Source organism: Pagrus pagrus (assembly GCF_965226575.1).
Source record: "Pagrus pagrus genome assembly, contig: HAP1_SCAFFOLD_33, whole genome shotgun sequence".
NCBI classification, from domain to species: Eukaryota; Metazoa; Chordata; class Actinopteri; order Spariformes; family Sparidae; genus Pagrus; species Pagrus pagrus.
This window is the reverse complement of record NW_028175430.1, coordinates 95812-220000: the sequence shown is the minus strand read 5'-3', so window position 1 is coordinate 220000 and position 124189 is coordinate 95812. Positions and strand designations below refer to the sequence as shown.

Sequence of the window (124189 nt, the reverse complement as noted above, 5' to 3'; positions counted from 1 at the left end):
TACATATTTCCACGTGTTAATTCATAGTTTTGATGCCTTCAGTGTGAATCTACAATGTCAATAGTCATGAAAAGAAAGGAAACTCATTGAATGAGAAGGTGTGTCCAAACTTTTGGTCTGTACTGTATATATGTGTATATATATATATATATATATATATATATATATATATATATATATATATATACACACATATATATATACACACACACACATATATACACATATACACATATATATATACACATATATACATATGTATATACACACACATATACATATATATATATATATATACATATATGTGTGTGTGTGTGTGTGTGTGTATATATAACTGATATCATATATATATATATAGCCTACATACACATAGGCTACACACACACACACACACAAAGACACACACACATTGATTGACAATAGTTAAAACATATCTCAATGTACAATGAACATGATACATAATATGCCACAATGGATAATGTTCGTCGAAGTAGATTTTATATGAAGTAATGTATTCTTGTGTTCTCCTAGTAAAGGAAGCCTGTCAGTAAGTATTGTTTAGTTGGTTGGCTCAAAGTTTCTGCTATCGATTAGTCAGACTGGCTACGGTGGCTGGGCTAACAGTAGCCATGTTAGCTAAGGCTATCGCTTTCATTAGCTTTAAGTAGTGTATAGGCCCAAATTTAGACATATTACTTTGCTATCATATCGCAAGAATCCCAAGTGTAATTACTGTCTATATGCCTACATCCCACCAACATAACATCCAAAAGAAACACATAGCCTACGTTCCTTTATTTACGGCAATGTGTTAAGTTAGCAATGTCAAAAAAGACTACAACAATGTATACATTTACGGCAGCACTTGTCGTAAAACCAGCCCAGTGGCATTACATTTGCATATCCATCAGGGGACGGTACCCATCCAACAGTCTCTCAGAAGCATAACGCTCTCTAGCGGCACACACCGTCATGTGTCGGCGGAATATCAGCGGCATAACAGCGGCACACCACTCCGAGGAACGGTATAAGAGTCTGGGGATCGGTAAAAGCCGCTGAGCAGCAATCGACATAACTTTGGCCACCTCTCCGAGGAACGGCATAAGGCTAGGCATCGGTATAAGCCGCTGAGCAGCAATCTACATAACTTTGGCCACCTCTCCGAGGAACGGCATAGGACTCTAGGCATCGGTATAAGCCGCTTAGCAGCAATCGACATAAATTTGGCCACCTCTCCGAGGAACGGCATAAAGCTAGGCATAGGTATAAGCCGCTGAGCAGCAATAGACATAACTTTGGCCACCTCTCCGTGGAACGGCATAAGACTCTAGGCATCGGTATAAGCCGCTGAGCGGCAATCAACATACCTTTGGCCACTTTTCGATCTCGGCGTCACTCACATGTGATGTGCAAATTTTGTCAAACACAGCTGTCATTTCATGGCAGCACTACAGCCATGCATGAGCACCTGAAACGTAAGCACCCTGGAGCTGTGGTGGCATGTACGCCAGAAGGGTAAATTCACGAGTTGAACCGATAAAAGTTATTTGTCTTCGTTATCAGTGACTTACAGCCGTAGCCTATCTGTTTTGTAGTGGTTTGTAGCATATCGTCGCTGTCAAGCAGAAGCCTCCTATCTTCAATATATGGTATTAAATTTACGTGTCACTGTACAGTGGGTACTAGTTTCATTTGGAGGATTTCACGCATGAGTCACGGGAGAGTCACACAGATTTTTTTTTTGGAGGAGTAATTGTGTTTTCACCAGAAGCTGCAATGTGCCCAAACAACCGCCAGGTGGCATCTGTGAGCAGCAGGACGCCTCCATAAGACAGCAGCACGGGGCAGTGAGCACAAATGGGGAATGCAATATAATAATAATACAGCATGGGCGAGCGGTCTTAATAAGCTATAAATGCAGTGCATGCCCAAGCCCTTCAATAAAAATAATTGAAAATATTAATCTGGCAGTGTGTTCAATTATACAATACCTTAGTTCTACTGTTTTGGTCTTAAATCCGTGCCTAATCTGTCCCGTTTTGCTTGCGAAAAGCTGGAAAGCTGACAGCTTGTTTCGCGCGTGCGCACTGTGACACAGAGTAGTACAGTTACTGCTAGAGGCTGTGTTTACTGTAGATGAGCATTTTGAATGGCAAAAAAGCTGTCAGTGAAGCAGCTTATCTGCCAACGCGCATGCGCAAAACTGACTTGTTTGAATTGTTCAGCGGGAAACTGTCAGTGGTTCATTTCATCGTGTAGCCCGGTCAAAATGAGTGAAAATATTAATTCTATTCAGTCTTTGCGTTCAGTGCCGTTTTCGCGGAGAACTTTTGAGGAAAAGAAAACTATAATTTCAAGTGGACGGCCTACTCCTGAAGTAAATATCACAAAAACTGGCCGACCCCCCCTCCCGTCAAACGATCCGGTCTGACAGTGACATATTGCCTGTTCATTCATGAAAACCATCTCGAAACACTCTGTCAAACAAGTGTCAGATCTGTCAATCTGCGGCGCTACTAGCCTAGTTCGCTCATTTTAAAAACACACCGGCAGCAGCGCCTACTGATCTGAGACGTGTCACGTGAGTTACTGTAAATGCTGTGTGGAAAACCAGCTGTGGTCTGTGATTGAGGTGCAGAAGGGTGAGTTTGGAGCTGACGAGAGGATCGCGCTGACGACCGTTTCATTACATTTTTCTCATTGAAAAACTATACAACTGGCATTTAGATTATGTTCTGCACAAAAAAATAAGTGAAATAATAACAATTCGGTTTTAGCAATCAACCGCTTATAGTGATCAAATGTACTCTGGACCAACGTGATCACTATAAGCGGTTTCCACTGTAGTAGTTAAAAACCATATTATATTTTTTATTAATAAATAAATACCCCCCTTACGGGCGCGCATGGTATTGACACTTCAGCATGACCACAGTAAAAGGTCACCGCTCGCCACTGTAATACAGTATAGTTTTTCAATGAGACAAATGTAACGACGGCAGCTACAGTATACGTCTCACTCTCTTTTTTCGGTCCTCAGTCTCGTCAGCTCGAAACACACCCGTCTGTATTTTTAAAATGAGCGAACTACTGTACAGTAGTGCCGCAGATTTCTCATTCCCCACCTTGTTTGATTGAGTGTGTTGCTGGATGATTTCTCATGAAGGAACGGGCAATAGCCTGTGTCACTTTTTTTAATTTCAAGTCAAGCGGGGAGGGGGGGATCCTTGTACCTGGGTTACTGTTACCAAGTATACGGAAATAAAAGTAGCGAAGCTCTGGACAGAGTTGCGGTGATTGTATCCACTTTATGATAGGCTACTGTAGATTATGAAAACACATGAGTCTATCACAACAAGGGATTTTCCAGATCAAATCCGTTGGATTATCCATACGAGAGGTAGACTGCCGGTTCTCACGGCCCGGACTTCTGCCAATAGTTTTTTTTTTTTTTGGAGGGTGTGTGTGTGCCGAGCGGACCCCTTTAGAGAGACACGCGTCTGTATGGGACAGGCTTTTATTTAATTTAGAACAAACCTTATGCTCAGCAAAAATTTCTTAGGTCGCCGGATCTGAACCCGATCGAGTTAGTCTGGGCTTCAATGAAACGCTACATTCGCTGTGAGGCCAAACCCAAAAACAGAGATGAACTGATCTCCGCAATAGAGTCATTTTGGAAATATAAGCTCACCAAAGAGGCCTGCAACAAATACATAGATCACTTGGACAAAGTCATTGAACAGGTCATAGCATTAAAGGGAGGACCGACTGGCATGTGACTGCATGGCAGACGGCGAAAAATGCCCAGGGCCGAAGGATCTCCTGCTGAAAGACTGATGCGCACACTACGCAGATCTGAGGACACACTCTGCTTTAAATTACCTACTGTATATTATACTGCACTGTTCTGTATACCTGTCGATTTTTTAAACAAAAATGTTTTATTTGAAGCACGTAGGCTACCATGTATATATCTTATATTTTTGGGAAGTCTGAATTCCAGTCACTACACATCTTATGAACGTGATGTAAAGTAATAACTTTATTTTTTTATATATATTTTTTTTAAATGCAGCCTCTAAAACTAGAATGAAAAATATTTTCCTATGTTCCATCTTCTCGGCTCTATTGAAAGTAATGAGCTTAATAGACATATTAGCGCCTCCATTTATCTCTGACCAATAGGTGTGCTTGTAATAATTGCTGTGACGACAGCTGGACACAATGTAACACATTAGCATCCTCCATTTATCTCTGACTGTTGGAGCCATTTTGTATATTACACATAAGGTGATAAATAATTTAGATTTGTTGGATTTATTCTGATTTTGTATATTTGAGGTTATAAGAGTGCCTATTAGTTAATAACAACTGCGCTCTTCTTATTGGCTGAGATGTGCGTAACGTGATGCGTGCGTACTTTGGTTCAGTGATGATTATGGAGGCGAGGAGAGCACACTAGTTTTTGACCGTGCTAATGATTATTGCCTGATTTTGGATTGCTACAGTTTTATTTTTTGTTGTAACTTGAATAAAGGTTTCAATAAACCCACGTGAGAAAGAACTGTGGAGTTTTTGTGGCCTAAGACACGCGTCAACTACATGCTCACGCTCCATAATTTTAGTGTGTGTTTAAAAAGTAAAAAGAGATGGAGTCACACTTACACTGACCAATGGGTGTGTTTGTGGATACTTCACTCAAGTACATTGTCAGACAAAAGTCCTGCCCCCCACAGTACTTCACACAGCTGTTTGCTTTGAACAGAAAAACCGGTTCCTACAGTAGCTCTCCTCACACTTTTCAGTTCATAAGTGAAGAAATTTCGTCGTGTTTCATGTAATAAATTTCACATGTAAGGGGAGCTGAACATACAGCCTCCATTCAGAACTCCAAGACACATGTGCCAGATGCACAGAGGCATGCGTAAAACACAGATTGAGACCACTTCATGATGTTTAGTTATTTTTTTTAGTTCATTTTCGTTTCTTTTGGATTTTTGTGCGTATTACTGAGCTGTTTTGGTCCATGTTTGTAAGCCTTTTTTCCCCTGGATTATATTTTCTAAAGTTGCAACAATATAGTAATATAATATATATTGTTTTCGTTTCATTTCGTTAAGTATAAATCAATCAATCCATTTTCTTTGAAACTATGAGATTGTAGAGCACCTAAAAACCAAAGCACCAGTTCACTGTAGCGATTTTCATACACACACCCAGTCTCGCTTTCAATAAAACACACTCGCATTCTATTACAATCGGTGAAATATATGAAAACACAATTTAAAAAATGACAGTTGTTGCTCTAGTTTTTTGTTTGGGTAAGCTTCATATTTAAAAGCGCAATGTTCAGCTGTCAGAAATTAAAAGCAGCCTCCTCTTGTTATATTTGCAGCAACACTGTTGCTTCAGGCTGTGATCAGCTTTTTTGTATCGCTCATAGCCTACTTTCCATTAAAACAACCTGCTGCTCTTGGCTGAAATCAGCCCGTTGTGGCTCCATTCTACGATTAAAGTAGTATCAACAAAGTCACTGTTAACAAAATTAACATCTAATCTGTCCCTTCAAATTGTGTGTTTGGAGCAGCTGCAGACAGATGTGCATTAATGCTCCGCTCGTGAGTCCAGCTGCATCGGGTCCAGGCTGCTGGCACGACCGAAGCAGCTTAGAGACTGTTTAAACGAGCGATCGTGGGCTATAAGTGGATTGTTACATTCACGAGAACTTGCAGAAAATAGATATGAGACAATTTGCTAAAACTTGGAGCCAGACCCGGCCAGGCTACAGGAGAGATCAAAAATATGGAGGGGGACAGGACCCCCATGAGAACCACTGATCCTGTTGAACGTAACCACTGTGAAACAATAAAAAACAACATTGATCTGATTTACCGGCGTAGCGCTCCCTCTCTCCATTCACTCTCTAGCTCTCTCGACCACAGCTGCAAATTAAGTAGCCTATGGCCTATGAACAGCGCCACTCTCCATTGCAGCTATGTTGTGGTCAAATGTGGAATTATCCCCAAATCTTTTGAGCTGCATTTCAGTATGATGCTTCCACCTAGTGGCTACAATGTGACCTACAATTTCACGCAACGCGTGAATCACGCTTTCCGTGAGGGAAACCTCCATTTGAAACTAGTACCAACTGTAGGTAGTAAGCTACAAACCTACGAGCAAATAGAACGGAAATGGACATATTCATCCAATAGTGTGCAACCAAAAAGTGATTTATTAAAATTCAAAGTTATTAAAAATGCAACAGATCTCGAATGACAACAACAACTGCGGTTGTTGTGAACCCAAGCTCTGCCGTGCATCATAACATGACAAGAGGCCGGCTGGAGATAAGCTCTTTGAATACATTCATTGGTTAATAATGTATACAGACGTGAAGGGTGGCCAGTAAAATCGATTATAAAAAAATAGTCGAAAAAAGTCAAATTTGCAAATAAGAGGTTTTTGTCTGACAGCAACAATATCAGTAATAATTCATGTGTAGGATATTAAATCAGTACAAAACAGTAATAATATAAATTGGATAAGACACTGAATAGTAAACCTCCACTTAATGCAATGATTTATAACAATAATAATTCATTTGTAAGATATGTAATCAATTAAAAACTGTAATAATTACTATCAGGCATGACAACGTGATGATGCATAGATTTCAGCTTCTTAAATGATACACAATTCTGTTTTGTTCTCTCTTTTAGTAGTTCCAGTGCCAAGAAAAGGCGTGTAGATGACTTTGTTGTCAGAAGAGGCACATGAACCCCTCCAATGGCTCAAGTCTTGACAGAAAGCATCGTCAACATGATAGTCAATGACATCAAATCAAATCAAATTTTATTTGTATAGCCCAAATTCACAAATCACAGTTGCCTCAGAGGGCTTTACAATCTGTACAGAGACGACACCCTCTGTCCTTCGACCCTCGATTCGAGTGAGGAAAAACTTGCCCCAAAAAAAAGGCCCTTTTAACAGGGAAAAAAAAAATGCGGAAGAAACCTCAGGGAGAGCCACAGAGGAGGGATCCCTCTCCCAGGACGGACAGACGTGCAATAGATGTCGCATGTACAGAGCAGATCAACGAGATCACAATGTATTCAATTATAAGCGATGGTTGACAGGAGTGAAAGTACATTAAGATGTATTACAGCAATAATAATGAAATGCACATGGAAATGTGATTACTAGTGATAACAGTAGTAGTGATTAATGGTAAGGATGGTATGTAGTAATGCATTACAATAATAGTAGTGGAACGTATGTAACAGAGATGTGACTAATATTAGAGACAGTAGTGGTGGGTGTCAGGCAGGGTCATGGCAGTAGGCGCATCCACGATCAGGCAGGGCCATAGCAGTAGGCGCATCCACGATCAGGCAGGGCCATAGCAGTGGGCGCATCCACGATCCACGACCCGGGCGCGGCCAGGATCCATGGGAGCCTGTAGGACTAGAAAGCACAAGGACTCCGGGGAAGAAGTAAGTCAGTGACATGCAGAGATGGGGCATGTATACAGGCATAATGTATACAGATGGAGAGGAGAGGAGAGGGGAGGAGAGAGAAGCTCAGTGTGTCATTGTCCCCCAGACTAGGCCTATAGCAGCATAACTAAGAGCTGGTCCAAGACAGGCCTGGGCCTGTCCTGGCCCAGCCCTAACTATAAGCTCTTATCGAAGAGGAAGGTCTTAAGTCTATTCTTAAAGGTAGAGAGGGTGTCCGCCTCCCGGACCAAAACAGGAAGATGGTTCCACAGAAGAGGAGCTTGATAACTGAAGGCTCTGGCTCCCATTCTACTTTTGGAGACTTTAAGAACTACAAGTAATCCTGCGTTCTGGGAGCGTAATGCTCTAGTTGGGTGATAGGGTAGTATGAGCTCCTGGAGATATGATGGTGCCTGACCATTAACAGCTTTGTAAGTGAGGAGAAGGATTTTAAACTCTATTCTTGATTTTACAGGGAGCCAGTGCAGAGAGGCCAATACAGGAGTAATATGATCTCTTTTCTTAGTTCCTGTCAGTACACGTGCTGCAGCATTCTGGACCAGCTGGAGACTCTTTAGAGACTTGTTAGGGCAGCCTGATAATAGAGAATTACAATAGTCCAGCCTGGACGTAACAAATGCATGGACTAGCTTTTCTGCGTCTTTTTGAGACAGGATGGGCCTGATTTTTGCAATGTTACATAGATGAAAAAATGCAGACCTTGAAATTTGTTTTATGTGGGAGTTGAAGGACATATCTTGATCAAAGATAACTCCCAGATTCCTGACGGTGGTGCTGGAGGCCAAGTTAATGCCATCCAAACTCGCTATATCATTAGATAATGCATCTCTAAGGTGTTTAGGACCAAGTACTATAACTTCGGTTTTATCTGAGTTTAACAGCAGAAAATTGCAGGTCATCCAGGTCTTAATGTCCTTGAGACATGCATGGAGGTTAGTAAGCTGATTAGTTTCATTTGGCTTTATTGATAGGTATAACTGTGTATCATCTGCATAACAATGAAAGTTTATGGAGTGTTTCCGAATTATATTTCCTAGAGGGAGCGTATATAAGGTGAATAGTATGGGTCCAAGCACGGAGCCTTGAGGAACACCATGACTAACCTTGGTATACAGGGATGACTCATCATTAACATGTACAAACTGAAATCGATCCGATAAATGGGACATAAACCAGTTTAATGCGGGTCCTTTAATGCCAATTAAGTGTTCCAGTCTCTGTAGTAGAATGTGATGATCAATGGTATCAAATGCAGCACTAAGATCTAGTAAGACCAGGACAGAGACAAGTCATTCGTCAGAAGCGATGAGGAGGTCATTTGTAACTTTCACCAGTGCCGTCTCTGTGCTATGATGTGCTCTAAAACCTGATTGAAAATCCTCATATAAACTATTTTTATGAAGAAAGTCACATAGCTGGTTGGCGACCGCTTTCTCAAGGATCTTGGAGAGGAAAGGGAGGTTGGATATAGGTCTATAGTTGGCTAAAGCTTCTGGGTCAAGATTAGGCTTTTTAAGGAGCGGTCTAATTACAGCTAGTTTAAAGGATTGTGGTACGTATCCTGTTAATAGAGACAGGTTGATCATTTCTAGTAGAGATGTGCTAATTAAAGGTAAAGTTTCTTTCAGCAACCTAGTTGGGATGGGGTCTAGGAGACAAGTTGTTGGTCTAGATGAAGAAACCATCGAAGTTAGTTGGTGGAGGTCGATGGGAGAGAAGCAGTCTAAATATAAGTCAGAATTTACAACTGTTTCTGAGGTTCCTGTGTTTAAAGATACAATAGTGCCAGTTGAGGGCAAGCGATGATGGATTTTGTCTCTAATAGTTAAAATTTTATCATTAAAGAAGCTCATGAAGTCATTACTACTGAGCGTTGTAGGAATACATGGTTCAGTAGAGCTGTGACTTTCTGTCAGCCTGGCTACAGTGCTGAAAAGAAACCTGGTGTTGTTTTTGTTTTCCTCTATTAATGACGAGTAATAGCTTGCTCTGGCATTGCGGAGGGCCTTCCTATATATTTTAAGGCTATCTTTCCAGGCTAAGCGGGATTCTTCCAAGTTGGTGGAACGCCATTTCCTTTCAAATTTCCGTGATGTTTGCTTCAATTTGCGGGTATCCGAGTTATACCAGGGTGCTAACCTCCTGTGCTTTATAGGTTTCCTTTTCAGGGGGGCAATAGAGTCCAGTGTTGTTCGCAATGAGCCTGCAGTGCTATCAACAAGATGATCGATTTGTGAGGAACTGAGGTTAGCGGAGGAGTCCTCTATTATATTAAGACATGGCATTGAATTTAGTGCCAGCGGTATAATTTCCTTAAATTTAGCTACAGCACTATCAGATAGACATCTAGTGAAGGAGTTTTTGCCTAATGGTGTGTAGTCCAGTAATAGAACTTCAAAAGTTATTAAGTGATGGTCTGATAAAAGAGGATTCTGTGGAGAAACTGTTAGATTTTCAATCTCGATACCATAAGCTAGAACAAGGTCAAGGGTGTGGTCAAAACAGTGAGTTGGTTTATGTACACACTGAGAGAAGCCAATGGAGTCTAATAATGAGATAAATGCAGTACTAAGGCTATCATTAACGGCATCCACATGAATATTAAAATCACCTACAATAATTACTTTATCTGATTTGAGGACTATACTTGATAAAAACTCAGAGAATTCAGATAAAAACTCTGAGTAAGGACCAGGTGCTCGATACACTACAACAAATAGAACTGGCTGTAAAGTTTTCCACGTTGGATGTGAAAGACTCAGAACAAGGCTTTCAAATGAGTTATAATTTAATTTAGGTTTAGGAATGATTGACAGACTTAAGTCATAAATAGCTGCAACACCACCTCCTCGGCCGGAGCCTCGAGGAATGTGAGTATTAATATGACTGGGTGGAGTGGATTCATTCAGGCTGACATATTCTTCAGGATGCAGCCAAGTTTCAGTAAGACAGAATAAATCAATATTACAGTCTGAAATTAAGTCATTTACTAGTACAGCTTTCGATGACAGGGATCTGATATTTAGGAGTCCGCATTTAATTCTCTTGTCTTGTTTTGAGATTGCAGAGTTGCTGTTAATTTTTATTAGATTTTCATGCACAACTCCTCTTCTGTGGACTTTTGATTTGATTAATTTAATTAATTTAGGTGGTCGGGGGGCAGACACAGTCTCAATGGAGCAACTGATCTAATGGAAGCTCAGAGAAGCGTGTAAGACTGCAGCTCTGCCTCCTGGTCTCAACTCTGGGTTGTCAGGCTGGTTGTTGGCTAATGAAATGGGTTAAATTTCTAGAGATGAGAGCCGCTCCGTCCAAAGTGGGATGGATGCCGTCTCTCCTAATGAGACCAGGTTTTCCCCAGAAAGTCCGCCAATTATCAACAAAGCCCACATCGTTTGCTGGACACCACCTTGACAGCCAGCGGTTGAATGATGACATGCGGCTGAACATGTCATCACTGGTTAGGTTTGGCAGGGGCCCGGAGAAAACTACGGAGTCCGACATTGTTTTGGCATAGCTACACACCGACTCAACATTAATCTATCTTATAGACGTCCTTAAATCAACTAAGAGCAAGATTGCCCTGACAGCTGATGCCTGGACCAGTATTGCCACAGAGGCATATTTTGGCATCACTTGTCACTTTAAGTGATGACTGGGAACTCACTAGCTTCTGCCTCACCACCATGCCACTGGAAGAACGACACACTGGAGTTAACATTGCTGCATGGATTGAGTATGCCATGGCAAGGTTTGAGGTCCCTGCTAGCAAGATTGTGGCTGTTGTCCATGACAATGGCTCCAATGTTGACACAGTGCTGGCTGCAAACATTTTGAAAGAAAAGCATGGGTGGAATTCAGTCCGCTGTGCAGGCCACACTTGGCCACAATAGGTGATCGGTCATGCTCTGAAACATCCTCAGATCACTAAAACACTAGGAGCAGCGAGGTGTCTTGTAGAGCACTTCAAAAGAAGTGAACTAGCCTCAAGCAAGCTGAAGACCAAATAGAAACAAATGGGAATCCCAGAGAAGAAATTTATCCAAGATGTCTCTACTAGGTGGAATAGCACCTTTTACATGGTGACTCGTCTGCTAGAACAGAGATGGCCGCTGACTGCAACATTGTCTAACCCAAACAGTAACACAGAAAGGGAAACAGCATCTCGACCTGAAACCAGACCAGTCGGCCTTGCTTGAGGAACTGGCAAAAGCTCTTCAGGCCTTTGAAAGTGCCACTGTCTACCTGAGTGGTGAAACCTATGCTACCGCCTCTGCCCTGCCTCCTCTGGTCAGAGGGCTTCAGAAGTCCACTCAGACCACCTATGATACAGCTTCTGTTTCTGGCATTCCAGGCAGCTGCTTCACAGGAGACAACTGCACGCTGGTCCAGAGAAGTCACTGTCAAAGATGACAACACAAACACACAGATCATTGCAGCTGCACTGGACCCGCGTTTTCAGAAACTGAACACTGAACCTGGTGTCAGAAATTTCAAAGTAAAGTCCAATCTCTTGCCTTACAGTCCATGCAAGAAGAAACTGCAAAGAGGCAGTGTGCCAGTGAGAATGAGGAAGCCATTACATGTGCTAAGAGAACTTCAAATGGGTCTCTTGATTCACTGTTTGGATGTGACTCCTCAACAGATACTGACAGTGAGACTGCTGAACAGGATGCTCACAACCAAGCTATCACCAACGAGGCAAGATTTATGTGTTTAAATAAGAACAGTTCTTATTAATTAACATTTAACATCAACTGTAACATGCCATACTTTTTCACAAGCCTAATTTTCATCTGTTGTCCCATTGCAGGTACTGATGTACTTTAATCCCCTATCTTGGTGGAAGTCAAATGAAGCAAAATATCCAAGTCTTGCATCATTAGCCTGGTCATTCTTGTGCATTCCTGCCACTTCTACTCCTTCTGAGCGACTGTTCTCAGCTGCTGGGAACATAACCTCCAAGAAGAGAGCCAGCCTCACACCTGAGTATGTTGATATGCTCACATTCCTGCATTGCAATTTGAAGAATTTGTGAATTATACAGTCATTTGTACTGGATTTTTTTTAATTTTATTTACATTTACTAGTTTTATTTGAAATTTTGGACTTGGCAGCACTATTTCAAAAAGGTATAGTTATAGTATAGTAAAGTTATTTGTACATTATGTTTTTGTTATCACAACTTGCACTTTAATGTATTATTTTGTCAATTTATGTTTCATTAAAATAACAATTTAAAAATGCAGTTGTTTCAAAATATTATGTTTTCAAATACATGTTTCATGGGTTTTTAATTTGCTCTGAGAATATGAGGTAAAGTCGAAAATAATTGTGACTAATCGAAAAAATAATCGTTAGATTAGTCGACAACCAAAATAATCGTTAGTTGCAGCCCTAGTGTTGGCCTTGTATGGCTATTTCCTGGGTTAAAATCCCAGGTGGCGTTGTTGACGACACACACTACACATACACACGCTCACACAAACACACACTCAGACCCGCTCTCGCCACAGTGGCATTAGCATTAGCATCTAGCTGCTCAGGTGATGGCTGGGGCCTGTCGCAGCCTGTTTTAGAAGCATCATTTCTCCCTCGGCCTGCCATCATAGAGTGTCCGCAAGTAAAAAAATAAGTTTACCTATAGTAAAAGGCTGCAGTATTAAGGCTTAAAGCTGGCAGAAAAAATACAAAAGTGTAATATAAAAGTGTAAAAAAAAAAAAATATCATTCCAGCGGAGCCTCTGTGAAACGTGTCTTACATCTTCCTCGTTCCACCAGGGGTCCCCCCCACTGTTGAAATTTAACCGCCGCTGCTAAGGAGAGGAGAGGAGGAGAGGGGAGAGTGCATAGAGGGCTGTGTTTTACCTCAGACATTTATTCTATTAATTATTTTGCATTATGGACGTTTCTGAAGGGGCTATGCCCATAATGAGTCTTAGTGTGATCAGCACTCTACAGAAAATATCAGTTGAACAGGCGGTGCTTCAATCTGGTCCAGGACACATGTGCTTACACAGTGCTAAAAGAATGTGGTCACGTGTGGCCAAGACCACCACTGACTGCGGTCTGAGTCATAAAATCCTAAGGCATTCACACCTGTACTTGGAGCTGTCCACTTATGAACAGGCGCTCACAACAAATAATACCAGGCCTGACCAGCTTGTTTGTTTTAGTGCTGCATCACTAGACTAACAAGAAGCTTCTTTCCACAGGCTGTGAGACTCGATTCATCCTCAGCACTCCACCATGAAAAATAGTTTCCATTTTATGACTAATCTAACCAGATAACAGAAATTCTGACCCGATGACCGGCATTAAGAATGATTACAATAACGTAAAGGTAGGATTTTGTAATATTTTGTTTAGGACAGCAACCGATGGTTATTTTCATGCTGGTTGTTTTCTCCATTAATCCTTTGATCGGTAAAAATATTGAGAACTGTGGTCACAGTAAGCCAGAGGCCCAAGTGACACCTTCACAATGTCCAGTCCAAACCTGAACATTATAAATACAATGAAATGATTTAAAGGAAACGCAGCAAATGTCATACCAGCTGTAAAGCGGCAACCACATGATTTTACTGGAAAAATAACTGAAACCACTATCAAAATTGTTATCAATTAATTTTCTGTCAATCAACTGATTAATCAAATATAAGCAATATATGTAAAAACTGATGAATACTTGAATTTATAACAAACCATATTGTATAAGCCCTTCATTTTTGTGCAAAAAAATAATAATTTCCAGTGTAACTGGTAATAACTATAGCTGTCAGATAAATGTAGTGGAGTAAAAAGTGCAATATTTGCTTCTAAGATGTAGTAAAGTGGAACTTTAAAAGTAATATGAAAAGAAAAGGCTAAATTTAAGTACAAGTATCTCAAATTTGTAATTAAATACATTACTTGACTAAATGTACTAGGGTGCCACCAGACTGAGGCGTGCGTTTTTTAAATTTATTTTACACACCCAGATCTACTTATGTTACTCCAAATAAATGAAAATGTTTCAAAATTCACTTTTGGAAGAAGGTTTCCTGGCACCGACTCCAGATGCTCCATCCTCTGCTGATGGTTGTTTGCGTCTCTTGTGTGTTGGTGGGATGTTATCCCCCTCATCAGCTGCAATAGTTTACTCTGCTGATGGTTCTATGAAATACAAAATATTCAGTCAGACATGTGAGAATGACCACAATTACGGCTGGATGGTACAGCAAAAAATTATCCACAGGCAGGTTTAAGGTGGGTCACAGAGGTGGTTCTTTATTCCTCCACCTCAGCAAACAGCATAACACATCAGTACCACCTCCCCCAGGTTGTTAAAATGGCCCCCATTTATAGGGTGTCACAGCTAATGACCCTGGAAGATTCCATCCACAGGGATCCACTGCCTATCAACATGTTTAACCCACCATTTTTATTCCTATATTTACACCACCTTATCAGTAACAAATACACACCCTCATTTGCCTCCCCTAACAACAAAAATACACATCCCACTTTGTCTTTTTTCCTGGGGGAAGCCTTTTGCCTGCACACCCTGAAGACAAACACTGGTGAGTAAACAATACACTTGACTTCTTCACTGCATGCACTTATTGAGCAACACAATACACATTCTTAGCTTAGCTCCTTGTTGAAGGAATTAACACATTTAATATGCACCTTTAACCCTCTGTCCCGCTGCTCTAGGTGGAGCTGCGTGGCCCACACATCACCCACCTGTAAAACCAAGACCCGACCAAGGACAATAAACGTTCAATAAATACGATAAACATATCCATACAAATGTGCAAAAAACAGTGTTAAAATGTATTGTGCAAATCTCCAATAAAGTGCTGTTGCTCCTCTGCATATGTAGTCACACTCAGTCCATAGTGCGTGGTGCCATGTGTGCAAAGCCTGGTGACGATGTGCTCTTCGTCAGATTTCCTCCTCCCTCTCCCCAAAGAGAACAGTACCTCATTCCTCTGACATTCTGGACAGACAGTCCGCCACCACATTTGACTTCCCTGACCTGTAGTGCACCGTGAAGTCATAGGGCTGCAGGGCCAGGTACCACCTAGCGATGTGCATGTTGGCATCCCTCATGCGATAAAGCCACTGCAAAGACCGATGATCAGTTTCCAGGAAGAAGTGCCGCCCCAGCAGATAATATCTGAGGGTGTCGATGGCCCACTTCATCGCCAAGCACTCCTTTTCCACTGTAGAGTACCTTTGTCTCTCTGTCCAGCAGCTTCCGACTCTCCTTCCACCACCACCTCCTCTCCTTCCACCTCCTGCAGAAACACTGCTCCCAGGCCCACTCCAAAAGTGTCCGTCTGAATGAATGAATGAATGAATGAATGAATGAATCTTTTATTGTCATTATACTGGGTGTACAATGAAACTTTGTTAGACTATTCTCGGTAAAAGACAATTAGTTAGACAATATAAAACATATATTAAAAAAAATTAAAAAACATAAAAGGCACACATGGAGATCAACAGAACAAGACAAGAGCAGCAGTATATATAAAATACAATGTCTGTGCAGCAGAAAGGTATCAGTGCAGCTTCAAATAATGATAATAATAATAATAATAATAATAATAAGTGATAGCAGCAGCATGTATAACATGCGTGTGTATAACAGTGACTGTTATGATAGAAGTGGGATGATGTAGGCAACAGCTCTGGGGTAGAAGCTGTTTCTTAGTCTGTTTGTTTTGGTTCTGATTGTCCTGAACCTTCTGCCAGATGGTAACAGCTCAAACATGGAGTGACCGGGTGTGGGGTGTCTCTAAGGATGCTGAGGGCTTTCTTGTTGAGCCTTTTTGTGTAAATGGTGTCCAGTTCGGGGAGCTTCAACCTGATGACGCGCTGAGCCACCTTCACCACACGATAGAGACTGTAGCGTTCCGCGGCTGTACAGCTGGCGTACCACACTGTGGCGCTGGTGGTCAGGATGGACTCGATGGTGCTTCTGTAGAAGTTGAGGAGTAGTTTGGCCCGCTTCAGTTTCCTCAGGAAAAAGTCTCTGTTGAGCTTTATTGACCAGCTGCATGGTGTTGTTCGTCCATGCCAGCTGGTTCGACAGTGTGACTCCCAGAAACTTCAGCTTTTCTACATCCTTCACCGTCTCCCCATTTATGTGGAGGGGTGCGTACGGTTCCACCTTAGTCCTACAGAAGTCAGCGATCATCTCCTTGGTTTTAGAGGTGTTGAGGATGAGGTCGTTTGCTCCGCACCACTGTATGAGATGATCCACCTCATGCCTGTAAGCTGTCTCATCCTCCTCTGAGATCAAGCCAACTACAGTCGTGTCATCGGCAAACTTAATGACAGTGTCTGAGGGGTAGATGGGGGTGCCTCTATTTTCTGCAGCACCTGTTGCAGGTGCACCATATGCTCCTCCCATGATTGGCTGAAAATAACTACATCATCCAAATATGCAGCCACACAGTCAGATAAATCCCTCAAAACATGGTCCATTAGTCTTTAAAACGTGGCTGGCGCCCCCTGGAGACCAAATGGCATGACCTTAAACAGATACATACCAAATGGTGTTCTGAAAGCTGTCATCTCCTTGGCATCTGGTGCTAAGGCAACCTGCCAGTAGCCCTTGCTGAGGTCCAGTGTGGTGATGTACCGAAAGCTGCACACTGTATTCAGGTATCTGAAATCAATACAAAATCTGAGAGTACCATCTTTCTTTGGGACCAATACAATGGGCCTGCCACTCACTGTTATTCCCAGCTCCAACATCAGCCTAATTTCCTTTTGCAGCAGAGGAATCAACCGCTCAGGAATCCTGTAGCTTTTCTACTGCACTGGGGCATCTCCCTTCAGCCGAATCCTGTGCTGCACCAGTCAGGTGAAAGCTGGTGTCTCCCTGAAGAGTTCTGGGTCAAGCAGGGGCTTCGCCTCTGCCTGCTGGGTGAGAGACAGATGTGACAGGTCCACTTCTGGGCCCTCTGCTGTTGTGGTGGTAGCTGGGAAGAACTTGTCAACAGTATCCTCCTCCTGCACCTCACGGACCAAAAGCTGCTGGTGCACAGGCTCTGAACGCACCTGGACCTCCTCAAGCAGGTTAACATGAAAAGTCTGGTATCTTTTAAACCTGTCCGGCATAAAAAGTTCATGTGTGACCTTACCCGCACGTTTGCTGATTTCATATGGTCCATGCCACTTAGTCAGCAACTTGCTTTCACTGGTTGGCAACAACAACAACAGTACTTTTTGGCCTGGATGAAAGACCCGCTCTCTGGCCTTTTGATCATACCACACCTTCTGGTTTTGTTGAGCCGACTCCATGTGTTCATGTACAAGCGCCATCATCTTCTCCAGTCTCTCCCTCATTTTTACCACATATGCTACCACATTTTCTCCTTCTGGCTTCGAACTCTCCCAGTAATCTTTCAGCAGGTCCAGCGGTCCTCTCACCTGGTGCCCATACAACAGTTCAAACGGAGAGAAGCCCGTAGATGCTTATGGGACCTCTCTGTACGCAAACAGCAGGTATGGCAGCCAGCAGTCCCAATCCGAACCTGTGTGAGACACAAACTTGCGCAGCATGTTTTTCAGTGTCTGGTTATAGCGCTCCATCAGCCCATCCGTCCCACAGTCTGTTAAAATCTCCTTGGGTATGCCTACTCTAGAAAAAAGTTGTAAAAGGCAATCTGCTACTTGTCTAGCTTTGAAAGACCTGAGAGGGAAGGCTTCAGGGTGCCGTGTGGCATAGTCGCACATGACCAAAATGTAAAGGTGGCCTGAGGAACTTTTCTCAAATGGGCCTACAATGTCCATGCCTATCCTCTCAAAAGGTGTATCAATGATGGGCAAAGACTGTAATTGGGTACGTGTAACTCCTCTAGCAGAGGTTAGTTGGCAGGTTTCACAGGAAGCACAGCACTGAGAGACTTGAGTGTACATCCCTGGCCAAACAAAGCAGCTTCCAATCCTGTTCAGAGTTTTCTGGAAAGCCAGGTGACCTGCCCATAGAATTGAATGCCCCATCTCCATAACTCTCTGTCTGAACTGTTGTGGCAGTGCTAAAGTCTCAGTTTTTTCCCCTTTTCTGATAGAGAAGACCCTCCTTCACCATGTAGGTGTCATCATCTAAACAGCTTGGGTTATTTTGTTGAACACCCTCCACATCTGTCACCTTTTCAAACTACTGCTTCAGTGTCACATCTTGTTTTTGCAGTGAGCTCAAATCTGGGGGAAACTCAAAATCAAGCAGTTCTGGTGGTTAAGGAGAGCTTTGTGCTCCTTGTCTAAGTGAACCCTTTAGCTTCTCCCGTCTTCACTGTGCTTGTGACTTGTGAGGTTTAACTGGCCCTGCTTCCCAGTCTACCTCAAAGAAAGGCAGCTCTCTGAGGACTCCCTCTGCACTCTGGTGGTGACACAGGCAATGTGACTGAATCACTCAATGGCTCACTGAAATCGGCTACTGAACTCTGATCCTCCTCACTGCTCCCGTCAGGTTTGCATATTGGCGGGGTCATAAGGTCATAGAGTGTGGGTACATCATCGCCTAGAGCAGCCATTCCTGACCCCAATTGGGGTCGCGAGATGATTTCTGGGGGTCGCCAAATCATTTTGGAAAAATATAAATGCGCAAAATAATGAGCGTCCAACCGGATGTTACAAGGACGACGAGCGGTTGGTCTCAAACAGGCATTTTATTACTCAAAACCAGTTGCATGTCTGCCCTTCTCATTCACACATACAGACACGGCTCTCTCTCTACCCCGCCTCTCACCGTGGGGGGAAATAAAAAAAGAAAAAGAGAGAGAAAAAAGGCGCGTTGTTGTTTTAGCCACAGCTGCAGCAAGTTTGCTAGCTGGAAAAATGGAGCGATGGCTTAAAAGAAAAAGTGTTCCAGCACAAGACAGTCAGCAGCAGGGGTCCCAAGATCAGCCACCAGAACCACCACCTGAGAAACATATGGCACTGAGAGCTTGAAGCCAGCAAAACTAAAAAGACATTTAGAGACAAAACACAGCAGCTTAACTTATAAGCCAATTGATTTTTTTCAGCGCAGGGAGCAAGAACTAAAAAGGCAAAAAACAGTGGTGAGTGAATATTCTACAGTCCCTGCTAAGGCCCTGGCAGCTTCATATGAGGTCGCATATCTGGTGGCTCAATCGAAAAAGGCTCACACGATTGCGGAGAGTCTCATCCGTCCCGCAGCTGTAGCAATCACAAGAGCAATGCATGGGGAGAAAATATCTAACACTCTTTAACCATTCCCCTGTCAAATGACACCGTGGGGCGCCGCATTCAGGACATAGCAAATGACATTAAAGAGCAACTCATTGACAGAGTGAGGAAGAGCAAATTGATGAATGCACAGATGTGTCAGGAGATGCGCAGCTGCTGGCCTTTGTGAGGTACAGCTACGAGGACATGTTGTTTTGCTCATCAATGGAGGGAACATGCACTGGACGGGACATTTTCAACAAGCTCAACAGTAACATACAAAAAGAGAGACTGAGATGGGAGAGCTGTGTCTCTGTGTGCACAGATGGAGCTGGAGCTATGCAGGGGGCAAGAAAAGGTTTGAGGGCCTGCGTGTTAGAGGTAGCCCCCATGTGAAATTTCTGCACTGTATGATCCACAGGGAAGCACTTGCTGGCAGGTGTCCTCCAAACATCAGTTAAGATTGTCAATTTCATTAAATCACGGCCACTGCAAAGCAGACTCTTTGCCACACTCTGTCATGAAATGGGATCAGACCACGAAGGACTTCTCTTTCACACAGAGGTCAGGTGGCTTTCTCACAGCAAAGTTTTAACGAGGCTCTTTGAACTGCGTGAGGAGGTCCGCATATTTTTATCAGACTGTAGTTCTCCCCTTGCTGACTATCTGACTGACCCAAAGTGGGTCACGAGCCTCGCATATTTAGCCAGCATTTTTGACAAACTAAACAGCTTAAACTTGTCCCTACAAGGCCCAAACACAAATGTCCTTATTCTCTCTGATAAGGTCATGGCATTTAAGAGAAAGCTGAAGTGGTGGGCTGTGCGAGTGCAAGGGGGAAGTGTTGAAATGTTCCCTGAGCTTGATGACTTTATGGAGAGTTACGACATAACCATTCAAACTATGAAAGGAATTATTGCCTCTCACCTCAGAAGCCTGCTTGAAAGTTTCAATAAGTACTTCCCAAATGATGACACGCCGGAAAAGTACGACTGGATATGCCAGCCTTTCACCACCTCCACCGCACATCACCTGCCATCAGAGCTGCAGGACGCCCTGCTAGATCTCTCCTCTGACCGCACGTTACAGACTGCTATCTCGGCATGCGCACTGGAAGAGTCCTGGTTGTCAGTAGCAACAAAGTACGCAGCACTGTCAAAAGCTGCAACCGATGTACTATTTCCATTTGCATCCACATATCTGTGTGAAAAGACCTTTTCTGCACTGACAACAAAATACAGATGAATGACAACAAAATACAGATGAATACTGAAAAACAAATACAGATCACGACTCCTCAGAGTTGAGAGTGATCTTCGCGTGGCCGTGTCTAACATAAAGCCAAGAATGCAGCTGCTCTGTTCAAACAAGAGGCAAACAAAAGGCCCAGCCATCACATTACATAGTGGTTGCAGCTATTTGGCTTTGTGAAGAAAAAAAAAAGAAGACAACGTTTATAGAGTTAGGAGTTTGTTTTAACAAAACTTGTTAAGTTGTTGTTATGACACAATGTTATGACGTTCTTTTTCATGTTTAAGCTCTCAGCAACATAGATGTTTAAAATGAAACATGGGCAGTTTTTCTCCCCAGTGTGTTTTGTTAAGGCTTCCTAATTAGCATGTGCTGGTTATCATTTTATTTCATTAAAAAGAAAAAAAGTTTGCGTTAATTGTTTACATTTTAACCGGCTCAACTACCAGCAATATGATGGGATGTAGCGACCATCGTCGGTCTGTAACTCACGTGAAAAGTCAGACTCTTGTTTGAAAATATTCAAAAGTGTTTCAAAATAAAATGATAAAGAAACTAATAGCTGAAGTGTGATCATAAGTGCTTGTCTGATTTGTAAATTCGACGTAGCCTACGGTGTATTGATTGTGTGTGGGTGGGGTGGGGGGGGGTCAAATCAATTCAAATTTTATTTGTATAGCCCAAATTCACAAATCACAGTTTGCCTCAGAGGGCTTTACAATCTGTACAGAGACGACACCCTCTGTCCTTCGACCCTCGATTCGAGTGGGGAAAAACTTGCCCCCAAAAAAAGGCCCTTTTAACAGGGAAAAAAAAATGCGGAAGAAACCTCAGGGAGAGCCACAGAGGAGGGATCCCTCTCCCAGGACGGACAGACGTGCAATAGATGTCGCATGTACAGAGCAGATCAACGAGATCACAATGTATTCAACTGCGGACAGCAGTGCATATTGAATTGGGGGTCGCGACTTAAAAAGGTTGAGAACCACTGGCCTGGAGTGTATGGCAATGTTGGAGCTAATGCCACAGGCAACATTAAAGTCTGCCCCCCCCCACAGTCAGATAAACTTCAGCTGTAGGATAAACATGCTCATCTCCATGAATACAGCTTATCCGTGATCTGTCTTTACTCCATTTATCTCTGGGGACCAAACCGGACAAAACTACAGTCTGAAAACCTGCAGAGTCAAGTAATGCTATTTCACGCTTTCAATTGATCAGAACTGGGGCTGCATGGCCTGCGTCCCTCACTGTACCCACTGTAGCTGGCCTTGGAGCAGAATAAAGGAAAGATGGTTTAGTGTGGCTCAAAGCTGGGCAAAATGGTTTTCTATGCCCTAAACCATTACAGTGGTAACACCTGACATCGACTTTTAGCATAGCTTGTGGCCTGGGGAGTAAACTGCCCATCACTTGAAAACCATCTACCTCGTGACTTGACCAAGCCCCTGTTTACCCCCAGAGGACTTACTTGAATGGACCTGGTGGTTCTCCCAGCCAAAGGTGGCAGCTCAGCTTCCTTTTCTGGCTGATGTGACGATGCCGGCCAGGCGTGCAGCTTCCTCTGCTGTCTTGGGGTCATGCTCTCTGATCCAGATCTCCAGCTCTGCATGGACCATCCTCAGGAACTGTTCAAGAATAATAGTGTCAACTAGTTCTTTAACTGTTGATTTCTCTGGCTTAACCCATTTGCAAAAAAGGTCTTTTAGATGCACATACAGCTCTCTTGGAGTTTCACCAGGCTCAAACTTGAGGGACCGGAATCTTCTGCAGTAAGTATCAGGTGTAATTTAATATTTTGCCAGAATTGCTGCTTTAACTTTGAATAGAATAGAATAGTCTTTATTGTCATTGTCGAGGCAATGACATTTTGTTGGAGTAGCCTTCCAGCTGCCTTGTACATATAAATAAATATAAAAATATAAAGAAAACAATCAACAATATAACAATAATTAAAATGTGTGCAAAGAAGTCCAAGCCTTAAAGGGACCAGTAGTGCAATGTGTGTGTGTAAGTGTGTGTTGATGGGGGGGGGTTTCAGTGTGGGAGGGGGGTGGAGTTCAGTAGTGTAACAGCTCTGTGGTAAAGGCGTTTTTTAGTCTTGTTGTGGGGGCGCTCAGTGTTCTGTAGCGCCTTCCTGAGGGCAGCGGGGCAAAGAAGCAGTGACCAGGGTGTGTGCCGTCTCTGGTAATTCTCTTAGCCTTCCGGATGCAGCGGGTCTGGAAGATGTCCTCTTGTCTGGGGAGCTTTTTCATATCTTTCAGATTCTTTCATGTCCATCAGAACACAAGCACTGCGGGCTTTGCCGGTGAGCAGAGGGACCAGACGCACAGCCCATCCATCTTTAGGCCAGTGACAAACCTGGGCCATTCTCTCAAATGTTGTTAAGAAATGCTCAATGTCATCATCTGGACATAATGGCAGTAGCTTGAGTTCCCTCTGTCTGACAACCCAACTTGCCTGGCTCATCATTTCATCTGGGTCATCAAAATCACCATAATTTTCATCATTTATTTGTGGGCGCTGACTCTCATCCATAGTGTCCGGCTCTGTTCTTTGTTCTTCTCTCCTCATGTTAACTTGTTGCTGCATTTGGGAGACTTGATACTGCATGCGTCTCCATCGCTGTTCTTGAAGTGAGGACTCTTTCTCTCTTTGCTGGTCTCTCTCCGTTTGTGCTCGCATGAGTGATTTCACCATACCTGCTAATTCATCCAGCTTGTCTTCTGTTTTAGCATCCGTCATGGTGTCTGGAGCACCTGCTCCGCAGGGCCCCTCATCTGGTTCTTCTTGGACATTTTTCTTCCCCTGCCTTGGCATCCTTTGCTGTAACGTGGGCCCCAGCTTCTGACACCACTTGTGAGAATGACCACAATTACGGCTGGATGGTGCAGCAAAAAATGATCTACAGGCAGGTTTAAGGTGGGTCACAGAGGTGGTTCTTTATTCCTCCATCTCAGCAAACAGCATAAACACATCAGTACGACAGCTGGTGTCACAGCTAATGACCCTGGAAGATTCCATCCACAGGGATCCACTGCCTATCAACATGTTTAATCCACCATTTTTATTCCTATATTTACACTACCTAATCAGTAACCTATATACACACCCTCATTTGCCTCCCCTAACAAAAAAAATACACATCCCACTTCATATTACATTTACTAAAATACAATACACACATCCACCACCCCCACACCAATTTACGCTTGGTTACCTTTTTACTGGGGGAAGCCTTTTGACTGCACACCCTGAAGACAAGACTGGTGAGTACACAACACACTTGACTTCTTCACTGCATGCACTTATTGAGCAACACAATACAAATTCTTAGCTTAGCTCCTTGTTGAAGCAATTAACAATTATTATGCACTGTTAACCCTCTGTCCCTCTGCTCTAGGTGGAGCTGCGTGGCACACACAGCACCCACCTGCAATACCAAGACCCGACCAAGGACAATAAACGTTCAATAAATACGATAAACATATCCATACAAATGTGCAAAAAATAGTGTTAAAATGTATTGTGCAAATCTCCAATAAAGTGCTGGTGCTCCTCTTAAAGTGTCTGTGCAATTATTAAACTGTAGTCACACTCAGTCCAAAGTGCGTGGTGCCATGTGTGCAAAGCAAGGTGACGATGTCCTCTTCGTCACAAGACAATACTTCAATTGTGCTGTAACAATGCGGACCATAAAAAAAAAAATTGTGTCAAAACATTTCAGTGCTATGAAAGATTCAAGTTTTAAAATTCTGTATTTGCATTCATCATTTGCAAATGCATTTGAATGTTGTAGAACTGATTTACAATCAACTTCTTCACTGTCACTGAATTACATCCAGTATTTACCTGAAAAAAGGCTCAATTAACCAATCTTTTAAACACTGTTTAATCTATTGAAGCTCACAGGGACTCAAGCTCTTATTTAGTCTGACGTGTTAATGTTGCTTACAAAAGGCATGTACATGTACATGCTGCACTGACTTTGGTTTATTACCGCAATACATCAATTTCGCCACCATATCAGACTGGGCAAGACTGGCCTGTAAATGTATATAAGTAAAGCTTACAGAGCTTTTTATGATTAAAAAGCACTATAACATTTGAATTTCTCAACTAATTTCAATGAGCCATTTTTATATTCAATGGTTTATTACTATTTTTTTACTACTCTCAAAACCAGTTGAGAAATTACAATGCTATAGCACTTTTCACCCAGAAAAACCACAGTTCCCTTGTTTATTTGTATTCGTGCACAGGCGAGTCTTTGCCAGGTCAAATATGGCGGCGACGTTGAGGTACAATCCAGCAGCCAATGCAGTGTCTATATTTCTATATTTTTGGTTGAAGTGGTGGGCGTAGTATTCTGATCTTTTACTTTACCTATACTTAAAGTAAAATAAATAATATCACACTTACAAGGAAATATCTTTCACTGCAAATGTTACTGAAGAATTTAAGCAGAATTGGGATAATGTAATTCAAATATTTTCAGTAAAAGTAATGGTTGCAGTAAACTATACCAGGTTGTGACTGTTTTATTCTACCTGATCAGCAACAATGCCTCTGCACCCCCAAACTCAGGGTTGAAAAGATGGAAGGAATCTTTTGTTTATTTTCAAACGCTTTTCATCTACTGATCTTGTGTAAAAATTCGACTTTGCAAGAAGGTCTTACAGCACCATCTCCAGAATATGCGCCATCCTCTGCTGATGGTTGTTTGCGTCTCTTGCGTGTTAGTGGGATGTTATCCCCCTCATTACCTGCAACATTATTTTCTGCTGAAATACATAATTTAGTCAGATATGTTCTTCAGTTGTGCTGTAACAATGCTGACCATAAAGTGTCAAAACACTTCAGTGCCATAAAAGATTAAAGTTTTAAAATTCTATATTTGTGTTAATTTGCAAATGTATTTGAACGTTGTGAGGAAATGTACCATAAAAGACGTCATCTTGAATATGAGACAAAAATAAATGGTACAACAACCTACTTAAAAACTAAATAAAAAATACCATCAATAGAAGGTGAATGGTTTCCTTCCTCTCTGCACCCATCTTTATCAACACTACCCAGAACTTTGTCTGCAGGAGACATACCAAGCTTATAAATCTGGTCAAACAAAAAGAATGGTAGACAAAGGAGAATGGAAATCAAACATACTATTTGGATCAATTGTGATTTCATTCAAATTCTTGTCATGGAACTCGACCAATCTTTCCTGCTCAAGTGCCATAAAAACTTTGCTGATCTTCGCGAGTTGCAGCGTCTTCTCAGCGAGTCGATAGAACTCACGATGTAGTCTGATGTCGTGGAAAGTTGGCCAGTTGGTCCATCTCCGTGTCTGTCTTGTTCAGGACTGTTGAAAGGGTCGCAGAATGCTTTCACAGTTTGGTTGATGTCAATGCCTTGGGACACTTTGCACCACACGCATTTGCAAAGCCACGAATGCAGTCTGAACCATGGAAGTGTGACATAGCTGCAGGTCTCGCAAACATGTAACAATTGTCTTTAAGAACCCCTCAAGCCTCTCAAGGATGTCTAATGCACAGAGCATTTTTTAAGTCAGAAGAATTGGAACTGGTCTGCCTCGCTTTCCTCTGATGATAATCGTTGAGAAATGTCTGAGGTGGAAAAAAGCTCTGCAGACAGTGCCCAGTTCAAATCCTCATGGGGCTCAGATGTGTCCCTTGACAAAAATGCATCCTTCCCTGCATCTGTTGAATAGCAGGGTTTGTTTTAAACAGACCTTTGCCAGATCTATCCAGGCCTTTGTAGAAGGACGTTCGGACAGCGCACCACTGCATTCACCTTGGAAGTCATTTAGAAACCGATGCGTTTTTTGAATTTCTTCAGTAAAGGGAATTACAGTTGGTGCATTCCACTTGGCTTCAACAATGTTCCTCAGTGCTGTTGCAGAAACCATTGCATTCCACTTTTCACTGTGCACTTGCTGGAATTCTGTGGCATGCTTCACAAGTTCCTGATCATTGGATATTAGCGCCTGAGCTTTGATGAGCTTACTGACTTTTACCAGAGAGTTTCCAAGTTTAGTTGCAAGTAACGGAATGGCAAAAGTGTTTGTGCTGCTCTCATAGCCGCATGTCACTTTGACAGCTCTGACCAACTCTAGGTATAATTAATAAAATCCTCCATCTTTGTTATTGTAAATTGTGTAATGTAAATATGTAAATTTCCTGGCATTAGCCAGCAGTCGTCCCAGTTCACACATTTTTTCTCAAGTGCACTGTTGATTTTTTGCTGTCATCCCACCTTTATTGAGCATGTGCTCTCCAAACTCACGCGGCCATTTTTTTGTAATTTCTTTGAAAGGACTGGGATTCATAGCACTGAAAACTTCCCACAAGTGCCTGTTCATATGCAAAAGCACAAGACCTGTGTATGTACACAGAGCCTGAACACGGTTCTTTCCGGGCTTTGGTTTGATTGACCCAGGCTTGAGTTTACAAATTTGCACATGTCGCCACAGAACCTCTCTTGTAAAGAGTCCTTGGCAGTACGCACAGCTCATGATATCAGTTGCCTGCACTTCTTTTGGTGGCTGTTTCAATGGGACAAGTTGCCCCTTCCCTGACTCCATGACAGCAGCATTATGAACATAGTTGCCTCTGTGACGAATATATTCTAGCTGTTGTTTTCTCTCTTTGGATCCCTTTGGAAAGCTAAGAGCTCTTGACACATCCATTTTATCTTGGTGTGCACTTTCAAGATGCCTTGCAATTTTGGCGTATGGCTTACTGCAATAGACACAGAAGTGTCTCTTATTGTAGACTCTTTTGCCATTTTTTTTTGGAAAGCACCAACAACTACGCTGCCATTGGGGTCCTGACTTGAGCAGGGTTCTTCTTCAATAGTGGTGACAGATGCGATGTAGTTGATGTCCAAGTCAGGTGTTGTGCCGTCACATATGGTGGGACTCTCCATACCGCAGTCATCCAGTAAAACATAAAGAAAGTATTTTCTTTGTTTGGGATCATGGCTTTCATCACTGTCTTAAGGGGGGGGGTGGATACGGTACGGCACAGTGTCGCTGCACACAGTCTGTCAATCCGTGAGAGCGCGCGCACACACACAGCCTTATGGTACATGTATGTATAATGTGTGATGTGGTTAACACGGTTAAGTCCACTTCTGTGTGGCCCTATGAGCCTATCATGCCACTACAGCTGCAGAATGGTTTAAGCTACAGATTCTGTAGAGAACAACATCAGACCTTATAGAGCAGAAGTGTATTTTCTGTTAAGATTGGTTTCATTTCTTATCAGCAGCAATACACATGAGTTAGTTGGCTGACAGGAGGAGCAGGCATAGTGCTGCAGTTATGCAAAAAGATGAAGTCAAATACAGAGATGATCTGTTAATGTGTCATACTGGATTGGATTTAGGTTTCATAATGCAAAGACCTGATGTTTAGACTTGTGAGAAATTAAATAGTTTTCCATTGAGTAAGAAATATACTGTAAACACCATATCAGGATGTGAGAGCAAAAGGGGAGAAACCCCTTTTGCCGTAAGTGTCAGAGTCAGACGAGAGACAATTGCCTCTCGTCTGGGGTGTTACAGGAAGATAGATGGTAGATGAAATTTACATTCTAATGAAGTATCAAAAGGGTCACTGTCCTGGGAAAGAGACGATCCACCAAACATCAAGGGGTCATTGTTCTGGGAAGAAATGTTGTAACCCCCCACTCTGTTTTGTGTTTAAGTCAGAAACATTTGGAAGACGGGAGAGAACACTTCAGGTCTTCGCTCCATGCTGCATGTATTAAAGAGATCCGATTCATCACGCTGAGTCTACAATTCTTCTGAGATTTAGCAACTCTCAACCTCACAAAGGAGAATTTCCCTTACAGACTGTACACTTAATTTTCATATCACTTGCAAGACAGTTGGTTGTGGTTGAATATGAACAGATGTCTTACAGATGTCTCTTTCCCTATTTTGCAGGTACTTGGAGTACAAAGCAGGACCTGCATCACTGGCAATGGCAGACACCACACAGCAGACAATACCTTCCTTTGCACAAAGAATCCACTTATATGCCCATTCATCCAGGCAACAGGCCATTACACAAGCCATCCTCCAGGACCATGTCATTGGATGCTCTCTGCCCCTGTCTCTAGTAGAAAATCCAAATTTTAGACACTTTCTTTCTGTCATAGACTGCAAATACACTCCTGTGTCTAGGACCAGCTTGACAGAGAAGCAGATACCTTATCTAGTCAGTAAGGTTAAGGATGACATCATCAAAGCGGTGGAAGCTCAGGCAAGTGTTGCGCTTACAACCGACCTCTGGTCTGACAGGAGGCTTCGCTCCTTCCTTGGGGTTACTGCGCATATTGCCTGCGAAGACAAGGACTCCTACAGTTAAAAATCCTTTCTGCTGGATTGTCGGCATTTCACAGGGAAGCACTGTGGTGAACGAATTGTAGTGAGCAGGTTTGGATATGTAATGAGCGCGCATGCGCGAGTGTTCAGATAGGAAGTGATGCTTCAGTAAAGAGTCAACTACACGTCTTGGTCTCTGGTCCGTTTGTTGTATTACGAGGTACAAATAAGTACAAGACATGGTGTCAGAAGTGACCGTCCTCGCCTCTGATAAGAAAGCAACTACCCGACGCAAGTAAACGGAAGGTTCGTTGCAGTTTACCGACGGGAAGAGAACTTTTCGCCAACTCCAGTGAAGTGAGTGAACTAGCAGAGCTAACGTGAAGCTACGTTGACACAACAACGGTCAATGATACAGAGGGGAGCCTTCGGAAAGTAAAACAGAATGGATTCTCTATTTTCGATTAGTCCACCAGAAGCATTTGACTTCGGAGACTTTGGTAGTTGGCCACATTGGAGCCGACGCTTTGAAAGATTCCGCATAGCAGCAGGACTTAATCAAAAAAGTCAAGAGTATCAAGGGAACTCCCTAGTGTACACTATGGGAGATATGGCGGATGATGTTCTGAACACGTTAGCACTGTCGGATGGGGACAAGAAAAACTATGACAAAGTAAAAGAAGCGTTTGACAAGCATTTCATTTGCAAGCATAACGTTATCTACGAGAGAGCTAAATTCAACAAACGTCGCCAGGAGCCCGGAGAAACGGCAGAAGCGTTTATTACAGCTGTGCATAAAATGGCTGAGCATTGCCAGTATGGAGTTCTCAAAGATGAGATGATCAGAGACCGCCTTGTCGTAGGTATCAAAGACCACGCACTTTCAGAGAAATTACAGCTAGATTCTGAGCTAACTCTTGTGAAAGCTACGACGAAAATCCGACAAAGTGAGGAAATTAAAAAGCAACAGCCTGTATTAAGAAGTAGCACTGATGCCACTGAGGCAAACATGGATGCAGTTGGATTCAAGTTCAAACAGAAATTCTCCCCACATGGGAAGAGTGGCTTTAAGCCGAAGGAAAGAACAGTGCAAAATTATGCAAATGATAAATGTGGCAGATGTGGAAGGATACATGAAAACTCATTCAATGCATGTTCCGCCCGCACTGCTGAGTGCAAGAAATGTAAGAAAAAGGGACATTTCGCCGCTGTCTGTAAAACTAAAATGAGAATGGAGGAAATTAAAGAAAGTGACTTGGATGAGAGAGTTGAGTCATTGTTCCTGGGCACAGTGAATTGTACAAAATCCGACACATGTTGGCAGAAGTCAGTTGCAGTGAATGGCCAGCAGATGGTGTTCAAGTTGGACACGGGCGCCGCAGTGACAGCTATCCCAGCACGCTTGTACTCAAAAAAGCTACACGGGGGGCTGTTACCGACAACCAAAAGACTGTGTGGACCAAGCAACGCTCCCATAGAGGTAAACGGACATTTTACTGCAGAGATTAGCCATAATGGAACTGTAGCAAAGCAGCAGGTGTACGTTGTGCCAGGTTTAGTGACTCCTTTGCTGGGATTACCTGCTATACAAGACCTTGACCTGCTCAATCCAGTACAGGCTATCACAACAGCGGAAACAAGCTACAAAGAACAATATCCCAGAGTTTTCACTGGCTTAGGTAAGCTACAGGGAGAATACAAAATTAAACTAAAAGACAATGCCTCTCCCTTTGCCCTCGCTGTGCCACGTCGCGTGCCATTGCCATTAAGGGGAAAAGTCCAAGAAGAGTTAAAAAGGATGGAGGAAATGGGTGTTATTTCTCCCATAGAGGAAGCTACAGAGTGGTGCTCAGGTATGGTTGTAGTACCAAAACCAAATGGAAAAATTAGAATATGCGTTGACCTAACCCGCCTGAATGAAAATGTGTGCAGGGAGCGACATATTCTTCCAGCAGTTGATGAAACACTAGCTAAACTAGCCGGAGCTAGAATTTTTTCCAAACTGGACGCCACTGCTGGTTTTTGGCAGGTGCCTTTGCACAGAGCTTCAGCCCCACTCACCACCTTCATCACGCCCTTTGGTCGTTATTGCTTTAATCGTCTCCCTTTTGGTATATCGTCGGCCCCTGAGCACTTCCAGAAGAGATTGACGCAACTGCTGGACGGCCTGGAGGGAACCTTATGTCATGCAGATGACATCCTGATTTTCGGTGCCACCCCCACAGAACATGATGAGAGAGTGCATAAAGTGTTGCAAAGACTGCAGCAGCATGGCCTCACTCTAAATGACAAATGTCAGTTTGCCGTGAAGCAGGTCAAATTTCTTGGACATGTTGTGAGTGCAGAAGGCACACATGCAGATCCAGAGAAGATCAGAGCGATTAGGGAGATGCCACCACCGACAGACGTGTCCGATGTGAAGCGCTTCATGGGAATGGTCAACTATGTGGGAAAGTTCTCACCTAACATTGCAGAGCTCACAGGACCTATTAGAGAACTCCTGAAAGCAGAAAACATGTGGATGTGGGGAGCAGCGCAGCAGAGTGCATTTGATAGAGTGAAAGACGAGCTCAGTTCATCTGCTGTCCTTGCCCAGTACAGCCCAGACAAACCGACAAGAGTGTCAGCAGACGCCTCTTCGTATGGGTTAGGAGGGGTGCTGTCTCAGCTTCAAGACTCAGGAGATTGGAGGTCAGTGGCTTTCATATCCCGCAGTATGACTGAGACAGAGCGCAGATATGCCCAAATTGAGAAGGAGGCCCTTGCAGTCACCTGGGCTTGCTAAAGATTTCAGACTTACCTCCTGGGTCTGCACTTTGTGATGCGAACAGATCACAAACCGTTGATCAGTCTCCTCAGCTCAAGGCCGCTTGATGACGTCCCACCTCGCATCATGCGATTTAGGTTACGACTTATGCGTTTTTCCTACACGATCATACACGTACCAGGAAAAAACCTAGTGGCAGCCGACGCTTTATCAAGAGCGCCACTACAGTCGACAGCAACAGAGGATGACCTTGTGCTTCAGAATGACGTGAACGCTCATATCCAGGAGGTCATTCAGCAGCTCCCAGCCTCACCTGAGAAGTTGCTACAAATAAGGAGAGCTCAGGAGGAAGACCCCGTGTGTAAGCAGCTGTCCTCCCTGATCCACACAGGGTGGGAAAGAAACAGTTCGGCACCACAGTTAAAGCCCTTCTGGCAATACAGAAATGACCTGCTGATGGTAGATGGCCTGCTAATGAAAGGAAACAGGATACTGATCCCATTAAGCATGCAAAACGACATCTTGGACAAACTACACCAGGGTCATCAAGGCATGGTGAAATGCATGGCCAGGGCGCATGAATCAGTGTGGTGGCCAGGGCTGACCACACAAATCAGAGAGAAAGTACGTCAGTGTGAAATTTGCGCTAAAGAGTGTCAAAATGCCACAGAACCTCTGATAACCACACCCTTGCCTTCACGCCCTTGGGAGCGGCTAGCAGCTGACTTATTTGAGTGGAAGAAGGGTCAGTACTTAGTTGTCATTGATTATTATTCACGTTACATTGAAGTTGTCAATCTTACACGCACTTCAGCAACAGCTGTGATCGAGAAGATGAAAGCCATCTTTAGCCGCCACGGAGTGCCGGATACACTCGTCACAGACAACGGACCACAGTTTGCTGCCACTGAGTTTGCAGATTTTGCTAAGGATTACAACTTTCAACACGTAACCAGTAGCCCCCGTTACCCACAAAGCAACGGGGAAGCTGAACGGGCAGTAAAAACTGTCAAAGCCTTGCTGCAGAAGAGTGAGGACCCTCACAAAGCACTCATGACGTACAGAGCAACTCCTCTTGCTCATGGAGTATCACCTGCACAGCTCCTGATGGGGCGAAACATTCAAACACCCCTTCCGGTGAGTCCAAACACCCTCACACCAGCCTGGCCGGACTTAAGGGCTTTTGAGTTGAAAGACCAGGAGCTGAAAAGACAACAGGCTGAGGGATACAACAGACGACACAGAGCACGGGAGACACCACCTCTCAAGCCAGGTCAGAAGGTTTGGATACGGAACACAACACACACAGGAGTCGTCTCTGGCTCAGCAGGGACACCACGCTCTTATGTGGTTCAAACCTCCACCGGCAGTCTCCGGAGAAACCGTTCTCACCTGAGAGTGGTGCCTTCATCGTCTAAGGACCAGCCAGACTCTGCACAACACACCAGGGCTGGCAGGGAAGTCAAGCCTGTGAAAAGACTGAATTTGTAGTTTAGTGTTGTGTGTATACATGGAGCAGAATAAACTCCATACCACAACAGAGAGGATCAGGCAGTCTACCCTACCTCTCAGTTAGGTTATGTACTTACCTTAATGTTCAAAAAAAAAAAAAAAAAAAAGAGAAAATGAGATGTGATAAGTGATGTAACATTGAAATCAACCAGTTAATCTAACCAGTTTACATATATGCTCATGTTTACAGTGATGGTTAACATGTCATCTGTTCCCCTGCGTAGAAGGTAAAATCTGCATTAGGCTTTAATAGCATATGATTTCAGTTTTCTATAAAGAAGTGGAAAGTCTCAGTTTAAAGGGGGAGATGTAGTGAGCAGGTTTGGATATGTAATGAGCGCGCATGCGCAAGTGTTCAGATAGGAAGTGATGCTTCAGTAAAGAGTCAACTACACGTCTTGGTCTCTGGTCCGTTTGTTGTATTACGAGGTACAAATAAGTACAAGACACGAATCACCTCAGAATTTGATGAAATTGTTGAGGAGTATGGCATTAGCAACAAAATAAGCTTCATTCTGACGGATAACATATCCAACATGAAGCGGGCCCTTAAAGTGAGATTGCCAGACTCAGAGCAACCTGAAAGTGACAGTGATGACCTTGATGATGAAATGATGTGGGAGGACGTAGAAGACTTTGAACAGCCGTGGTCATCAGGTGAACGCTTGTCTTGCTTCGCACACTCGCTCCAACTGGTCGTCAGTGATGGCATGAAAGAAGTGAAGGTAATTGCAAGAGCCATTGCTAAGGCCACCAAGTTCACAACCCTGCTTCACAGCAGTTCTAAGGTCAGAGACATGTTTGAGACCCACTTTGGGGCTAATAAATCTATCCCGGCAGCTAGCAATACCACAGGGCTGTCACAGAAATGTGCAGCGAATGTGATACAGAAAATATTGCGTTTTCAGTCCGAGAATGGGCCCAAGCTGAAAGACCTTTGTACTGTGCTTGAGCCTTTTTCTGAGGCAACAGACCTCACAGAAGGAGATATTGTGGTTACCATCAGCATGTTGGTCCCCACCGTCCTGGAACTTACCTCAACAAGATGGAAGTGCAGCTGCCGCAGATTGTGACAATAGTTAGAGCACTAAAAAAGTCTTTAGAGAAGAGGTTCTCAGGGATCTTCAGATGGATCAACATGGAGCAGGGGGATCCCGAGGAGCCATTTAATCATCGGATCTACTTCCTTGCCGCCACCGGCATAACTTTTTTAAATGATGATGACCCTTGCTGCTATTGTGTCACGTGATTTGATTGGCTGGTTTCGCACGCAGACGGCACGTTACATTTGACCTTTTGACGTTGCTTGGCGTAGGCTATTAACCGCTAGCTTGCGAGTTAGCATCATGGACCGATTTACTTTCGTTATCCCAAAAAAATGAGTGAGAGTGGACGATGGCGGTTGCGGCGATTCACACACACATTCCAGCGCCAGCATGGAGGATAGAGTGATGGTGCCAAACGTGGAGAATGAGAATGAAGGGGAGGATGAAGACAAGGAAGAGGCATTAACTGGAACGGCGTCAGCGGAATCAGCGGCGACTGCTGCATCCGCAGAGGGTTTATTTCCAACAACAACAGACTCTGACTCTGAGACCAGAGGTAATGCTAACAGACACGAAAATGAGAACGGTGCCGAGATGGAAGGGCGTGCTTCAACGAGCGGTGAAACTGTGGTCACGGGCGGCAGGAATCTTGGTGGCCCTGTGGATTTGAGCCAAGACCCAGCAGAGGGACCGAGGCGGCCTCAACTCCAGTCATACATGCGTCAGAGATTTGGATCCTATTCCCAGCCAACTTTAAGGAGTTTTAACTACTTGTGGTTCAAACAGTATTCGTGGCTGCAATACTCGCTGTCAATTGATGAGGCCATTTGCCATGCCTGTAGGCATTTTTTCCACCACCTTGGCCATGGGCCGAGTCACACAGAAAAGAGCTTCACCCATGCCGGGTTCACAAACTGGAGAAAAGGAGCAGAGAAACTGGCTCAGCACAATGCAAGTGCTTCTCACAGACTAGCCATGGAAGGATGGTGTGAGTTTAAGGAAAAACAGAAAAGCGGGTCGAGGATTTTGACGCACCTTGATACTGGACATAGCAAGATTGTACAAGAAAACAGGCAGTACATGCAAGCAGTGGTGGAGTCACTGCAGTTTACAGCTTGTCAAACGATTGGACAGAGGGGGCACAGAGAGGATGAGCAGTCCACCAACAGAGGTAATTTCCTTGAACTGTTAAATCTGCTGGGGAAATTTGACAGTACTGTGTCAAAGAAATTATCTAGTGGACCCGGTAATGCTAAATATGTGCACCATGATATTCAAAATGAGCTGATTGATATTATGTCCAGCATGGTGAGAGAACAAGTAAGCAAAGAGGTTAAGCTAGGAGAGCACTTTGCTCTAATGGTGGATGAAACAAAAGATGTGAGCAAGAAAGAGCAGATATCTGTTGTTCTGCGTTGCCTAAATAATGACAACATTCATGAGGAGTTTCTGGACTTTATCCCTGCAGATGGCTTGGATGCACAGTCTTTACTCAAGTCAGTTAAACAGACATTGGCTAAGTGCAACATAGACAAAAATGCATGCATTGCACAGTGCTATGACGGGGCATCTGTCATGTCCGGGTGCAACAACGGTGTCCAGGAAAAATTTCGCCAAGAAGTGCCACATGCACTTTACATCCATTGCGAAGCGCACAGACTAAACTTAGTTTTAGTTGACTGTGTGCATAATGTGAAACCATCTGCAGAATGCTTTGCAACAGTCCAGATGCTGTACAACTTTTTTTCTGGGGCAGTGACACACAAGGTGTTCATGGAGAAACAGCAAGAACTCGAGCCCACTAAACGAACAGCAGAACTGAAAAGACTATCAGATACCAGATGGGCCTGCCAATATTCTACACTGTGGGCAATAAAAAGAACAATCCCTTATATCTTAGCAACTCTTGTGGATGTGAGCAACCAGACGAATGCTCATAGAGCTACTGAAGCGAAATCACTGATTGGACTTATTGATGCACAGTTTGTTCTGCACATCTATATGCTGGAGAGCATATTTAGTCTCACAAAAACCTTATCTGATCATCTACAGGCCACAGATTTGGAGCTGGCATCTGCCATTGACCTGGTCTTTGCAGTTGTTGATGCCCTCAATGACAAACGCAATGCTGAAACATGGACAAAAATCTGGGACTGTGCCAGTGACATGTGTGAGTCACTTAGCATTGACATGCAGCGCCCACAAGTGAGGAGAAAAAAACAGCCCCGCCACCTGCTGGAGTTTGTGGTGAACAGCCAAACAGGATCAAAAGAGCCACTGGAAACTTCAGATGACTATTGCAAGCACTGCTTTTCCCCAGTAATCGACAGATTAATCAGTGAATTGAACAGGCGATTTTCTTCTGAAAGCTGCCACATTCTGAAAGGAGCAGCAGCTGTTAACCCCAAACACAAGACATTCATGGACAAAAATGCCCTTTTGCCCATGGCTAAACACTGTAGAGTCTTGGAGGAAAACCTTGGAGCAGAACTTCACCAGGTAAAAAGACTTATTGTGAGGAAAAAACAAAGTGGGGACGTTGTCAGCACCACCCATGATGTGCTGGTGCTATTGAGGACATACAAGGATGCTTTTGTCGACCTGTGCAAACTTGTGTGCATCTCCATGACACTGCCCATCACATCAGCTGCATGTGAGAGGAGTTTTTCCTGCTTACGGCGTTTAAAAACCTACCTCAGGAACAGAAGTGGATATGCCCGAACCAGCAATCTGGGTGTGCTGGCAATCAGCTCCAAAAAGGACCAAAGAACTGGATGTGGATGCAGTCATTGACCGCTTCGCAGCTAATCACAACAACAGGCGGATCATTCTCTTATGACTAGTGAGTACACAATTCTTTTTTGACAGGTCTGAATTATGCTACTTATTGTTTGTTAGTTTCAGTGGAGCCCTAAAAGGAGGGGAGAACAGAGGAGGATGGGAGTGGAGAGGAGTTTATAGGACACACAAGAGGAGTGACACACAAGTTATGTAGCCTGTAACAGTTTATTTTGTTAGATGGCTTTGTATATTTAACTATATACTGTGCTACATTTGTTGCTGCTCACAGTTGCACTATTTTGTAAATCTACAGATGTTCTCTGTGGTGCTTGTTAAAATAATTCACAGTGCTTATGATGTTACATGTTACAGCCTGAAACACAAGTCGGACAAGATCTGGAACCCTTTCTATTTAGTTTTGGAGTGATGGTGATCAGCTGCTGTTTTTGTTTTGTGCCGTCATGTTATTTGGTTAGGGGACATAAATACTGGGTTGATTGTATGATTGTTTTGATAATTGAAGTAAAGCAAAACACAAAACCCTTATGTACAGTATATTAATCTGGGATCAATAAATCTTATTATTAAGATTATTTTTTTGGTGTTTGTTGTGTCAGAATTCACTAGCACCTCCTATAAACAATCCGGCCCCCCCCCATGGACCCCCCAGTAATAAATCTCTGGAGCCGCCACTACTTGTCCCCAGTTTGGTTTGAGCTGGGTAGATTTAGATGTCCATAATGGGGACATCTGTCTGGTAGCTGAAGTCCGTGGTATAAAGTGTGACGAGGAAAGGAGAGAGGACAGTCCCTTGTGGAGCCCCGGTGTTGCTGACCACAGCATCTGACACACAGTTCCGCAAGCGCACGTACTGTGGTCGGCCAGTGAGGTAATCCACAATCCAGGACACAAGGGGGGGATCCACCAGCATCGCCGTCAGCTTGTCACCCAGTAGAGCAGGCCTGATGGTATTGAAAGCACTGGAGAAGTCAAAGAAAGTGACCCTCACAGTGCTCCCCGGCATGTCCAGGTGGGCGTGGACACGGTTCAGCAGGAAGATAATGGCATCCCCGACTCCAATCCGGGGCCGGTAGGCGAACTGGAGGGGATCCAGGTGCGGCCTGACCATAGGCCTGAGCTGCTCCAGGACGAGTCTCTCAAGGGTCTTCATGATATGTGACGTCAGTGCCACCGGTCCGAGAAACCACTGGGCTGCGGCGTCTTTGGCACTGGAACGAGGCAGGACGTCTTCCATATCACAGGGACCTTCTGGAGGCTAAGGCTCATGTTGAAGACACGATGAAGCACTCCACAGAGCTGTTCGGCGCAGGCTCTGAGAAACCGTGGGCTGAAACCGTCAGGGCCTGCAGCCTTACCGGCGGGGAGTTTGCTCAGCTGTCTCCTGACATGAAGCGGTGTAAACAGTGCAGGTCGAGGAGGGGGAGAGTTGGAGTCCACAATGAGAGGAGGCCAGGTAGCATGGGAGCCAGAGTAGGTGTGAGGAGTGGGGGATGGGTGTGAGGTGCTCAAGAAGTTGGATGGGGTGCTAGCAGGAGGAGGAGGGGGGGTCTGAAGCTGTGGTGGCTGGAGACAGTCAACAGGAGAGCCAGCAGGGGCCAGGGCTGCAGTGTCAAATCTATTGAAGAATAGATTTAACTCATTGGCCCTAGCCACACTACCCTCAGCTCCACTGCTAGTTGGTCTGAAGCCGGTAATGGTCCTCATACCACTCCAGACCTCCCTCATGTTATTCTGCTGGAGTTTCCACTCCAGCTTCCTTCTGTAGCCGTCCTTAGCCTCTTTGATCTTGACATTCAGGTCCCTCTGAATGTCCCTCAGCTCCTCCTCTTTTGTAAGTCAAGGCTTGTTGTTTGGGTAACAGCGCACAGTCCTTGCTGGGACAATGCCCTCCACACAGAAATTAATGTAGTCCGTAATGCACTCAGTAAGGCCATCAATGTCCTCTCTGTGTGGCTCACAGAGTACATTCCAGTCAGTCACCTCAAAGCAGCCCTGCAGTGCCTCATAGCAGTCCTCTGACCATGTCCTCACTGTGTTTGTGGTCACAGGCAGCCTCTTCACTAGAGGCACATAGCAGGGGGTGAGAAGCACCAGGTTGTGATCTGATCTTCCCAGTGGGGGGAGAGACGTGGAGGTGTATGCGTCCTTTACATTAGCATACAGCAGGTCCAGGGTCTTCTCCTCTATGGTTTTACAGGTCACATACTGGGTGAATTTCGGGAGTGTTTTTTTAATGGAGACATGGTCGAAGTCACCCGAGATTATAATGAGAGCACTCGGGTGAGCAGTCTGTAGTCCGGCTATTGTCGAGTGGATGACGTCACATGCCGACATCGGGTTAGCGGACGGTGGAATATACACAGCCACGACAATAGCATGTGAGAATTCATGGGGTACATAGTAGGGACGGAGAGCCACAGCTAACAGTTCAATATCCGAGCTGCAGATGCGGTCTTTGATAGTAATGTGACCAGGATTGCACCACCTGTTGTTCACATAAACAGCAAGCCCCCCTCCTTTGCGCTTACCGCTCATAGTGCAGTCCCTGTCAGCCTGGACAGTGTGGAAACCCTCCATGGAAACATTGTGAAAACATTGTGAAACATTGTGCTTATAATGGCCTTTGAATAAATATATGGCATCATTGGCCTTTGAATAATATTTGCATATCGTTGTGATTGATTAAGCATTAGGCCTATGCCATTTCAGTGATGCTGATATTATACGGTGTAATTTGGCTACTATAATTGGAAATAATGCAATTTCAAGTTGATAATTGTGTGTATCTTTTATATTTAAAATTCACGTTTCATCTACAAATTAAGTACAATTTAAATCATATTTAATTTAAATCATAACATGTTTCCCATAGACTTTTTTTGAGGTGCAGGGTGGTGTTGGAGGCTTGTTATTTTGTTAGATGACTTTGGGACTATAGTCATGTCAGTCCTTAACAGCACTCAAGAAGTCAATCCTCAAATAGTGTAGAAATAGCGGTCATGCAATTGCTACACATATTTGATGCATTATGATACATGCACTGTCTCTGTATTATTGTGCCTGTAGTTGAAATAATACAATCTCATATTTATACTAAGCAGCTGAACCCAATATGGTGCTTATGTTCTACAACTCGTGCAAAATGGCAAAAAAAAATAGTTTTCTTTTGGTCTCGGTCTTGAGCTGAACTAGTCTTGGTCTTGACTTGGTCTGCCTTGGTCTTGGTACTCGATACTCTCTGGTCTTGGTAGTGTCTTGGTCTCGGTTTAGGCAGTCTTGACTAAAAGTCTAGTTGTCACACATCTTGAGAACAAGAAGCTTAGTGGGGACATTTCACACACCCCGTTGTCATCATTTATGGGGACCAGTTGTCTCCAGGTCATCAGAAACCTCACACAAAGTTTGTACTCGTACACCAGAGTAAAAGTGCATTGTGGGGACGTCATGAATTTCCCTGATTAGAGCAATATTTCTGTCCAAGGAAAATGTCTACTAAAGTTCAGATCTATCCTAAATGTCCCTTAAATCATCTGCCTTATGGGTGCAGTAGATCAAACTGTATGGCTCACCTGATTCACAATAGATTTCCCTCATATTGACCTTACTTGTTGCATTTACTTGCTTAAAGATAACAGCACTAAAAGAAGACTCAGAGACTCCAGAAGTTAACATCAACTATGAACGTACCTGTTGATAAGTGTCCTGTGGACAAGAAGCATCAGTTATCTCCATCTCTGTAACGACAGCATGGTTGGAGCCTGTGACAGGAGGAACATCCCTTGTGGTTGTGGTCGTCTGCAATGATTTCATGGAAGAAAAAAAATAAAAAATATGTTAAGCAATTGGTCAATTTGATGTTAACACTAATAATATTCAATTAGAGTAATACATTTCCTTAAGGACTTAGCTCTAAAGATAAAGACATGCCTACACACCAGACTTCAGAGGAAAACAAACACCCAATTCTACTGCATTTTTTCCTACAATTACTTCAGCTATTGTGTGCTGTCACACATCTTGAAAACAAGAAGCTTAGTGGGGACATTTCACACACCACGTTGTCATCATTTATGGGGACCAGTTGTCTCCAGGTCATCAGAAACAAAAAAAGTTTGTACTCGTACACCAGAGTAAAAGTGCACTGTGGGGACGTTGTGAATGTCCCCGATTAGAGTAATATTTCTGCCAAAGGAAAACATGTCTATTAAAGTTCAGATCTGTCCTAAATGTCATAAATTCGTGAAAGTATTCATACACAGATTGATTAGATTTCATTTATTTTTCAAATGACGCTACATTCAACCACCATGTTATTCTGAGACAATAAACCCTACACACTTAAACACTGTGCAGTTGTGACACAAACTTGCATTCGCCATGGGCAGTCATCTCCTCCATAGTCATATGTAATTTCCTCACCTTCCTTTATGTCACATAAGTGTGGTCTTCCTTCCACATCAATTTTTTTCATCTTACAATTTGGATGTCTGTGTTCATTTTTATTTATTTATTTATCTATTTGATTAGGACAATGCATATTAATCAACATATCAGCGAAAAGCATCAATGTAAATATGCCGGAGTTAGCACAGTTGCTAAATTTTATCCGTTGTCCTAAGGCAGGATAAAACATGTAGAAATCTTACAAAAAATAAGTCTTGCTTCACATCAAAGTTAAAAGTCCATACACAAAGTAGAAAAGAAGAAGTGGTTACCCATGAGAGCATCATCATTAACTAAACACCCAAATAAACCGTCTTCTCTGGAGGCATCAATACTTAAAAAGGATAAAAAAAACAAGTAAAGGGAGGGGGAAAATATTACAGAAATGAAAATAGTCTCCTACAGGTCCTATACAATTATTTGTTTTAACTTTGATACATTTCGAAATGTATTTCATTTACATTGCAGGATCATATTAGCAGATGGCAAAATGGCGATCACTGATTGTGCAAGCCTGTATGTCAAATTTAACAATGTATATAACTATAAAGCAGTATAGTAACTGAAAATCTTACCACCATGTTTTCCCTCTCCACTTGAATGCAAACAAAAATGCAGAGCATGAGGAGTGGTAAGAGCTTCTTCTCCTCTGGGCTTTGTCATCATCAATCAAATCTCCCCTGTATTCAACTACAAAGTCTCCTTTGCAGAATGAACCTTGGGTGAATAAACCACGTCCTGTAAGAAAAAAATAAGACAAAAAAAAAAATTATGTCCACTACAATTGTTTTTTGATCTGTTGCTTAATGTATTAAAAAATACACACTGTAGATAAAGAGCGAGAATAATGACTAATTTGAATTTATGAAAAAGTGGTAGTGGTGTGCTCATGCCCTGTCTTTATACTGTCAAACTCAAGAAAATGCTGGGGCTCTTAAAGAAAAGGGTCAACATGAGAAAAAAATGTTTTCAGCCACGAAGCTGCTGCTGAGGTGATACATGCAGGCAGTGCATCACCTCAGCAGAGGGAGGAGGACAGGGTGAATGGCTGTTACTGACTGACGTCTGTATTCTTTATCCTTTCTAAACTTCACTCAATATTATGATTTTAAGGAATATGTATTTATGTTTACCTACATTTTGACTCATTTCCAGTGATATATTAGTTTATATAGTGATGTTCCTGCTGTTAGCTTTACTGTTGCTGCTCTAGAAACAATAAATAATAATAGATAAAAAATTCTTATTATCTGTTTAGCACATAAACAAAAACATGAGTTCACTCAAGCAATACAGGCAAAGGCACCGAAGCAACAAACACTCGTGGATACTTTCCAAAGGAAAAAGAAATATCCTCGAGTCAGCGACATGGCAACAAATATTACAGAGGTCATTGAATTCATCGCTCCGGATAACCAGCCCACCTCTGTGGTAGAGGATCAGGGTTTACTTACTGACTTTGTTTACTTGTTGTTTTTGTTAAACTAATGAAAACCAATGTTGCAATAGGGTATGCAGAATAAGAAAGAGCCATATGAAAGTATTTACTTTGTTTCAACAAAATAAAAAAAAGCTATTAAGAACAGCTTGGATGCAGGTGTTTTTTTTCGTAATGCAGCTGTATTATCTAAGAAAATATTGGGCTAAGTATCGGATCGGGACTTGGTATCGGCAGATACTAAATATTAAAGGACTCAGATCGGGATCAAACTGCAAAGAAATTAATAAAAAATGAGATAGCTTAGGCATCAGTTCTAGTAAAATAAGGTTACAGGGTTTTAAACAATATGTTACCCAAGTAGCATATGGACTCTTCCCCTTAGCAAACTGAAAAACAGCAAGCGTAAACATTCCATTTTTACCATCTCTTTTTTTTTTTATTGTGCTATTCCAGCTCAATTTCTGTTAAATCCAGCTTGAATTTAGTTGTGAAATATTGAGTTTATTGTGTAATGAAATCAATCAGTACAGTGGGGCCCCCAAATCCTTCATTTAACATATTGTTCATTTATTATTTTCTTCTATGATATATATATATACACATATATTCTCTGAATTTGATTTCCACTGGCATGATTTAGGTTACACATCCACTACATTCTTAATTAATATTCTAAGCAAAACCTGGCTTGCTACACTGTTTAATGACTATAACCAACCAACACTAAATCTTCGATATTAACTGCGCCTCGTCTGAAAAGCATGGCTCTAAAAACTTTGCCCACTTCAATATGGTTGGATTATCGTAGCCCACATAAGCATGACTTCCGGTCAAATTGTGATCAAGTCAAGTGCATTGTGCTGCGAAACCAACCACCCATCCCCCCACACCAGGTGTGATGGACTCAGTGAATATAGCCGCTACATTCCTACCGTGGCAAACATAAAATATAAAAAATAAATAAAATAACTGACACCCGAACATACAAATGACCTTAATTTTAACGAGTCAGTCCACCCTGGTGACCGAAAACTCTGATAACTGTCTTTATGGAGTAAGATAGCTATCAAAACGATGTGTGCATGATTCTAACCATTCGTATTTGTAATGTTAAACATTTGTATGTCAATAAAATTGTTGTACACAAAATTCTGCTGTCATATACGCAAGTCTGAGAAATTGTTTGGGTTAGGATTGTTTTTATGTGAGTATGAATCTAAAAGCTGTAGTTACAAAGTCTAGTGAATACAACTCTAATTTCTATGACTACGAAGTCTTCACTGTGAACACGAATTCAAGTTTGTGGGTACGAGTAGAAAAGTGTTGAAATGACGTCACGTAGGTCACAGGCAGGTCACAGGGGAAAATAATCGAACCCCGATTCCTCCAAATGTGCATGCGCCAAAGGCAAAGATGGCTGACAGCAGTGGACCGTGTGGAGGTGCCAGCTCAGGTGAAGCATCGCAGGTAAAGTCAATAACGTGTATATCCAATATTTATTTCATGAAATTGTACTATTTAAAATAATATACAGTCCATGGACTTACAGACTTACTGCATTAGCTTGCAAGCTAACGACATGGCGGTGACGCAGTTAGTGCTAGTATTACTAGCATAAGAAGTTGGCTTGTGCTAGTTAATTAGCACTGACCTGCAAAATATGAAATAATTAATTTGTGACATAATGTTGATCAAAATACGACTTTTATCGATTTATAAATTGTGTCGATTGGCGTACAAATCTGTCCTTCGTATAAGTCCGGTTTCTTTTCCTCTTTGCTAACCCTCCTCTCGGTCATGTGCATTTGTTTACAACGAAGCCGGCGGAAAATCAATCAGTGGATCGATGGATTATCGTGCACTCATTATGACGTGTATATTTGTGTAGTCTTATCTGTCATAAACAAGAGGTTACGGGTTACGGGGTGCGTTTGTGTTGCGGTGCTGCAGAGACGAGAGCTGGGACACCGGGTCGGAGGCTCCATTCTCCATGTAACAAGTTACAAGTCGTTTATTTAACCAGCACTTTAACTCTGAAGCTGTTTAATTAAGGTAAAAATGAACCATAAGGCAAATATCCCGCATAGTTCCTTTTTAGCCTCTTTCCATCTGTGCTCCTCTGATCAGAGCGGCGTCCCTAGCAACGGTCTGTTATACAGAAATAACAGACCGTAAAATGCAGCGATTGACAACATTCAATAGAGCCCTATAATAATAATTATTATTTGCCTGCAGTCAGTTGCTTGAGATCAGGCGCACAAGTGTGGTTTGCATGGGTACAGACTGGCTTGCTGCTTGGTGTGGATGCTGACCCAAGCTCAGACTTTAAGAAGAAGTTAGTTTGCAGGCATTCTGTACAATCGTGAAAAATACCCATGTCTGTAACATTTGCTATTCAATTATGTCTTTCTTCTCACTCAGGTCCAATTAAGAGACATCATCAACACAGCACAAAATCTGGTGTTGATGTTAAGTAACAGTGTACCAGCGAATGTCAGGCCAGTCAGACAGGAAAATACAGGAGAAGCTGCTGTCAGACAGGAAGCGCAGTCAGTTCCAACAGTGAGGCCTCAGCAGGCAGTGCAACAACTTATAAGATCTCAGAACAATGGCCCTGGACTGTCAGTGAAACAAGAAATGGCGCGGTAGGGTACATGGGTCATTTATTGCACTCCCATTTCAGGCACATTTGGACAAACTAGGTCCCTGATTCTGATTCAGGCAGAAGGCAGAGAAACAGCTGCAGATGTTTTAAATTCTGTTATTTACCTTAGAATATTTTCTGGAGCTTCAGACCATCACCATGTAAACTATTGCATAAAACAAATTTACATAAGCTAACAGAATCATTTAGAATGTAGATGTCTTCTGAGTTAGGTTGGTTTTGTTGATGGAATATAAAAGATAAGAATAATAGTATGCTATCTTTTTAGGTCTTTTCCAGGATTCTTTCAAAAGGAGGCAAGAGGCAAAAGGCGTTTTGCACCATTTAGGGCAAAAGAATCTGGGAAGAGCTTTTCGGTGAGGTTTTTTCTTCTTGAAAAACAGTATGAAAAAACACCAAAAGGAGAAGAGGAACTGCCACTCATGCTGGCTGGCCTTGGAAAACGTTCACTATCCATATATGAAAACATGACACATTCAGAGGTACGCTACCATTCATTTACTGCCTTGTGTCAAGTCATGTCTCAAGGGAAAAACACCCATCTTAGAATTCATCTTGACGCATGATTTAATTAATATTTGCATGATGAAATACACAGCAGTTCATGAATATAAGTCATTGCAATAAAGCTTTAACTATGCTTTTGTTTCTTAAGTTTTCAGATTTGCTTGTAAGTGCATATCCAAGACTGGCAAATATCTGTGGTGGCTGGATGCTGCACAAGTCCACAGGTATGTAGGCGTATACACTGGATTAATGTTGTTTCAAAATACTCTCTATATGAGTAGTTACTGTATATTCAGGTTTGTTTAGTATCTCTAATTTTTCAATTTTAGGTGGGGGTGGGCGGCGGAGCTTGGTTGTTATACCTCCAGATCTACAAGGATACACTGGCCAGCAGCTAAAAGCAGTGAGCGGGAATGGAAAATACACATTGTACATTTCTCCTTTACAAGAAGAACTTGATACAATTCCATTACCACCTGAAGCAAAGGAGTTTGAGAACATGCCCAAAGCCCAGTGTACAACCTGCAAGAAAATGGTTCCACTTCAGATTCTTCCAGTACACATCAAGGAATGCAAGACAGAACTTGTAGATTTGTCCTATTCTGCTGAAGAGGTATGTCAAAGTCACAGCTTCACAGCTGTTTATATTGAAAAATGAGATGTTATTCTGTATTATGCTCTAAACACTTGCCTATTATTATTATTTGTCCCCCCCCAGGAAAGCTGCAATGAAGAACATGAAGATGAATTCCCAGATTCTATTTGCAACCTGACAGACAAGGTGAAATTGTTTGTGCCTTCCTGGTAAATTAAGATATTAATCTCTGGAATAATGTAAGGCTTTATTCACATGCCTTGTGAATTCTATTTTAAGACAGCAGAGTGTCCTGTGTGCAACAATGCATTTCAAGTTGACGTAATTGAGATCCATGCAGCCACATGCGGATTACGGTAATATTAATGATTTTAGTGTAACTTTTTTAATGTATACCTACGTTCATTTGACAAATTACATATAAGGAGATTACCTTGCAAAATGTTATAAGTATGCAATTGTTTATGTCAAGATGATTTAGGACAAGCTGTTTTCTTTATGTGTGCAGACCTTCAGATAATTACGGCCGTGAGTCAAGTGGATCAGTACCAGTCAGTCAAATCAGTACCTTTCAAAGGTAATATTGTACATTAGGTAATTATGGTGGCAAATTATTTCATCTGGATAATATACGCTTTAAATAGATACTGCAGTATCAGTCATCTTTTTCCTGTTGAAAAGCTTTGTAATATGTGTGGAGTGTGATTTTTGTGACATATTTTGCTCTTATCTTGACTTACATGAGGCCTGCTCTCACCCCTTAGAATTTCACCAGTATAGGAGGTGTGGCAATTGTTGTACCATGCCACACCCTAACAACCACCTGGAATAATTGTAGCAAACAGCTATAAAATTATACAGACAGTATAACCATGTCTAATTTTATTTTTTATTCAAATGCTCAGTGTTGAGCAAGAAATAAATAAGTAAATAAAGCAATAAAGACATGTTGGTGTCTATTTTAATGTTTAATTTTTGTCTTTTATTTTTAATTCCAGTTCTGAGGAAATCTTGGATTGGCTCGCTTGTCAAGTTAATGAAACAAACACATTTTCCATCTGTGTGTCGCGAACTGACCTCTTCAGCAGAGGCATGCAACAGTGGCAACGGCAGAAGAAGACATCGCCCAAATGTAGACTTAAGGTCACATTCTTTGGCGAGGCAGGCATCGATACTGGGGCCCTTAGCAGAGAATTCCTCACAGGTACAAATGTTTGTCTATATTTCATTTCACAATAAGAGAAAATTTGTGCACATCAAATTCTTACAAGGCCAGGTGCAGAATAAAAGATAAATCGAGAACAAAAAGGAAAGGAATTATCCGCACACTGGATATAGTTCCGAGAATTTTTAATGGACTGATGTGCGTATAATTTCTTCTCTTTCCTGTTTGTCCATATTTGTCAAATCAGACACACTTGACACACTGTCAACATCAACAGGGGGCCTCTGGTGGTGTAGTGGGCTCAAATGCTAATTAAATGGGGGGGGGGGGGGGGGGGGGAGAGAGACAGAAGAGACCTTTTGAATTTCCTGTATTTGCTGTTTTGCAGAAATGCTGGCAGAGATCGAAAACAGACTCTTTGTTGGAGGGTCAGATAAGAAAGGGAAGAATCCTGTTTATTGTCTCAACAGTTTGGACTCTAACTACTTCAGGTGTGTAGTTAAATTCCTCTTGTGTGTTTTCTTTTAGCATATTAATTGCAACACTTCTTAACCCTGTTTTATATCATTGTAAATATATTCAGGCAGTTTATATGCTGTGTTGTTTTGTTTTGGTTAGGAGTGCAGGAGAGGTCATGGCAGCTAGCCTGGCACAAGGCGGACCTTGTCCTAACTTAATGCGCGAGTGGTGCTTCAGATATCTCTGCTCCGGTGACTCTGACAGCATACAAGTGTCTGCCAGTGATGTAACAGATTTCGAACTGTCACAGCTTATTGAGAGGGTAAATACAACTTTAACAAAGTTAGTAATTGCATTAACCGCATTATGATATGGCGTGCACAATTACTTTTTTGGTTTGTTGCCTTTAGGGAACAATGATACAATGCAACTTAATTTCACTTGACACCTACTCTGTTTTCAGATAAACAGCGCCAGTAATGACAACATCAGTGACCTGGTAGACGATATTGTGCCCTGCGGATACACTGGAATCGTGTCTATTGAAAAAAGAGACATCATGATAAGGTATGTTGGTGACATTTTTGGGTTTCATTTAGGCAAGGGTGTATTGTACAAGAATTTGTGACTTGAATTAGGCTACTTGTTTGGCCATGTCTAAAACATGGATTACAAGTAACATGGCATTGGTTTCATGCAAAGCTGTGTTGTTAAACTTCTTTACATGTCACCAAATAATAATAATATATATTTTCTTTTTTTAAATAGTAGTTTTGGCTTTTTTCCCCCCCTACACCCAACAGGTTTACCACTAAAGTATATTCTCCTGATGAAACATTTTGTCCATTAGAACTGTCGTACTTCACTCCACCATGAGAGTCATCCCAATGCTCGACCAGCTCAGAAAAGGCCTGCAGCTGTATGACCTACCAAAAATCATGAAGACTCATCAAGACCTCTGCCTACCACTGTTTGTTCCAGGGGAAGATGATGAGGTATATTGTTACGTTTTAGACTGCTTTTAATTGAGCATAAATGTCTTTTGCAAGAATTACAATGTTTATGCAGACTGAAATGCACTTCCTTCTTCTTAAAGGCAGATGCAGCCTTCCTTCTGGAGAGGAGCCGTCCTGTCTTCAGTGAGATTGGTTCTGCCAAGCACCAAAAGGAAGTAAACATCATGAACTTTCTCCAGGACTACCTTCAGGAAATTGAGGATTCTGGTATGTTTTAGCCAAGATAGGGTAATAAAGAGATTAACTTTTTCTGCTATCCTGCTGTATATTTTATATAGTGCAGTGTAAATGGTTAATTGATTCAAACTATACAACCCATTAAATCTAAGCGTTTCTGGAAACTTGATGTCACTATTTAAAATGAATGTAATTGATTAAATGTAATATTGTGACCTTTAGGATAACAGTTTCATTAAACTAGACATGGAGGGCTAACAGATGGATGACTTGCATAGTTATATTGACAATAACAGGGTGTCTGAACAATTGCCACAACAGAATGTCTGTCATCCAGTCACAACAAATGCAGCTTTTGTTAAAATATCTATGTAGTTTCTGCTTTGATTTATCAAATGTTCTTATACTCAAAAAGGTCAATATGATTTGTGTATATGTAAGGGATTTTATCAACTTGAAAACTAAAATGTATTATTTCAATTCAGACTAACATTGTGTTAATCTCTTCATTAAGAACAAGAGGGCCCCAGCAACAACAGCGTTACTCCAGAAGGCTTGACTGTAGGACGCATCATGCAGTGGATGACTGGACAACGACACAAGCCTGTTCTGCCAAGCGAAAAGAAGGACTTTGTCATAAATATGAAATTCCATCATGACTGTGACACACAACACACTGTTTGTTTTCCAACTGTAAGCGCCTGCAGTCGTACAGTCACATTCCCTTCAGCTCACCTGAAAACATACAGTGAATTCAAAAACATTTTGACACTAGCCATATGCCACGGGCAAACTTTTGACAGGGTGTAACCACTCAGTGTAAAGGAAAACAACCAGGTAACTGCGACATGTCAGATCATGTTTTATTCTTTTGTCATTTTTCTGTGACAACTTCCTGTTTTCACTGTTACAAAACCATTGCTGTTCTGTTAATGATGGTTTACTCCAAAGTTAGTTTTTACCTCCATGTTACTCTTCAGAATACCCACAGTCATTTTTTGTTTTGGAGTCAAGTTTTGGAAAAGTCACAAATTTAATTCTGATGACTGTAATGCAAATTTCATGGGAAAGTTTTCATAAAAATTTTGGGGACTCCTGTCTCATTAAATTGAACAGATGTCAGAGCAAGCCTTTTTTGAAACAAGTAGACTGTCTGCAAATGTTTAACTTTATACCATTAAATCTTTTGCAAGGTCGTGTTACATCTCAGGTATTTCTTGTTGCCATTAGACTTTCAACACACTGAACCATTGTTATGTAAATGTCTCTGCCAAATGATTCTGATGAGGCCAAGGGATTTATCATGGACTGTACAGTTTCCATAATGTACAGAGTCAGAGGGCACTCAATTTCCTGGACTTGAACTCCATATGGTTCCTCATGCACAGCATCAAACATCTCCCAGTCAGTTCCAAATAGCTCCATGTTCTGGGGGGGGGGGGGGAAAAAAAAATCTTTTTAATATTATTTTGTACAAAACAGCATTTGTTAGCCTGACAGAATAACTGCCCGAGTCATATTTTAAGATTTTAGCTCCATAATGCACAGTGAATCAGCAGTGGTAGGGGAACTAGGTAGATATCATAATTTAGCCAAAATATGACTTAGGCAATTAAAGGTATAGTTAGCGATCATAATCCGATGCACTTTTTGTCAAAATCACCATATTTCTCCTCACTATCTGCAAGCGGTCACTTCTAAGAGCATGCTGAAAAAAAAATCCAGTTTCAATACACAGCCTGGGCTCTGAATTTCATCTTATAAATATGTGGCTCGGACCGAGCCAGCAAAACATGGGTCCACCCCCTCGAGCATTGGACAGTCCGGCCTCCACCATGTTGGTCAGCTATGCTGTTTCTACAGCCGTTTCCATGACAATGCGCGTCCATGAACTTCGGGGGTGGAGCCCGGGGTGGAGTATGAAGGGAGGGGTGGGTCTGTATTCGTTTACACTTGAAATATCAACAACCTCTACTGGTTTTCTCCCACATCGCTAACTACAACTTTAAGTTATAAGGTTAATGATTTATAAATATTTTAAAAACATACCAAAGCACACACTGACATACACAGGCATAGTGCAGTGACAACAGAAAACATTTAACCAGAGAATAAAATGTGTATAATGTTCAAGCAATCAGAACATGGAGTACATCTATCATAAATTTTGCTTTGCTGACCTACTTTATTTGTGTGATCACTCCTGAATTTTAACCTTCTACTCCTTCTACACTGTTGAAGATATTGACCTCATTCAAATAACAATAACATTTTTATTTAAACCTAAGCCTCCACATATTCAGGTTCAAAACTTGTCAACTGCACTTTGCCTTTGTAAACAGCGCCTCGAGTTTAAGCTTCAACAAACCTGCAAATCTTCGTTCGGGTCACAAGAGTTCTTCATGTGACCCAAAACCCAGAGCTGGTTTGGGGAGAGTCCACCTTCAGACCGTAAAGGATGGTTGTCCCAGCCTTCTGTGAAGGTGTGAAGGGCCTCTGCCAGACGTGGAAGGAAGACATAGTGGGCACAAAACAGATGAACAACATCTGCCAAATGCAACAGGCCATCTTCCTCGAGACTGTGAAGAACTTCATAGTAAAGGTGTGTCACGCTGGTCCAGACGTCTCGCCACAGGCGCTCTATTCTAGATCAGAAACAAGACTTATTCAGCTGAAAAGTAATAATTTAAATTACTACTTTACAACAATAATTTCCCATTTTACATCTTACTATTGATATACTGTAAATTATGTGAATTTTTTATTGTTACCTCTGATTATGTACACTCCGCCCAGCTATGAAGCTCCCTCTTCCAGCGCCTTTAACAGTGAACATGGTTTCAGCAATTGAGACGTTTTCAACGCCTTCATCGCCCCTGACCCTTGAAAATACATGAAAGAAATGTTCAGCCAATAATCATTACAACAAACTGAATATTATTGAAATGAGTAATTAGGGCATGGAAACAATAGCCCAAGTTTATATCATTGTTTACCTGGACGGCCAGCCAAAGTTTTCCACTGCCTTCAGAAAAAATGAATGAGCAGTGTTTGAGCGGTTATTTGTTGCAGGTTCCAGATAGAAAATCTGTATAGAAAGACAGTGTTTGAATCTGCAGAAGCAAAATATTAAGGCCTACAACACATAAAATAAATAATCTTCATTGATCCCCAGGGGAAATTTCAGGAGTTATTATAGCAACAGCAGTAAAAGCAGGAACAGCAATAGATAAAAGTCAGGAACCATAAGCAAGCATAAGCATAAAATAAAAAAATTGATAGTAATTGAAATAAGCTTTCTGACACATTACATCTGCACTATGTCCCTAAATTTCTAGATTGGCATATGTATTCTCTGGGTACAGGGTTTCTACAGTCATGACAGACATGGAAATTCATTGGAATTAAAAAAAATGTTTAGTAAAGTTCTGAATATACAATGTTTTAAAATGTTTATTCCCTGCTCTTCTCCTCCTGTACCTCCTCCTTTGTCTCCTCCCACCTGCCTTCTTCATCCTCCTGCTACTCTTGACCTCTCTTTAAACTCCTCCCTTTCTTCTCATTATCTTCTCCTCCTCCCCTCCCTCCTCCCGTCATATTTTTTCTCCATATGATTGGCCAGTCAGTACTGCTCCCTATGATTGCCATCTGGGTGTATCTACTTAAAGTGATGGAGTAAAATATGATAAACATTATGAAAAGTTTTGAAAATTCATTGTTAATAATGTGTGTGAACCATGTGGGTAACATGCAGTTTATGAACAGTGAATACATGAACACAAACATGTACAGAGATAATAAAGCACTGTAATAAAAGGTGACAAACCTTTCTCGAGTACCCATCTATTGCACCAAATATGACGATGTTGTACCTTGAAAACAAAATATGAAATGACAATGAGCAGTCACCCCCCCCCCCCATGAATAAATACGTAAATAAATCTTAAATAAGTCTTACCGTATAAGCTTATGGTTTGTGTCCACATGGACTAATGACAAAGGCCCCTGCACAAAGTATGTCCTCCTTACTATGCACCCCAGCCGTGTCATCCTTTCCAAAACTCCTGGAGCATCAACTCTGTGCATGGACTCCTTGATGCGATCCCATTGAACTCTATGCCCATCTGCTTGCAGACAGCCTTTAACCATTCTATATCCTGCATTTGGGATCCTGCTTTTTATGGACTGCACAGCATCATCCAATTCACTATCAGTTAAGCTGCTGTATGTAGACCTTGTGGACAACCCAAGTTCACGCATACGCCGGAAGATTGTGCTTTGGCTGACACCCAACAGATTTGCGATGCAAGACACTGGTAAGGGGAAGTTGATGAGCCGGGACAGAAGCTCCTCAGAAAAAATGAACTTTGGTCGGCCTCGTCCTCCAGCTCTAATAAAAGCACAGGGACTCTCTTGGGAAACAGCTGCGTGGATCTTACTTTGCAGGGATAAAAGACACTCCACAATTTCACCTGGGATGTTTAAAGTACTGGAGGCAGCCGTCAGAATAAATGCTTCTTGATTTACAATGTACTGCAAATAGTCCAAATTCAAGTGCGGTTGATTTAACACATCTGTAATCCTCGATTTCAGACGTTCCAATAACTGAGTAGCCACTGGTCCCTGTAAACGACAAAATACAAGTTTGATGCATTAAATGCCACTGTTAACTTAGTCGTTTAACAACATACAGTACTCTATCAATTCCACATAGGCTGGACAGACATTCAAAATACTTTTGTATTTTTAGGCAAAATGAATATGCCAATCATTAGCTTGCAGGTTAAAACAATAACTCTTAATTATTATAGGGCTCTATTGAATGTTGTCAATCGCTGCATTTTACGGTCTGTTATTTCTGTATAACAGACCGTTGCTAGGGACGCCGCTCTGATCAGAGGAGCACAGATGGAAAGAGGCTAAAAAGGAACTATGCGGGATATTTGCCTTATGGTTCATTTTTACCTTAATTAAACAGCTTCAGAGTTAAAGTGCTGGTTAAATAAACGACTTGTAACTTGTTACATGGAGAATGGAGCCTCCGACCCGGTGTCCCAGCTCTCGTCTCTGCAGCACCGCAACACAAACGCACCCCGTAACCCGTAACCTCTTGTTTATGACAGATAAGACTACACAAATATACACGTCATAATGAGTGCACGATAATCCATCGATCCACTGATTGATTTTCCGCCGGCTTCGTTGTAAACAAATGCACATGACCGAGAGGAGGGTTAGCAAAGAGGAAAAGAAACCGGACTTATACGAAGGACAGATTTGTACGCCAATCGACACAATTTATAAATCGATAAAAGTCGTATTTTGATCAACATTATGTCACAAATTAATTATTTCATATTTTGCAGGTCAGTGCTAATTAACTAGCACAAGCCAACTTCTTATGCTAGTAATACTAGCACTAACTGCGTCACCGCCATGTCGTTAGCTTGCAAGCTAATGCAGTAAGTCTGTAAGTCCATGGACTGTATATTATTTTAAATAGTACAATTTCATGAAATAAATATTGGATATACACGTTATTGACTTTACCTGCGATGCTTCACCTGAGCTGGCACCTCCACACGGTCCACTGCTGTCAGCCATCTTTGCCTTTGGCGCATGCACATTTGGAGGAATCGGGGTTCGATTATTTTCCCCTGTGACCTGCCTGTGACCTACGTGACGTCATTTCAACACTTTTCTACTCGTACCCACAAACTTGAATTCGTGTTCACAGTGAAGACTTCGTAGTCATAGAAATTAGAGTTGTATTCACTAGACTTTGTAACTACAGCTTTTAGATTCATACTCACATAAAAACAATCCTAACCCAAACAATTTCTCAGACTTGCGTATATGACAGCAGAATTTTGTGTACAACAATTTTATTGACATACAAATGTTTAACATTACAAATACGAATGGTTAGAATCATGCACACATCGTTTTGATAGCTATCTTACTCCATATGTCTTAAGCTGACTGTGACTGTTAGCAAGTGCTAATTTATGATACACCTGTGTTCGGCAAGCGACCTTTAAACAAGAAAGCCGACAGTTTTAGTAAATAAAAAATGGCTACACAACGCATCAAACTGTCATGGCTTGTCATGGTTACGCTACTGTATATTTTAATGAAATACTTAGTACTTACTGAACACGCTGCTTGTTATACCCTGTTTCATCGACTTCAGCGGTGGCACGGCGCTGTAACGCCGGCGGTTGTATGATAGTCCACTTCCTGTTAGATTTCACATTAAAAGCCTACCGGCGGAAGTGACAATGTAATGGCGATTTAATGAAGGGAAGGTAACGTGCTACTCAGCGAATTAAACGGGTTTCCTAGTCTGGTCTGCAGGGGCTTTGTCACAAATCATTTTGCTTGCCATAAGAGCAGATATTGAGATCTCATATCTCCCATTAACATATATAAATATATATTTGTTTTCCCCTTTTCATTGCTTTTAGAAATGGAATCATGGACAATATAGAAAATATATACAAAACAAAAATATATAACAAAAAAAACCTCTTCAGTGTCAAAGTGAAAACAGATTTCTACAAATTGATGTAAATTAACTGAATATATATAATGTAAAATAAGTGACTGCATAAGTATTTGCCCCTTAAAGTCAGTATTTAGTAGATGCACCTTTGCCCTCAATACAATCACTGAATCTGTGTGTGTGTGGATAGATCTTAATCAGGCCTGCACATCTGGACACTGCAATTTTACTCCATTCTTCTTTGCAAAACTGCTCAAGCTCTGTGAGGTTGAATGGGGGTCGGGTGTGAACAGCCCTTTTCAAGTCCAGCCACAAATTCTCTATTGGACTGAGGTCTAGGCTTTGACTGGGCCACTCCAGAACATTCACCTTGTTGTCTTTAAACCATTTCTGTGTTGCATTAGCTGTTTGCTTCAGGTCATTGTCCTTCTGGAAAATAAATCTTCTCCCAAGTAGTAGTTGCAGACTGCATCAGGATGTCCTCCAGGATTTCCCTATATTTTGCTTCATTCATTAAACCCTCTCCCCACAGCATGATGCTGCCACCACCATGCTTCACAGGGGGGATGGTATGTTTGTGGTGATGTTCAGTGTTTGGTGTCTGCAAAACATAGCATCTAGTATGATTCATTTTGGTCTCATCAGACCAAAGAAACTTCTTCCAGTTGACCTTGGAGTCTCCCGCATGCCTTTGGGTGAACACTAGTTGAGGTTTAATGGAGGATGTAACTACAGGTGTGTATCTATCGCGAGTCTCGTTGATTTTGTTTGGCACGGCTTCCGTAGTGCAAACGCTGTGAGGGAGACTAGCGTGAACGCGGGAGCATGCCTCCAAACAAATATAGTATAGTGACTCTTTAGGCTAGAAAAATTTACTAAATGACGTTGTTTCGAGTAAACTCTGGATGTCACCACTTCAGGACACTTGGATTGCAGCGGAAGAGCAGTATGGAGGAGCGTTAATGGCGTTTCGGACGCCATTAACGCTCGTTATATGGATTATTGCTGCCGGAGGGTACCCCCGCGGGTCTCCAGCTGCACTTTGAGGAATAAGAAACTACACCGGACTTAGAGTGAACTTTTCCTTTAAAGGTTTCAGTAAAAAGAAAGGAATATTTTTATCATCTCCCTAGTTTGTCAATGGACACACCATAATTAATAACTCATTAAACTGCTAGTATGGATGTACGTTTGATTGTGTGATTTTCTCCCTAAATCTAAATAACCGCAGAGTCTGACACTTAATTGCTCGACAATCTGCTCTAGGATTGTTGGACAAATGAAGACAAGCATACTGTGTATTTAACACTGAAACCATGCTTAACTGTAGCCATCATCCTGGTGTTGTTGTGCTCACATCACACGAGGCACCATAATGTAGTGCTTCATGCAAGAGTTTTGGGTTAAATTTGGCTATCAATAATAATTAATGATTATCAGGGACAATTATTAATTATGATTACTAATAAGATCCAATTTACATTAGATCACCTTGGGGCACCACCCTTGAAGAAGGGAAAATAAAGCCAATTCACCAAATCAGTCTCAGGAAAGGTACTAAACTGTTTGTAACTCTGATTAATAATTAATTTAATAACTACAACCAATATCACCATAACAGCTAGTAATATTCGAAGGATTTTGGAGCTCTTGACAGAGTAGAGGTTGGCAACATTCACTCTTGTACAATATTAAATAGACAACATGTGGGTTAAAAAGTCTTTTATTCAACACAAAGATGAAAACACACTAACTAACATGTACTATATACAGGTGTGTGTGTGTGTATGTGTATGTGTGTGTGTGAGTGTGTGTCTGGCAGAACAAAGAAACAATGGTGGTCACTGATATCACATGTGGGTGTGATATGCTCCAGGCTTAAGGAATGTGTGTGTGTGTGTGTGTGTGTGTGTGTGTGTGTGTGTGTGTGACGTGATGCCAGGTTATAGAAGATGGTTTGTTGCATGCAAAGACCCTGAGTCTGTGTGAAGCATCATTCGACTAATGTCAAATTAGCCGTCTAGGAAAGCAAACTACCAATAACCTGACCTGAGATCACAATAACACTCAAACAGTGGACACACATAAATTGAACACATTTGCATTACATCAACCAGAGTTTAAAGTCCTGTGCTTAGCCGTGCTATGCTATGCTATCTAAGCCCAGTTCAACGTTACCAGTCTTTGAAGAAAAGGTGCTGGTGGTTGCAGGAGAACGTTGAGATTCCATTGTTGAATGTTGTTCTTGCTGTGCAAGGACTGATGAAAGTCGGCAGAGGAGGAAACGGTTCGCTCCTTTCCTTTGCAGGGATAGCGGCTCAGTGCTAACTTGCTTGATGTTCCTCAGATTGTGAAGTTAGCTGGCAAGCTTTGCGTCGCAGCTGCTGGTGCTAACTGATCAGGAATACTGGCAGGACCTCGTGTCGCTGCAGTGAGGAGAAGTTCTTTGGGCCTGCTGCAAATGAAGCTTGCAGCTCTCCGCAGCTGTTAGGCCCAGAAGAGATCTTGAGGGCAGGCAGCCCCGTGGGGGGGGGGGAGATGGAGAGGAGCCCTTGAGGATAAGAAGTTGGAGGAGAAGAGAGGCGCGAGGAGAAGAGAGCTTGTGGAGAAGAGAGAGAACAAAGGAAGGCGCTGGAGTTTTGACTCTCTGATCAGAGAGTCTGTCACCCTGACCAATAGTAGCTCAAAGCTGAATTTTGCACCTAGGTGTGAAGAATGGGGAATTCTGGGACACTGAGTTCAGTTCAGAGTCCATTTTGAAATCCACAATGAATGACTTCATCTGTGGGTCCCAACAGTGTTTATGCAAGTATCTGTGCATTCTTAACTAAATTTGTTATTGCTGTTAAACATAAACATAGCATAAACATATAATTGTTCATGTAATGGGTCATATAGTCTTACTACGCCTCCTGCCCCTCTCTCTCTCTTCATAATACCTAACACCCTGTTGATGATACTGCACAAACTAACAAAGTCAAGCCTGTGCTTAATATGCTTAATACGAAGTGACAATAGAGAGGATTTCTTTTCCTCCTTATTCATCCTATCTCACCACCTCTCTCTCCAGAGCTTCCTGAAAATCCTTCTCTCTCCGCTCCTGGTACAGCTGCTTTCTGAACAGGCGTCACAGCCCTGACTGCTGCCAGGAAGAGCAAAGTCTCCAGGCAAGGGCTGACCACTGGAATAAAAAAGATTCTAATCAAACATAATGTCATGTTTCTAATGTATGATTGTAAATATTGCTATAAAACTCCTTAAACTAAATTAAAAAAATACATAATTCTACTTAAATGTTAACATGGAAATGTTTTTTTTCTCTTTCGCCTTGATGAGGAAGCAAAGCCATAAGTAACCAGTTTCTTCCTGTTCATCTCAAACTGGGCTATTTAAGTCTGGACCATCTGCATGGACAAAGTGGACAGACTTTACAATAATAACAGCAAGACAAACAAACTCATGTCACTCATTTGTTTTCTTCTTTGTTTGACATGTGAAACAAATGTGCTGGGAGAAAAGTTTGTTAAACTTTAGTCAAATTAATCAATTTAGAGGGCCATCAGTTGGAATTCCAATTACATCCTGACAGAGAAAGTGACTCAGAAACAAAATCCCCTCTGTGAACAATGACAGGTGTTGAGCAATAACAAACTTGAACTTCTGCTTGCCTAGATTTAAGGTCCATTTTCAGTGAGCATTAGCCTACAAAACACCGTATATCTCATCCTGTCATCAAGGCAAAAAATATAAACGATCAATATTTAATGTGGATCACACCTGAGCTTCTTGTGCTAAGCGTTGCTTCTGATGGTGACGCCTCTCTCGGTTGAGCTGTGAGGTGTACAGAGGAGGCTTGGGAACCTGGACAAGAGTGGCCTGGTTACAAGTCATGATGTCATTGTGCTTCCAGTGGCACACCTGCAGCTGCAACATACACACTTTCCAATTGTTGGTATGAGCTTTACTAATTCCATCATCATTATCTGTGGTTCAAGTGTAGGTTTATCACTCAGTACTGGTCCAGTATTATTATACTGGTTATACTTATTATTATTTTATTTTATCAATTACTGTATACAGATATCTTTCTCTAGGAAATTACAATTTCAAGGCCTTTCGGCATTCTGAGCACAAAGTCATATGAAATATAATGACTAACAGGAATACACTACAAAACTCCACTTGTAGAAAAAGTAAAGAAAAACAACAACACAGTAGTCAATTGATCTTCTACACTCTGTGCTACACTAAAACTTTCAGGGTGATGTTCAGTTGAATAAATAACAATGTGGGATATAACAGTATATTTGAATTTAGATTATTTATATCAAGCAGTTTATGATACCATGGAGTTATAAACTATGTTAGTGACAGAGGAGCAGCTTCAGGCTTTACAACTAAATAATACTGTTTGGGGAAACAAAACAACCTTTCCATAGAAGAATGGCACAACACAGGAGGGCCAACTCCTCAGGTCCAGACTCTGCTGTCCACTTACATCTGAAGGAGAAAAATCATTCCTTTGAGGACAACAATGTAAACATCCTGTCCAGAGAAGACAGATGTTTTGAAAGAGGAGTAAAAGAGTCCATCTATGTCAAACTGGAACAACCATCTTTGAACAGAGGAGGTGGTCTACGACATTACCTATCACCCACCTACAATGCAGTTCTGAGTTCCCTCCCTAGACAGCTTAACAACCGTTCACAGCAGAAGTGCATCCCATTTCACCTAAATTGCCAGCGCCGCCCCTCCCTAAACGCAGAACACGCGCTGTGCGTAGGGCCCCATGATCCGTGGGGGGCCCCATTTTGCACAAGGGGCGCATTCTCTGCAAATGTGCAAAGGATGCGCATCGCTGCCATGAGGCACATAGAGCACCGAGTCAGCCCGAGGCAGGAGAGAAAAAAAAAGAGACGAGTAATCTGACATGGCGCACGTTGCCGCAACGATTGACAGCACGCAGCATCTTACCAATCAGCGGTCAGATGCGCCAACAGGCAGTTGTATGCAGGTGGAGAGATGGCCTCCAAATGGCAATATGAATCGGGAGCAAGCAAAAGAAAGACAAAGTCTAAACAAGAGGAGGCTCGTGCTTCACTTGAAGGTGGGTATGTTGTTGAAATAAAAAAGAAAACTTTGTGGCATAAACACCCCAGCTGCTAGCATGCTAATCATGAGACAGAAGAGAGGATAATTCTGTCTAGATGTGGACTGGAGATTAAATTTTCCAGCGGCCCTGATTATCATTTATTGAATGTCTTGTTAACTGCATCTACATTCACCTCTGTTGAAAAAGGAGCGGTTAATTGACCAGTTGGTGGTCATATGTTGGCTCAGGTTTATAGCCTATCAATCTATGCTATCAGTAGAAGTTTTGGGCTGTTTTTATGGAGGTAAAATGTCGCCATCTCTTGGTGAATTTAATTCATAACAGTATAAGATTAGATAAAATAAGATAAATTAAGATAATCCTTTATTTGACCCACAATGGAGAAATTTAAAGCGTTACAGCAGCAAACAGCAGTGTGAATATAGAACCTAATTACTAAATGTATAAATAAGTACATAAAAATATTTAAATATAGAAATATCATCAAATCAAATCATAATGCATATTATTATTAGTTGTAGTCGTATTTGCATTAATTGCATTTGGCTAGCACCATTGCAGTAACTCTCCCTGTTACAGTTGCCTTTGCTGAGCAAAAACTGAAGCTCATCAATGGCGCAAGAACGCTTGAGTGGCCTGGCTATCATAAGCATCAACTCAGAAGTGGCACAGCAGCTGTCATATGATGACCTCATTGATGACTTTGCATCCAGAAAATGCAGACGTGTGCATCTGTAAAAGGCTTGTTCCATTGTTGAAAGAGTCATTTTGTAATGGGGAGGGGGGGCCTCAAAATAAAATTCTGCTTAGGGCCCCAATTTGGCCAGTAAATTGCATCCACGTTTCACTCACTTGCGTCCTTTCTTGCGTCCTTTCCTTGTGTCTTAGTCCAGCCCCCAAGGATTCAGGGAGAGACCCGAGGAAACCACAGGAGGAGAGAGGACCAAAGAAATCTGTTTGAATACAAGTGAGACGTCCTTTCATCTGCAGCGTCACGTGAAGCAATGTCCGTTTCTGATGACGGCTGTTTTATGACCTCGACAGCCCAACACCGATTTCCTGCGGTGTCCATGGATATGGCCTACCTGTGATCAAATAGTAGTGACAATAGTGATAAAAGCAAACACGTGTCTGCAATTTAAGTGTAATCAGTTCAGACATTTATGTGATTAAATATATAGTGAATATAGTTTAGGCCTACTGTTGTGACCCTGAGTCATGATTGTGTTTTTTTTTTTTTTCATTTGCTGCTGATCTTAATCTCCTCCTCAGTGTTGTGTGTGAGCAGTCTCTGTGTGATTGTGTGTGTTTCTGATTGAGAGCAGGTTGGACCTGTTGATTGGCTTGCTCAGCTTGATTGCTGACATTGGATTGGTCAGAGGGAGGAGAGCAGCCCTTTTTAAACCACCGGCTTACTGCAATCTCCCTTTCCACCAATCTTCCACTTCCAACATGGACCAGTGTCTGGTTTGACCAGTGTTTTGTTTGTGACGTAAACCAGTTGTAAGTAACTCAGCTGCACTACAATCTGGCATTTCAGGGTGAAAACTGGCTTATTTTGAGCGTTTCAGAGCAAGAGAAGCCTCTTTTTGCACTGTACAGTAGCATAAGCTGCATTTGACTGAAAAAAGGTTTTTCAAGCAAGTGGCCTGAACTGGCCTGAACTGGTTGAATTTGGATCCATTTCATGACAAACAAGGTTTTACCTGTCCTTTAATTCATTAAGGGTGAAAACTGGCTTATGTCAATTTTGAGCGTTTCAGAGCAAGAGAAGTCTTTTTGCACTGTACAGTAGCATAAGCTGTATTTGACTGAAAAAAAGGTTTTTCAAGCAAGTTTCCTGGCCTGAATGTTGAATTTGGATCAATTTCATGACAAACAAGGTTTTACCTGTCCTTTAATTCATTAAGGGTGAAAACTGGCTCATGTCAATTTTGAGTGAGAAGTCTCTTTTTGCACTGTACAGTAGCATAAGCTGTATTTGACTGAAAAGGTTTTTCAAGCAAGTTTCCTGGCATGAACTGGTTGAATTTGGATCTTTCATTGCAAACAAGGTTTTACCTGTCCTTTAATTCATTAAGGGTGAAAACTGGCTTATGTCAATTTTGAGTGTTTCAGAGCGAGAGAAGTCTTTTTCCACTGTTCAGTAGCATAAGCTGCATTGGACTGAAAAAAGGTTTTTCAAGCAAGTTTCCTGGCATGAACTGGTTGAATTTGGATCTTTCATTGCAAACAAGATTTTACCTGTCCTTTAATTCATTAAGGGTGAAAACTGGCTTATGTCAATTTTGAGCGTTTCAGAGCAAGAGAAGTCTCTTTTTGCACTGTACAGTAGCATAAGCTGCATTTGACTGAAAAAAGGTTTTTCAAGCAAGTTTCCTGGCCTGAATGTTGAATTTGGATCAATTTCATAACAAGCAAGGTTTTACCTGTCCTTTAATTCATTAAGGGTGAAAACTGGCTTATGTCAATTTTGAGCGTTTCAGAGCAAGAGAAGTCTCTTTTTGCACTGTACAGTAGCATAAGCTGCATTTGACTGAAAAAAGGTTTTTCAAGCAAGTTTCCTGGCCTGAATGTTGAATTTGGATCAATTTCATAACAAGCAAGGTTTTACCTGTCCTTTAATTCATTAAGGGTGAAAACTGGCTTATGTCAATTTTGAGCGTTTCAGAGCAAGAGAAGTCTCTTTTTGCACTGTACAGTAGCATAAGCTGCATTTGACTGAAAAAAGGTTTTTCAAGCAAGTTTCCTGGCCTGAATGTTGAATTTGGATCAATTTCATAACAAGCAAGGTTTTACCTGTCCTTTAATTCATTAAGGGTGAAAACTGGCTTATGTCAATTTTGAGCGTTTCAGAGCAAGAGAAGTCTCTTTTTGCACTGTACAGTAGCATAAGCTGTATTTGACTGAAAAAAAGGTTTTTCAAGCAAGTTTCCTGGCCTGAATGTTGAATTTGGATCAATTTCATAACAAGCAAGGTTTTACCTGTCCTTTAATTCATTAAGGGTGAAAACTGGCTTATGTCAATTTTGAGCGTTTCAGAGCAAGAGAAGTCTCTTTTTGCACTGTACAGTAGCATAAGCTGTATTTGACTGAAAAAAAGGTTTTTCAAGCAAGTTTCCTGGCCTGAATGTTGAATTTGGATCAATTTCATGACAAACAAGGTTTTACCTGTCCTTTAATTCATTAAGGGTGAAAACTGGCTTATGTCAATTTTGAGTGAGAAGTCTCTTTTTGCACTGTACAGTAGCATAAGCTGTATTTGACTGAAAAAAGGTTTTTCAAGCAAGTTTCCTGGCATGAACTGGTTGAATTTGGATCTTTCATTGCAAACAAGGCTTTACCTGTCCTTTAATTCATTAAGGGTGAAAACTGGCTTATGTCAATTTTGAGTGTTTCAGAGCGAGAGAAGTCTTTTTCCACTGTTCAGTAGCATAAGCTGCATTGGACTGAAAAAAGGTTTTTCAAGCAAGTTTCCTGGCATGAACTGGTTGAATTTGGATCTTTCATTGCAAACAAGATTTTACCTGTCCTTTAATTCATTAAGGGTGAAAACTGGCTTATGTCAATTTTGAGCGTTTCAGAGCAAGAGAAGTCTCTTTTTGCACTGTACAGTAGCATAAGCTGCATTTGACTGAAAAAAGGTTTTTCAAGCAAGTTTCCTGGCATGAACTGGTTGAATTTGGATCTTTCATTGCAAACAAGATTTTACCTGTCCTTTAATTCATTAAGGGTGAAAACTGGCTTATGTCAATTTTGAGCGTTTCAGAGCAAGAGAAGTCTCTTTTTGCACTGTACAGTAGCATAAGCTGCATTTGACTGAAAAAAGGTTTTTCAAGCAAGTTTCCTGGCCTGAATGTTGAATTTGGATCAATTTCATAACAAGCAAGGTTTTACCTGTCCTTTAATTCATTAAGGGTGAAAACTGGCTTATGTCAATTTTGAGCGTTTCAGAGCAAGAGAAGTCTCTTTTTGCACTGTACAGTAGCATAAGCTGCATTTGACTGAAAAAAGGTTTTTCAAGCAAGTTTCCTGGCCTGAATGTTGAATTTGGATCAATTTCATAACAAGCAAGGTTTTACCTGTCCTTTAATTCATTAAGGGTGAAAACTGGCTTATGTCAATTTTGAGCGTTTCAGAGCAAGAGAAGTCTCTTTTTGCACTGTACAGTAGCATAAGCTGTATTTGACTGAAAAAAAGGTTTTTCAAGCAAGTTTCCTGGCCTGAATGTTGAATTTGGATCAATTTCATGACAAACAAGGTTTTACCTGTCCTTTAATTCATTAAGGGTGAAAACTGGCTTATGTCAATTTTGAGTGAGAAGTCTCTTTTTGCACTGTACAGTAGCATAAGCTGTATTTGACTGAAAAAAGGTTTTTCAAGCAAGTTTCCTGGCATGAACTGGTTGAATTTGGATCTTTCATTGCAAACAAGGCTTTACCTGTCCTTTAATTCATTAAGGGTGAAAACTGGCTTATGTCAATTTTGAGTGTTTCAGAGCGAGAGAAGTCTTTTTCCACTGTTCAGTAGCATAAGCTGCATTGGACTGAAAAAAGGTTTTTCAAGCAAGTTTCCTGGCATGAACTGGTTGAATTTGGATCTTTCATTGCAAACAAGATTTTACCTGTCCTTTAATTCATTAAGGGTGAAAACTGGCTTATGTCAATTTTGAGCGTTTCAGAGCAAGAGAAGTCTCTTTTTGCACTGTACAGTAGCATAAGCTGCATTTGACTGAAAAAAGGTTTTTCAAGCAAGTTTCCTGGCCTGAATGTTGAATTTGGATCAATTTCATAACAAGCAAGGTTTTACCTGTCCTTTAATTCATTAAGGGTGAAAACTGGCTTATGTCAATTTTGAGCGTTTCAGAGCAAGAGAAGTCTCTTTTTGCACTGTACAGTAGCATAAGCTGCATTTGACTGAAAAAAGGTTTTTCAAGCAAGTTTCCTGGCCTGAATGTTGAATTTGGATCAATTTCATAACAAGCAAGGTTTTACCTGTCCTTTAATTCATTAAGGGTGAAAACTGGCTTATGTCAATTTTGAGCGTTTCAGAGCAAGAGAAGTCTCTTTTTGCACTGTACAGTAGCATAAGCTGTATTTGACTGAAAAAAAGGTTTTTCAAGCAAGTTTCCTGGCCTGAATGTTGAATTTGGATCAATTTCATAACAAGCAAGGTTTTACCTGTCCTTTAATTCATTAAGGGTGAAAACTGGCTTATGTCAATTTTGAGCGTTTCAGAGCAAGAGAAGTCTCTTTTTGCACTGTACAGTAGCATAAGCTGTATTTGACTGAAAAAAAGGTTTTTCAAGCAAGTTTCCTGGCCTGAATGTTGAATTTGGATCAATTTCATGACAAACAAGGTTTTACCTGTCCTTTAATTCATTAAGGGTGAAAACTGGCTTATGTCAATTTTGAGTGAGAAGTCTCTTTTTGCACTGTACAGTAGCATAAGCTGTATTTGACTGAAAAAAGGTTTTTCAAGCAAGTTTCCTGGCATGAACTGGTTGAATTTGGATCTTTCATTGCAAACAAGGCTTTACCTGTCCTTTAATTCATTAAGGGTGAAAACTGGCTTATGTCAATTTTGAGTGTTTCAGAGCGAGAGAAGTCTTTTTCCACTGTTCAGTAGCATAAGCTGCATTGGACTGAAAAAAGGTTTTTCAAGCAAGTTTCCTGGCATGAACTGGTTGAATTTGGATCTTTCATTGCAAACAAGATTTTACCTGTCCTTTAATTCATTAAGGGTGAAAACTGGCTTATGTCAATTTTGAGCGTTTCAGAGCAAGAGAAGTCTCTTTTTGCACTGTACAGTAGCATAAGCTGCATTTGACTGAAAAAAGGTTTTTCAAGCAAGTTTCCTGGCATGAACTGGTTGAATTTGGATCTTTCATTGCAAACAAGATTTTACCTGTCCTTTAATTCATTAAGGGTGAAAACTGGCTTATGTCAATTTTGAGCGTTTCAGAGCAAGAGAAGTCTCTTTTTGCACTGTACAGTAGCATAAGCTGCATTTGACTGAAAAAAGGTTTTTCAAGCAAGTTTCCTGGCCTGAATGTTGAATTTGGATCAATTTCATAACAAGCAAGGTTTTACCTGTCCTTTAATTCATTAAGGGTGAAAACTGGCTTATGTCAATTTTGAGCGTTTCAGAGCAAGAGAAGTCTCTTTTTGCACTGTACAGTAGCATAAGCTGCATTTGACTGAAAAAAGGTTTTTCAAGCAAGTTTCCTGGCCTGAATGTTGAATTTGGATCAATTTCATAACAAGCAAGGTTTTACCTGTCCTTTAATTCATTAAGGGTGAAAACTGGCTTATGTCAATTTTGAGCGTTTCAGAGCAAGAGAAGTCTCTTTTTGCACTGTACAGTAGCATAAGCTGTATTTGACTGAAAAAAAGGTTTTTCAAGCAAGTTTCCTGGCCTGAATGTTGAATTTGGATCAATTTCATGACAAACAAGGTTTTACCTGTCCTTTAATTCATTAAGGGTGAAAACTGGCTTATGTCAATTTTGAGTGAGAAGTCTCTTTTTGCACTGTACAGTAGCATAAGCTGTATTTGACTGAAAAAAGGTTTTTCAAGCAAGTTTCCTGGCATGAACTGGTTGAATTTGGATCTTTCATTGCAAACAAGGCTTTACCTGTCCTTTAATTCATTAAGGGTGAAAACTGGCTTATGTCAATTTTGAGTGTTTCAGAGCGAGAGAAGTCTTTTTCCACTGTTCAGTAGCATAAGCTGCATTGGACTGAAAAAAGGTTTTTCAAGCAAGTTTCCTGGCATGAACTGGTTGAATTTGGATCTTTCATTGCAAACAAGATTTTACCTGTCCTTTAATTCATTAAGGGTGAAAACTGGCTTATGTCAATTTTGAGCGTTTCAGAGCAAGAGAAGTCTCTTTTTGCACTGTACAGTAGCATAAGCTGCATTTGACTGAAAAAAGGTTTTTCAAGCAAGTTTCCTGGCCTGAATGTTGAATTTGGATCAATTTCATAACAAGCAAGGTTTTACCTGTCCTTTAATTCATTAAGGGTGAAAACTGGCTTATGTCAATTTTGAGCGTTTCAGAGCAAGAGAAGTCTCTTTTTGCACTGTACAGTAGCATAAGCTGCATTTGACTGAAAAAAGGTTTTTCAAGCAAGTTTCCTGGCCTGAATGTTGAATTTGGATCAATTTCATGACAAACAAGGTTTTACCTGTCCTTTAATTCATTAAGGGTGAAAACTGGCTTATGTCAATTTTGAGCGTTTCAGAGCAAGAGAAGTCTCTTTTTGCACTGTACAGTAGCATAAGCTGCATTTGACTGAAAAAAGGTTTTTCAAGCAAGTTTCCTGGCCTGAATGTTGAATTTGGATCAATTTCATGACAAACAAGGTTTTACCTGTCCTTTAATTCATTAAGGGTGAAAACTGGCTTATGTCAATTTTGAGCGTTTCAGAGCAAGAGAAGTCTCTTTTTGCACTGTACAGTAGCATAAGCTGCATTTGACTGAAAAAAGGTTTTTCAAGCAAGTTTCCTGGCCTGAATGTTGAATTTGGATCAATTTCATGACAAACAAGGTTTTACCTGTCCTTTAATTCATTAAGGGTGAAAACTGGCTTATGTCAATTTTGAGCGTTTCAGAGCAAGAGAAGTCTCTTTTTGCACTGTACAGTAGCATAAGCTGCATTTGACTGAAAAAAGGTTTTTCAAGCAAGTTTCCTGGCCTGAATGTTGAATTTGGATCAATTTCATGACAAACAAGGTTTTACCTGTCCTTTAATTCATTAAGGGTGAAAACTGGCTTATGTCAATTTTGAGTGAGAAGTCTCTTTTTGCACTGTACAGTAGCATAAGCTGTATTTGACTGAAAAAAGGTTTTTCAAGCAAGTTTCCTGGCATGAACTGGTTGAATTTGGATCTTTCATTGCAAACAAGGCTTTACCTGTCCTTTAATTCATTAAGGGTGAAAACTGGCTTATGTCAATTTTGAGTGTTTCAGAGCGAGAGAAGTCTTTTTCCACTGTTCAGTAGCATAAGCTGCATTGGACTGAAAAAAGGTTTTTCAAGCAAGTTTCCTGGCATGAACTGGTTGAATTTGGATCTTTCATTGCAAACAAGATTTTACCTGTCCTTTAATTCATTAAGGGTGAAAACTGGCTTATGTCAATTTTGAGCGTTTCAGAGCAAGAGAAGTCTCTTTTTGCACTGTACAGTAGCATAAGCTGCATTTGACTGAAAAAAGGTTTTTCAAGCAAGTTTCCTGGCCTGAATGTTGAATTTGGATCAATTTCATAACAAGCAAGGTTTTACCTGTCCTTTAATTCATTAAGGGTGAAAACTGGCTTATGTCAATTTTGAGCGTTTCAGAGCAAGAGAAGTCTCTTTTTGCACTGTACAGTAGCATAAGCTGCATTTGACTGAAAAAAGGTTTTTCAAGCAAGTTTCCTGGCCTGAATGTTGAATTTGGATCAATTTCATAACAAGCAAGGTTTTACCTGTCCTTTAATTCATTAAGGGTGAAAACTGGCTTATGTCAATTTTGAGCGTTTCAGAGCAAGAGAAGTCTCTTTTTGCACTGTACAGTAGCATAAGCTGTATTTGACTGAAAAAAAGGTTTTTCAAGCAAGTTTCCTGGCCTGAATGTTGAATTTGGATCAATTTCATAACAAGCAAGGTTTTACCTGTCCTTTAATTCATTAAGGGTGAAAACTGGCTTATGTCAATTTTGAGCGTTTCAGAGCAAGAGAAGTCTCTTTTTGCACTGTACAGTAGCATAAGCTGTATTTGACTGAAAAAAAGGTTTTTCAAGCAAGTTTCCTGGCCTGAATGTTGAATTTGGATCAATTTCATGACAAACAAGGTTTTACCTGTCCTTTAATTCATTAAGGGTGAAAACTGGCTTATGTCAATTTTGAGTGAGAAGTCTCTTTTTGCACTGTACAGTAGCATAAGCTGTATTTGACTGAAAAAAGGTTTTTCAAGCAAGTTTCCTGGCATGAACTGGTTGAATTTGGATCTTTCATTGCAAACAAGGCTTTACCTGTCCTTTAATTCATTAAGGGTGAAAACTGGCTTATGTCAATTTTGAGTGTTTCAGAGCGAGAGAAGTCTTTTTCCACTGTTCAGTAGCATAAGCTGCATTGGACTGAAAAAAGGTTTTTCAAGCAAGTTTCCTGGCATGAACTGGTTGAATTTGGATCTTTCATTGCAAACAAGATTTTACCTGTCCTTTAATTCATTAAGGGTGAAAACTGGCTTATGTCAATTTTGAGCGTTTCAGAGCAAGAGAAGTCTCTTTTTGCACTGTACAGTAGCATAAGCTGTATTTGACTGAAAAAAGGTTTTTCAAGCAAGTTTCCTGGCATGAACTGGTTGAATTTGGATCTTTCATTGCAAACAAGGCTTTACCTGTCCTTTAATTCATTAAGGGTGAAAACTGGCTTATGTCAATTTTGAGTGTTTCAGAGCGAGAGAAGTCTTTTTCCACTGTTCAGTAGCATAAGCTGCATTGGACTGAAAAAAGGTTTTTCAAGCAAGTTTCCTGGCATGAACTGGTTGAATTTGGATCTTTCATTGCAAACAAGATTTTACCTGTCCTTTAATTCATTAAGGGTGAAAACTGGCTTATGTCAATTTTGAGCGTTTCAGAGCAAGAGAAGTCTCTTTTTGCACTGTACAGTAGCATAAGCTGCATTTGACTGAAAAAAGGTTTTTCAAGCAAGTTTCCTGGCCTGAATGTTGAATTTGGATCAATTTCATAACAAGCAAGGTTTTACCTGTCCTTTAATTCATTAAGGGTGAAAACTGGCTTATGTCAATTTTGAGCGTTTCAGAGCAAGAGAAGTCTCTTTTTGCACTGTACAGTAGCATAAGCTGCATTTGACTGAAAAAAGGTTTTTCAAGCAAGTTTCCTGGCCTGAATGTTGAATTTGGATCAATTTCATGACAAACAAGGTTTTACCTGTCCTTTAATTCATTAAGGGTGAAAACTGGCTTATGTCAATTTTGAGCGTTTCAGAGCAAGAGAAGTCTCTTTTTGCACTGTACAGTAGCATAAGCTGCATTTGACTGAAAAAAGGTTTTTCAAGCAAGTTTCCTGGCCTGAATGTTGAATTTGGATCAATTTCATGACAAACAAGGTTTTACCTGTCCTTTAATTCATTAAGGGTGAAAACTGGCTTATGTCAATTTTGAGCGTTTCAGAGCAAGAGAAGTCTCTTTTTGCACTGTACAGTAGCATAAGCTGCATTTGACTGAAAAAAGGTTTTTCAAGCAAGTTTCCTGGCCTGAATGTTGAATTTGGATCAATTTCATGACAAACAAGGTTTTACCTGTCCTTTAATTCATTAAGGGTGAAAACTGGCTTATGTCAATTTTGAGCGTTTCAGAGCAAGAGAAGTCTCTTTTTGCACTGTACAGTAGCATAAGCTGCATTTGACTGAAAAAAGGTTTTTCAAGCAAGTTTCCTGGCCTGAATGTTGAATTTGGATCAATTTCATGACAAACAAGGTTTTACCTGTCCTTTAATTCATTAAGGGTGAAAACTGGCTTATGTCAATTTTGAGTGAGAAGTCTCTTTTTGCACTGTACAGTAGCATAAGCTGTATTTGACTGAAAAAAGGTTTTTCAAGCAAGTTTCCTGGCATGAACTGGTTGAATTTGGATCTTTCATTGCAAACAAGGCTTTACCTGTCCTTTAATTCATTAAGGGTGAAAACTGGCTTATGTCAATTTTGAGTGTTTCAGAGCGAGAGAAGTCTTTTTCCACTGTTCAGTAGCATAAGCTGCATTGGACTGAAAAAAGGTTTTTCAAGCAAGTTTCCTGGCATGAACTGGTTGAATTTGGATCTTTCATTGCAAACAAGATTTTACCTGTCCTTTAATTCATTAAGGGTGAAAACTGGCTTATGTCAATTTTGAGCGTTTCAGAGCAAGAGAAGTCTCTTTTTGCACTGTACAGTAGCATAAGCTGCATTTGACTGAAAAAAGGTTTTTCAAGCAAGTTTCCTGGCCTGAATGTTGAATTTGGATCAATTTCATAACAAGCAAGGTTTTACCTGTCCTTTAATTCATTAAGGGTGAAAACTGGCTTATGTCAATTTTGAGCGTTTCAGAGCAAGAGAAGTCTCTTTTTGCACTGTACAGTAGCATAAGCTGCATTTGACTGAAAAAAGGTTTTTCAAGCAAGTTTCCTGGCCTGAATGTTGAATTTGGATCAATTTCATAACAAGCAAGGTTTTACCTGTCCTTTAATTCATTAAGGGTGAAAACTGGCTTATGTCAATTTTGAGCGTTTCAGAGCAAGAGAAGTCTCTTTTTGCACTGTACAGTAGCATAAGCTGTATTTGACTGAAAAAAAGGTTTTTCAAGCAAGTTTCCTGGCCTGAATGTTGAATTTGGATCAATTTCATAACAAGCAAGGTTTTACCTGTCCTTTAATTCATTAAGGGTGAAAACTGGCTTATGTCAATTTTGAGCGTTTCAGAGCAAGAGAAGTCTCTTTTTGCACTGTACAGTAGCATAAGCTGTATTTGACTGAAAAAAAGGTTTTTCAAGCAAGTTTCCTGGCCTGAATGTTGAATTTGGATCAATTTCATGACAAACAAGGTTTTACCTGTCCTTTAATTCATTAAGGGTGAAAACTGGCTTATGTCAATTTTGAGTGAGAAGTCTCTTTTTGCACTGTACAGTAGCATAAGCTGTATTTGACTGAAAAAAGGTTTTTCAAGCAAGTTTCCTGGCATGAACTGGTTGAATTTGGATCTTTCATTGCAAACAAGGCTTTACCTGTCCTTTAATTCATTAAGGGTGAAAACTGGCTTATGTCAATTTTGAGTGTTTCAGAGCGAGAGAAGTCTTTTTCCACTGTTCAGTAGCATAAGCTGCATTGGACTGAAAAAAGGTTTTTCAAGCAAGTTTCCTGGCATGAACTGGTTGAATTTGGATCTTTCATTGCAAACAAGATTTTACCTGTCCTTTAATTCATTAAGGGTGAAAACTGGCTTATGTCAATTTTGAGCGTTTCAGAGCAAGAGAAGTCTCTTTTTGCACTGTACAGTAGCATAAGCTGCATTTGACTGAAAAAGGGTTTTTCAAGCAAGTTTCCTGGCATGAACTGGTTGAATTTGGATCTTTCATTGCAAACAAGATTTTACCTGTCCTTTAATTCATTAAGGGTGAAAACTGGCTTATGTCAATTTTGAGCGTTTCAGAGCAAGAGAAGTCTCTTTTTGCACTGTACAGTAGCATAAGCTGCATTTGACTGAAAAAAGGTTTTTCAAGCAAGTTTCCTGGCCTGAATGTTGAATTTGGATCAATTTCATAACAAGCAAGGTTTTACCTGTCCTTTAATTCATTAAGGGTGAAAACTGGCTTATGTCAATTTTGAGCGTTTCAGAGCAAGAGAAGTCTCTTTTTGCACTGTACAGTAGCATAAGCTGCATTTGACTGAAAAAAGGTTTTTCAAGCAAGTTTCCTGGCCTGAATGTTGAATTTGGATCAATTTCATAACAAGCAAGGTTTTACCTGTCCTTTAATTCATTAAGGGTGAAAACTGGCTTATGTCAATTTTGAGCGTTTCAGAGCAAGAGAAGTCTCTTTTTGCACTGTACAGTAGCATAAGCTGTATTTGACTGAAAAAAAGGTTTTTCAAGCAAGTTTCCTGGCCTGAATGTTGAATTTGGATCAATTTCATGACAAACAAGGTTTTACCTGTCCTTTAATTCATTAAGGGTGAAAACTGGCTTATGTCAATTTTGAGTGAGAAGTCTCTTTTTGCACTGTACAGTAGCATAAGCTGTATTTGACTGAAAAAAGGTTTTTCAAGCAAGTTTCCTGGCATGAACTGGTTGAATTTGGATCTTTCATTGCAAACAAGGCTTTACCTGTCCTTTAATTCATTAAGGGTGAAAACTGGCTTATGTCAATTTTGAGTGTTTCAGAGCGAGAGAAGTCTTTTTCCACTGTTCAGTAGCATAAGCTGCATTGGACTGAAAAAAGGTTTTTCAAGCAAGTTTCCTGGCATGAACTGGTTGAATTTGGATCTTTCATTGCAAACAAGATTTTACCTGTCCTTTAATTCATTAAGGGTGAAAACTGGCTTATGTCAATTTTGAGCGTTTCAGAGCAAGAGAAGTCTCTTTTTGCACTGTACAGTAGCATAAGCTGCATTTGACTGAAAAAAGGTTTTTCAAGCAAGTTTCCTGGCCTGAATGTTGAATTTGGATCAATTTCATAACAAGCAAGGTTTTACCTGTCCTTTAATTCATTAAGGGTGAAAACTGGCTTATGTCAATTTTGAGCGTTTCAGAGCAAGAGAAGTCTCTTTTTGCACTGTACAGTAGCATAAGCTGCATTTGACTGAAAAAAGGTTTTTCAAGCAAGTTTCCTGGCCTGAATGTTGAATTTGGATCAATTTCATGACAAACAAGGTTTTACCTGTCCTTTAATTCATTAAGGGTGAAAACTGGCTTATGTCAATTTTGAGCGTTTCAGAGCAAGAGAAGTCTCTTTTTGCACTGTACAGTAGCATAAGCTGCATTTGACTGAAAAAAGGTTTTTCAAGCAAGTTTCCTGGCCTGAATGTTGAATTTGGATCAATTTCATGACAAACAAGGTTTTACCTGTCCTTTAATTCATTAAGGGTGAAAACTGGCTTATGTCAATTTTGAGCGTTTCAGAGCAAGAGAAGTCTCTTTTTGCACTGTACAGTAGCATAAGCTGCATTTGACTGAAAAAAGGTTTTTCAAGCAAGTTTCCTGGCCTGAATGTTGAATTTGGATCAATTTCATGACAAACAAGGTTTTACCTGTCCTTTAATTCATTAAGGGTGAAAACTGGCTTATGTCAATTTTGAGTGAGAAGTCTCTTTTTGCACTGTACAGTAGCATAAGCTGTATTTGACTGAAAAAAGGTTTTTCAAGCAAGTTTCCTGGCATGAACTGGTTGAATTTGGATCTTTCATTGCAAACAAGGCTTTACCTGTCCTTTAATTCATTAAGGGTGAAAACTGGCTTATGTCAATTTTGAGTGTTTCAGAGCGAGAGAAGTCTTTTTCCACTGTTCAGTAGCATAAGCTGCATTGGACTGAAAAAAGGTTTTTCAAGCAAGTTTCCTGGCATGAACTGGTTGAATTTGGATCTTTCATTGCAAACAAGATTTTACCTGTCCTTTAATTCATTAAGGGTGAAAACTGGCTTATGTCAATTTTGAGCGTTTCAGAGCAAGAGAAGTCTCTTTTTGCACTGTACAGTAGCATAAGCTGCATTTGACTGAAAAAAGGTTTTTCAAGCAAGTTTCCTGGCCTGAATGTTGAATTTGGATCAATTTCATAACAAGCAAGGTTTTACCTGTCCTTTAATTCATTAAGGGTGAAAACTGGCTTATGTCAATTTTGAGCGTTTCAGAGCAAGAGAAGTCTCTTTTTGCACTGTACAGTAGCATAAGCTGTATTTGACTGAAAAAAAGGTTTTTCAAGCAAGTTTCCTGGCCTGAATGTTGAATTTGGATCAATTTCATAACAAGCAAGGTTTTACCTGTCCTTTAATTCATTAAGGGTGAAAACTGGCTTATGTCAATTTTGAGCGTTTCAGAGCAAGAGAAGTCTCTTTTTGCACTGTACAGTAGCATAAGCTGTATTTGACTGAAAAAAAGGTTTTTCAAGCAAGTTTCCTGGCCTGAATGTTGAATTTGGATCAATTTCATAACAAGCAAGGTTTTACCTGTCCTTTAATTCATTAAGGGTGAAAACTGGCTTATGTCAATTTTGAGCGTTTCAGAGCAAGAGAAGTCTCTTTTTGCACTGTACAGTAGCATAAGCTGTATTTGACTGAAAAAAAGGTTTTTCAAGCAAGTTTCCTGGCCTGAATGTTGAATTTGGATCAATTTCATGACAAACAAGGTTTTACCTGTCCTTTAATTCATTAAGGGTGAAAACTGGCTTATGTCAATTTTGAGTGAGAAGTCTCTTTTTGCACTGTACAGTAGCATAAGCTGTATTTGACTGAAAAAAGGTTTTTCAAGCAAGTTTCCTGGCATGAACTGGTTGAATTTGGATCTTTCATTGCAAACAAGGCTTTACCTGTCCTTTAATTCATTAAGGGTGAAAACTGGCTTATGTCAATTTTGAGTGTTTCAGAGCGAGAGAAGTCTTTTTCCACTGTTCAGTAGCATAAGCTGCATTGGACTGAAAAAAGGTTTTTCAAGCAAGTTTCCTGGCATGAACTGGTTGAATTTGGATCTTTCATTGCAAACAAGATTTTACCTGTCCTTTAATTCATTAAGGGTGAAAACTGGCTTATGTCAATTTTGAGCGTTTCAGAGCAAGAGAAGTCTCTTTTTGCACTGTACAGTAGCATAAGCTGCATTTGACTGAAAAAAGGTTTTTCAAGCAAGTTTCCTGGCCTGAATGTTGAATTTGGATCAATTTCATAACAAGCAAGGTTTTACCTGTCCTTTAATTCATTAAGGGTGAAAACTGGCTTATTTGACTGAAAAAAGGTTTTTCAAGCAAGTTTCCTGGCATGAACTGGTTGAATTTGGATCTTTCATTGCAAACAAGATTTTACCTGTCCTTTAATTCATTAAGGGTGAAAACTGGCTTATGTCAATTTTGAGCGTTTCAGAGCAAGAGAAGTCTCTTTTTGCACTGTACAGTAGCATAAGCTGCATTTGACTGAAAAAAGGTTTTTCAAGCAAGTTTCCTGGCCTGAATGTTGAATTTGGATCAATTTCATGACAAACAAGGTTTTACCTGTCCTTTAATTCATTAAGGGTGAAAACTGGCTTATGTCAATTTTGAGCGTTTCAGAGCAAGAGAAGTCTCTTTTTGCACTGTACAGTAGCATAAGCTGCATTTGACTGAAAAAAGGTTTTTCAAGCAAGTTTCCTGGCCTGAATGTTGAATTTGGATCAATTTCATGACAAACAAGGTTTTACCTGTCCTTTAATTCATTAAGGGTGAAAACTGGCTTATGTCAATTTTGAGCGTTTCAGAGCAAGAGAAGTCTCTTTTTGCACTGTACAGTAGCATAAGCTGCATTTGACTGAAAAAAGGTTTTTCAAGCAAGTTTCCTGGCCTGAATGTTGAATTTGGATCAATTTCATGACAAACAAGGTTTTACCTGTCCTTTAATTCATTAAGGGTGAAAACTGGCTTATGTCAATTTTGAGCGTTTCAGAGCAAGAGAAGTCTCTTTTTGCACTGTACAGTAGCATAAGCTGCATTTGACTGAAAAAAGGTTTTTCAAGCAAGTTTCCTGGCCTGAATGTTGAATTTGGATCAATTTCATGACAAACAAGGTTTTACCTGTCCTTTAATTCATTAAGGGTGAAAACTGGCTTATGTCAATTTTGAGTGAGAAGTCTCTTTTTGCACTGTACAGTAGCATAAGCTGTATTTGACTGAAAAAAGGTTTTTCAAGCAAGTTTCCTGGCATGAACTGGTTGAATTTGGATCTTTCATTGCAAACAAGGCTTTACCTGTCCTTTAATTCATTAAGGGTGAAAACTGGCTTATGTCAATTTTGAGTGTTTCAGAGCGAGAGAAGTCTTTTTCCACTGTTCAGTAGCATAAGCTGCATTGGACTGAAAAAAGGTTTTTCAAGCAAGTTTCCTGGCATGAACTGGTTGAATTTGGATCTTTCATTGCAAACAAGATTTTACCTGTCCTTTAATTCATTAAGGGTGAAAACTGGCTTATGTCAATTTTGAGCGTTTCAGAGCAAGAGAAGTCTCTTTTTGCACTGTACAGTAGCATAAGCTGCATTTGACTGAAAAAAGGTTTTTCAAGCAAGTTTCCTGGCCTGAATGTTGAATTTGGATCAATTTCATAACAAGCAAGGTTTTACCTGTCCTTTAATTCATTAAGGGTGAAAACTGGCTTATGTCAATTTTGAGCGTTTCAGAGCAAGAGAAGTCTCTTTTTGCACTGTACAGTAGCATAAGCTGTATTTGACTGAAAAAAAGGTTTTTCAAGCAAGTTTCCTGGCCTGAATGTTGAATTTGGATCAATTTCATAACAAGCAAGGTTTTACCTGTCCTTTAATTCATTAAGGGTGAAAACTGGCTTATGTCAATTTTGAGCGTTTCAGAGCAAGAGAAGTCTCTTTTTGCACTGTACAGTAGCATAAGCTGTATTTGACTGAAAAAAAGGTTTTTCAAGCAAGTTTCCTGGCCTGAATGTTGAATTTGGATCAATTTCATAACAAGCAAGGTTTTACCTGTCCTTTAATTCATTAAGGGTGAAAACTGGCTTATGTCAATTTTGAGCGTTTCAGAGCAAGAGAAGTCTCTTTTTGCACTGTACAGTAGCATAAGCTGTATTTGACTGAAAAAAAGGTTTTTCAAGCAAGTTTCCTGGCCTGAATGTTGAATTTGGATCAATTTCATGACAAACAAGGTTTTACCTGTCCTTTAATTCATTAAGGGTGAAAACTGGCTTATGTCAATTTTGAGTGAGAAGTCTCTTTTTGCACTGTACAGTAGCATAAGCTGTATTTGACTGAAAAAAGGTTTTTCAAGCAAGTTTCCTGGCATGAACTGGTTGAATTTGGATCTTTCATTGCAAACAAGGCTTTACCTGTCCTTTAATTCATTAAGGGTGAAAACTGGCTTATGTCAATTTTGAGTGTTTCAGAGCGAGAGAAGTCTTTTTCCACTGTTCAGTAGCATAAGCTGCATTGGACTGAAAAAAGGTTTTTCAAGCAAGTTTCCTGGCATGAACTGGTTGAATTTGGATCTTTCATTGCAAACAAGATTTTACCTGTCCTTTAATTCATTAAGGGTGAAAACTGGCTTATGTCAATTTTGAGCGTTTCAGAGCAAGAGAAGTCTCTTTTTGCACTGTACAGTAGCATAAGCTGCATTTGACTGAAAAAAGGTTTTTCAAGCAAGTTTCCTGGCCTGAATGTTGAATTTGGATCAATTTCATAACAAGCAAGGTTTTACCTGTCCTTTAATTCATTAAGGGTGAAAACTGGCTTATGTCAATTTTGAGCGTTTCAGAGCAAGAGAAGTCTCTTTTTGCACTGTACAGTAGCATAAGCTGCATTTGACTGAAAAAAGGTTTTTCAAGCAAGTTTCCTGGCCTGAATGTTGAATTTGGATCAATTTCATGACAAACAAGGTTTTACCTGTCCTTTAATTCATTAAGGGTGAAAACTGGCTTATGTCAATTTTGAGCGTTTCAGAGCAAGAGAAGTCTCTTTTTGCACTGTACAGTAGCATAAGCTGCATTTGACTGAAAAAAGGTTTTTCAAGCAAGTTTCCTGGCCTGAATGTTGAATTTGGATCAATTTCATGACAAACAAGGTTTTACCTGTCCTTTAATTCATTAAGGGTGAAAACTGGCTTATGTCAATTTTGAGCGTTTCAGAGCAAGAGAAGTCTCTTTTTGCACTGTACAGTAGCATAAGCTGCATTTGACTGAAAAAAGGTTTTTCAAGCAAGTTTCCTGGCCTGAATGTTGAATTTGGATCAATTTCATGACAAACAAGGTTTTACCTGTCCTTTAATTCATTAAGGGTGAAAACTGGCTTATGTCAATTTTGAGTGAGAAGTCTCTTTTTGCACTGTACAGTAGCATAAGCTGTATTTGACTGAAAAAAGGTTTTTCAAGCAAGTTTCCTGGCATGAACTGGTTGAATTTGGATCTTTCATTGCAAACAAGGCTTTACCTGTCCTTTAATTCATTAAGGGTGAAAACTGGCTTATGTCAATTTTGAGTGTTTCAGAGCGAGAGAAGTCTTTTTCCACTGTTCAGTAGCATAAGCTGCATTGGACTGAAAAAAGGTTTTTCAAGCAAGTTTCCTGGCATGAACTGGTTGAATTTGGATCTTTCATTGCAAACAAGATTTTACCTGTCCTTTAATTCATTAAGGGTGAAAACTGGCTTATGTCAATTTTGAGCGTTTCAGAGCAAGAGAAGTCTCTTTTTGCACTGTACAGTAGCATAAGCTGCATTTGACTGAAAAAAGGTTTTTCAAGCAAGTTTCCTGGCCTGAATGTTGAATTTGGATCAATTTCATAACAAGCAAGGTTTTACCTGTCCTTTAATTCATTAAGGGTGAAAACTGGCTTATGTCAATTTTGAGCGTTTCAGAGCAAGAGAAGTCTCTTTTTGCACTGTACAGTAGCATAAGCTGTATTTGACTGAAAAAAAGGTTTTTCAAGCAAGTTTCCTGGCCTGAATGTTGAATTTGGATCAATTTCATAACAAGCAAGGTTTTACCTGTCCTTTAATTCATTAAGGGTGAAAACTGGCTTATGTCAATTTTGAGCGTTTCAGAGCAAGAGAAGTCTCTTTTTGCACTGTACAGTAGCATAAGCTGTATTTGACTGAAAAAAAGGTTTTTCAAGCAAGTTTCCTGGCCTGAATGTTGAATTTGGATCAATTTCATAACAAGCAAGGTTTTACCTGTCCTTTAATTCATTAAGGGTGAAAACTGGCTTATGTCAATTTTGAGCGTTTCAGAGCAAGAGAAGTCTCTTTTTGCACTGTACAGTAGCATAAGCTGTATTTGACTGAAAAAAAGGTTTTTCAAGCAAGTTTCCTGGCCTGAATGTTGAATTTGGATCAATTTCATGACAAACAAGGTTTTACCTGTCCTTTAATTCATTAAGGGTGAAAACTGGCTTATGTCAATTTTGAGTGAGAAGTCTCTTTTTGCACTGTACAGTAGCATAAGCTGTATTTGACTGAAAAAAGGTTTTTCAAGCAAGTTTCCTGGCATGAACTGGTTGAATTTGGATCTTTCATTGCAAACAAGGCTTTACCTGTCCTTTAATTCATTAAGGGTGAAAACTGGCTTATGTCAATTTTGAGTGTTTCAGAGCGAGAGAAGTCTTTTTCCACTGTTCAGTAGCATAAGCTGCATTGGACTGAAAAAAGGTTTTTCAAGCAAGTTTCCTGGCATGAACTGGTTGAATTTGGATCTTTCATTGCAAACAAGATTTTACCTGTCCTTTAATTCATTAAGGGTGAAAACTGGCTTATGTCAATTTTGAGCGTTTCAGAGCAAGAGAAGTCTCTTTTTGCACTGTACAGTAGCATAAGCTGCATTTGACTGAAAAAAGGTTTTTCAAGCAAGTTTCCTGGCCTGAATGTTGAATTTGGATCAATTTCATAACAAGCAAGGTTTTACCTGTCCTTTAATTCATTAAGGGTGAAAACTGGCTTATTTGACTGAAAAAAGGTTTTTCAAGCAAGTTTCCTGGCATGAACTGGTTGAATTTGGATCTTTCATTGCAAACAAGATTTTACCTGTCCTTTAATTCATTAAGGGTGAAAACTGGCTTATGTCAATTTTGAGCGTTTCAGAGCAAGAGAAGTCTCTTTTTGCACTGTACAGTAGCATAAGCTGCATTTGACTGAAAAAAGGTTTTTCAAGCAAGTTTCCTGGCCTGAATGTTGAATTTGGATCAATTTCATGACAAACAAGGTTTTACCTGTCCTTTAATTCATTAAGGGTGAAAACTGGCTTATGTCAATTTTGAGCGTTTCAGAGCAAGAGAAGTCTCTTTTTGCACTGTACAGTAGCATAAGCTGCATTTGACTGAAAAAAGGTTTTTCAAGCAAGTTTCCTGGCCTGAATGTTGAATTTGGATCAATTTCATGACAAACAAGGTTTTACCTGTCCTTTAATTCATTAAGGGTGAAAACTGGCTTATGTCAATTTTGAGCGTTTCAGAGCAAGAGGAGTCTCTTTTTGCACTGTACAGTAGCATAAGCTGCATTTGACTGAAAAAAGGTTTTTCAAGCAAGTTTCCTGGCCTGAATGTTGAATTTGGATCAATTTCATGACAAACAAGGTTTTACCTGTCCTTTAATTCATTAAGGGTGAAAACTGGCTTATGTCAATTTTGAGCGTTTCAGAGCAAGAGAAGTCTCTTTTTGCACTGTACAGTAGCATAAGCTGCATTTGACTGAAAAAAGGTTTTTCAAGCAAGTTTCCTGGCCTGAATGTTGAATTTGGATCAATTTCATGACAAACAAGGTTTTACCTGTCCTTTAATTCATTAAGGGTGAAAACTGGCTTATGTCAATTTTGAGTGAGAAGTCTCTTTTTGCACTGTACAGTAGCATAAGCTGTATTTGACTGAAAAAAGGTTTTTCAAGCAAGTTTCCTGGCATGAACTGGTTGAATTTGGATCTTTCATTGCAAACAAGGCTTTACCTGTCCTTTAATTCATTAAGGGTGAAAACTGGCTTATGTCAATTTTGAGTGTTTCAGAGCGAGAGAAGTCTTTTTCCACTGTTCAGTAGCATAAGCTGCATTGGACTGAAAAAAGGTTTTTCAAGCAAGTTTCCTGGCATGAACTGGTTGAATTTGGATCTTTCATTGCAAACAAGATTTTACCTGTCCTTTAATTCATTAAGGGTGAAAACTGGCTTATGTCAATTTTGAGCGTTTCAGAGCAAGAGAAGTCTCTTTTTGCACTGTACAGTAGCATAAGCTGCATTTGACTGAAAAAAGGTTTTTCAAGCAAGTTTCCTGGCCTGAATGTTGAATTTGGATCAATTTCATAACAAGCAAGGTTTTACCTGTCCTTTAATTCATTAAGGGTGAAAACTGGCTTATGTCAATTTTGAGCGTTTCAGAGCAAGAGAAGTCTCTTTTTGCACTGTACAGTAGCATAAGCTGTATTTGACTGAAAAAAAGGTTTTTCAAGCAAGTTTCCTGGCCTGAATGTTGAATTTGGATCAATTTCATAACAAGCAAGGTTTTACCTGTCCTTTAATTCATTAAGGGTGAAAACTGGCTTATGTCAATTTTGAGCGTTTCAGAGCAAGAGAAGTCTCTTTTTGCACTGTACAGTAGCATAAGCTGTATTTGACTGAAAAAAAGGTTTTTCAAGCAAGTTTCCTGGCCTGAATGTTGAATTTGGATCAATTTCATAACAAGCAAGGTTTTACCTGTCCTTTAATTCATTAAGGGTGAAAACTGGCTTATGTCAATTTTGAGCGTTTCAGAGCAAGAGAAGTCTCTTTTTGCACTGTACAGTAGCATAAGCTGTATTTGACTGAAAAAAAGGTTTTTCAAGCAAGTTTCCTGGCCTGAATGTTGAATTTGGATCAATTTCATGACAAACAAGGTTTTACCTGTCCTTTAATTCATTAAGGGTGAAAACTGGCTTATGTCAATTTTGAGTGAGAAGTCTCTTTTTGCACTGTACAGTAGCATAAGCTGTATTTGACTGAAAAAAGGTTTTTCAAGCAAGTTTCCTGGCATGAACTGGTTGAATTTGGATCTTTCATTGCAAACAAGGCTTTACCTGTCCTTTAATTCATTAAGGGTGAAAACTGGCTTATGTCAATTTTGAGTGTTTCAGAGCGAGAGAAGTCTTTTTCCACTGTTCAGTAGCATAAGCTGCATTGGACTGAAAAAAGGTTTTTCAAGCAAGTTTCCTGGCATGAACTGGTTGAATTTGGATCTTTCATTGCAAACAAGATTTTACCTGTCCTTTAATTCATTAAGGGTGAAAACTGGCTTATGTCAATTTTGAGCGTTTCAGAGCAAGAGAAGTCTCTTTTTGCACTGTACAGTAGCATAAGCTGCATTTGACTGAAAAAAGGTTTTTCAAGCAAGTTTCCTGGCCTGAATGTTGAATTTGGATCAATTTCATAACAAGCAAGGTTTTACCTGTCCTTTAATTCATTAAGGGTGAAAACTGGCTTATTTGACTGAAAAAAGGTTTTTCAAGCAAGTTTCCTGGCATGAACTGGTTGAATTTGGATCTTTCATTGCAAACAAGATTTTACCTGTCCTTTAATTCATTAAGGGTGAAAACTGGCTTATGTCAATTTTGAGCGTTTCAGAGCAAGAGAAGTCTCTTTTTGCACTGTACAGTAGCATAAGCTGCATTTGACTGAAAAAAGGTTTTTCAAGCAAGTTTCCTGGCCTGAATGTTGAATTTGGATCAATTTCATGACAAACAAGGTTTTACCTGTCCTTTAATTCATTAAGGGTGAAAACTGGCTTATGTCAATTTTGAGCGTTTCAGAGCAAGAGAAGTCTCTTTTTGCACTGTACAGTAGCATAAGCTGTATTTGACTGAAAAAAGGTTTTTCAAGCAAGTTTCCTGGCATGAACTGGTTGAATTTGGATCTTTCATTGCAAACAAGGCTTTACCTGTCCTTTAATTCATTAAGGGTGAAAACTGGCTTATGTCAATTTTGAGTGTTTCAGAGCGAGAGAAGTCTTTTTCCACTGTTCAGTAGCATAAGCTGCATTGGACTGAAAAAAGGTTTTTCAAGCAAGTTTCCTGGCATGAACTGGTTGAATTTGGATCTTTCATTGCAAACAAGATTTTACCTGTCCTTTAATTCATTAAGGGTGAAAACTGGCTTATGTCAATTTTGAGCGTTTCAGAGCAAGAGAAGTCTCTTTTTGCACTGTACAGTAGCATAAGCTGCATTTGACTGAAAAAAGGTTTTTCAAGCAAGTTTCCTGGCCTGAATGTTGAATTTGGATCAATTTCATAACAAGCAAGGTTTTACCTGTCCTTTAATTCATTAAGGGTGAAAACTGGCTTATTTGACTGAAAAAAGGTTTTTCAAGCAAGTTTCCTGGCATGAACTGGTTGAATTTGGATCTTTCATTGCAAACAAGATTTTACCTGTCCTTTAATTCATTAAGGGTGAAAACTGGCTTATGTCAATTTTGAGCGTTTCAGAGCAAGAGAAGTCTCTTTTTGCACTGTACAGTAGCATAAGCTGCATTTGACTGAAAAAAGGTTTTTCAAGCAAGTTTCCTGGCCTGAATGTTGAATTTGGATCAATTTCATGACAAACAAGGTTTTACCTGTCCTTTAATTCATTAAGGGTGAAAACTGGCTTATGTCAATTTTGAGCGTTTCAGAGCAAGAGAAGTCTCTTTTTGCACTGTACAGTAGCATAAGCTGCATTTGACTGAAAAAAGGTTTTTCAAGCAAGTTTCCTGGCCTGAATGTTGAATTTGGATCAATTTCATGACAAACAAGGTTTTACCTGTCCTTTAATTCATTAAGGGTGAAAACTGGCTTATGTCAATTTTGAGCGTTTCAGAGCAAGAGAAGTCTCTTTTTGCACTGTACAGTAGCATAAGCTGCATTTGACTGAAAAAAGGTTTTTCAAGCAAGTTTCCTGGCCTGAATGTTGAATTTGGATCAATTTCATGACAAACAAGGTTTTACCTGTCCTTTAATTCATTAAGGGTGAAAACTGGCTTATGTCAATTTTGAGCGTTTCAGAGCAAGAGAAGTCTCTTTTTGCACTGTACAGTAGCATAAGCTGCATTTGACTGAAAAAAGGTTTTTCAAGCAAGTTTCCTGGCCTGAATGTTGAATTTGGATCAATTTCATGACAAACAAGGTTTTACCTGTCCTTTAATTCATTAAGGGTGAAAACTGGCTTATGTCAATTTTGAGTGAGAAGTCTCTTTTTGCACTGTACAGTAGCATAAGCTGTATTTGACTGAAAAAAGGTTTTTCAAGCAAGTTTCCTGGCATGAACTGGTTGAATTTGGATCTTTCATTGCAAACAAGGCTTTACCTGTCCTTTAATTCATTAAGGGTGAAAACTGGCTTATGTCAATTTTGAGTGTTTCAGAGCGAGAGAAGTCTTTTTCCACTGTTCAGTAGCATAAGCTGCATTGGACTGAAAAAAGGTTTTTCAAGCAAGTTTCCTGGCATGAACTGGTTGAATTTGGATCTTTCATTGCAAACAAGATTTTACCTGTCCTTTAATTCATTAAGGGTGAAAACTGGCTTATGTCAATTTTGAGCGTTTCAGAGCAAGAGAAGTCTCTTTTTGCACTGTACAGTAGCATAAGCTGCATTTGACTGAAAAAAGGTTTTTCAAGCAAGTTTCCTGGCCTGAATGTTGAATTTGGATCAATTTCATAACAAGCAAGGTTTTACCTGTCCTTTAATTCATTAAGGGTGAAAACTGGCTTATGTCAATTTTGAGCGTTTCAGAGCAAGAGAAGTCTCTTTTTGCACTGTACAGTAGCATAAGCTGTATTTGACTGAAAAAAAGGTTTTTCAAGCAAGTTTCCTGGCCTGAATGTTGAATTTGGATCAATTTCATGACAAACAAGGTTTTACCTGTCCTTTAATTCATTAAGGGTGAAAACTGGCTTATGTCAATTTTGAGTGAGAAGTCTCTTTTTGCACTGTACAGTAGCATAAGCTGTATTTGACTGAAAAAAGGTTTTTCAAGCAAGTTTCCTGGCATGAACTGGTTGAATTTGGATCTTTCATTGCAAACAAGATTTTACCTGTCCTTTAATTCATTAAGGGTGAAAACTGGCTTATGTCAATTTTGAGCGTTTCAGAGCAAGAGAAGTCTCTTTTTGCACTGTACAGTAGCATACGCTGCATTTGACTGAAAAAAGGTTTTTCAAGCAAGTTTCCTGGCCTGAATGTTGAATTTGGATCAATTTCATAACAAGCAAGGTTTTACCTGTCCTTTAATTCATTAAGGGTGAAAACTGGCTTATGTCAATTTTGAGTGAGAAGTCTCTTTTTGCACTGTACAGTAGCATAAGCTGTATTTGACTGAAAAAAGGTTTTTCAAGCAAGTTTCCTGGCATGAACTGGTTGAATTTGGATCTTTCATTGCAAACAAGGTTTTACCTGTCCTTTAATTCATTAAGGGTGAAAACAGGCTTATGTCAATTTTGAGTGATTCAGATCGAGAGAAGTCTCTTTTTGCACTGTACAGTAGCATAAGCTGTATTTGACTGAAAAAAGGTTTTTCAAGCAAGTTTCCTGGCCTGAATGTTGAATTTGGATCAATTTCATGACAAACAAGGTTTTACCTGTCCTTTAATTCATTAAGGGTGAAAACTGGCTTATTTGACTGAAAAAAGGTTTTTCAAGCAAGTTTCCTGGCATGAACTGGTTGAATTTGGATCTTTCATTGCAAACAAGGTTTTACCTGTCCTTTAATTCATTAAGGGTGAAAACTGGCTTATGTCAATTTTGAGCGTTTCAGAGCAAGAGAAGTCTCTTTTTGCACTGTACAGTAGCATAAGCTGTATTTGACTGAAAAAAGGTTTTTCAAGCAAGTTTCCTGGCCTGAATGTTGAATTTGGATCCATTTCATGACAAACAAGGTTTTACCTGTCCTTTAATTCATTAAGGGTGAAAACTGGCTTATGTCAATTTTGAGTGAGAAGTCTCTTTTTGCACTGTACAGTAGCATACGCTGTATTTGACTGAAAAAAGGTTTTTCAAGCAAGTTTCCTGGCATGAACTGGTTGAATTTGGATCTTTCATTGCAAACAAGGTTTTACCTGTCCTTTAATTCATTAAGGGTGAAAACAGGCTTATGTCAATTTTGAGTGATTCAGAGCGAGAGAAGTCTTTGCACTGTTCAGTAGCATAAGCTGCATTTGACTGAAAAAAGGTTTTTCAAGCAAGTTTCCTGGCCTGAATGTTGAATTTGGATCCATTTCATGACAAACAAGGTTTTACCTGTCCTTTAAGTCATTAAGGGTGAAAACTGGCTTATGTCAATTTTGAGCGAGAGAAGTCTCTTTTTGCACTGTACAGTAGCATAAGCTGTATTTGACTGAAAAAAGGTTTTTCAAGGTGTTTCATAGCCTGAACTGGTTGAATTTGGTTTTACCTGTCCTTTTTAATTCATTAATAGACTACTTGTGTGTTAGCATAGTAGGAGGGAGAAGCCTTTTTCTTTTGACAACCCATTTTTCTCCTGTTTATACTGATTTAGGAGTGAGGCAAGATTTTGTCTTTATATTTTTGATTTGAGGCAGGAAGTTAGGGTAAACGGATTTTGTTTGTTGTGTTAGCCTTGTTCTCCCTCTGAAGCAAAATAAATGCTTCTTTAATGTGACTCCTCTGTGACACTGACTTTTGGAGTGAAAAGAATGGGTAGATTCCCATCCAGTTATGTCCTGGGTTCCCCTAGACCAGGGGCATAACATTGCACTTGGAAATCAACTTGATTCAGGGATGGCTTAAAATATGATTTATTTTCCAGTTAGTACTTTGCATTATTTCAGCTACTGTCCTACATTACAATCCTGTTCTTTATACCCGTTTTTAAAAATCTTTGAAAAGACGACAAAGTTTTGCTTGACTGTTGTGCTTGCTGTGTATTTTGTGCTGCAGTCTGCATATTGTGTGCTGTGGGCTGTGTATTTTGTGCTGTGGACTGTGTACTCGGTACTGTGTATTCGATATTCATACTGTGTACTAGTTCTTTGGTCTGTGTACTCGGTATTTGTACCGTGTACTTGTTCTGTGGTCTAAGGTATGTACACTGTGGTATGCGGTGTACTGTTTACTGTGGTTGGTGTACTCGTTCTGTGGTAGGTTTACTTGTACTGCGATTTGGTGTTCGTACCCGTGTACTCGGTCTGTGTAGTCATACTGTGGCCTGTGCATTTTTATTGTGGTATGTATACTATGTTCTGTGGTATATAGACTGCATGTACTGTGGTCTGTGTACTCCTACTATGGTCTGCGTGTATGCTGTGTACTCGTACTGTGGTCTGTATGTATGCTGTGTACTCTTACTGTGTATTCCAGAGGCTCCGAGCCTTTGCCGCTGGCCTCCAGTGGGTTCCTGCCGGTTTCGAGAGGGTCCGCGCCTTCGCTGCCGGCTTCCGGAGGATTCGATCCTTTTTACTGTGGTATGTATACTATGTTCCGTGGTATGTATACTGTATGTGGACTGCATGTACTGTGGTCTGTGTACTCGTACTGTGGTCTGTATGTATGCTGTATACTCGTACTGTGCTCTGCATGTATGCTGTGAACTCATACTGTGGTCTGTGAACTTGGTATTGTGTATTTGCACTGTGTACTCAGCATTCGTTCTATGCATTTCCTGCTGTGTATTTTGTGCTGTGGACTCGTACTGTGTATTTGTTGTTTGTACCGTGGTCTGCGTGTTGTCTCCTCTGTATTCGTACTGTATACTTGTTCTGTGATCTGTGTACTCATACTGTGGTCTGTATGTATGCTGTGTACTCATACTGTGTATTCCAGAGGTTCCGAGCCTTCCCAGCTGGCCTCCAGTGGGTTCCTGCCGGTTTCGAGAGGGTCCGCGCCTTCGCTGCGGGCTTCCAGAGGATTCGATCCTTTTTACTGTGGTATGTATACTATGTTCCGTGGTATGTATACTGTGGTATGTGGAATGCATGTACTGTGGTCTGTGTACTCGTACTGTGGTCTGTATGTATGCTGTATACTCGTACTGTGCTCTGCATGTATGCTGTGAACTCATACTGTGGTCTGTGAACTTGGTATTGTGTATTTGCACTGTGTACTCAGCATTCGTTCTATGCATTTCCTGCTGTGTATTTTGTGCTGTGGACTCGTACTTTGGTCTGTGCACTCGTACTGTGTATTTGTTGTTTGTACCGTGGTCTGCGTGTTGTCTCCTCTGTATTCGTACTGTATACCTGTTCTGTGATCTGTGTACTCATACTGTGGTCTGTATGTATGCTGTGTACTCATACTGTGTATTCCAGAGATTCCGAGCCTTCCCAGCTGGCCTCCAGTGGGTTCCTGCCGGTTTCGCCGCCGGCTTCCAGAGGGTCCGCGCCTTCGCTGCGGGCTTCCAGAGGATTCAATCCTTTTTACTGTGGTATGTATACTATGTTCCGTGGTATGTATACTGTGGTATGTAGACTGCATGTACTGTGGTCTGTGTACTCGTACTGTGGTCTGTATGTATGCTGTATACTCGTACTGTGCTCTGCATGTATGCTGTGAACTCATACTGTGGTCTGTGAACTTGGTATTGTGTATTTGCACTGTGTACTCAGCATTCGTTCTATGCATTTCCTGCTGTGTATTTTGTGCTGTGGACTCGTACTGTGTATTTGTTGTTTGTACCGTGGTCTGCGTGTTGTCTCCTCTGTATTCGTACTGTATACTTGTTCTGTGATCTGTGTACTCATACTGTGGTCTGTATGTATGCTGTGTACTCATACTGTGTATTCCAGAGGTTCCGAGCCTTCCCAGCTGGCCTCCAGTGGGTTCCTGCCGGTTTCGCCGCCGGCTTCCAGAGGGTCCGCGCCTTCGCTGCGGGCTTCCAGAGGATTCAATCCTTTTTACTGTGGTATGTATACTATGTTCCGTGGTATGTATACTGTGGTATGTGGACTGCATGTACTGTGGTCTGTGTACTCGTACTGTGGTCTGTATGTATGCTATGTACTTGTTGTATCTACTCTGGTTAAAGGAATCACGCCTCTTACTGATGTCCACAACCAATTTATTTTCTCTCTTTGAAAGTTACGGAGCACTGTGAAAACTGCAACAAAACGCATTTTACATACATCACTTTCAGAAATTATTTTCCCAAACAAAACGTACACAAATGTATAGAATAATTACCGTGTGCACCTGATTAGCCAGTAGTAGACAGTTTTCTCTCGTCTCTTTCTCTCTTCCCCAATTCTCACTCACAACTTCCAGCTCACATCTTATGTTAGTCCGACAGGAAGTAATCTCTCACCACTATTTTAACTTAAACATTTCATACATTTCAAGTCTGACAGCAGAACCATGAATTAAACTGCATTTAGGTTTCATCATATAATAATAATAATAATAATAATAATAATAATAATAATAATAATTCAGAAGTCAAATGTGATATCAACCCAACTTCGGTGTTGCCATGGTAACACATAGATGCTATGGCGAGCGTCAGCTACACTCTCACCAAATTACCTTTGATTAGCACAAATGGAGATGTGAAATACACTTACTCTTCATTAGATGATTAATGGTGATTTCTGAGTACTGTTCTGTTGTGTCCTTTAAAGGTGACTAAATGGTCTAAATGAAATGATAGTAACATGCTTTGGTCGAAAAAAACGTAGGATTAAGCACAGCAGGGTTCTTTACACACCAGTTTCACAGCCCTGCTCTAAGCGGCCGGTTTGAGTGCCTTTCCCTACTGCATGCGCCTCCCACCTCTTCCTGCCAGGAGGAAGACGTGAGGATGGCATCGCATGACCATGGCAACGAGCAATACACAACGCAAAGCAACTTTTCTGTGTCCGTGCCTGCATATAACTGATAGTAGCACAGCAGACATGTAGCAGGTAACCCCTGTCTCCGGCTCCAAAACAAAGTAGTGATTGCTTTACTGCAGATAACGTTTTGGTGCTCTCAGGTCTGGTCTCTCATGCCAGCAGCTAAGATTACACACTATGCCAATTACCTTACAAGTAAGCGAGTAAGGTAGCTGGCATAGTGTGGGAGGAGATACCCAGCGCGAGGGCTGGAGTATTCAAATCAGTCCGGGTCGTTTAGAGACTCAATTCCTGACTCCGATAGGAAGGTAGGAAGGTCCCGTCCGGGCATGTAGGTTCACCAGAACCCACACGCCTTGTTGAGAACAGTCTGTCAATCGCATTCAGTGACCAGCTTAGCAACTCCATCATGGACCAATTGATTCTCCTTAGTGTCTCGATTTACAGGAGTCAGCTGAGTTCTTCACACAAGTTGACATTTGTGCTTTTCAATGTCAGCTATTGTTTGGGTACAATTGGTTTATTAAATCATATAATTTGAGTATTTTTGATTTGATAAATAATTGATTTGTATGTTCCCTGTAATTGGCATAATGTAGAATTCTCAAAGCTCTTTTTTGGAGTATTAGCAGGGCATGTGTGTTGCCTTTATAAGTGTGTCCCCAAACCTCTGTACAGTATTGTAGGTGTGGAGAGACTAGTGTGCAATACAACAGATAAAGTGCTTTCTGATTTAGTAGTTTTTGTGCCTTCCAAAGTATGGACACACTCCTGGCCAGCTTACTTTTTAAGTGTCTTATGTATGGCTTCCAACTTAACATGTCATCGATAATCACTCCCAGCACTTTGTTCTCACTAACCCTTTCAATATTCACTCCATTAACTTGAATGTTAATACTCTTCTTGTAGCCTTTTTTCCCATACAGCATGTATTTAGTTTTCTCTAGATTTAGTGATAGTTTATTTATATTAAACCACATATGAAGCTTGGCCATTTCATTATTGACTGTTTCCACTAATTGGTTCAAGTCATCCCCAGAACAGAAAATATTAGTATCATCTACGAATAATATTAATTTCAGAATATTGGATACTTTGCATATGTCATTTATATATAGTATAAACAGCTTTGGACCCAGAACTGACCCCTGTGGGACCCCACAAACTATGTCCAAGCAAGTTATTGTGTTATCACCCATTTTAACATATTGGGATCTCTTGTGTAGGTAGCTCTTGACCCATTCCAGTACTATACCTCTAATACCATATCTCTCCAGTTTAGCTATCAAAATATCATGGTTAATGTTGTCAAATGCTTTTTTCAGATCTATGAAAATTCCTATTGAATGTAGTTTTTGGTCAGCAGCATCAGTAATGATTTCCACAGACTCAGTTAAAGCTAGAGCAGTCGAGTGGTTTCTTCTGAATCCATATTGGCTATCGTATAGCAGATTGTGTTTGTTGATGTAGTTGTCTAGCCTATTGTTAAATAGTTTCTCTAGAGTTTTTGACAGTTGTGGCAGTATTGAGACTGGTCTGTAATTAGTAATTTCGTGTATGTCACCTTTCTTGAACAGTGGCACAACTTTTGCAACTTCATTTTGGTGGGAAATGTCCCAGTTTGAAATGACAGGTTGCAGATATGTGTTAGAGGTGAAATGATTCCATCTAATACTTTCTTAATTAGCGTCATGTCGAGGTCATTGACATCAGTGGATGTTTTTGCTACGCATTTGTTGACCAGGTGTCTAATCTCTATGTCCTTCATTGGTGTGAGAAACATTGTGCTGGGATTTCTGCCTCTGTCCTTATCAAAGTGGTCCCATTGTAGGGATGAGTCAGGAATGTCCTTGGCTAGATCTGGCCCCACATTAACAAAGAAGTTGTTGAATCTTTCTGCTATGATTCTCATGTTATCTTCCTTCATGGTATTATCCTTTAAGTCGGGAGGGTAGCTAGGTTTTGTATTTTTATTCTTGATCACATCGTTTAGAGTATCCCATAGTTTTTTGGTATAGTTCCTGTTTTCTGCTAGTAGATTACTGTAGTATTCTTTCTTGTGATCATTTAGGATGCTATTTAGTTTGTTTCTATATCGTTTGTATCTCGTTTCTGACTGGTCCGTCCTTAATTTTATGTACAGGGTGTTTTTCTTCCTGCAGGCATTTAGCAATGTTTGTTAGCCATGGTTTCCCCTCCTTATTTTGATTTGTCTTTTTTTCACAGGACAGTGTCTGTTATACAGCGTTTTAAATACTTGCAAAAAGGAATCATATGCACCATTCACATCTGTTTCATTGTAAACATTGTTCCAGTTTTGCCTCAGTAGTTCATTTTTCAGTGTATTCATTCCTTCTTCAGTCCTGACCCTTCTATATGTGTTTTTGTTCAGTGTCTGTCTCAGTGTTTCCAGTCATAGATGGCAAAGATTGGTAGGTGGTCACTTGTATCATTTATCAGTAGTCCTCTTATTATGTCATTCCCTATAATATAATATAATATAATATAATATAATATAATATAATATTAGTGAAAATATTGTCGATTAGAGTAGCACTGTGTGTTGTGATCCTGCTTGGTCGTGTAATGAGAGGTTGTAAGCCCATCGTATACATCATATTAGTGAACTCATCAATCACTGTATTTTGTTTTGGGTTGAGTAAGTAAATATTTACATCACCACAGATAAAAACCCTCTTTTGGCTAGTTTCTGAGATTATTCCTCCCACACATTCATTGATAGCTTCTATTTTTGAATCTGCTTACCACTATATTTCTACCTTTTGTCACAGATTTCAATTGTCACACATTCCATTAAGTGCTCAACAGCTTTAGACATATTTTGTACAGTCTCATACTTGATGTTATTGTCAAAGAAAGGGCCACTCCTCCTCCACCTTTGTTTCTTCTGTTAACACAAACAAGTTTATATCCATCCAGGCAAAAATCTGTGCCTTCGTCTTCATTAATCCATGTTTCCGACACCGCAATGATGAAAGGATTTTTGATGTGATGTTAGGTATTCCTTGATGTGGTTGAAGTTGGTCTATAGACTCCTGCTATTAAAGTGAATTAGACAGTTTCCCATCCATCTCAATGCTCTCGTTGTATTGATCTTCAGTGTAGCACTGGCATTTCTCAGTCATGTTAAAGTAGAAGTGATTATCCGGGTCAATTCCTTCATTCGGTTCTGTTAAGGTGTGGTTCACATGTTGATTTGTAATCAGCTCCTCACTTTCATGCTCAGCAATCCTCTCTGATATTTCCATCATCTTTTTAGTCTGTGTAAAAACCCTTGACCTTTGCTGTGCTGTAGTTATGGAGTGTTCGTGAGCCATACCTTAATTGTTGAATTTCTCCAGTTCGTCCTCACTCCTGATTTGTATTATTATGACTTCTTCTGCTGAAGATCCATTTGTTTTGATGTGGATTCTGCAGTTTGCCGTCCAGGTGTGGTGAATCTTGCCCCCTTTCTTCAGTTGGCGAGCTTTTCTGGCGATGTCAGCATTCTTTTTGATGAGATTCTCGTTGATGTAGACATCCGAGCCTTTGAGCTTCCTGCCCTGCTTCAGCAGTGCTGTCTTGTATTTTCTATTGGTGAATCTCAGCACGACAGCTCGCGTTCCAGACTCTTTCCTCCGGGGTAAGAGGTGACATACTTCCACATTGTTGAAATCCACATCGATGTCTTTGTCAGCCAGGAACTCAGACACCTGCTTCTCCACAGATTTGGTATCCGATTCATCAGGCTCCGACGACCGGTTGGCCGCAGCCGCCCTTGCGTATGTCTGATGCTTAATTTTGAGGCCAGTCACAATCACCTCATTGAGTCTTCCCTGCTGTTCCAGCTCCTCCACTCTGTTCCCCAGCTCCTTTAGCAGCTGGTCTTTTTTTGCATTCTCTTCCTGGAGCTGTTTGATTTCAGCTATCACCTTTTGGAGAGGTTCCATCTTCTTCATGATTTCGGTCATGCTTTCCTTAAGCTCCTCTCTCATCGCCGCCAGGCTTTCATTCATAGCGTCCAACATTGACTCAGCTTCGGCGCTATTCTCCGACCTGGTGTTTGTTCTAGGTTTCCCCATTTCCTCTCACTTGTCTTTTTCTCCTTTTTTCACTTTCCTTGTAGTGCAAGTTATCTCAAACTTGGCTCTGCTGCGCTCTGTTGCTGCTTGCAGCTCAGCCGCTTCAAGGGGACGTCCCTTGAAGCGGCTAATGACCACTTTTAGCTTAAAGGAGACATTTAATCAATGACTAATCTTTCCCCCTTTTAGCTTCTGAATGGGTCTTTGAACGATGGATGGCTGGTTGAGGCGTTCACCCCCTTTTCCTAACTTTCGTTCTCCAACTTGCACTGTCACTTTTTGTACCAGTCCACCATCATCTTCACGTGCTTCAACAACCTTAGCAATTTTCGATTCATCGCGAGGGACGTCCTCTTCTTTGATGATTACAATATCACCCACATCCATGTTACGGCTTGGCGCATGCCATCGCTGTCATAGAGCAATGTTTGATAGGTATTCCTTCCTCCATCCGTGCCAAAATTGCTCTGACAGGTATCGAACCCTTCTCCACCGTTTTTTAGTGTACAGGTCTTCCTTGATGAACTTTCCCGATGGAGGGAGTGGAACAGAAGATTTCATTGTGATCAAGCGATTTGGCGTGAGTGGCTCCAAACTTGTGGGATCGCTGATGTTGTCGACAGTGAGTGGGCGGTTGTTTACAATGGACATAGCTTCCTAAAGGAATGTCCTTAAGGATGTATCGTCCACCCTTCCAGCACTGCTGGCAAGGACTGTGCTCAGTACACTTCTCGCTGTCCTGATTTGGCGCTCCCAGGCACCTCCAGCATGACTTGAGTGCGGCGTATTCATCTGGAAGTCACACTGATTGTCTGCCAGGTATGCAGCCACTCTTTCCTTATTGCGTTCTTTCAGAGCCTTTGCCATTTCCTTTCTTGCTCCCACGAAATTAGTGCCCTGGTCCGATCTAATGTGTCTAACAGTTCCACGGATAGCGACAAAGCATCGGAAGGCATTGATGAACGCATCGGTCGTCATATCCTCCAACATTTCTATATGCACTGCTCTGGAACAAAGACATGTGAAGAGGAGGCCGTACCGTTTTTGTTCCTTACGACCTTGCTTGGTATGGAAGGGACCGAAGCAGTCCATGCCACAGTAAGTGAACGGTGGTGTAGGATCAACACGGTCACTCGGTAAGTCCACCATCCGTTGTTCCTCTGGCGGTGCAAGCACCCTCCTGCACCATACACACTGCCTGATGTATTAGGCTACAGCTATACTTCCACGCACTATCCAGTAACCGTTGGCTCTTAGTCCATTGAGAGTTTGTCCTCTGCCTTGGTGTTGTATTTTATCATGATGATGTGCAATGATGAGGTTTGTGACAGCGCCATCTTTAGGAAGGATTACTGGGTGTCTCAACTCAAAAGGCGCAGATGCCTTTCTCAGTCTTCCTCCCACTCTCATTATACCATCTTGGAGAAACGGGTCAAGCTGAGTTGGTGGTTGCAAGGCAGCTTTCCTGATTTCTCACTGAGCATGTCCAACTCCTCTTGGAAGGCATCTTGTTGCGCAAGCTTAATGAGTCAGTGCGGCTTGCCTTCTCTCTTTCACCTTTTTAAAGGTTCCGTGGTCTTGATTCTCTTAGCCAACCGCTAGATACAAGCAATGACATTGAGCGCTGTGGTCCATCTTGAGAACCTTGACAGGTGTCCTTGGATGTCAAACTGCCTTATAGCCTCAGTTTTCAGCACCTGTGTAATCCTCACCTCCGGATCTCCCACCAACAGCTCTGATGTGACCTGGTTTGTGGTTATCTCTCTCCCATAAAATCTTAGGACCAGAGAGCCAATTTGAGTTGATGAGGTCGGCCACCTTGAGGCCTCTGGAGGGATCGTCAGCCGGATTCTCTCCTGTGTCGACGTAGTGCCACTGTCTTGTTAGTGGTTTCTCGAATTCTCTGGACACGGTTCGCAACAAAAGCATGAAACCTTTGTGCTTCATTGATGTAGCCAAGAACCACTTGAGAATCTGTCCAATAATATTCCTCATCGATCGTGAGCTCCAGCTCCTCCCTTAACATGTTGCTTACGGCTGCTGAGGTTACTGCGGCAGTTAGCTCCAACCTTGGTATTGTGACTATTTTGGTTGGCGCGACTCTCGCTTTGCCCATGACCAAGGAGCAGTGCACTTTCTCTTTGCTCAACAACCTGATGTAAGAGCACTGGCTATATCCTTGACTGCTCGCATCAGAAAAATGATGCAGTTCAACTCTCTGGACCTCACCAAAGCTATCAGGTATGAAGCATCTTGGAATCTTGATCTTCTCAAGGTTTTCCAAATCCTTCATCCAGTAGTGAATCGTCCCACCCCATACCTCTCTGACACATCTCCTGCAGTACTCTTTTTTTTCTTCAAGGATAAATGGAGCTAGAAACCCCAAAGGGTTGTATAAAGAGGCCACGATTGAAAGAATCCCTTGTCATGTCGCTGATTTCTCATCAAGTATCACCTTAAAGGAGAAGCTGTCGCTTTCAATGTTCCATCTTACACCTAGCACTCTTTGCACTGGTAAGTCATCATGGTTGAGATCAACATTTTTTATCTCCACAGCGCGTTCTGCAATGTCAATGGAATCTAGTACCTCTCGGCTATTTGAAAGGAATTGTGAAGGTGCAACTGTCCTTTAGCACACACAACTTGGGCTTCCTTCACTAACTCAATTGCCTCACCAACCGATTTCACGCTTATGAGGCCATCATCGACGTAGAAATGCTTCCTGATGAAGCTAGCTGCAAGGGGCACTCTTTCTCATTTTGACTAGCGAGGTGTTTCATGCCATAATTGGCGCATCCAGGGGAAGATGATGCTCCAAACAGGTGCACCTTCATGCGGTATTCTGTGGGTTCTGAGTTTGTATCCCCGTTTTCCCACCAGAGAAACCGCAAATAGTCTATCTTCTTTGCTGACATGAAACCTGTGGAACATTTTTTCCACATCACACATGACTGCAATGGGATGTTTACGGAAACGGCACAGTACAGCTGTGAGACCGTTTGTAAGATCGGGTCCTGTTAGCAGATAATCATTTGATGAGGTGCCTTTGTACTTTGCAGAGCAGTCGAAAACAACCCGAAACTTGTCTGGTTTCCTGGGGTGGTAAACCCCTTGATGTGGGATATACCAGATTTTCCCAGGCTCTGGTTGGGTGTCTACTTTCTCTGCATCCTCATCCTTAAACGCCTTCCGTAAACCTCACATAGTCGTTTTTGAAACTTGGGATCCCTGTCCAGCTTCCTTTTGAGGTGCTTCAGCCGAGCCAAAGCCAGCTTCTTATTGTCTGGGAGGTGAGGACGTACCTTAAAGGTAAGAGGCATCTCAAGGTGACCATGCTTGTTTTGCTTGATTCTTCCCTTTTAAAATCTGCAGGAAGCAAATATTCAGAAGATGGTGTTATAGGTGGTGGCTCTCTGACAGATACTCGATGACAAAGACCAGTCACCTCTTTAGCAGTCGCACGCTGTGGTGCGCTTCCCACAATGCTCCAACCAAGGTCAGTTTTAATAGCGTAGGGCTCAGTCACACCCAGGGATGACCTTCCTTGGAATTAGCGCTCTGGAGCAGTCATAGCCAATCAATAATCCGACACCACAGTCCTTTAATGGGGGTATCTCTTGGGCTATGTTGACCAGGTGTTTCCATTTGTTGGCTGTTTGACAAGTGGGGATATGTGCGCGGTCAAGAGGAATGAAGTCTCTCGTGTAGGCTGGAGGTAAGTTGATGGAAATGTTTGAGGAGAGACCTCTGACTTTGAGATCACATACTCTTTGACTCTGCACAATTGAATCTTTCCCCATCATGGTGGAGAGCTTCAGCTTTACTGGTTCCATTGCTGCCTGTAGCTTTTGACAAGAACCAGTGTTTTTTTTAGATAACTTAGCTTTGGGGGGGGGATAAATTAGTCAATTTTAGGCATTTGGCCGCGTCATCCTCCAGCGCCTTTCTTTTTCTTCTCTCTCTCCCTCTCGGCACCGCCTTTCCTCTTTTTTTTACCCGGGTTAGGGTCCATCATCGACGAAGCCTCATCTCCTCTCCCGGTCCACTCGCTACACACACACACCGCAGCAGGTACCAGAGAGAGAGATGCAGGCCAGCAGGCCAATCATAGGCCGGCGCTTCGGGAATACTCCCGGTTCTCCCTATGGCCAGTCCGGGCCTGTTCCACACATGGCTCTGTTTCTACAGTCTTTAGAATTGTGACCTTTTCTCAGACACACAAAACAGTTTATTTTCATGTATAATTTTTTTTCTTTTCCTGCAGACATTTGTTAGCTTTTTGCATCTATGTATGGAGTGGTTTTCTCCACAGCAAATACACTTGCTTATGTTTGAGTTTTGTAGCGGTGTGCTCCATTGCTTTGATTTTCCAGCATCTTTCAACCGGATTTCATTAAGGTCTGGTTTGGATGTGGAGCTCGATGAAACTGGGGCCTTCACATTTGTTTCAAACGTATTCGCTTTTGAGCGCTTCATCTCTCTTGCTGGTGTCTCTGCAGAGTGCCTTTAAGCATGTAAGGATGACACTGGATTACATGCAATATGTGCCTCTTTAGCGACAAATGAAGCAAACTCATGAAAGCTTGGATAGTCACGGCCTTGATCCAGCTGCTCTGTGACGCAATTCCACCTGGATGTCACCCATTCAGGAAGCTTGACCAGCACTTTCTGGTTCTCCTCGCAGTCGTTCAGAACCTGTAAACTCTTCATGGGACATGGCATTACTACATGTTTGGAGAAAATCACAGAATTCTCTCAGCTTGACACTCTTTTTCCACCGATCCTTGGCTTCTCTCTGAAAGCCTGTTGCACTGCAAAGGAATGGCCATATCTGGCGTTCGACCTATTCCATGCTTGTTGATAGGCTTCTTCGTCTTTTCTGTAGAAGCTGCCCTCAAGAAAAGATTTAGCTTCCCCTGCCATGTACTTTTGCAGGTAGAACAGCCTATCTGCAGGATTAGAGCATCGTCTTTCTATAAGAGCTTTAAAGCTTGTACTCCATTCTGTGAACTTCAAAGGATCACCTGAGAATACGGTAGGTTCTGGGGTTGGAAGGCGAGTGAGAGCTAATGACTCTTGTAATGCCTGGACTAGGGATGTCTCATTTTTTTTTACAGCTTGCTGTTCTTGGCCTGGGATGGAGTGAGTGAGTGAGTGGGTTCGTATCATTAACTTTGCTGCATACAGGACTGCATGATCCATCCTTTCCTTTTGTCTCTTCTTCAGTGTAAACATTTAGTTTGCTTGAATAACATCAATGTCTCTCTGATTTTCACTTTTTTCACCTGCTTCAATGGCAGCTTCCATATCAATTTCAGCTCTCTTTGCAGCCAACTGAGCAGCTGTTTCTGCCCTCTTAGCCGAAATGCTAGGTGACTCTGAGAGATGGTCAGAATGGTGGCAGCTGCTTGCAGTAACTCTGGAGGCTGCGGATCCATATATGGACCTAGCATAGTCGTTATCAAGTAGCATGCGTAACCTTGATCTTTCTGCCTGAGCATCAAACTCATCTCCTCCTCCAGTGAGGCGTACTCATTAATTGCGGTAAGTCTGCTGTCACAGCTGAGCATGCATCAACTTTCCTCCAAATTTCTTGACTTGGTGTAGTTTGGAGTCGGATGGTATCGTACAGCTCCTTTAATTGGGAACCAAGCTTCTCAGCTCTATCCAACATGTCATACATGGCGCCCTCAGAGCACTCTTGCTTCAACCTTGTACGAGTAATAATAATAATAATTTTATTTATATACCGCCTTTCATACATGAAATGCATCTCAAGGTGCTTTAAACAAATCATCAAACAATTAAAAACAGTATTAATCAACAGTCAGGCAGTAAAAATACACAGTGACAACAAAACAATAGCAGTGATAAAACAAAAAAACAATCATACAAATAAAATTAGGCCAAGGTAAAAACAAATCAATTTGAGGAAAAAATAAAAAGATAAGATACCATACTCGGATCCCTAATTATATGCTCTTTTAAAAAGGAATGTTTTAAGTCGATTTTTGAAAATAGAGAGAGCATCTGTCCCACGAATTTGAATTGGGAGTTGATTCCAGAGAAGTTGGGCCCCGATAGCAAAAAGCCCTGCCTCCCATACTACTTTTTAATACTCTAGGCACAGCCAGCAAGCCTGCATTTTGGGATCGCAGAGTCTTATTTGGGTGGTAGGGAACTATAAGGTCCTAAAGATATGAGGGTGCCTGACCATGTAGTGCTTTATATGTTAGGAGGACAACTTTAAAATCTATTCTAGCAGTTACTGGGAGCCAGTGTAGAGAAGCCAAGACAGGAGAGATATGGTCTCTTTTTCTCGTCCCAGTCAGGACACGGGCAGCAGTGTTTTTGAACTAATTGGAGTGTCCTTAGTGACTTACTCGGACAACCCGACAGTAAAGAGTTACAGTAGTCAAGTCGTGAAGTCACAAATGCATGAATTAATTTTTCAGCATCCTTTAGAGATGGAAGGGATCTGATTTTGGAAATGTTACGCAGATGAAAAAAGGCAGTTCTTGAGATTTCTTTAATGTGAGAGTCAAATGATAAATTCTGATCAAAAGTAACACCAAGATTTCTGACCGTGAGGGCTGAAGTTAAAGAGATGTCATTTAAAATAACAGTATCATTGACTAGATGTTTTCTAAGATGTTTAGGACCCAGTACAATAACTTCAGTCTTATCTGAGTTGAGCAGCAGAAAGTTACGAGTCATCCATATTTTAATATCCTGCAGACAAGCTTGAAGTTTAGAAATTTTGTTGGTTGCCTTAGGTTTAAAGGATAAGTATAACTGAACATCGTCCGCATAACAATGAAAATTAATGTCATATTTTTTAATAACGCTACCAAGAGGAAGCAGATATAAAATGAATAGAATTGGACCAAGTACTGATCCTTGTGGAACGCCATAGCTCACTTTGGTGTACAAAGAGGATTCATCGTTAACATGTACAAACTGAGTTCTGTTAGATAGGTAGGATCTAAACCAGCTTAATACCTCCTTTATATTTTTCCATTTCTCATGTTACTTTAAATTTCTTATTTTGAATTAACTGTTACTCTTTCAGTTCTTGCATTTTAGGTGTTAATCGTCTTTCACGAGAGGATTTTCTTTTTTTCCTCATCTAACTCTCCTGCATCTTGCCCTTGTGACATGACATTAGACTGACTATCACCATTTTGAGACATTTTGAACTTTCACTCAAAAGTGACACCTTAATATTTAGTTAGTACCTGAAATTAACTTTCCCAACTTGATGAAATCAAGTAATATTGAGCAGTCTTTTCGGCAAAACAATAGCAGTTATTTTTAAAGCATTCAATAGAACCCTTTTTTTTTTTTGATGTTCAGGATCCCTTTACTCCTGTTTGTCGAGATTAAACGGTAGTTTATGTTCTATCCATCGATTTCCTGAGGCATAATAATTGCAGTCTGACCTGAGGACTCACGTTGTAGCCCGAAACTGCTCCACGGCGTGTCCGCTGAAACCTGCAGCTGCTGCTGGATGTGTAGCAACGATGCCTGTAGCTCGCTGCAGGATGAGAAACACCACCGCCCGCCAAAACCTGTAGCTTGCTGCAGGATGAGAAGCACTGCTGCCCACCGAAACCTGTAGCTTGCTGCAGGATGTGTAGCACCACTGCCTGTAGCTTGCTGCAGGATGTAAGCACTGCCACTCGTCTTAGCCGTAGTCGGATGAGAAACTCTGAAGCCTTGTGATGGATTAGGACACATTTTCACTGTATCTACTCTGGTTAAAGGAATCACGCCTCTTACTGATGTCCACAATCAATTTATTTTCTCTCTTTGAAAGTTACGGAGCACTGTGAAAACTGCAACAAACACAATTCACATACATCACTCTCAGAAATTATTTACCATACAAAACGTACACAAATATACAGAATAATTAACGTGTGTGCCTGATTAGCCAGTAGTTTCTCTCGTCTCTTTTTCTCTTCCTCAATTCTCACTCACAACTTCCGGCTCACGTCTTACATTAGTCCGACAGGAAGTAATCTCTCACCACTATTTTAACTTAAACATTTCAATAAAGTCTGATGGCAGAACCATGAATTAAACTGCATTTAGGTTTCATCATAAACTTATGTAATAATAATAATAATAATAATAATTTGTATTTTGTGCTGTTTACTTGTTCTGTGGTCTGTGTGTATGTTGTGTACTTGTACTGTGGTCTGTATGTATGATGTGTATTCCTACTGTGGTCTGTATGTATGCTGTGTAGTCATACTGTGTATTCCAAAGGTTCGGAGCCTTCGCCGCTGGCCCCCAGTGGGTTCCTGCCGGTTTCCAGAGGGTCCACGCCTTTGCTGCAGGCTTCCAAAGTATTCAATCCTTTTTATGTGGTATGTATACTATGTTCTGTGGTATGTGGACTGCATGTACTGTGGTCTATGTACTCGTACTGTGTATTCTTTGTTGGTACTGGGGTCTGCCTGTCTACTCTGTATTCGTACTGTGTAGTTGTTCTGTGATCTGTGTACTAGTTTTGTGGTCTGTGTACTTGTACTGTAGTCTGCGTGAATGCTGTGTACTCGTACTGTGTTTTCCAGAGGTTCCGAGCCTTCCCAGCTGGCCTCCAGTGGGTTCCTGTCAGTTTCGCCGCTGGCTTCCAGAGGATTCAATCCTTTTTTACTGTGGTATGTATACTATGTTATGTATACTATGTTCTGTGGTATGTGGACTGCATGTATGCTATGTACTCGTACTGTGTATTGATACTGCAGTCTGTATATATGCTGTATACTCATACTGTGTATTCGTACTGAGGTCTGTGTGTATGCTGTGTACTCGTGCTGTGTATTCCAGAGGTTCCGAGCTTTCGCCGCTGGCCTCCAGTGGGTTCCTGCCAGTTTCGCCGCTGGCTTCCAGAGGGTCTGTGTACTTGGTACTGTGTATTTGCACTGTGTACTCAGCATTCGTTCTATGTATTTCCTGCTGTGGTCTGCATGCTGTGTACTCATACTTTGGTCTGTGTACTCCAGAGGTTTCGAGCCTTCGCCACTGGCCTCCATCGAGTTCCTACCGGCTTCCAGATGGTCCCTGCTTTCACCGCCGGCTTCGGGATGGTCCAAGCCCTCACCGTCGGCCCCCAGTGGGTTCCAGCCGGCTTCCAGAGGGTCCGAGCCTCCGCTGCCAGCTTCCAGATGGTCCCTGATTTCACCGCTGGCTTCCGGATGGTCCAAGCCCTCACCGTCGGCCCCCAGTGGGTTCCAGCCGGGTTCCAGAGGGTCCAAGCCTTCGCTGCTGGCCTACAATGGGTTCCAGCCAGCTTTGCTGCCGGCTTCCAGAGGGTCTGTGGCTTTGCCGCCGGCTTCCAGAGGGTTCCTGCTGGCTTTGCCGCCGGCTTCCAGAGGGTTCCTGCTGGCTTTGCCGCCGGCTTCCAGAGGGTTCCTGCTTGCTTTGCCGCTGGCTTCCAGAGGGGTTCCAGCCGCCTTCACCGCAGGCTTCCAGAAGATCCTCGTACTGTGGTATGTATACTATGGTCGGTGGTATGTAGACTGTGCTATGTCTATTGTGGTCTGTAGACTGTATGTGGACTGGACTGTTCTGTATACAATTTATGTAGACTATATGTATACTGTGAACTATTATGTGGACTGTTGTGTGCACTGTGGACTGTGTGTGGACTGTTGTGTATACTGTGGACTATTATGTGGACTGTTGTGTATACTGTGGACTGTGTGTGGACTGTTGTGTATACTGTGGACTGTGTGTGGACTGTTGTGTATACTGTGGACTGTGTGTGGACTGTTGTGTATACTGTGGACTGTGTGTGGACTGTTGTGTATACTGTGGACTATTATGTGGACTGTTGTGTATACTGTGGACTATTATGTGGACTGTTGTGTATAGTGTGGACTGTGTGTGGACTGTTGTGTATATTGTGGATTTATACTGTGGACTGTTATGTGTACTGTTGTGTGCACTGTTATGTATGCAATGTATGTGCACTGTGGACTGTTGTGTATACTTTGTATTCATACTGTAGACTGTTATGTATACCGTGTATGTGGATGTATATACCTTGTATTCATAATGTGAACTATTATGTGGACTGTGTGTGGACTGTTATGTATATTGTGGATTTATACCGTGGACTGTTGTGTGCACTGTTATGTATACTTTGTATTCATACTGTGGACTATTATGTATACCGTGTATGTGGATTTATACCGTGGACTGTTATGTATATACCTTGTATTAATACTGTGAACTATTATGTGGACTGTTGTGTATACTTTGTATTCCTACTGTGAACTATTATGTGGACTGTTATGTATGCCGTGTGTGCACTGTGGACTATTATGTAGACTGTGTGTGGACTATTATGTGGACTGTGGACTGTGTGTGGACTGTTGTGTATACTGTGGACTATTATATGGACTGTTGTGTATATTGTGGATTTATACCGTGGACTGTTATGTAGACTGTTGTGTATACTTTGAATTCATACTGTGAACTATTATGTGGACTGTTATGTATGCCATGTGTGTGCACTGTGGACTGTTGTGTGCACTGTTGTGTGCACTGTGTGTGCACTATTGTGTGCACTGTGTGTGGACTATTGTGTATATTGTGGATTTATACCGTGGACTGTTATGTAGACTGTTGTGTGCACTGTGGACTGTTGTGTATACTTTATATTCATACTGTGAACTATTATGTGGACTGTTATGTATGCCATGTGTGTGGACTGTTGTGTATACTTTGTATTCATACTGTGGACTGTTATGTATACCGTGTATGTGGATTTATACCGTGGATTGTTATGTATATACCTTGTATTCATACTGTGGACTGTTGTGTGCACTGTTATGTATGCCATGTGTGTGCACTGTGGACTATTATGTGGACTGTTGTGTATACTGTGGACTTATGTGGACTGTGTGTGGACTGTTATGTATATTGTGGATTTATACCGTGGACTGTTGTGTGCACTGTTATGAATGCCATGTATGTGCACTGTTGTGTATACTTTGTATTCATACTGTGGACTATTATGTATACCGTGTATGTGGACTGTTATGTATAATGTGGATTTATACCGTGGACTGTTATGTATATACCTTGTATTAATACTGTGAACTATTATGTGGACTGTTGTGTATACTTTGTATTCCTACTGTGAACTATTATGTGGACTGTTATGTATGCCGTGTGTGCACTGTGGACTATTATGTAGACTGTGTGTGGACTATTATGTGGACTGTGGACTGGTGTGTATACTGGTGTGTATACTGTGGACTGTGTGTGGACTGTTGTGTATACTGTGGACTGTTATATGGACTGTTGTGTATATTGTGGATTTATATCGTGGACTGTTATGTAGACTGTTGTGTGCACTGTTATGTATGCCATGTATGTGCACTGTGGACTGTTGTGTATACTTTATATTCATACTGTGAACTATTATGTGGACTGTTGTGTATACTTTGAATTCATACTGTGAACTATTATGTGGACTGTTATGTATGCCATGTGTGTGCACTGTGGACTGTTGTGTGCACTATTGTGTGCACTGTGTGTGGACTATTGTGTATATTGTGGATTTATACCGTGGACTGTTATGTAGACTGTTGTGTGCACTGTGGACTGTTGTGTATACTTTATATTCATACTGTGAACTATTATGTGGACTGTTATGTATGCCGTGTGTGCACTGTGGATTATTATGTAGACTGTGTGTGGACTATTATGTGGACTGTGGACTGTGTGTGGACTGTTGTGTATACTGTGGACTATTATATGGACTGTTGTGTATATTGTGGATTTATACCGTGGACTGTTATGTAGACTGTTGTGTGCACTGTTATGTATGCCATGTATGTGCACTGTGGACTGTTGTGTATACTTTGTATTCATACTGTGAACTATTATGTGGACTGTTATGTATGCCAGGTGTGTGCACTGTGGACTGGTGTGTGCACTGTGGACTGGTGTGTGCACTGTGGACTGGTGTGTATACTGTGGACTGGTGTGTATACTGTGGACTGTGGACTGGTGTGTATACTGTGGACTGTGTGTGGACTGTTGTGTATACTGTGGACTATTATGTGGACTGTTGTGTATATTGTGGATTTATACCGTGGACTGTTATGTGGACTGTTGTGTGCACTGTTATGTATGCCATGTATGTGCACTGTGGACTGTTGTGTATACTTTGTATTCCTACTGTGAACTATTATGTGGACTGTTATGTATGCCATGTGTGTGCACTGTGGACTGTTGTGTGGACTATTGTGTGCACTGTGTGTGGACTGTTGTGTATACTGTGGACTGTTGTGTATATTGTGGATTTATACCGTGGACTGTTATGTAGACTGTTGTGTGCACTGTTATGTATGCGCACTGTGGACTGTTGTGTATACTTTGTATTCATACTGTGGACTGTTGTATGCACTGTTGTGTATGCCATGTATGTGCACTGTTGTGTATACTTTGTATTCATACTGTGGACTATTATGTGGACTGTGTGTACCGTGGATTCATATTGTGGACTGTTATGTATATTGTGGATTTATACCGTGGACTGTTATGTGCACTGTTGTGTATACTTTGTATTCATACTGTGGACTATTATGTGGACTGTGTGGACTGTTATGTATATTGTATGTGGACTGTTATGTATACCCTGTATGTGGATTTATACCGTGGACTGTTATGTATATACCTTGTATTCATACTGTGGACTGTTATGTATATTGTGGAGTTATACCGTGGACTGTTATGTATACTTTGTATTCATACTGTGAACTATTATGTGGACTGTTGTGTGCACTTTTATGTATGTGGACTGTTGTGTATACTTTGTATTCATACTGTGGACTATTATGTGGACTGTGTGGACTGTTATGTATATTGTATGTGGACTGTTATGTATACCCTGTATGTGGATTTATACCGTGGACTGTTATGTATATACCTTGTATTCATACTGTGGACTGTTATGTATATTGTGGAGTTATACCGTGGACTGTTGTGTATACTTTGTATTCATACTGTGGACTATTATGTGGACTGTGTGTACTGTGGATTCATATTGTGGACTGTTATGTATATACCTTGTATTCATACTGTGGACTGTTGTGTGCACGGTTATGTGTACCGTGTCTGTGCACTGTGGACTCTTGTGTATACCGTGGACTCTTGTGTATACCGTGGACTGTTATGTATATTGTGGATTGATACCGTGGACTGTTATATATACTTTGTATTCATACTGTGGACTATTATGTGGACTGTATGTATTCTGTGGGCTGTTGTGTATACCGTGTATGTGCACTTCAGATTGATACGTATACCGTGGACTGTTTTGTATACCGTGGATTTTTACTGTGGTCTGTGTGTATGCTGTATACTATGTACTGTGGTCTGTGTACTCTATTCTGTGTATTCGGTGTACGTACTGTGGTCTGTGTATGCGGCATTTGTACTGGGTACTCGTTCTGTGGTCTGTGTATTTCACGCTGCAGGTCGTACTTTCGTCGCCGGCTTCCAGAGGGTCCGTGTCTTGGCCACCGGCCTCCAGTGGGTTCCAGAGAGTTCTAGCCTTGGCCGCTGGCTTCCAGAGGTTTCTAGCCGCCCTCGCCGCCGGCTTCCATTGGGTTCCAGAGAGTCCGATCATTGGCCGCCAGCTTCCAGAGGGTTCTAGCCGCCCTTGCCGCCAGCTTCCAGTGGGTTCTAGCCGCCCTTGCCGCCAGCTTCCATTGGGTTCCAGCCCCCTTCACCGCCGGCTTCCAGAGGGTCCAAGCCTTCGCCGTCGGCCTCCAGTGGGTTCCAGCTGCCTTCACCGCCGGCTCCCAGAGAGTCTGAGCCTTGGCTGCCGACCTCTAGAGGGTTCCAGCCGCCTTTCGCTGCCGGCTTACAGAGGGTTCTAGCCACCTTCGCCTCCGGCTTCAGAGGGTCCGAGCCTTCGCCACCGGCGGTCCGTGCCTTTGCCGGGGGCTTCCAGATGGTCAAAGCCTTCGCTATTATTTCTGTTGTTTATTTCCTTTTATAGGAAAACCACACCTAATTAAGTTTGCAATCATGCTCAATCACCAATAAAGAATTTAATTGAAACTGAAATACTGGACTATGAATCTGACGGATCATCTATGGTGGGTTCGTTTCCCCACACCGGCAACAGTCTCTTCAGGATAGCCACAGTCAGCCAATCCTTCTTTTCATATCCTGTGGACTGTATACGTATACTGTGTATGTGGACTGTGTGTATACAGTTTATATATACAAAGAGTGCTGTGGGTGGGACATTTAGGGAGACTTTATAGGTATATATCATTGCTTGTATGTATTACAGTATACTATACAGTATAGTGCAGCGAGCAACATCTACGTGTGTGTGTGTGTGTGTGTGTGTGTGTGTGTGTGTGTGAGATTTTTAGTGACATCAGTGACCATCTGCCAGTTTTTACAGTGTATGACAATGACTACAAGACTAATCTACCTTAATATTACTCAGTCTGTATCTGACCCAACACATGAAAAGGGACACACACTGGACCTCATATTGTCATTCGGTCTGGAGTTAAATGTCATTGAGATTGTTGACACACACATCTCCGACCACTTTGCTGTTTTATTCAATATCACACTGCCTCATCCCCCGGTTAAATTGTGCGCCACGGAGCTCCGTGTGCGCACAATTAACCCTTCAACTGCCTGCGAATTCTCTGCAGCCTTTTGCGACTCTGTACTGCAGGATCACGACTGTGGTCTCACTCTTAATGAGCTCTTGGACATGTTTAATGGTACCTGTATTGACATATTAGAGTCAGTGGCTCCCTTTAGGTGCAAACGCTCTAAGCGAGTAGGAGAGCCTTGGTTAATGACACCACTCGCACGTTAAGACGCACATGCAGACCTGCTGAGAGAAAGTGGAAAAAAGATCATCTACAAGTTTCCATAGAAATCTTAAATGAGTGTCTGATCAAATATCAAAATGCTGTCAAATTTGCTAAAAGTCAGTTTCTATCCAATCTTGTGTCAGCTAACAACCATAAGCCTCAGTTTCTCTTTAGTACTTTGAATAATATTTTGAACCCCCTGTGATCACAGTGCTATTATTCCTTCATCCAAACTGTGTGAAGATTTCTTGAATTTCTTTATTGATAAAATTTCTGTTATTAGGTCCTCTCTTTTGCCGTCTGCATCAGATCCTGCTGTCCCTCCTATATGCCCTGCTGTCTTTGAGAATTTTGAGCAAGTCTCCCTCCCATCTTTAACTGATATTGTACAGCACCTCAGGCCTTTCTATTGTCCTCTTGACAGCACCCCCCCCCCCCCCCCCCCCCCCGCCTTTTCAAGGAGGTTTTCCATATGATTGGCCCTCGTGTTATGGACCTGATGAATTTATCTTTGATGACCGGCTGTGTTCCAGCTGCTTTAAAACATGCTGTGGTCCAGCCCCTCATCAAAAAGCATAACCTTGACCAAACAGTTTTATCAAACTTTAGGGCCCATCTCCAAGCTTCCTTTTCTTTCTAAGGTCTTGGAGAAGGTGGTATATGAACAGCTTCAGTCTTTTATTGATCAAAATGGTATCTCAGAGAAGTTCCAGTCTGGGTTTAAGTCACGCCACAGCACAGAAACAGCGCTTTTAAAAATGTTTAATGACCTTCTTTTGACAGCTGACTGGTAACTCTGCTGTCCTGGTCCTTTTAGATCTGACAGCTGCCTTTGACACAGTGGATCATAAAATTCTTCTGTCACGTTTGAACACCTGTGTGGGCATTTGGGGCACTGTTTTTAAGTGGTTTCAGTCCTACCTCTCAGACCGGAGCTTCTCTGTTCAGCTTGGCCAGCATTTTTCAGCCACTTCCCCTCTAAGTTGTGGAGTGCCCCAAGGTTCTGTTTTGGACCCACTCCTTTTCTCGATATATATGTTGCCTCTGGGATCCATATTTAGAAATTACAACATCTCTTTTCATTGTTTTGCCAATGATGTACAAATCTATTTACCCCTAAAGATAAATGGGCGAGCCTCTGTTCAGACTCTACTAGACTGCCTTAAAGATATCCAAACTTGGATGGAAGTTAATTTTCTGTCTTTAAACAAAAACAAAACTGAAATCATTTTATTTGGTCAACAAAATCTGCTTGATGGATGTGACGGCGCCATTGGCTCCCTTAAGTTTTACTGTCATTCTTTTGCAAGGAACCTTGGTGTTATTTTAGAGAGTGACTTTAGGCAAGCAGATATCCTCCATAGTCAAAACAAGCTTCTTCCAACTAAGGCTGTTGGCAAAAGCAAATGTTTATCTCCCAAAAAATGTATTTGAGAGATTAATTCACACCTTTATTACATCACGTTTAGATTATTGTAATTCCTTGTTTGTTGGCCTTGACCAGAAAGCACTGCGCCGCCTGCAGGTTGTTCAAAATGCGGCTGCCCGCCTGCTGACTGGAAGGAAAAAACGCGAGCGCATTACTCCTGTCCTTGCATCTTTGCACTGGCTGCCTATTAATTTTAGGATTCAGTTTAAAATTTTATTAATTGCTTTTAAATGTATGAATGGTCTGGCACCACCTTATTTATCTGAGCTTTTACAGTTGCACACCACTGCTAGGGCACTTAGGTGCTCCTGGCAGTACCCAGGTCCAGACTCTCCACTCGTGGAGACAGAGCCTTCTCAGTCGCGGCTCCTAAGCTGTGGAACAGCCTACCTCTCCATGTTAGAGCTGCACAGTCCGTTGAACATTTTAAAACACTCCTAAAAACGTATCTTTTCTCCTTGGCGTTCACTCCCAGCAAAGCAAGCAATCTTGGCTCTCTCTTTTTCTTTCCCTCTCTCTCTCTTTTTTACTCCTTTTTTATTCTCTCTTTTTAATCTAAATTTGTTTTAAATTGACTACTATCCCTTGTGTTGTTTTAATTATTTGTTGTAGTGTTTGTGATTAACTTTGTTGTGCTTTTGCAATTGTACAGCACTTTGGTCAACTGAGGTTGTTTTAAATGTGCTTTATAAATAAATTGTGACTTGTCTTGTGACTTGACTTGACAATAAAACTGTGTACAGGAGAGTGAGAACAGAAGTATCGATAACGGCATTCAAAAATGACCTAATGGTGCAAAACTGGGATATTGTATACAATAGCAATAATATAAATAGTGCATATGATGAATTCTTAAAAATATTTAAAACACTATGATAAAAATTAATAGGAAACTAAAATATGCTGATCATCCTTGGATCACAAAGGGTTTGCAGAATGCCTGCAAAAAGAGAAATATACTGTACAGAGAAAGTATGAGACAGAGAATCAAGGAGGCAGAAAAAAAATATAATATTAGTTAACTTGTTTTTATATTTTTTATAAGAGCTCGGAAAGAATAGTATACAAACTATTAGATGATAAGAATAACATTAAAGGTATATGGAACATACTGAAGACTGTAATAAAAAATAGCTCTAAACAATCAAGTTATCCTAAGTATTTTATTATCAATAACACTGAAAAGTACGATATGAATGAAGTAGTTAACAGCTTTAATAAATGTTTTGTTAGTGTTGGACCTGACCTAGCAGAACAAATCTTGACCCAGTGCAGGTGGTGGGAGACAGCAGGATGATGGCCAAGCTATCATCGCTGCTGGTGAAGGAGTCCCACCCCCTACAGGCCACTATCACAGCACTGGTCAGCTCCTTCAGTGACAGGCTGATACACCCCAAGTGTGTGAAGGAGAGGTATCGCAGGTCCTTCCTTCCTGCTGATGTCAGAGTCTACAACCAGCACTGCTCCCAGTAGACCTCACTGTGCATTGTACAATAAAAAACTCTGCACATATCCACACACTTTCTGTTTTGCACAAATTGGACAATTTTTAATATCCATATTTATTATTTATTGTTTGTAAATAAAAATACCAACTGTTTAAACTTACACTGTCCATATTATAAATAATAAATACTATGCATATTGTAAATACCAATTTCATATTGTAGATATTATGTATATACCAGTTAAATTCTATTTCTTATGTCTTATTATATTGTTTATTTTTTACTTTTATTACTGTTTAAGTGTGATACTGTCCTTTGGCTGCTGTGACAAAGAAATTTCCCCATTTGCGGGACAAATAAAGGAATTCTGATTCTGATTCTGAAATCCCAGATCCAGACATTTCCAGACAAAATGACAATAGCAAAGATCATACCTCTGTACAAAACTGGGAACAAACACCAATTCACAAACTACAGACCTGTGTCATTACTATAGATTCTCTTAAATTCTAGAAAAACATTTCAATAACCGACTGGACAGTTTCATAAATAACACAAATTACTCACTAAAAGTCAATATGGATTTAGATCGAACAGAGCAACATCACTGGCATTAATCGATTCAGTTGAGGAACTAACAAATTCAATAGACCAAAAAGAGTATACAGTTGAGATATTCATAGACCTAAAACCATGATATATTATTCAAGAAACTAGAACGGTATGGAACAGTCTGGAGGGGACGCTCAGGGAATGTCCAAACATAAACCAGTTTTTTTTTAAAAATAAGGAGATGATTTTTACAAGGTACAGAAATGAGGCAGGTGTTTGATAATCAATAGGGGTATATTGTTTTTAAGTATTTCAGTGGTATTATTTATTAAAAGGGGGTGGAATAAAATAAGTTTATCCTTCCTCCCATTCCTTTTCGGATATGTAAACAGAATTTATAGTTTTCAGTTTATGTTTACCTTGTACATGATAATTTTGGTTTTTACATGTTCGAAATAAACTATCTATCTACACGGTACGCTGTGGTCTGTGTGTGTATGCTGTGTACTGTATACTGTGCTCTCGTTCTGTGGTCTGTCCACTCGAACTGTGGTCTGTGTATTTCGTGCTGCGTGCTTGGTGCTGTGGTCCGTGCCTTCAAACGTAAATAAGTGTACATCATGCATGGTGTTACGGCCCCGCATGTGTGTGTATGTTATGTCTTTTTTTTTGGTCTCCCTCTCCTGCTCAGTCGCTCCCCGGCCCCGGATCAGGCTCCTCCGTTCTCCCCGGTTTCAATTCATATTCGTACAGCTGCCATTCCGTCAAATTAATATCCGAGTAATTATAATGTAAACTAACGTCAGTTCAAGAGATTATACTTAGCCTAGCCAAATGTTTAACGACCTGTATTTTGGTTGATTTTTGTATTGTTTTAACTTCAATCAAGGGACAACTGACGAAACCGCAGCTCTCATAAAATGGAGAGCCGCTAACGAAGCCCTCTTCACCAGATGGAGGAATTCGTCTAAAACCGGATGGGAGTGAGTAAGCTTTTTATGTGTTTTTATACGAGGAGCAGTGGTCCGGTGGTGTGTTTGTTTGTGCCAGACTTCACAGCCTCTTAAAATAGTTTGATGCAACCTAAATGAATAAAAGAAAAATATAGTATAAAGCTAAACTAAATGTTTATAATACTACAAATCAAATAAGTAGTGTGAATTGTAACCTGGTGAACAAAAATGACTTAAAGTGCCACAAAGTACAAGTGAAGGGCAACAGCAATAGTACAGGTGTAGTTATCAACCTAAGTGATATACTAGTTTGTACTAACAATATTAACTATATATTATCAATATAACTATTGATGAAGTATTTGTATTTACACAGACATTCACTATATAATATGATTGCACTTACATGAATGCAAGGAAGAGAATAGTGATTCTCTATTCTCTTCCTTGCATGCATGTAAGTGCAATCATCCTAACTACATCACATTCAGTAGTCTCTGTCAGCTTGTGTGTTAGTCACTGTAATATCTTTGTTAACGTGTTCTCAACGTGTAATAATATGTTTAAGTTGTCCTTTTTTGTGTGAATGTGTGTGCTTTATCCAGAGTCTTTGTGAGAGACAGTGCTGTGCCTGTCACCCCCAAACAGGCGCAAAAGAAGTGGAATAACCTGAAAGAAAAGTACAAGGTACCACCATTCTATCTACTTTTCAGTAAACAAGTTGGACATGGCAACATTCATTCAGTGAATTTTTATTTTTTTAGGAGCTTAGGGACCCACCAACGGGGAAAGGGGTGGAGGCAGGAGGGGTGACAGCTGCCATCTGGCCATGGTATGGTCAGATGGATGCCGCACTCCAGGGGCAGCACTCCATTAGTCCGCCCCTGGTAGTTGCGGCCAATCTGACCCCCGCTACAGGTGGTGTTGTCACCCTCCCGTCCTCTGCCCCTCCCAGAGAAGGGGAAAAGCCGCCAGGGCCAGTGGGCAGCTGATGGACTTTCTGAGAGAGCAGGCAGAAAAAGAGGAAGAGAGGGAGAAGAGGGCAGAGGCGAGGGAAGAAGAGAGGGAGAGGGCAGCAAGTCAGAGAGCTGACAAGTATTTGTCTCTCTTTGAGAGGCTTGTGGAGAAAATGTAAATAGTGTATATACGTAGTAGTTGTAGGTAATTTTTAAATGTAGTTCTTTGTTGTTGTTTTATTGTTATTCTGTCAATTAAATAGTGTGAGTATTGAGTTGTGAATGAAGTGGTCTCAAAGAAATTCGAAACGCAACTGGACTTGGTTATCTGTCAGTTATTTGCCAGTTCATGTTCGCATCTGACCAGGCTGAGACTGGTCCTCGGACCTTGGACCAGTCTCAGCCTGGTCAGCGAACATGAACTGATGAAGCCTCTTGGATGAGAGGTAAAACGTCTTCCTAGACAAATCGAGGCACCAAGGCTTGTAACGGTGGTCACAACAAACGCTTCTGAAACTGAAATCTGATTGGGAGGTTGACTTTACTTACAGGTGTTTTTTCAAACCATTGTTATATGTTTAACTATACACATAATATAATCATTTTTAATTGAGATAAACTATACAATCATTTTTAATTAATCAACAAAACAATATTTACAATTAACCATTGTTATATGTTTAACTAACTGTTATATGTTTAATTAATCAACAAAACAATATTTACAATTAACCATTGTTATATGTTTAATTAATCAGCAAAACAATATTTACAATTAACATTAATTAAAATTACAAATAATTATTGAACTGATTATGAATTTGGGGTTTTTCTTTAGTAATCATGCTCCCTCAGAAATGCCGGGAGCTCTTGAGGGGCAGACTCTTCGGCAGCAAGTCTGCCTCTGAGATTGACTCCCGACAGCTCCTGACCTTGGGCAGCATTCCCCCCAGCTTCCTCATCCTCCCAGTCATCCTCCTCTGCCTCCTCCTCTTCCTGGATGTCACCAGCTAACAGGCAAAGGTTGTGGAGGATGCAGCATGCTCCAACAACCTTGGGGGCGAACAGAGCCCGGATCTCCAAAGCCCGGAGGAAGATGGCTCTCCAGCGGGTTTTGAGCAACCCGAAGGTGCGCTCAATAATGTTGCGGGCCTTGGCGTGATGCCTGTTGAAACGGGCCTCAACTTGGCCTGTTGATTAAAATACAGGTAATGTAGAATACATCCAGGAATTCAAATTCAAAGTAACAACTGTAATAAATAATTTATTCTCTCACCTGCTACAGGTTGACGGTAGGGAGTCATGAGGGCCACCGGATGCTGCAGGCAAGGGTACCCCCCGTCTCACAGGAGGAAGAAGCCAGCTGGTGAGTAGAGGGACTGTTTGTACATAGGAGACCTCTGGAGGACAAGGGCATCGTGGACTGACCCCGTGTTGCCGATGTAAACATCCAAAAATGCAAAAATCCCCTGTTGCTCTTCTTCTGCTCCGCAGGTGGGACAAGCCGGATGTGGCATCCATCTATGGCTCCAACTGCACGCCGGAAAAGCCTCATGCCCAGCCAGCCGAGCAAAACCTGCTCCCACCTCCTCCATCTCCTCAGGCTTGGGGAAATGGATAGCCTTGTGGAGGATGCCCATCATGGCCTCCAAATATGTCTGCCGTGACCCTGTAGGAAGTGCCACATGCCAGCCAGTACAGAGAGACAGCCACCTCAATTTCGTGGCTCCTGCCATGTGGCTTTAGCCGGGGCAACATCTGGACCAACAGATTGATGGTCTCCCTTGACAGCCTGAAGGCTGGTTTGAGGTCAGCCTCCTCAGAGAAGAAGGCGCAGAGGATGGGCACAGTGTTGTTAACTTGTGCATACATTCGAGGAGAATGATCCTGTAGTAAAATAAAAAATATTTTTTAATTAGTAAAACTATGAAATAATATTTGAATGTATTTATTTATTTATTACTTTATGAAATAATATTTGAATGTATTTATTTATTTATTAATGACTTGCTTTTAACTATCAACTATGAATATTTGAATAGACTGATGAATTTAAACACATGCTGTAAAAATGTATTTATAGTTCTCTCATGAAACTTAATGTATGTTTTGTGTTCTATACAAATGAGCTTCACTTGATTCATTACACAAGACTTATCAGACTTGTATCAGATATCAGAAATAAAGAAATTATACAACTTAATATGCTCCTCTATTTCACCTGTAATTGTTGGGTCCCCCCATGATTTCACCAGTAGGTGGTGCTAGGTATCACATATCAAATGTCAGATGTCAAATTGTAGGAATGAGTAGTAGGAAATTTATGAATGAAAGGGGTGGGTCTATAGCGTTACTATTACTAAACAGTTTGGGGCGGACCCTGTTAATCCTGTTTTATACATTAATATTTATAATAATACTTCTAAACCGTACCATATTTATTTTGTTAACTTTAATAAGAATGGAAAACCAAGTGCTCCCGAAGAAAGAGAACTTACAAATCCAGCAAAGGCTAGGATAGCGCTACGTCTCTCCAGACTCCTCCTCCTCATCCTGGCTCTCCTCCGCTGAAGATGCCCCCTCAGCTCGGCAGCTTCCTCCTCAGCATCCCGGTAAAGAATATCGACCGCGACAGCTAGCAACACTTGCCGGTCCATATTTAACGGTGGTAATACTCTACTAACTACACAATCCACAAATCCACAATGGCGATCATCTACAAACAACAGCCTTCTAACGGGGTTTTTTTTCCCGCTGTTGGCTCGTGAGATTTAGAAGCACTTAAAAAAAAATAAAATAAAATAACATACTTATGTACAACGAATGAAGGTTGTTGCTGCTCTATGTACGTGAGTATTTATTTATTTACATGTCACATACACAGGAGAGAGAGAGAGAGAGAGAGAGAGAGAGAGAGAGAGAGAGAGCACTTGTTTTGGATGATAACGCCCAGCTGTTTAATCAGTGCAGGCTGCATTTGGCACCACAAGAACTCATCGTCTCAAAACTGAAAACGGAGCATTCTGTATTCTTGTGATCTCCGGAGTTCATTCTTCGGAGAACGACTAGCAAGAACATTCTCCTCAAGAACACAAGTCCGTTCTTTGCATTCTTGGTACTGAGAAACGCTCATAGTCTGTTAGAAAAGAATGTTACAACAAAACTGTTAAAAATGAAGTAACACTGGATATTGGAGTGGGGCTTTAAAAGTAACACTGCTCGTAGTATCTGCTACTAGGGATGTACATTTTAAACAATTTCTTTAATTGATACTTTGCTGATTATCAATTAATCATTAATAATGTATGAAATATGTTTAAAGTGTTTTCCATAAAACAATGTTCATAAGTGTTGTGCTCACAACACACGAGGCACCATAATGTAGTGCTTCATGCAACAGTAATAGGGAGTTTGGGGTTAAATTTGGCTATCAATAATAATTAATGATTATCAGGGATAATTATAAATTATGATTACTAATAAGTTCCAATTTACATTAGATCACCTCGGGGCACCACCCTTGAAGAAGGGAAAAAAAGCCAATTCACCAAATCAGTCTCAGAAAAGGTACTAAACTGTTTGTAACTCTGATTAATAATTAACTTAATAACTACAACCAATTACCATAACAGCTAGTAATGGTTGAAGGATTTTGGAGCTCTTGACAAAGTAGAGGTTGGCAACAATCACTCTTGTACAATATTAAATAGACAACATGTGGGTTCAAAAGTCTTTTATTTACAAAGATGAAACACACTAACTTCCATGTACTATATACAGGTTTGTGTGTGTGTGTGTGTGTGTGTGTGTGTGTGTGTGTGTGTGAGTGTGTGTGTCTGGCAGAACAAAGAAACAATGGTGGTCACTGATATCACATGTGGGTTTGATATGCTCCAGGCTCAATTAGCCGTCTAGGAAAGCAAACTACCAATAACCTGACCTGAGATTACAATAACACTCAAACAGTGGACACACATAAATTGAACACACATGCATTACATCAATCAGAGTTTAAAGTCCTGTGCTTAGCCGTGCTATGCTATGCTATCTAAGCCCAGTTCAATGTTACCAGTCTTTGAAGAAAAGGTGTTGGTGGTTGCAGGAGAACGTTGGGATTCCAATGAATGCTGTTCTTGCTGTGCAAGGACCGATGAAAGTCAGCAGAGGAGGAAAAGGTTCGCTCCTGTCCTTTGCGAGGGTAGCAGCTCAGTGCTAACCTGCTTGGTGTTCCTCAGATGGTGAAGTTAGCTGGCAAGCTTTGTGTCGCAGCTGCTGGTGCTAACTGATCAGGAATACTGGCAGGACCTCGTGTCGCTGCAGTGAGGAGAAGTTCTTTGGGCCTGCTGCAAATGAAGCTTGCAGCTCTCCGCAGCTGTTAAGCCCGGAAGAAGAGATCTTGAGGGCAGGCAGCCCGGTGGGGGGGAGATGGAGAGGAGCCCTTGAGGATAAGAAGTCAAAGGAGTGGAGAGGCTTGAGGAGAAGAGAGAGAACAAAGGAAGGCGCTGGAGTTTTGACTCTCTGATCAGAGGGGGGTTTGTCACCCTGACCAATAGTAGCTCAAAGCTAAATATTGCACCTAGGTGTGAAGAATGGGGAATTCTGGGACACTGAGTTCAGTTCAGAGTCCATTTTGAAATCCACAATGAATGACTTCATCTGTGGGTCCCAACATAAGGCTACATTATGAGTTAAAGGAACAGACAAGGTATACACCAAGTTACATGAAAAATAAACTAAATACAACAAAAAATTCTTAACGGTGTTTCGATCAGTGATTGATAATCAGCATCCCTATCTGCTATCCTACCGCTCAATATCCCTTGCTAGCCTACTGTATGTTGGTAAGGTAATTGTTTGTGTATCAACTTTAGTATGTAACCACCTTCTCAAATAGCTCTTACGTTGTCAGTTGTAAATTCAAAGCTGGGAGTTTTTCATTATCCAAATCAAGGGTGTATCTTGAGGGAAATTGTGATTTGTGTATTTTGAACACATCTATTAGGGCAATCATCAGACTGTTAATGAAATTTCTTGTCACGATCCTGTGATTTTAGTTTTATTGTGTGTTTATGTTTTTTAAACCATATTTATTTACTGTGAATTACCTTCACAGCCCACCAGGGGCCACAGCCTGCTGCTGCCCACACTTTGGGAATCACTGTACAATGGGATAGAGGGGTAACTACAGTGTCATACTCAGAAGCATAGGACAACTGACCAGGCTGCTGTATTTGACTCACTAGTAGTGACAACGGCACAACATACCTGGAATATATCAAACTTAGAAAGGTATCAGTAAAATATCTATTTACTTTTAGCTAGCGCTAATTTCAAAAATTATTTTGGTCACTACTATTATATTATATTATATTATTTAGACTATTATAATTTATCGAAATGGTCCCCCAAAACTATGAAAATTAAACATTCATTCACAGATATTTTCCTTTGAATCCCAGCATTAGATTTACTAAATCCTCTTACTAATGATAGCAAAGTCAGCTGGGATGCAGATGTTCGAGCTGCGGATAGCATTATGGCTCCGCACTGTCTTTACTGGGCGTCTGCATCACCTGCAATGAAGGGAGATTGATTAGTAAAATTGAACGGGATACATTGCATAATGCAGATACAAAATAGAAATGCCCCGTACCTGAATCCTGGGGAAGGATGATTGGAACCGAGATGGAGGGACGGTTGAACTGCGCCTCGGCAAGCGCCAGCTGTCTCCGGTGCAGCTCCAACCTCTCCTGCTTTATCCGGACCATCTCTTCCTGCAGGGCAGTTTGTCGTTCGAGTCGGCCCTCTATCCCCCGCAGCACCACCAGCTTCTCCACCAGCATCTCGCTGCAGGCGCAGGTCGTTATTGTGGGCTGCCCTGTTAAGCCTCCCCGCATGCAGACAGCAGGCCCTGCTGGTTGGCACGCAGGGACAGGGCACAGTTGTGGGGGGTCGTCCTCTCCTGGGGGCGGGCACACCCCTGCTCCGCTCCCGGATGGCTCCTCTTCATCCTCACTTTCTGAGAGCCCCTCGTCCCCCTGAACATCGATGCCCCCACTAATGCGTTCAGAGGCCGTCTTCTCGATGATGGAGAGGACTTTCACGCAGGCCACATGGGCTGGAGGGGGAGATCTTTTCGGCTATGGCCTGCCAAACACTGTTCTTCACTGTGATGTTCTTTTTGCCCCTTGTTCCCCCGAATAAAACATCACGGTGCTGCCAGACCTCGTCCACTAAGACGCCCATCTCCTCCGCGGTAAACGACGGTGCCCGCTTGTTTCTTTTGCTGCCAGTTTCTTCCATTCTCACATGTGTGTGGCTATATCCACGGGGGTATATATGCGCTAATGGGCTTGATTACTACTTGGATACACCTGTTGGCACACACACACACCCGCACCCACACACCCCCCCACACACACACGATACATGCGTAGCCTAATTGCACTGTGTGGGGGGACCACGGGGCGCTGTGTGTGACTTTTGTGCTGATAAAGAGGTGGGTGATCAATTTGCCTGGCATCGATTGATTCAGTTTCAGCACCACTGCGGTGGACAGCTCCCACTAAGAGCTTCTTTTGCTTGATCTTAAGGTTCTCCTAAGAAGGCAGTTCAGAACGCGTCTGGGAAACACCTGTATATTAGCGCTCCTTCTTAGCCGAACCCTTCTTAAGAGCCTTGTAGCATCCCCGGCTAAATGATGGTCGAACTCTCAAACTGATGGTTCACAATGATTTACTCCTTGGACCGTATTCAATGTAAACACACCGTAAGAGCTATGAAAGAAGAAAATAAAATACAGTTACCTTTAAATGAAATTACTTTTAACTGCTTTTATCCCATAAACAATCATGCAAGTTGACTCTCCTTTTATCTATTTTAATAAACTCATTGTAGACGCACAGGTTTTACTCCATGAATTTAAATATATATTTTAACTGCTACGATTGATGTTACAATCATGAAGGAAAATTCACATTTTAACTGAAGGACAACCTCCCATAGAGTGAAATATAAAACAATATTTAACATGAAATTAGCATTTTTAACCGTTCGTTTTTAACTCAATAAACAGTTTTTAACCTTAGCAGACCTCACATAAAACAGACAAAATACATCCTGTTGCATTAATAAAACAACCTACGAGTTAGCTTATAGCTTCATCTCATTTCCAATACAGACCGACACGGCAGCTTGGCCGTTGCTAATAGTAGCTACCGTTAACCACAACACGTTCTATACATGAAAATATCCACGGCAACCAAACTCGAGCCGGACATAAATATGGCATGAAAAGGTAACAAAACAAACCTTGTGCCCCTTATTAGCCAGGTGCTAGGGCGTTTCATGTGAGTTAGGCACACTTTAGCATTGAAGACGAACTCTTAGCCTTGCAGACACACTTTTCCTACTGCAGGTAAAGTCCGAAGCACCGGATGTGTACGAGGTCTCGGCGAGACGCTTTCAAAATAAAAGCACTGAATGTAACGTCTGCTTAATATATAAAAAATAAAAGCCTGGCTTTAAAGAATGTTAATAAGTAAACATAAAAACACATTTATAGAAATACTATGCTCATATTAAAGGTCATTTACAAGCCTTCTTAAGTCCTTAAGAATTATGGTATCTGGGAAACGCGGCCAATATCTGTGTGGCTACAACAAAATATGCAGATATGAGTTTTAAGCTCAGTGCACATCTTTAGGTGGCATTAAAGAAAAAAAGAAGCAATTTTTAGGGTCTATTGGGGTGCAGTTTACTGTGGAGTGTGCACCTCATAATCTTTTGTCCAGTAAGTAAGTGTATACTTTACATTAAAAAAAATTAAATTACTGTGGTACATTAAAAAAATGCTGAGGATGAGTCAGTGGGTGTAAAGGCTGGGTGCTTCAATTGTTTTGAAAAATGTTCGAGAACAATGGCCATTGGACTGACAGTACCCTGATGCTTTGTTGTTTGTGATCTTTGTCTCCGTGATCAAGAACAGCTGTCTATGGTTTCAGATTATATACAGCAACACTCAAAGCAATCCCAGTAGTACAAGTGCAGCTTCAGGTTAGGGTTGTTTACAAAATGTGTATCTTGATGATTCAGCTTGCCCATTTGAATCCATATTAACAAGTCATATAAAGTATGTGTTTGGCATAGGGCTGTCAGCTTTTCACTGCATGATTTACTGTGTGTTTTTCTCTTTTATGTCAAATGAATAACAAACGAAATACAAGAGTGGGAGGGTGGAAAAAGGGTATGTGTAACCATAACTGCACAAAAGTGTACAAAAACAACAATTACACTTAATGGGAGTGTAGTCATTCCCTACTTTAAGAATGACGCGACCCTATTGGTATTTGGAAATCATCTGGGGCCCGCCCTTATTTTTAATCACAA

The 124189-nt window shown here is 41.1% G+C and overlaps 2 protein-coding genes and 2 long non-coding RNA genes across 10 annotated transcripts; 1 reads left to right on the top strand and 3 right to left on the bottom strand.

The window, feature by feature from the left end:
• Positions 1 to 9810: 9810 nt before the first annotated feature.
• On the bottom strand, positions 9811 to 56154 carry LOC311253688 (uncharacterized protein). 7 transcript variants are annotated; one of them, XM_084384186.1, is made up of 7 exons: positions 56061 to 56154; positions 42458 to 42620; positions 41127 to 41234; positions 17063 to 17181; positions 15541 to 15844; positions 15189 to 15245; positions 9811 to 14672 (listed from the first exon to the last, which is right to left on the bottom strand). In XM_084384186.1, the coding sequence occupies exons 3-6, from the start codon at positions 41156 to 41158 to the stop codon at positions 15212 to 15214; spliced, it is 489 nt and encodes a 162-aa protein (XP_084240312.1). In that variant the 5' UTR covers positions 41159 to 41234; positions 42458 to 42620; positions 56061 to 56154; the 3' UTR covers positions 9811 to 14672; positions 15189 to 15211. The 7 variants fall into 7 exon arrangements, 3 of the variants coding, with proteins under 3 accessions (XP_084240312.1, XP_084240313.1, XP_084240311.1); XR_014621811.1 differs by having other exon boundaries at positions 9815 to 11917; positions 14544 to 14672; positions 15189 to 15844; XM_084384187.1 differs by lacking the exon at positions 15189 to 15245.
• On the top strand, positions 49612 to 50661 carry LOC311253695. The gene is made up of 3 exons (XR_014621817.1): positions 49612 to 49709; positions 49811 to 49937; positions 50422 to 50661. It is a non-coding gene; the product is annotated as an uncharacterized lncRNA (long non-coding RNA).
• LOC311253690 lies at positions 50744 to 52985 on the bottom strand. Its single transcript, XR_014621814.1, has 4 exons — positions 52904 to 52985; positions 52679 to 52789; positions 52276 to 52552; positions 50744 to 51335 (listed from the first exon to the last, which is right to left on the bottom strand). It is a non-coding gene; the product is annotated as an uncharacterized lncRNA (long non-coding RNA).
• A 60368-nt stretch (positions 56155 to 116522) lies between the features above and the next one.
• On the bottom strand, positions 116523 to 117699 carry LOC311253698 (uncharacterized protein). The gene is made up of 2 exons (XM_084384193.1): positions 117078 to 117699; positions 116523 to 116991 (listed from the first exon to the last, which is right to left on the bottom strand). Exons 1-2 carry the CDS (start codon positions 117103 to 117105, stop codon positions 116636 to 116638), a joined length of 384 nt encoding a protein of 127 aa, XP_084240319.1. The 5' UTR covers positions 117106 to 117699; the 3' UTR covers positions 116523 to 116635.
• Positions 117700 to 124189: the final 6490 nt, after the last annotated feature.

Excerpts from the sequence above, each read along its gene's own strand:
- LOC311253688 (XM_084384185.1), bottom strand. The coding sequence starts at position 41,158 with ATGCTTCTTGTCCACAGGACACTTATCAACAG. Across the intron at positions 17,182-41,126 it reads CACAGGACACTTATCAACAG|ATACCTGAATACAGTGTGCA; the intron begins GTACGTTCATAG and ends TATTGATTTCAG. Across the intron at positions 15,845-17,062 it reads AGCTTTCAGAACACCATTTG|ACGGACACTTTTGGAGTGGG; the intron begins GTATGTATCTGT and ends TCATTCATTCAG.
- LOC311253698 (XM_084384193.1), bottom strand. The coding sequence starts at position 117,105 with ATGACTCCCTACCGTCAACCTGTAGCAG. Across the intron at positions 116,992-117,077 it reads CTACCGTCAACCTGTAGCAG|GCCAAGTTGAGGCCCGTTTC; the intron begins GTGAGAGAATAA and ends TTTAATCAACAG.